Source organism: Xyrauchen texanus, chromosome 1, assembly GCF_025860055.1.
Source record: "Xyrauchen texanus isolate HMW12.3.18 chromosome 1, RBS_HiC_50CHRs, whole genome shotgun sequence".
NCBI lineage: Eukaryota > Metazoa > Chordata > Actinopteri > Cypriniformes > Catostomidae > Xyrauchen > Xyrauchen texanus.
In genome coordinates, this window is record NC_068276.1 from 52869328 (window position 1) to 53013506 (window position 144179).

Sequence of the window (144179 nt, forward strand, 5' to 3'; positions counted from 1 at the left end):
GCCGCATTTCCAGCGGCTTTCTCTCCTTCAGCACGTCGAGTGCAGATTTCGTCCCATGGCACTTCGACACCACTAAAACATTATATATTCCTGCTAAAGAGTATATTTTCTCTATTAGAGCACACATATTGATGTCAAACGTCTTTTTAAAGACGCATATTTTTAAAGATGCCTTTCCGTCTTTGTGTGATTCCTGGATGTGGTCATTATCTCTCCACTTCTGACGGCCACTGGCGCTGCCTCAAGTGTCCGGGCGGCAATCACACTGAGGCAGCGTTTGTGGATGGTTCATGTTCTCATTGCGAGAATATGACCATGGCAACGTTGTGGTCGTGGCTTTCCTCCTTCCATGGGAAAGCCACTCTAGCCACCCCCCGCGCTGCGCCTTCTACCTACTTGTATGAGGCCGACACGGCTGGTGCTGGAGGCAATGTGCAGTTGCCCAAGGTTCCCACGATCCCCTTCAGGGATCAGGTGGTGAACCTGCAAGCCCTGCCCTGGGAGGAGGTGCATGCTTTGCACACCTACTTGGGTAGCATGCAGAGTTGAGATGCTCTGAGCAGCTCTTTGTCTGCTTTGGTGGACAGCGGAAAGGGAACACTGTCTCTAAACAGAGGCTTGCCCCGTGGACCCTGGATGTCCTTCATCCCTAGTCCTATGGTGCGCAAACTTGGTGAAGGAGTTCGCAGCCAGCCCCACTACAGGGTCTGTACTGGGATAGGTGCTCCACAGGTGTCCATTACTCCGGTAACCCCTCTGATGTATATTCCACGGTACAATCTCCTTGTCAGCGGACCTGCGTCTCCCTTGTCGCTGTGTTTGTAGAGTTTCCACGTTTCGTGGCGGGGCCTACCTGGCCTGAGCCCATGTGTCGTATTCCCACGTATTGACCTCCCCTTTTGGGCAGGATGTGGTCTCCATGGGGTCTTTTCCCCCTGAAAGAATAGGAAAGGAAAAGAACACCTTCCCCGATGCGTATGATGGTGTTAGATGGCCCCAGCTGAATCTAATACTCTGTTGAGAGAAAACATAGAGAGAAAAGGCCGCGGCTGGCGCAGCCTGCTCCCATGCTAGTTACGTCGCTTCCCCCCCTCAGGGATGTGGGGATCTACATGACGTCTTTTGGGGCATTGGGGGAGGTTACGTGTAGTCTGATGCACCTGCTATTACGCACGCAGCAGCTTGCTTTCACCTGCATCAGCAGTTCACGTAAGATGGTTTAGCTGTTGTGGTGTTTTTCTATAGGGACCCCTAATGTCACTACATCGACACAATGTTGAGTGAGTGAGTGACAGAAGGGGAACGTCTTGGTTGCTGTCACAACCTCTGTTTCCTGATGAAGGGAATGTGACGTTGAGTCCCTCTTGCCACAACACTACTCACTACTCGTCGCTGAAATGGCTGGACCTTGTCTCGGCTCCTCAGCACAAAACCCGAATGGAATCGCATTCCAGCTGCGTTTATACCCGTATTTTCAGGGGAGTGGCATGCAAATCTTTTCTCAAAGAATGGGAGGTTTTTGGGGCTCTCAAGAGCGACCCCTAGTGTCACTACATCGACACACATCTAGTTCCCTCCATCAGGGAATGGAGGTTATGACAGTAACCAAGACGTTACTATATAAAAACCACATTAATGTAGTAACACCATGGTTAATTACAATAAAATAATGACTTTCACAAAAAAACTAAGACAAAACATGGTTACTACAGTTTTACTATAGTAAAACAATGGTTCATTTGAATTAAACCTTTCTTTAAACACCCCGACCTTCACAGTGACCAAACCAATTTGAGGAAATCAACCTTTGTATACAGTTTTATTTAATATTATAAGTAGTATTAAAGGAAATATTAAAAGTGGAGATGGGAGACAGGATGGGAAAAACTGTGGGGCAAAAGGGGGAATTGAACCCAGGTCATCCATCCCGGAAAAACACATCCACAGCATATTTACACAACAAACCATTGAAGCAACACTTCAGGGTGAGGTTTGTTTTAATTTTAGTGTTTCCATTATAGCTACGCTGTGTGGAAGGTGCTATTTAAACCAAGTGCAAATAGTCACTCTGTATATATATTCTTACCTAGTCTTTAATTACTGTACAAATTTACCTCCTCCTTCACATTGCTGAGTACATTAAGCTTAGTTTCTTCACCGTTGTTTAAAAGTTTGTACGTTACTGTCTTGCATCCATGAAAAAATTCTGCAATTAATATGTTTTGGAGCCCTACAGTATAATAAGTAAAGCTATCATATTTAGTCAATTTTCCTCTTCACAGTAGTGGTGAAAAGGCAGGAGTTTAATGTATGTGCTTAAGGCTGCATCCTGCTTTAATCTGTATGAGAAATCTCAGTGAGATCAAACATCTAATAACACAGTTATAATAAAGAAGCTGATGTATGCAGGGGCCGTGCTAATCAGGTAGATGCGCCCAGGCCGGCCCTGGATGCATGCTGAGTTCAGAATGTATGGGAGGAATTAGCGGAAATTCTCATTTTAATGTAAATGAGATTTTGAAGGCGATGTGCCAATCGCGGCGGGAAGAGGGTTTAGCAAATGACAGTTTGGTGATAAATCATCTCTAATTAAACAATTTGGCATGAGCATGTTGATGCCAGCCATGTTTCCTGGTGGTCTCTTAATAAAGTTGAAATCAGTGATTGGCTGAATGTTGCCGTCGACGAGGAATGCTGGAAAAAAGTGGTAGTTGCGTTCTGATCTGATAGCCTCAGGCTGAGCTCTAGGTTCCTTAATCAACTCCACGTTATGATGTACCTCTCCCTTTTTAAATGTCCTCATACATAGTTTATATGGACGACCACTCTCTCTAGGCACACTCGAAGCTGAGAGCCATTTCTCTTAGTAGAAGATTAATTACTTTTGATCAAAGTTGTCACACAGCTATTGCACTGGTCGTAATGGACTTCAAGCAGAAAAGGTACCGCAGTGAATGAGGAAGAGAAAAAAAAAACATTACTGAGCACCCAATGTTATCTTGTTGCTCATGTTTCTGGTTGAGGAAATTTAATTCTTCCCCCTTGTGTACCCTCAACGTTTGTTTGGGGAGCAAGGCTTCAGTGTCATCAGAGATGCCGACAGGCGCTGAAACATACTGCTATCAGGCAGGATGGAGACGGAGGTTGGGTTCACACTCAGCTTATTTGGAAGGGGTATATATCAGAGAAGGCCATGTGACAGAGATTAATGTCGGCCCGGTTCATGGAATAACATCCCCCTCCTTGCCCTAGAACAACTTCCTGATAAAAGCGGCAATGTAACACCTTAACATTGTGCAATAATAGAAACACATTATTCTAGAAAAGTTTACGACCAACAGATAGAGCAAAGGACTCAGAATTGGACGTGCTTTTCATCTGCAACAAATTAATATTTTTATGTGCTCTGCTGTAGAACGCTGCATTTCATGTCATGATTTGAAAGTCTTTTTGAGTTTGGTGTTAAAGAAAAGATGTGATCAAATATTCATTACGTGATATGTGAAACAAGGACATTATCCTTGTTTAGTTCGGGAACATAAAGTGGCCACATTGTATTAACTCCAGCAGTCTCTATCGCTATACTATTGGACATTCACATTTAAGTTTATCATTGCTTCTGCCTAAGATAAAAAAATTGATGTACATTGTTGCAAGGGTCACCCCTAATTCATTTACTGTCAACAAAATTGGTAGTAGTATTCCACTACACATTACAGAATACATACTGTAAAATGTAATTTGTAACATATTCCATTAGATTACTAAAGGTCAGTAACATATTCTAAATACTTTGTATTACTTCTTCTGCACTGGTAGATTTTTTCACTTGTTTTGACTATAACAATTCTACCAGAACAGTAAGACAAAATACTCTTGTTAAAAATACATTCTCTGAAAAACCTAAATATCTTATGCAGTGTTGTTTCTAAAACAAGATATATCTAATTATGATCAAACGTGAATTTTCTAGATAAAAAATATGATCGTGCCTGGTAACGTGCATGTAAAATGGCTAGAAATAGCATTTAAGCTTAGCGTAAAGCTGACAGGTTTATTTCTATTTCTTCTGCTCCAAACTTACTTCATACTTACTTCTCTGTCTGTTCGTATGAATGTAACATCATGAAAGGACTAAATATTAAATGACAATACAATGCAAATTAATTTCTTCAGTAATCAAAATACTTTTTGAATGTAACTGTATTCTAATTACAAATTATTTAAATTGTAACTGTGGTTGAATACAGTTAATTATATTTTGTATTTTAAATACGTAATCCATTACTTGTATTCTGTTACTCCCCAACACTGACAATAGACAATAATATATGCACATAGATGTGAATACATTTTTGTTATATATTTGCATTCTAATTTATTCTAGCAGTAAGTTTCTATTTCTGTTCTCTAAATATTGCATGTTATTTTCAGTATATTTAGTTATATGCACAGTAATTGCACACAAAGAATTCCATTGTACAGTGTTGCTTGTTATTCTGCACTCATGACAATAAATAACTTGAACTTGGAAGTAGCGATGCTACTAACTTAACTAAATCTTTTCTGAAACGTGACAATTGTTCAGGTATTTTTATTATAGAGTAACAATCTACGTTTTCCAAAAAGAAGCATGTAACGAGACGAAACAATACATTGCTGGGCTTTTTTTATTTTTAATATTATTATATAGCACACATACTGTAGCTTTGCCATTGAACTAACTGATGTAATTTATCAAAAGCACTCTCCTAAAAAAAAACGATTAGCCACAAAATTGTAAGCACCTGCCTAATATTATGTAGGTCCCCCTCGTGCCGCCAAAAGAGCACCAACCCGCATCTCAGAATAGCATTCTTCTCACCACAATTGTACAGAGGTGCATTTCCCAAAATCCCATCGTTAGCCAACTATGGTCACAAGTTCCATCATTACCTACATAGTTCAACGATATGGCATTTTGTGGTAGTTCCAACGAACATTCGCAAACTGTGTCGCAAGTTGTGTGGTTGGAACTATAGATCTCCACCTGTGGTTAGACGCATAGTTCCTTGTTTGTTTGCGTTGTCAATGCCATTGATTTCGCCGCAGCTGGGGCGTGTTAACTATTCAGACTCATCAGCCCTATGCCCTATTGCTTTCAAAGACTTCATCATCCACTCTGAGAGCTTTGGAAGGCTTAAAGTTGTGGTGTTCAAATATCACGTAATTTACATTTTAAGTTATTTGTAGCTATTGGAAATTCTGTTTGAAACGACCAGCATGACTGTCACAAATGTTCTCCCTTCGAGGTTCCAAACTAAGGCATTATTTATGCCGTTTGGCACACATGATTCTCTTACCTTTTCTATGCGAAACTAAGTTATTGTATTATTTACAAGCGAATATCTTTGTTACAACATTCCCAAAGAGAAATTTCACATATGGCAATATATGTAAAACATAATATGTATGTTAGTGATTTTCACTGATATAAAAATGATCTGTACTGTACATATATTCAGTATATCTACAATGCTTTGAGTGTAGTGTCAGAAAAGCACTATGTAAGTGTAAAATTTATACATTCACATTTCAAAATATTACACTTTCATATAAGTAAAACATTCTTTCCCAAATCACAGAAAAATGTTATATAGCCAATATGCCCAAATAAATGAACAATTATTGTAGAAATATGTACATGGCCATATATCTGATTTCCGTAAGGGATAATATGTCTGTGTAAGTGGTTTTGGGTTTATTGTGTCATGTTCCTAGAAGTAGAATATAATAGATTATACAACAGGTCTGTTAAATGCTTGACTCTGATTGGTTCACAGACGTTCTAAGGTGTGTAATTATTTTTCAAGTAAACGCACAGCTATAAAGTAGTTCCAGGTCTTGACCAAATAACGGTTCCATATCACTTCGCCAAATTAAGTTATTTCAAAGAAAAACATATTAACAAAGTCCTCAACCTCAACAAAAAAACATATTAACAAAGTCATTGGTTAACGTAAATCGGTTGAGAACATCAAACAATATCTAAAATAACTTACATTTATATAATTTCAGTTAAAAAGAGCCCTCGTTCTTTTCTCCCCCTCCGCACTTACACACACTTCCACACACACACACACACACACACACACACACACACGTTGGGTTTCCATGTTTAATGGGGACTTTCCATAGACATAATAGTTTTTATACTACAAACTTTATATTCTATCCCCTAACACTAAGCCTACCCTTAAACCTAACCCTCACAGAAAACCTTCTGCATTTTTACATTTTCAAAAAACATATTGTCATATAAATTGTCCCCACAACGTCAAAAATATTTATTAACATAAGTTATGTCAGTCAGATGAAATAATAGAAAATACATTAACCAAACTATTTAAAACACAATTTGTTGTAATCTGAATTAAATATTCTCTGACTTCTGCTCCTGCATGATGCATTCTGCCTTTATGTGGGTTCAGAGGATCATCATCATCGGTAGCATCGTCTTCTTCATCATCAGCACAAACCCCCTCTTCCTCCTCAGGAAGTTGAAAATGTTCCCTGACTGCAATGTTGTTGAGATTTGCAGTAACCACTTCAATAGCACAGGTTTTGGAGCAGTTCAGCTTCAGGCCACCACTGGACTTGCTGATGCAGCGAAAACGTCGTTTCCACACCCCTATAGCCCCCTCCATTATAGAACGTGTCCTTCCATTGAATCTTTCCTCTTCAATGGTGGCTGGATGGTGCACAGGTGTCAAGAGGAATGGGTGAAGAGGACATTCACTGTCTCCCAGCAGCCAGCTGTCACCAAATTGCTAAAATGGCCCACTTAAAAGAGTCATGCGTGCTTCCATTTTGCCACAATGTCAGTGAAGACCCCCAGGTGATCATACATTACTTGAACATGAATGTCTGGATAGCCCTTCCTGCAAATGCACAAGGGCTCATTCACCACAGGAGTTTCCACTGGGATAAGGGTGCCATCGAAGACACCAATCTCTCTGGGGATGTTGAAAATACCATGGAACTGTTGATTGGCCAGCTGGATTTCATGAGGAGGAAGTCTGCATGGTGTTCATAAGGTATAAAAGCAAAGGTGTTACTGCTGTCACAGCCTTGCTGACTGAAGACTTGCTTGGCCACAGGCCATCACCAACCACCTCCATAGAAATTTCCACAGCATAATAACACAGTACAGATAAGAACTGCATGCTGGCCTTAAGGCATAGTTTCTTCTTGTTGCCCTCTCAAGGATTTTGGACTTTGGAAGCCAGAATGTTCTAATGATGCCATCATTGGATAGAGAGTCAAGCAGGGTGAATGTTGTCCTTTTGTACGCATTTATTTACACTGTCTGAGTTCTGCGTCACGTTCTGTGCTCAAGCTGTAGGATTCTTTGTAAGCCTTCATTGTTGAGCATTTTAATTTGATTATCACGTTTCTCATGTTGTAATTCTATTCATCTCTTAATTGGTTTTTGGTTTTAAAATTGGCTGTTTTCATGATGTTTTTTCATAGTTTTCATGCTGTGGCTTGGGAGAAATTAGAAGTAAGCCTCTCTTGAGATTTGTCTGAGGATTTAAATAAAGGATATCATTATATTGTGCATTGTGAAAATCTTTACATAGTAAACTTTAGTTAGTTGACTGTTGTATTGTATGTGATGGTGGGTCACCACTGCAAAACAATAAATGTTTCATTCCATATGATTCATAATCATACTTATTAATTACATTATTCTGGTAGTAGATAATAAAGGGATGACAGGGATTCATGGTAGACTCACATAATAATTGCTTACATTTTGATCTGACATGCTATCATGATGCATTAAGTCACAAGTATCACATTTATATGTTTAGAGCGGAGGAGGGCTGCCCTAAACATATACATTTCATATAAATTTGTAATAAATTTTGTTTATTTCTTAATTAAACTATTATATATATTATCAAGGTCGGTCTGACTCCGGTCCATCCAGGGAGGAGCAGCTGCCATCGGCCTGAGAAGGTGGAGGAGTGATCAGGGACCATGCGATGGCATATCAGAGAACTTCTTCAGACTTCTTCTTCAGAGCCGAGTGGTTGTATTTCACTGAGCCTAATTACTCTGGCAGCCATTCATCTCTCACTGAGTGAGTTTTTCTCTCTCTCTCTCTCTCTCTCTCTCTCTCTCTCTCTCTCTCTCTCTGTTGCTCCGTGTTGGCATTTTCCTTCACCTATTTTGTTTTTCCCCTCCTGTCTCCTCCCAGGTTGAGCAAGGCAGGGATGACCCACCCGCACTAACACAAAATAAGTTACAAAATGAATATTTTTGGTCAACAAATGGGTTATTATATTTTGTATTTACATTAAAATGGTGAAGGTTATAACTTATCTGTTACTGAAAATCATGTTGAAAATCATATGTCTGTTGCCATGCAACACCAAACAGTTTCACCAGAGCCCCATTTGCCAGACCCAGTCTGTATCTTTTACTCTATATATATTTAATTCTATATCTCTCATTGTGTCAAGAATAAAAGTGGCGTTCTTAGTGGTTTTTGAATAGTGCGCATATGTACAGTATAGTGTGCTCAAGTGAGGTAAGAGTGAAACTCCACTATGCAACACAATGTTGCGACAAGTTGCAATGAAAACAACGGAGAACAGAAAATTGCGAAATAGTCCTCAGATGCCATGTTCATTATTAACAGCAGCATCGTTCGGAAATTACATTGCTATGGACCTGCTTACTGACCAGGCCGCTTATATACTGTAGTAAAGAGTATGCCACTTACAAAGTGCATACCGTGTCTTAAGCAGCGGTCTCACAATAAATGTATTTCTAACCATGTAAATGAGCTGTTACAATTTGATATCCTTTTGATCTCTGCAGAAGTTATTACTCCACCCCCTGAGTAATGTCATTAACGACATCTCCACACTGTTGAACCAACGTGGTTCGAATGATGGATATGTGACATAGTTACTAGGGTTTTGTGGTAAACACAGTGGTTCAGCAGTGAGTTATATTATTGTATGTGAAATGCACCCCTGATTGATTATCTGAGTTAATGCAGACTTTGAACCAGTTTGGCCATTCTCTGTTGACCTCTCTCATTAACAAGGAGTTTCCATCTGCAGAACTGCCACTCATTGGATGTTTTTTGTTTAGGGCACCATTCTGAGTAAATTGTAGAGACTGTTGTGTATGAAAATCCCAGGAGATCAGAAGTTACAGAAATACTCAAACCAGCCCATCTGGCACCAAGAATCATGTCATGGTTCACATCACTGAGATCAAATATTTTCCCCATTATCTGATGGTTGATGTGAAAATTAACTGAAGCTCCTGTCCTGTATCTGCATGATTTTATGCACTGCACTGCTGCAACATGATTGGCTGATTAGATAATCGCATGGATGATTGTTGGTGCCAGACGGACTGGTACTAAAATATACAGTTTTAAAAGTAAAGCTACAAGATGTAAACATTATATGTGTGACATGATATGTGTGATAAAATGTGATAAATGTAATGTCCAATATTACAAATTCATTGCTATGACAAAGCAATGCAGTTAAAACCTATAAGTGATTTTATCGCACTAAAATAATGTAGAACAGAGATTGTATCAAACTAGTGTCATGTTAACACATACAATGTTTATGTCTTTTGGCTATATTGTTGAAAAGTGTGTGTTTTTGATGTATTTTTAATTTTATGGACTGGCCACATTCACTTTCATTTAAAGTGCCTTACTGTAACCATGATTTTTAAATAAATGACGGACGAGTTTATTTATTTATTTATTTATTTTGTGATAATATTACGCCACAAATATTTTCTTTCGTGCTATGCATGGTCTTCTCTTCCTCTCCTGATAAGCACTTCCTCTCAGCCCCTCCCTGTATTTATTTATGCCCGACTCGGAGTCTCCACAGTCAGTATCCATCCATTATGTCCTCCCTTCTTTAATTTAGTTGGCAAATTTAATTTACAAATGAATACCTTGCCTTTCTAATGGCCCATCGGGGAAAGATAAATACACATTTGTATGGAGAGTGTTTGATCCCTTTTTTTCTTGTCCTCTTTTTTGATGCTATTGAGCTGGCTCGGCCTAACTCTTAGATGACAGCAGGAAGAGAATGAGCACTTGAAATGATACAGCATGTGCAGCTAATATGGCATCTTGATTGAGGAGTTTGCAGCACAAATTTATGCTGTAACATTGCCAGATTAATTTAACTCTATATTATTGTTGGAATTAGTGCTGAGCACAGATTACATTTAGTAGAGTAGGAATACAAATTAATTTTTTTAATTAATATTTTGGAATAAAGAACCTGTTGTAACATTTTAGGCTTCACATCAACATTTATTGATATATATATATATATATATATATATATATATATATATATATATATATATATATATATATATATATAGTGCATCCAGAAAGTATTCACAGCACTTCACTTTTTCCACATTTTGTTATGTTACAGCCTTATTCCAAAATTTTATAAATTCATTGTTTTCTACAACAATACCCCATAATGACTTCATGAAATATGTTTGTTTGAAATATTTGCAAATGTATTAAAAATAAAAAACGAATGTATATAAGTATTCACAGCCTTTGCTCAATACTTTGTTGAAGCACCTTTGGCACCAGTTACAGCCTCAAGTCTTTTTGTGTATGATTCTACAAGCTTGGCACACCTTTTTTTTGTCAGTTTCTCCCATTCTTCTTTGCAGGACATCTTAAGCTCCGTCAGGTTGGATGGGGAGCATTGGTGCACAGCAATTTTCTTATCTCTCCAGAGATGTTCAATCGGGTTCAAGTCTGGGCTCTGGCTGGGCCACTAAAGGACATTCACAGAGTTGTCCCGTTGCCACTTCTTTGTTATCTTGGCTGTGTGCTTGGGGTTGTTGTCATGTTGGAAGATGGACCTGTGTGCTTAGGGTTGTTGTCATGTTGGAAGATGGACCTTCACCCCAGTCTGGTTTTCATCAAGGATGTCTCTGTACATTGCTGCATTCATTTTTCCCTCGATCCTGACTAGTCTCCCAGTCCCTGCCGCTGAAAAACATCCCCACAGCATGATGCTGCCACCACCATGCTTCACTGTAGGGATGGTATTGGTAAGGTGATGTGCGGTGCCTGGTTTTCTTCCAGACATGATGCTTGCCATTCAGGCCAAAGAGTTCAATGTTTGTTTTATCAGACCAGAGAATTTTGTTTCTCATGGTCTGAGAGTCCATCAGGTGCCTGCAGAGATGGTTGTTCTTCTGGAAGGTCCTCCTCTCTCCACAGAGAAAAGCTGGAGCTCTGTCAGAGTGACCATCAGGTTCTTGGTCACCTCCCTGACTAGGACCCTTCTCCCCCGATTGATCAGTTTGGCCGGGCAGCCAGCTCTAGGAAGAGTCCTGGTGGTTCCAAAATTCTTCCATTTACAGATGATGGAGGCCAGTGTGCTCATTGGGACCTTCAATGCTGCAGAAATTTTTCTATACCCTTCCTCAGATCTGTGCCTCGATACAATCCTGTCTCGGAGGTCTACAGACAATTCCTTGGACTTCATGGCTTGGTTTGTGCTCTGACATGCACTGTTAACTGTGGGACCTTATATAGACAGGTGTGTGCCTTTCCAAATCATGTCCAATCAACTGAATTTACCACAGGTGGACTCCAATCAAGTTGTAAAAACGTCTCAAGGATGAACAGTGGAAACAGGATGCACCTGAGCTCAATTTTGAGTGTCATGGCAAAGGTGGTTAACACTTATGTAAATGTTTCGTTTTTTATTTTTAATAAATTTGCAAAGATTTCAAACAAACTTCTTTCATGTTGTCATTATTGGGTATTGTTTATAGAATTTTGAGGAAATTAATGAATGTAATACATTTTGTAATAAGGCTGTAACATAACAAAATGTGGAAAAAGTGAAGTGCTGTGAATACTTTCCAGATGCAGTGTATGTATATACAATAATTTAAAAAATTATTATTTTTTTTTTTTTTGAAAAATAGGTTCATAGTATGGTAAAAACTCCTACATTTACTTGCTTAATCCTGCTTAAAAGACCAGCTTACAGGCCAGCATGAATTTCCATTTCCCATCTCAGGATGGGGTTCACGATCTCATTCAGGGCTCACGAAGAGGATGAGCTATCGATTGCAGCATGGGAGAGTGGGCTCGTCATGTCTGATGCAGAAGACTCGGTTGGACTCCCACCCTCGGGTGCGGTAGCCCAGTAGCAGGCTGACGCGGAGCTGGCGGCCATGGTTTCCCGGGCAGCCACAAGTGTCGGGCTGGAGTGGAATCCTCCGCTCCCCCCGAAACCTCACGCACAGCTCACGGCCACACTCCACCCTTGTTCCTTTCTTTCCGGAGGTGCATGATGAGCTTATGCGGTCGTGGCGGGCACCTTTTACTGCCCGATTCTTGAACTCATCCACTCTCACTACCCTCGACGGTCCTGCATTCCATGGCACTTCTGCAGGAGCACCAAGCCAAGGCACCTAAAGAACTGCACGAGGGTAGTTCTGAAACGGGACTAATGCAGGCGCTGCGCTCGACCACCGATCTCGCCTTCCGGGCGACAAAAGTCATGCCGTGGTCTCTTGGGCAGACGATGTCCAGGAACGCTACCTTTGGCTCAACCTGGTCGAGTCAAGAGAGGCCGACAAGGGGGAGTGGCATGCAAATTTCACTCGTCAATTTTCAATGGCCTTTTCTCAAAGATAAGAGATGTATGGGGCTCCATGTAGTGACCCCTATTGTAACTAAATCGACACAAGGTCTCGTTCCCTCCATCAAAGAACAGAGGTTACGTTAGTAACCATGACATTATTGATTATGCTAGTTTTCCACTGGTCTTGTTTGTGGACCAGCAGTGTATTGTGTACTCTGAGTTATATTTTCTATTACCTTGCAAAGTTTTTTTTAATGTTTTTTGAGGATGAGGGAATGCCATTCAACCTGTTCATGTGGCAGTCGTCTAGCTTCAAACAAGTGACAGACATTTCTACAAAAATACAGAAAAGTTTGATAGAAATCACAGTGTTTGACATCAACAACAATATTATACATGTAAGATTATATATGCAGAAGAATTCCACCAACATGATTTTAAATGAGAAACCCAGCCTTTCAGTTTGGAATGTTTCCACGTCATAAATTACCGGCCTTCACAAAAACCCCACACCACACTGTTCTGTGTAAGGTTACAAGGACCGTAAGATTTGCACAACTCTATGACATTTCATCTTAATCTAGCCTTGCTAGATAATGCTGAAAATTGCTTTGAACTGTGGTAATGTTTGTACCTGACAAATTAATGATTATAGACTGATGGACCTCTTTAAAATGTGTGTAGCAATGTGCAATCACCTATAAATGATAAATATAATCTTTAATTCTGTATGATTTATCTCATTCTACTAAGAATGATAACTGTAAGGTTTAACTTGATAAAATACAATGATGTGTAAAACCAATATGATTTTGTAACCAGGGATTTTCATGTTTTGTTACCTACATGTATAACATCCATAAAAATAAATCATGTTTAGTATGTAAGCGTTTGCTGGTGTATAACTGGCCTCTTGTACCATTCTCAAGATATAAAAGCTCATGATTATATGTGCACAATTTTTGAGGGGGACATTTTTAAGAGTCTGAAACAAAGGACCATAACTCAGCTGTCGGAAAAGACAGCCCAGGTGACCATGTGATTCTGAAAAGTCACTTCTGATTGGCGCAGGACACCTTTGGGGGATGCGGCCAATCTCAGTTCAAATAGTTCCAAATAGGAAGAACTCTCTTCTCTTGCTCTCTTCACTCGTCTCTTCCGCTCCGCTGACGGCCAGGTCCTCCCATGTGAGATCCAAGGGAACTCGGGACTCGATGTCCCGAGAAGGAGTGAGAAGGCCTCACTTTACAGCTAATTTCACAATTCATACAGACTATAAATTCGCAATTAAAACATTGACAGAACGAACTTTCGACCAAAAACCAAGTCACACCAAAAATGCAAGGAAACACCACAAAGACAAGCAAGTACATTTACAATATTGTGCTCAAAGTGCTGGTGTATTAATCAAATAATTTGGTTAATCCAATAGCAAATCGTTGTAGACTCAAAGAAGGATTAAATGTTTCTTAAGGTATTGTTAACAGACTCCGTAAAGTTCATTTTCACTGAACTGATCAGTTATTTCACATTCTGTCACTTTTCACCAACCTGCCTCATGTATATATGTGTTAGATTAGATTTATGTTAAGAATAGTAATAAAGTTTGTCTGTGTTCAAAGACGACTCGACTGTGGTATATTTTGATAAATAATCTCATCCCTGTTTCTGAAAGATTTCGCTTCAAATCCGTACCCAATATATGTGATATTATTTTCAACAAGCCATGAGAATAATATCACTCCAATAAGTGAATTAATCATAATTCACTTTTTAACGCTAATTCCTTACAGTATAAACTGTGAGCTGCTACAACTAGACGTTGTATTACGATTTCAATGGTGGAAAATCTAATCGAACGCGACTAATTCCGTTAGAAATTTCATTACCTAATAAGGACAGTTTAATTTAGTTCATAGCTCACACATTTCAAGACCCTAAATTTAGCATGTGTGCAAATTACCCTACATATAATGATGGTAAAATGCGTGCAAAATACCCATTTTAACTGACCCCGTCCACATCTCTAAATTATATATGTAATACCCTACATACAGTAGGAAGATATTTCTCCTTTTTAAAAATTGATAAGCCTATTTATTTTGCTCTACTAACTATGCATGATTATATGGCTATTTGCATTTTATAATTTGCATTTAGCATTTTTTATTACATACTAGTGTTGATGAACAGCCAGACACTAAACTTAGTTGTTTAGGAAGCCATGGCAACAGATTTAGATTTGAAAGAAATATATAAACATTCACACTGGTGAGCCAGATTGTAGCCAGACCCTTCTGTACAGGTGCTGAGCACAATAGAAGCAAACGGGATAGTGTAGAATAATGAAAAGGTTTTCATTTAAGAGCATCAGATTATCTAAAAGAGAGGGAAAAGCTTCACAGCAGTAATCAACCTTGATGAAATAAAGGAATGTGTTAAGCCCTAATAGTCAACCCAAAGCACTGCGATAGCCACAAGTACGTAAACCCACACAAGCTCTAGATAATTAGCATTCTTATTTTAAATATCTCAAAGGATGGAAAAAAAATTAAATACAAATAGTTTCCAAATGAAAATAATAATAAATAAATAAGTGCCTGTAGTGCCTCTTTCTTGGTTAACCTTAAGAGTTCATGTGATGTTGTCCTACAATGTTGTTGTGGTATTTTATTCTCAGTAGCCTACACATATCTCTTTAAGAGAAAATTAAACCTTTTATGTGACATCAGATCAGAACTAACAATGAAACTTAACATGAAAAACAAAACGCTCTTAATAATGTGTGTTTGTTTATATTGGTCTGGACATAAATTCCTTTTTAAGATCTGGTTAACTCTTTCCCCGCCAAACACGGAATTTTCCGGGTTTCCGTGTTTTAGGTGTTATACGGTAAGGAAGACCCCTGCGCATGTTTTGAAAGAGTACGCAACTCTTTGATCAAAGAAACAGACTGCGATCGTCTCAAACATGAAGAAGTGGAGTATGAGAAGCTCAAAATATCAGACATAAACATGCCTTTTTCTCAGCTTTTTGTCTGAAATGTTGTTTTTTGACAAAACCTACCTCTGTTCAAGTCGCAATAAAAAAAGATCAAATGAAGATAAAATAAAATCGTTTTTTTTTTGCCTAAAAGCAGAGGCCCAGATCTTTATTTTGATATATAGCATCTTCATATATTCATGGAAGAAAATATTCTGCGGGCCATTAAAGTTTAGCGAAAATCGTCAAAAACCCTGGCGGTGGCTGGCAACTTTTTTTAAAACGCTGGCGGGGAAAGGGTTAAAGGACAAAATTGACCTCACACCCTCAAATAACCATTAGGTTTCAATTAACTTCACTTTGAAATTAAAAACGTACATTGTAGGGTTATTGTTAATGAAAACAGCGGAAGAACATTTCAATCTGCTAAAGTCTATATATAAATGTGTGCAGGAGACAGATATTTGTGAAGATAATCATTGGTGAAAGGAGAACAAACTGATTTGATGATGTTCGGGGTGAGAACTCTGACACACATCTGATTATAGAACCAAACACAACCAGGATATATGCATGTATTCAGGTTTAATGACGCTTCACGTTTTCACTTTTAATGAGCACGACTGACCATGAATAGATGAGACACACCCGTTTAACACTTGAAGAATGGAGAATAAAAGCAAATGTTTATATGTATTTTCTTTAAAGGTTCATTTTTCATCATCAATTTATCTTTTTTTGAAAGAGGTTGTGCATATGAGCTGACATCACTTAAATAACAGCTGTATTTTTTGGAGTATTTTTTAAGTCTGTAGTTTTGACTGCTCCTGCTAGTTAAGCAATTTGCATAAATGCATTTTGATTGAATAAGATGTGATAAAATGTGCTTACCTAAAAGTTGCTGGTTCATGTTTTAAAGAGCAGTGTAACTGAACTAAGCCCAGATAAGCTTAAACATGCGTGCTCCAGTCCGGAATTGGACCATGGATCACTGATGCTGTTGCACATATTGTTAAAATCACCTCTGAGTTTTGCTCATTAGTACTCAGATATTTAGACTGTGACACAGTTTTATCAAAATCCATCAGAGTGTCAGATAAATTGGCAGTCCACATCAAATCATCCACTGTATTACATTAATAAAGAAATTACATTGTACCAGGAGACTCTGAGAAGTGGTGGTACGCAATAAAAACTGCCGGTACTCTGTTGACTAAATTAGAGATGTTCAGGTACTGTGTACTGGTGAGTACCCACCCACTTCAAGCACTAGCTTTTCCTACCGCCACTTCTGCCCTGCCCCATTTTCCATTATTTTTCCAAACTGTATGTCCCACTCCAAAAATTGACATGTATGACTGCTCAAACAAACAGAGCAATATTTTGAAGGTCCCACATAGCCACTGTGTTTATACGCTTTGGGAAGTCAAACTACAAATGCCTTACTTAGAGTTGTCTCTACATATTGAACTGTGATGGAAGAAAATATGGACACTGAAAAAAATACACATTTCACCTTTAAACAAATATCCTCCACATTTAACAGATTTTTTTTTTCAAGCAACAAAAATTAAATAATCAAATGTGTTATCTACAATGTGTTGGGAAGACTGAAACATCCCAACTAGCATTGTACTAACAGTTGAACATTAACAAAAGAAGTCAAGGACATCGAACAGAGAAAATCATGGCTTTCTATCTAATCTGGTCATGCATCTTTCTATCTGAGCAGTGTCACTGATGGAGGAAGGATTTCATTAGAAAGCTTGTGGAATTTATTTTCCACCCTTTGCTGAGGACAGTGTTGATTTGGCTATTCTCAGACAATCTTGAACCTCATTCTGACAGTTCCCAATGTCTGTGTGACGAATACTGAAACGAGATGGATTGAAATGCAGGAAACAGCTTTATTTGCAGACAAGCAAAAGTACAAAGGGGCAAATCCAAAGGAGCGTAGTAATAGGAGAGCGTGAAGTTGAAGCCAGGAGATCAGATCAAATAAACAAAACACGAGAACGAACAAACAGGGGAAGACAAGCGAAACACTAGAGTTGGCAAAGCAGCGTGGGGTGACAAAACAATAACCAACAAACGTAAGGAGAAGGGGCAGGGTATAAGTAGAGAAAATAAACAGTGCAGGTGAAACTAATATTCGGGTGATTGGGAATGAGTGTGAGAGCTGGAAGGGGCGGAGTGGACTTGGGAACTGGAGTTCGTTACAGTACTACTGCGGACGGCCTCTGGGGAGTGGCGCGGAACGATCGGGATGCTGGAGATGGTAATCAGTTTTGAGCGTAGGGTCCAAGACATCCTTCGACGGTACCCACGACTGCTCATCTGGTTCGTAGCCCTCCCAGTCTACCAGGTACTGCAGCTGACCACCACGACGTCTGGAGTCCAACAAGGCCCGGACCACATATGCGGGCTGACCTCCAACGTCGTGTGGTGGAGGAGGTGTCTGAGATGCAGTGGGCGGAAACATGGGGCTGTAGAAAACGGGCTTGAGCAGGGAGACATGAAAAACAGGGCAGATTTTGTAGCGGGGTGGCAGTAATAACTTATAAGTAACAGGGTTAATTCTCTTTAAAATCTTAAAAGGACCGATGTACCTGGGGCTCAGCTTTCTGGACGGGAGACGAAGACGGATATCCCGGGTAGACAACCACACTCGCTGGCCTGGATGGAATGTGGGCGTGGGTCTGCGTCGGTGGTCTGCCTTGGATTTCTGGGTTTGAGTAGAGTGCTGTAGACGGTCATGGGTAGCTCTCCAGACTAGGGTGCACTTCTGGGCCCAGGTGTCTACTGCAGGAACATCACTCGAAGCTGACTCCCAGGGAAAAAGGGGCGGCTGATAACCCAGGACGCATTGGAACGGGGTGAGACGGGTCGAAGAGCTGACCAGGCTGTTTTGGGCGTATTCTGCCCAGGGTAGGTAGGTGTGCCAGTGACTCTGGTTCTGAGCACAGTAGGATCTCAGAAATTTACCGATCTCTTGATTGAGGCGCTCAGTCTGACCATTGGTTTGGGGGTGGTATCCAGAGGAGAAGTTCAGTTGAATGCCCAGTCTGTCACTAAAGGCTCGCCAGAATTGAGACGTGAATTGGGTCCCTCTGTCAGACGTAATCTCCTCAGGGATGCCAAAATTATGGAACACGTGACTGATCATGAGGTCAGCAAGCTGTGTAGCATTGGGTAGTCCAGGTAGGGAGATCAAACGGCACATCTTGGAGAACCTGTCTATAACCACCAGGATCTCAGTCCGACCGTCAGAAGGAGGCAAGTTGGTTATGAAGTCCATGGCAATATGGGACCACGGCCGATCGGGTATGGGCAACGGCTGGAGGAGTCCAGCGGGAAGGTTGCGAGGAGTCTTGGACTGGGCACAGACAGGACAGGAAAGGACATAGTCATGGATGTCGTCCTTCAGAGAGGGCCACCAAAACTTCTTTGAGAGCAGCTCTGTAGAACAGGTGATACCAGGATGGCCGGAACAAAGGGAAGTATGTACCCATTGCATAAGCTGAGGGCGGGTTCATTACCTTGAGCTTGTAGGATGGTCTCCGTCAATTCCCACCTCACGGGGGCTACTAGGCATGAAGCAGGGAGAATGGTATCTGGCTCTGAAGGTTTAGTCCCATAACTGAAGAGTCTGGAGAGAGCGTCAGCCTTGGTGTTCTTAGAGCCTGGGCGAAAGGTTACTGAAAAGTCAAAACGAGTGAAGAACATAGCCCATCTGGCTTGTCTGGGGTTTAACCGTTTGGCTGAACGAATATACTCGAGGTTCTTATGGTCGGTAAAGACAACGAAAGGAAACTTCGAACCCTCCAACCAGTGACACCATTCTTCCAAGGCTAGTTTAATAGCTAGCAACTCCCTGATCCCGACATCATAATTTTGCTCTGGGGAGGACAGTTTATGGGAGTAGAAGGCACAAGTGTACAGTCTAGCGGGAGGCCTGTGCCGCTGTGAGAGCACCGCTCCCACACCTAACTCAGAGGCGTCCACCTCCACAACGAAAGGGAGAGTGGGATCGGGCTGTTTGAGAACTGCGGAACAGGTAAACGAGTCTTTCAAAGCTTGGAAGGTCCATGTAAGGGACTTGGGCTTTCCCCGTGTTAGAGCAGTAAGTGGTGCAGCAATCTTCCCGATGTTCCGAATGAAGCGCCTGTAGTAATTGGCGAAACCTAGGAAACGCTGGAGGTCCTACAACGTCGTAGGCTCTGGCCAGGACTGGACTGCAGCTACCTTGTTGGTTTCCATCCTCATCGTTCCTGCGGACAAGACATACCCCAAAAAGGAGACAGAGGAACGATGAAAGGCACACTTCTCCGAACAAATCGTGTTCTCTGAGTCTCTGTAACACCCTGGAAACGTGGTCTGTGTGTTCAGATAGTGTAGAAGAGTAAATCAGCAAATCGTCAATGTAAATGATGAGGAATTGGTCTAACATGTCTCGAAAGATTTTGTTCATGAAGGACTGGAATATCGAAGGAGAGTTAGCGAGGCCGTAAGGCATAACCAAGTATTCGTAGTGCCCCCTAGTGGTGATGAAGGCACTTTTCCACTCGCCTCCCTTTCTAATGCGTACAAGGTTGTATGCACTCCTGAGGTCAAGTTTGGTAAATATTTGGGCTTTGCTGACTTGTTCAAGGGCTGGCTGGATAAGAGGCAAGGGATAGGCGAACTTTACAGTTACCTTATTCAAGGCACGGTAATCGATACAAGGACGAAGTCCGCCATATTTCTTGTCCACGAAGAAGAAGCCTGACGCTACTGGGGAGACAGATGGTCGGATTATGCCAAGGTTGAGCGCCTCGTCGATGTAGTCTTCCATGGCCTTAGTTTCAGGCAGCGTTAAGGGGTATACTCTGCTCTTTGGGAGCGGGGACCCCGGAAGAAGATCGATGGCGCAATCCACACTGCGGTGTGGAGGGAGGTTAACCTGGGTCTTTTCGAACACATCAGCATAAGCAATATACTCAGAGGGAATGGAGACCGGAGACTTCATTTCGGGGCTCTCTACAGAGGTTGAGAAAACAGGTAGGTGAATCCAATGAGACAGACAGTGGTTATTCCAGCACAACAGCTCCCCCGTGCGCCAGGAAATATGGGGGTCATGAAGAGATTCACAAAACTACTGGGTCTCTGGGTGAACAAACTACAAAAAACTGAACGATTTCCTTGTGGAACAAGCCTACTTGAAGGGACAATGGCACAGTTCTGTGGGTAATAAATCCAGAGCCGAGAGGTGCTCCATCCAAAGAGTTGACCTTGAGGGGCAGTTCAACCGGACTAAGAGGGATACCAAGTCTTTGGGCCAAGCTATCATCCAAAACATTCCCTGCTGCCCCGGAGTCTACTAGGGCTGGGACAGAAAATGAGACATTGTTACGTGTCAAAACCACAGGGAGGCAGACTTGTTTCTGGGTAATACTAAGAATGACGGAAGTTCTAACCTGGCTTCTGGAGGAGGAAGGCTGAGGACAGACTGGGCATGAAGCGATGTGGTGCCCCAGCTTTCCACAGTACAGACAGAGGCGTTGCGTCAGGCATCTGGCTCGCTCTGCAGGGGTTAACGGAGCGCGACCAAGCTGCATGGGTTCAGGACTGGAAGAGCTTTCGAGAGGTGGGGGGTTTGATGAGTCGGAAACCACAGTATGTTCCTGGTTAACAGAAGAGCTTCTGAAAGCGCGATCTCGTAGGAGATTATTCACTGTAATGGAGAGTTGGATATAATCCTCCAAAGACAATGATTCTCCCCGGCAGGCCAGCTCCATCTGCAATTGAGGACTCAAACCCAGGCGATAGACAGTCAGAAGAGCGGGGTCGCTCCACCCGCTACCCGCGGCAAGGGTGTGGAAATCAAGGGCATAATCGGCTGCAGTGCGCGACCCCTGCTTCAGGAATACGAGGCGGCTGCCCACATCTCTTCCAGTTGCAGGATGATTAAATACAACAGTGATCTGGTGACAAAATTGATCATAGGAAGCAAGAAGGGAGCTATTTGCTGTCCACAATGAGGTGGCCCATTGTCGTGCTCTGCTGGTAAGTAGCGAAATCAAAAAATTAACCCTCTCACTGTCCGAGTGCAAATGGGGGTGATATTTCAAGTAAAAACTGCACTGCATCAAAAAGCCCTGGCAATGGTCAGAAGACCCATCAAATCTCTCGGGAGGTTGAAAACTTGCGGCGCTCGGCAATACGTTGGGAATATCAGCGGGTTCAGGGACTGGTACAGGTGGGACAGGATTCAATAAATCAGAAAGAACACGTACCGTTTGTAGGATTTCTTGGATCTGCTGTCCCTGGGTAGTTAACGCTTGTTCATGTCTCCCAACAGTAGATCCTTGAGAAGAAATTGCCGCACAAATCCGCTCTAATGAGCCTTGAAGGTTTTCCGCTGAATCCATGATGAATTACGTTAGGTTGGTTATTCTGTGACGAATACTGAAACGAGATGGATTGAAATGCAGGAAACAGCTTTATTTGCAGACAAGCAAAAGTACAAAGGGGAAAATCCAAAGGAGCGTAGTAATAGGAGAGCGTGAAGTCGAAGCCAGGAGATCAGATCAAATTTTTTGATACATTCACTTCCTCAGCCGAAGCACACTGCAGAGCTACATATTGAACAAGCAGATATTGTCCTGAGTTTCACCTTAATGTTTTACTCCTCTCCCGTCATAATGTACCAAACAATACCATCACTTTGGAAAATGCACAGCTTTGTAGACTCAAGAACCTTGGGAATGGAGCATAGCTAACTTTGCCTGGCTGCCACACAGGGAATTCTGCATTATCGAAGGAAGAATCTACGCTGGTTTATTTAAAGACTACAAAACACAGTAAATGACATGAAACATGACACTGTGCAATGGCGTGTGAAATAAAAGTTGTATGGCTTTCATTAATGCTGTGCTGGTGTGTTGCGGGGGTGTTTTATTAGTGTTCTGATTCTCAGGAATGTTCAGAGCGATGGACGTTGCTCAGGTAGCCTCATGTGTGGAGATAGAGCCACACTTTGGAGGTGCAGACAGATGACCATACCCTGAGAGAAAATCTGTCATCACCAACCAATGAGGTGCTGTTGCTTTCTCGTGACTGTTCAATCTGTTATTTAGGTCTGGGCAGAGGCTCCAACATAGACATACAAAAAAAAAATTCCACAAAGGATTAATGCTATACTGTATACTACACTCTCATTCAGGAGTGGGTGAACTATTACTCCTGGGATGATGGAGATTTTAGCATATGTTTTCATTTGGATTTTACTTTGGCTAATAAGATGACGAATTACACTGCATTTTTTATATGAAGGTAATGAAAGTGTTTCAGAGCTGAAAACAGTCTTTTTAAGGCTAATTTCAGATGTCCTTCAATCCAGATGATTACCCATTGCTCAATATATATTTTAAGAGTGCTCAGCATGGCTCACCAGTAGATTCTTAAAACAAAACATATTTTAGCCTCAAAGCAAGCAAATAAGTAAAGCATTTGTTGAGAAATGATCCTAATTACAATTTTAGTTACCATGGCCTTTCAAAACCTTTTGAATTAATTGCAATTTACGTTTGTACATTTACATTCTACTTTTGAATCGCTGTCAATTGAGAAACTGGCTTTTTGCTATCATTGAGTACAGTTCCAGTCTCTACAATCAGGGGCTAAAAGTGAACCGCTAACTAGCCAATTCCTGACCCACTGGGTTTACCAAGTAGGAATACGTGCGTCCCATGGATCACCAAATCAGGGCGGGATCTCCAAAAGAGGTTGGGGTTACTCCAGAAGGGGGCTGGGTTATGCCAGAAAGAGGTTGTACCAGCTCCAAAAGAGTGCAAGACTTTCACATGGGCTCTGTATGTCTTTTCTGTCAGTTTGGAGCTCCCACCCCTTTTTTAACTCGTTCTCTATTATATTTATAAGATATCCTTCTCTGGTTTACCGAGCTCATTCTTATAATACGGGTATGATTCCTGTAAATTTAAGGGAGTCAGTTCGGTTATATAATGCTGCTGTCACTCTCAGTTATAACCAAACTCTGTGTGAACGTAACCATATTTAGCACAGGACTGACAACCGTGTTCTGCTGCTGGGTGAACATAGCCTATCTAATTCAGGACACTTGTTGTAGAAGAGGTGGAAGACCACAGCAAATTAATGTGATCTCTTTTCACAGTCTAGCTCCACTATCTCCACTGGCTCCACCAATTGGGTAGAACAAATGCGTTCAAGAGCTAAAAAACACAATTTATGTTGTGCTAGTGAATCATTAAGGGAGCTTCAGTCTTACTGTGAGATGGATATTTTGCTGCACCCACCCTCTCCGGGAACTTAAGTGGAACCCGATGTAATCAATGGGATACCTGCATACCCCCCACCCACCCAACTCGATTCATACACACACCTAAACAAACCGCTAATATCCTCACCAACCTGCCGGTCCTGTTTCTTTTAACCCGGTCTAACATGGTTCAAGTTTAATAATTAAAATGGTGGCAGCTGAAAACTTATTATGCTTGGGTGAAAGAGGAGCTGCCTATACGTTGAGCAAGGGATAATTCAAAAGTTATCTTTAATCCCCCATAACATTAAAGGCTAGCCATTCATCACACCACTGGGTCGCCTGGTACTCTCAAAGGGCCCTGTCGCCTGACTCTCCGAGAACATAATTGAAATTTCTTAGCAATGCTATGGGAGGCCAGAGCTTACATGGAAAACAAACAAGTGGCAACAAACTTTGGGCCATGATTTGAGTCCAGCGAATTACTGTTTCTTTAATGTTCCCAGTAAAACGCCAACCTTCAACTGTGCTATCTCTCTCTCTCTCTGTTTTATAATTGTTTTTGTCTCATGGTAGGCTTCCATCCCCTGACAGTACTCTATTGTTACTTTGTTTTATTTTTCAGAAGGCCCAATTTCTGTTGTTTCTTAGTGATGTACACTATACAGGAAAATGATTTCATAGATGTCATTAAAACAAACAAACAAACAAACAAACAAACAAGTGGGTAGCACTGTCACCTCACAGCAAGAAGGTCCTGGGTTCGAGTCCTGGCTCAACTGGGCCTTTCTGTGTGGAGGTTGCAAGTTTTCCCTGTGTTTGTGTGGGTTTCTTCTGGGTGCTCTAGTTTACCCCACAGTCCCAAAGACATGCAGGTAAAGTTAATTGGAGACTCTAAATTGCCTGTAGGTGTGAGTGAGATTGTGAATATGTATGTCTGTGGGTGTTACCCTGCCTTTGGCCTGAGACAGCTGGGATAGGCTTCAGCACAACCTGTGACCCTGCATGAGACAAGCAGCTATAGAAGATGAATGGATGGATGTACAACATTGCCTAAAAGCACACCTTGCCAGTTGCCCATTGCCTTAAAGCAAAAATGTACTGTTTCTGCACAACTAGTGTCACCAGATAGAATTGGAAATACAGTGAGGGGGGAATTCACTAGGAATGAATTGTTACCGGTAAAATTACAGGATGTTTGCTCTGGTTTAGTGCCCGATTTACTAAAGGAATTATGCAGATCAGGCAACTAAACAAAACAATCACTGCTGATATTTTGCAAACGCAATTCTGATCATGTAGGCTGGTTTTGAGCACTATAAAAAAAGGAAAAAAGGAATGTGGCAGGTCGGAGGGCGGGGTCGGGTCGTGATCATACACACCGGTCCCGTATTAGGCTAATCAAGCCTCCGAGGTATAAAGGTCGACTGCAGGGTGTCGTGCGGGAGAGAGAGATCGTTAGCGGATATGTCCGTCATGTGTGTGTTTGTGTCTTCTTTTAAGTTTACTATTAAATTTACTATTATTTATATTGAAAAGCCTGTTCTCGCCTCCTCCTTAGGCTTGATTAGCCTAATACGGGACCGGGTGTGTATGATCACGACCCGGACCCGCCCTCCGCCCTGCCACATTGATGCAGCAGGCCACCGTGATTTGACACACACTGCCTGGACTGTACAGCATCACTGTGATTTAGCCACATCAATCATCTCTTAAAAATAAATATGCCAAATATGGATATATACCAGGTTATGCTCTTCTCTATCATTTGAAAAAAAAAAAAAATGCATTGGAATGTTTACATAATTTAAGATAAAAAGAGATAATTTAAAGAATACATGTATACAGTATATATATATATATATATATATATATATATATATATATATATATATATATATATATACACACACACACACACACACAGTGCTGGGTAGTAACTGAGTAATTGGATTACATTGCCTTTAAAAACACTCATAATGGGATTACTTGTTCTTTTTATAGATTACATGATTACATATCAACAAGGCAATGGCAGTAAATTGTTAATAATTTATTGATCATCCTAATCATTCTCTTTTGTGTATCTTTACACAAAAGAGGAGGATGGGAAGGTTGTGGTATTACACTCAGAACTGATACTGACTACTAGCCAGCCAGGTGAAGATAGAGTGTTCTACCTCAGCATTTAACAACTGGATCTACAGAGATAAATTCATTTAAAAAAATTGAATTATACCAATGGTGTGCAGCTTACACATTGAACTACTCTGTATCAAAAGATCTTGTGGATGCCATCTCTAAGCGTCCTGCCCACAGGGTACAAAATAGTAGAACAGCAAAATTTGCTGCAATATGAAACAAAGCCCATCGCTCTACTGTTGCTGCTGGTGCAGTGAAGTGCACTACATGAAACTTGACATAAAACTTGACACAATTTTTCCTTGTTTGACTCAGTGGAACTCTATTTTAAAATATTCTTGCTGTTCAAAAAATAACATCTTACACCTCAGCTTTGGAATAGGTGATGTACCATCAGTAAGCAGTAAGGGTTAAAAGTGTTTCAGTGTTTAGATGAAAGCTTTGACCTAGCAATATTGCTGTTGATTTTATGGTCATTAATATTTGTAATGTTGCTATTGTTTTATGCACTTAAAATCTACTCAGTCTCAGTGTTTTGAATTATAAACGTTGGCCATGCACTTTCATTGCTGTTAGATTTTCATGTTTATTTTCTTTATGCAATGTTTAATGCAGTTTTTGTGAGGCTCTATTTGTTAGTAATAAAGAATGGAATACATGTTCTTCCTCTTTGAACTTTTATGTTAAAATGATTATTCTATTCAAATGCATGTAATATTATAAAAGTAATCCAAGAGAAATCCAAAGCAATTGGATCAGATTACCCCGAAGTGTAATCTATGAGATTATGAGTTACTGATTGCATTTGTTGTCATGCCATTTGTAATCAGTACTGGATTACAATTCAAAAGTAATCTGCCCAGCACACTGTATATATATATATATATATATATATATATATATATATATATATATATATATATATATATATATATATATTGGTTGTGCCAATGTTGCTGTGCTCAAACAAAGTTTGAAAGTTTTCATATCAGCACAGAGTTTACTAGGAATTTTTACGATAGACTTACTTATAGTAGACTCTGCATAGTAAAGTTAGTAATTAAATTATATGCCATTCTTATTAATGAATATTTAAATGAACAAACCTCATTTTACAAAGGAAAAATTAAGTATCAAAGCAGGTGAACATGCTAGAAGGACATTTGCAAATTAAATAAAACATTCAACATATCTTTTAATAATTTAGACAGCAAAAAGTCCAAGTGAGGCTGTGTGTTGTTTTTTTCCAACGGACCTGTGGGCATTGTAGCTTTGAGTGCTGTAGTGCTTGTCCATATTAGGGGTCTGCTTCAGGGATGTTATTGCAGCAGGTGTCACCAAACCTTTTCCTTTGCTTCACCTCCATTTGTGCTGCCAGGTCCCCTATGTTACCACCCTTGTTGCCCACTCAGAGTCTGTTGACCCATTTAATCTGCTGGGTTATCAAGAGTGCAGTTAAACTGGCCAATTCTGCATTTCTTATTTTTTTGACAATGGCTCTTCCCTTTTGTCAGCTTGCATTTAGTAGTCAGATTTTATTCAGATAGACATATGACAAAAATAAACTGATATGTTGGCTTAGTAGACAGAAATTTAAGAGGTATATAAAGTGGATTTTGAAATAATACTAAAATGTTTCACATTTGTTTAGTCCGCCTCTCTTTATCTATTTGGCTCAATTTCTTGGGCCACACTCCTCCCATCAAAGCTTACTGGGGTTTAAGATGCTGTTCGGCAGCAATTGTCATATACTGCAGCTATGATGGTTATTGCCACATATAAAGTGATATATAAAACACAAAACAGGGAGCTATACTATTTATTGATGAGATTACCTGAGCCCTAATCGAAATAGCAGGCACTGAAGCCCTATGTACCTGACAGGCTCTTCCCTAAAGCTTCTTTATGGCCTGGGTTCAACTTCTACTCCCTACTTCATTCATCACAGCATGTCTGTCAACATACTCTGAAAAAAAGATGTGCTAATTCACTGAAAAAAAAGGTCATGGTATTAAATGTTGCATGAGGGATTGGTTTCTCATTGTGTTTAAGATGTTTTAAAGTTAAGAGCAATTTCTTGGCACAAATAGCCCCCATACCAAATTTGTGGTCTCTAGGACACACTCTGTAACGCCACAACCATTTCAAAACATCTCTTTTCTTAGCACATATCTTTTGAACCATTTATCCTAGAATATTTTTTCCCATGTATTTACGTTCCTCCTGATAATACAAATGGACTTCTTATATTAAAACTCTTTTAAAGTGGCCGCCATCTTAGATTATGACTTTTATCATTTATTTGCCAGTGTTCCTTCAAACTTTGCCCATTTTGCATAAACATTGGCTCAAAATAATCTCCAGTCTGGTCTGCACAGAATGAATGAAACAGAATTTAGATTTTTGATTTTGTTAAAAAGTTACTTAAAGACAAAATTGACAAGGTCGATGTAAAACAGGAAGTGAGGCTATATTTCGACTATGGTTTGTCATATTGAAACAAAACACGGTAAGCTTCATCAGGACCATGATCTGAGGGTGCATGCACAGTTTGTTGACAGCGCCACCTATGGGTCAAGAAATGCGGAATATTGCTATTTTTGCCTGTAACTTTTAAACAGTATGTTCAGAGTTTAGTGTCTATGGATTACTTCGATCATGAGGATTTGATAATGATTTGGGTCATTTGGGATTTGGGTCCTGATAAGGATACCAATATCAGCCCTATATATTTTTTCCCATATCAGCCATACTGCCTCTTTGGCATATTACTTTTTAAGTTACATATCTTTTAAATGCATTGTCAGATTTAAAAGAAATTTGGCATATGACATTGGCATCATGTCCTGATAGTAGCTGAGTAGTTTGGAAACTGTGCCACCTATAGTTCGAAAGATAAGGATAAGAATATGAAATATTTTTAAAAGTTCTTAGAAATGTCATCTTTGTGTCCAATTTGGTTTAATACATTTTACATTATAGCATTTACTAAAAAAAGTTAAACTTTAAAAATACAATTTTATGTAACCATATAGTCAAAAGTCTTTACATCTTAAATACATGAGTGTATAAACAACTAAGTCATTTATTTAAAAAGAGAAGTATCCAAACACATTTTTTTTTCTAGGTAAAAAACCTAATTCTAAAATATGTCAACAAGTTTTCTCAGGGTTACACAACCTGGAGTTAAGTGCCTTGCTCAAGGACACAATGGTGGTGGCTGTGGGGCTTGAACCAGCACCCTTCTGATTACTAGATTACCAGTTATGGTGCTTAGACCACTACACCACCACCACTCCATGACACTCCAAAAAAAGAAAAAGAAAAAAAGAAAGATTACTCTGCACTATTCATGCCAACATTCCTTTTTTCAAGAACTATAGTTTATATTTAGGCTTTTAGAAAAGGCGTATTCAAGTAGGCCTAAACTTTTTGTGTGAATTGCATTTTTATGTAGTCCTATTTTTTATGAAATAGAGCTGGACAAAGAAATGAGCGTCATGTCACTGACCCTTACATATGGCCATAATATGCATGTTACCCTCCGTTATTATATATTTATGATACATTTTGTGAAAAGAATCCACATTATGAAAAAGTTTGCTACAGATTGTTCACTCACTGTCACACACTCATTTTTTCAACTCAAATAACTGAACTATGATGGATGTTTGGGCTGTTTCTATGAAGAATGCTAAACAGTGGTGAAAAAAGTTGTTCTACACACGAAAGCATTTTATGGGTGAATCCCTGACATGTAGCCTACAGTTCAAGTCAGAAGTTTGCATACACCTTAGCCAAATACATTTAAACTCACAATTTTTTACAATTCCTGACATTTAATCATAGAAAATATTCCCTGTCTTAGGTCAGTTACGATTTTTACTTTACAGTTACTTTATTTTAAGAATGTGAAATGTCAGAATAATAGTAGAGAGAATTATTTATTTCAGCTTTTATTTCTTTCATCACATTCCCTGTGGGTCAGAAGTTTACATACACTTTGTTAGTATTTGGTAGCATTGTCTTTATATTGTTTAACTTGGGTCAAATATTTTGGGTTGCCTTCCACAAGCTCTCACATTAAGTTGCTGGAATTTTGGCCCATTCCTTCTGAACTGCTGTAACTGAACCAGGTTTGTAGGCCTCCTTGCTCACACAGGGCTTTGTGATGGCAACTCCCATACCTTGACTTTGTTGTCATTAAGCCATTTTGCCACAAATTTGGAGGTATGCATGGGGTCATTGTCCATTTGGAAGATCCATTTGCTACTGAGCATTAACTTCTTGGTTGATGTCTCGAGATTTACTTCAATATATCCACATAATTTTCCTTCCTCATGATGCCATCTATTTTGTGAAGTGCACCAATCCCTCCTGCAGCAGAGCACCCCAACAATATGATTCTGTCACCCCCATGCTTCACGGTTGGGATGGTGTTCTTCGGTTTACAAGCCTCACCCTTTTTCCTCCAAGCATAACTATGGTCATTATGGTCAAACAGTTACATTTGTGTACTTGCAAACTGTAGTCAGGTTTTTATAGTGGTTTTGGAGCATTGGCTTCTTTCTTGCTGACCAGCCTTTCAGGTTATGTCGATATAGGACTCATTTTACCGTGGATATAGATACATCACAAAGTCATTTGCTGTTGTTCTGGGTGCTTTTCGCACCAATCTACATTCATCTGTAGGAGACAGAATACATCTCCTTCCTTAGAGGTATGATGGCTGCGTGGTCTCATGGTGTTTATACTTGCGCAATATTGTTTGAACAGATTAACGTGGTACCTTCGGGTGTTTGGAAATTGCTCCCAATGATGAACCAGACTTGTGGAGGCCACAATATATTTTCTGAGGTCTTGGCTTATTTCTTTTTATTTTCTCATCATGTTAAGCAAAGAGTCACTGAGTTTGAAGGTAAGCCTTAAAATACATCCACAGGTACACCTCCAATTGACTCCAATTAGCCAATAAGCCTATCAGAAGGCTTGACATCATTTTCTGGAATTTTACAAGCTGTTTAAAGGCACAGTTAACTTAGTGTATGTAAACTTCTGACCCACTGGAATTGTGATTTAGTCAACTATCTGTTTGTAAACAATTGTTGGAAAAATTACTCGTGTCATAAATCACTCGTGAAAAATGACTCATGGCAACACACCTGTTTGCTTGTGCTTTCAGAAAAGCTGTTGCTTTTTTCGCCTTGTGAGCTCATGGTTGCCAGACTGTACAACTAAAACAAACTACTGGCAAAATATTTCTAATATGTGCAAGTGTACATGATGAAACCTCTTGAAATCTGGCAATCCCAAATGTGTCGAAATCTTTCTAATCGGCTAATCACCAATATTTAAAGTCTTTTATTTATCAAACGCAGAGAATTGAATATTTTTCTTGCATGATTAGTTCTAAGTAATACATGACATTACTAATCTAAAGGGGATGGTAAGGGGGATGGTGGTTTTAGAAGGGGGATGGTTTTTGGTATTTCTTGCAACAAGGGTGATGGCATCCCCTCGCATCCCCTCTAAACTTGAGCCCTGAGTATATTTGATTGTTCTTGTGCTCCCTAAGCATTTACAGTTAAATAACTATACAATGACATATTGTATTCCCTTGAAATTATAACATATATTTCCTTTAGTTGGTCTTAAAAAGATCTAAAAAAGTATAAACTTAACTTCATAGAACCTGCAGAAACTTTGTTTAAGGCAAATTAGGTCACTTGGCAGTCATGGAGGGAGAAGGACTGAAATCTCTAAAATGGTTGGTCAAGATTTCAATCAAAATATACAACAAATTTCAAATCAGCAATGAAATCTGACAATAATGGAACTATTAAAGGTGCCCTCAGTAACTTTTTGCTCATGCCACCTTGGACTTACAGTGTCACCTAGTGGTGTGGAAGCAGCATCATTCAGAATCAATAGTTTTCAGTTACAAATGCCTCTGTAGAAATTCACTATTCACAATCAGCCATGATTAATTTAATCCAAGATTGAAAGTGTCCAATAAAAAACAATTACTGAGATTTATAGAGTGGTCATGTGATTCTAAATAGGCAGCCCCCATGAGGGCACCCCTGCCACATGTAGAATAAAGCAGCTTTTATTTGATTACTGATATGACTCATATAATTTATACACATGTTTCAAAATCACAATACATTTTTGTAGAATTGTAACTTTTTAATAGAGAAATAATTACTGAGTGCACCTTTAATCGTGTTTCTTTAGCTCAAATCATATAAAAAAGGCTATTTTTCAGGCTGCTCTATGAAAACTAAAAGGCAATGCCTCATCAAAAATATTATTGTATTTTTAACTGTAAGGTGGGACTTCCATTCCTGAGCATTTCAATTTCTCCCATTTATTAGTAAATACAGTGACCCCATTATACTGTTTCTAGAAACATCACTGGCCAGGCCACCACATTTGATAACATTACCTTTTACCTGTTAGCTAAATCTTACAGGCTAGAGTATCCTAAAGAGGGGGTATTAGGAGTGTGTAGAAAACCTTTGTTTGAAAACAATAATTATATTTATAGTTATGTTTGGTGCCATTGTGACAGTAAATGTTACCTTTAAGTGCAATTAGTCTGAATATATCTGAAACCGAAACTTACAGGTCTTTGTGTTTCAGATATATGGTATGAAACTAACAGGCTCATTGAGCCATCAGTCCTCCAGGTGATGGTGCCAAATATGAAACTGTGTTGTGTCTGGGTTGAATGGAAGCAGCAGACCCCAGACATCCAACAAGTAGGTCACTGAGGGATCAGAGACACTCATCCACAAGATGTCTTTTAGCAAAACATCCCTATGACACACTCTCTCTCTCTCTCTCTCTCTCTCTCTCGCTCTCTCTCGCTCTCTAATTTACATTATTTTTATTTATTTTTTAAATGTAGCTTAAAATTGCTCGATGAATGAAAGTCATACAGGTTTGGAACGACCAATGGTTGAGAAACAATAGAGGTCGAACTATATGAGCTTTTCAATCGCTAATGTCAATACTGATATCTAGTGAGCAGGATGGCTAATAGCCGACAGTAATTTCGATATTCATAAGACAAATTAAAAACAACAAATCAAATGTGCGCAACATTTCTTAAGTGAAATAAGCACTTATTTTATGCAATGTTTACTCACATTTTATTGAAATAAAAAGAAAAACTCTACTCTTTGACTAGTCTATTGGTTGATTTCGGAACTGACACAAGAGAAAGTTAACCCTTGTGTTCATCAGCAAAGTGAACATCATTATCAGCAGATACCGATATTCGCAAAATGGCCAAATATCGGCCGACTAATTGGTTTGGCCAATATATTGGTCTATCACTATTAAATAATGAGATAATTTTTATTTTTGGGTGAATTACTCCTTTAACAAGCTCTCACGACTCACATTCTGTCTTTCACTCTTTCTCTGTCTTCCTCTCTTCACTCTTTCTCTCTCTCTCTCTCTCTCTCTCTCTCTCTCTCTCTCTCTCTCTCTCTCTCTCTCTCTCTCTCTCTGCCTGTGGGGCTTGAACTAATTAGAATCTAATGGACCAAAAGCAGAGGTGGGTAGTAACATGCTACATTTTATTACATTTATATTTTAATTAAATAAGTTTTATAAATGCGTAATTTATTGAGAGATTTTGAATGGGACTTTTACGACAGCAGAACTTTACAGTTGCACTTTGACACTCAAGTCCAGTTCATCACTGTAGCAGCAGCAGCAAGCGCTCAAAACAAAATGTTCTTTTGTCACGCAATGCCTTCATTTTACATCAAGACAAGTGGCATTTTAAGATTAGAATTGCAGCTCCAATTTAAGAAAACTCGTTGTGGTGAGTTTTGGAGACTGTGATAACGTGAGCTTGTCTGTTGTGGTGATGGTCATTTTCAGGGTGATTAGGGTTAGGGTCTTATGACCTCAGTTTATCAGTATACATTTTGATATCAGTGCTGAAATCTATTACTGCCTACTGTATAAATTCATGTAAACATCTGCGTTAAGTGTAAATGCCTTTTGTTCTGCCTATCGCGTGTGTGCGTGTTTACTGGAGTGCATCTCTGCGTGTGCACACTGCACAGCAACTGTGCGTTTGACAGATGCAGCACATTTTTGTCATGTACAACATATAACAAGCTCTGAACTAATATAAACCTAACACACTTCCAAATAAAGAGATAAGATGCAGTTTACACTTTCTGAACAGAACTAATGATCTAAATTCTTTCTACACTGAAAATGCTGTAATTGAACTAAGAATCCACTCAGGACTTTAAAATGTTATGAAATAGTGAAGGTAGCCATTAATAAAAGCATGATCTTTCTTCTTTTTATCCAGCATTATATACTGTATGATTGGGCCTGTGGAATATTTTTCAAGTTTTTATAATAATAATTACTTGTTTCCAAACTTCTCTCCTAATTGATATATTTGTCAAAATCTGACAAGCGTCCTTAAAGTGATAAGCCATAAATTAATATTCTGCCATTATTTCCCAGCCCTTATGTTGTTCCAAACCAGAGTGACTTTCTATATTTTGTGGACCCCAAAAGATGTTAGGCAGAATTAGGGACTGACAGTCTTAGTCACCATTCCCTTTTCAAATATGAAGGAAAAAACATGCATTGAAAGTAAATGGTGACTGAGGATATCAATATGTGTGACATTTCCTTAATTGTGTTGCATTGAAGAAAGAAAGTCATACAGGTTTGTAAAAACATGAGGGGGAATGATGAAAGAATTTCCAATAATAATAATAATTATTATTAATATTCTGTAATAAAAGTGATATGTGTATTATGTAATGGAATATTAGTGATTAAACATCCATTATGTTACATATGAAAGTAACTAGTTACTCACTACTTGAGTATTCTTTTAATTGGATACTTTTTTACTCTTAACTCAAGTTATTATTAACATAATTACGTTTACTTCTACTTGTGTAAGTGTACTTTTACTTGAGTATGTTTTTTGGGTACTCTATGCTTGAGGGCAATAAGAAAAAAATTAGATGGCATTCACATGTAAAAACAAAAAAGTTTGTTCACTAGTTTACGAAGAATGAATGCTATGGTGCATCTTACTGTTTCAACAATGGCTGCAAAAAAAACCCTATCAAGGCTAAAAAGCATATTTAAATGCATGAGTTTTCCTTTTACAACTCTTATTAAGGAGCAAAGGCATAATTTTGGACAATTGAATGTCCTAATTGATATATATATATAATTTGTCAAGGAGTATATTTTAATGCAGAGCCAAAGAACACTCATGTTTGGAGTTCCTTTTCAGTTGCGTTTCCTAAGAAGTTGGAGCGCAGACAGCAAGTGTACAGTATGTGTGCGTGTGTATGTGTGTACAAGCAATCATCATTATGCAATGATAAGAAACATGCCCCGTCGACTCATTCTGGAATTAAGCATGTCAGGATTCCACACCCCCATTTCAGCTTCGATCTCTCGTTCTCTTCTTCTCTCCCCGTATACTCCTCCCTTAATTTAGTGGTGCTGAATAACTGATGGACATAATTTAGGTACTCTAAAAGACCCATTTCATGGAGGGCAGTCATTTCAAGAATGAGGAATGAATCTAAATGCAGCCTGTAGTGTCACAATAGCCCTATTCTAGGGACATGGAGCATGCACTGATAGATAGAAATGCTATGTGAATTTAAATGTACATTCTCAATGGCTCTCTCCTGATGTTCCTATAAAATCAATAATCATTGCATTAGAGACACTAGATTTTCTGGGATATGACACATTGTAAAAAAAAAAACTTGATGTGTATTATGGTAGACGAGATGCTGTTAAAATGCTGGTTTTAAAATGCTATAAAACATGGAGTGCCACCACTGAGGACCAAATAATGGTATAACACATGTATTGAATGCATAACTGAAGACTAATGGACCTCTTTAGAATTAGGATTTGAAAAAAATCAATAATTAATGTGTGTGTTCAACTGAAGTGTCTCTTTCTTACTTGTGTTTGAAGGTGGGGGTGAACAGAACTCCCTGGGGTTCCCTTGTGTGCTGTCTGGCTTCAGTAATCAAAGAGGGAATGAGACACTCCATAGCCATAAGATGAACACAAACAATCACAGACACAAACCTTTGCTAGTTTTTGACAAATTGGGGGAAGTAGTTCCTCACTTGGTTGTACAGTTGGTTAAGCAGAAAGAAATAAAGCAAAAGAAAAGAGAAATTGGCTGAGGAGTTGTTATTTCCTTGGCTGCACTTTTCCAGCTTGTTCATTTTGAAGATCCTTATTGCACTTTGACCTTTTTATGGAGTTTGGAGCTGATTGAGATGTACCCCTAGTTTATGTTGATTATCGAATTAGTGTCTGTTTATTTCTCCAAAGGAATTTTAGGAAAGTGATAAAGTCGATACTTCTATAAAAAATCACTAAGAACTTTATTATGTCTCTTTAGCTACAAAAGAGCAAGCTTTGCACAATAAAATTGTCCACAATAAAAGTTTATTCTCTGCTCTCATGCAAAATAACAATACCTATCTCCCTATGTCGTGAATCAGTATATCGTGAACATGAATTAGAGCACAGGCAAAGGTGTTCATTCACCGAGCATTGGGGACGCTTATGAATCAGTGACGTGCGACACTGCTGTTTAAATTACACTGTTGTCCATTTTCATTTAAGAGAATTACAGTGTTATTATGAAAGATAAATTACATATATAAAGAAATAAAAATGTTCTTCAGTTTGGACAACTCTGAGTAGTTTATAAAAGATTGTAATAAAGTAAATGGCACTGGAGTAGGTTTGGTCTTGGCCAACCAAATCTGCTTCACGCACACTGATGCTTGACAATATTCAATATGCTGCTGCTGTTGTAAACATGCAAACAAGAGAGACATGTTGCTGATACTGAAAAAAACCCACTATATATATATATATATATATATATATATATATATATATATATATATATATATATATATATGTATAATCAAAAGTAACTATGTAGCTAGTGGCCACACCAGATACTGACTAAGTACAGCAGTGCATATCCTCCTCATGGACTGCACCAGATTTTCCAGTTCTTGCTGTGAGAAGTTATCCCACTCTTCCACCGTGGCACTTGCAAGTTCCCAGACATTTCTGGTGGGAATGGCCCTAGCCCTCACCCTCCGATCCATCAGGTCCCAGACTTGCTCAATGGGATTGAGATCCGGGCTCTTCACTGGCCATGGCAGAACACTGACATTCCTGTCTTGCAGGAAATCATGCACAGAACGAGCAGTATGGCTGATGGCATTGTCATGCTGGAGGGTCATGTCAGGATGAGCCTGCTGTAAGGGTACCACATGAGGGAAGAGGATGTGTTCCCTGTAAAGCACAGATTTGAGCTTGCCTGTAATGACAACAAGCTCAGTCCGATGATGCTGTGACACACCGCCCCAGACCATGACGGACACTCCACCTCCAAATCGATCCCGCTCCAGAGTACAGGCCTCAGTGTAACGCTCATTTCTTTGACGATAAACACAAGTCCGATCATCACTCCTGTTGAGACAAAACCATGACTCTTCAGTGAAGAGCAATTTTTGCCAGTCCTGTTTGGTCCAGCGAAGGTGGGTTTGTGCCCATTGGCCCATTCCTCCAGACAGAACTGGTGTAACTGAGTCAGGATTTTAGGTGTCCTTGCTCACACACACTTTTTCAGTTCTGCCAACATAGAACTTTGTGATTGCCACTCCAATAAATGTACTTTGTTGCCTTATGCCATTTTACCACAACTTTGGAGGTATGCTTGGGGTCATTGTCCATTTGGAAGACCCCTTTGCTACCAAGCATTAACTTCCTGGCTGATGTATTGAGATTTTGCTTCAATATATCAACATGATTTTCCTTCCTCATGATGACATCTATTTTATGAAGTGCACCAGTCCCTCCTGCAGAAAACCATCCCCACAACATGATGCTGCCATCCCCATGATTCACAGTTGGTATGGTCTAATTTGGTTTTCCTCCATGCATAACTATTGTCATTATGGCCAAACAGTTAGAGTTTTGTTATTTCAGTCCAGAGGACATTTCTCCAGAATGTAAGATCTTTGTCCCCATATGCACTTGCAAAAGTCTGTTTTATATGGCAGTTTTTGAGCATTGGCTTCTTTCTTGCTAAGAAGCATTTCAGGTTATGTCGATATAGTACTCGATACAGATGCTTGTCTACCTGTTTCCTCCAGCATCTTCACCAGGTCATTTTCTGTTGTTCTGGGATTGATTTGCACTTTTCGCACCAAACTACATTCATCTCTAGGAGACAGAATACGTCTCCTTTCTGAGTGGTATTATGGCTGCGTGGCCCCAAGGTGTATTTGTGTACAATTGTTTGTACAGAAGAACTTGGTACCGTCAGGCATTTGGAAATTGTTCCCAAGAATGAACCAGACTTGTGGAGGTCCACAATTTTTCTGAGGTCTTGGCTGATTTCTTTTGATTTTCCCATGATATCAAGTAAAGAGTCACTGAGTTTGAATGTATTCCTTAAAACACATCCACAGGTACACCTCCAATTCAGTACACCTCCTATCAGAAGCTAATTGGCTAATTGCCTAAAGGCTTGACATAATATTCTGGAATTTTCCAAGCTGCTTAAAGGCACAGTTAACTTTTGATCCACTAGAATTTTGATATAGTCAATTAAAAGTGAAACAATCCATCTGAAAATAATTGTAGATGTCCTAAACGACTTGCCAAAACTATAGTTCACTAATATGAAATCTGTGGAGTGGTTAAAAAATTTGTTTTAATGACTTCAACCTAAGTGTATGTATACTTCTAACTTCATCTGTATATTTAGATATATGGGGGAGGATGAATCTCAGTTGCCTCCAAGTCTGAGACCGTGCATCTTATCACGTGGCTTGTTGAGCACATTACCGCGGAGATCTACCGCATGTGGAGGCTTCATGCTATTCTCTGCGGAATCCACGCACAACTCATCATGTGCCCCACCGTGAGCAAGAACCACATTATAGTGACCACGAGGAGGTTAACCTAACATGACTCTACCCACCCTAGCAACTGGGCAAATTGGCCCAGTAATGACAATAGCAGCTTGTCATTACTGGGCCACCCTAGCAACTGGGCCTGACTGGAGTCACTCAGCATGCCCTGAATTCAAACTTGTGACTCCAGGTGTGGTAGTCAGGGTCTTTACTTGCTGAGCTACCCAGGCCCCAAAAGGAGGGATTTGTACATTATATTCACTCTTTGCTATATTGAAAGCACAACAACTAAACATTATATTAAAAAATAAAATAAATAACAATGAAATTCACAAGGTAAAACGTCATATAGAGTAATTTGATTGGAGATACAGTAGGTCAGGACTGCAGGCAGGCCAGTCTAGCACCTGCACTCGGTTTACACATCTATGCACTTTTTATTTAGGCAGTATGTGGTTTGAAGTTGTCCAGCTGGAAAATGCAGGAACATCCCTGAAAAAGACGTGCTGGATGGCAGTATATGTTGCTACAACATTTGTTCATATCTGTCTACATTAATGGTGCCCTCTCAAATGTTACTCATGCCATGGGCACTGACACACCCCTGGCCCATACAGACACTGGTTTTGGACCTAACGCTGATAACAGCTTGGATGGTCCTTTTCCTCTTTGGCCCGGAGAACATGACAGCTGTGTTTTTCAAAAACGATTTGAAATGTGGACTCGTCTTACCAAAATACACAGTTACACTGCTCTACTTTCCATCTAAGATGAGACAGAGCCCAGAGAAGTCAGCAGCACTTCTGAACAGTGTCTTAACTTGCATCTGTTTGCAAATTGACAAGTCTCGAATGATCCTTGCTCTTGAAGAACTAGACTGTTTTTGGAGGCCCCTTGTATATTATGACATAGTCACCCGTTAACATTTCCTGTTTCACATCGCCTTGTTGTTTCAACTCGTCAAATTGTTATCAGTCTTAAATTGCCCCTATTAAATTGCTTTTTGGAGTGCATGTGTATAATGTGAAGTTGTAGTGCTTTCAATATAGCAAAGGGTGAATATAATTTACAAATAAATCCTTTTTTGTTTTTATTGGCATTTTATATACTGTCCCAACTTTTTCAGAGTTGTGGTTTATGTGTGTGTGTGTGTATATATATATATATATATATATATATATATATATATATACATATATATACACATATATATGAAAAATCCATAACAAAATGTGGGATTTTTCATATATATGTGTATATATATATAGATCCAAAAAAAATTAAATAGTATAAATCTGAGAAGCTGGAGCCAAATTCTGTTTAAAGGATTTTGACTTTTTTTTTTAAAGTATTTTGAATTTTGAAACTGATTTCCAGAATGGGATGCTTGCATATCCCTATGCCACTTTTAAACAAGCTTGACCATGCATTAAAGCCATGCTGGTCAACCAGCTTCAGTTTTACTGGTGAATAAAATGGCAATGCTAGTCCACCTGGTAGACCAGCACCAAACCAGCTTGGGCCAGCATTTAAATTCATACTGTTCTAAGCTGGTCTTTTCAGCCGGGAAATTAGATATCATTTGTAAAACAACATTTCCAATGGGTGGAGGAAGCTGAGGGGTAGAGGGCAAACAGACATGTGACACATGTTGTTTAGGAAGAATAGAGGAAAGATTATCCAAAATCAAGAACAAGGACGAGTTGGCAGAATTTCAAAACTGCAGATGGGAAAAGTGAAAGAAAGAAAGAAGTGTGATGATATATCGCATGTGCTACATTAACAAGACATATTTTCCATCCACCTGCACTAATAGTGAAGGTATTGTGATTGATATTAGCTAGTCTACATCAGGAAATTCTATTCCAATTCAACCTTTTGAGATCTTCTATTTATTATCTTCTTAGATGAGGTCTTGACAAGCAAGAAAGATTCAGGAAGTCTGCTGATGGGAAGTACGTCCTCAATGTTGATTCCTCGTGCCTCGCTTAGTGAAAAAAGCCAGAGGAGCTTGTTTTTATGGACCCGCTGTTTGTATGTCGGTCCCAGTTTCATTGTTCTCTTGCCCCAGCTGTTTGTTCTCGGCTCACAATTGATGTAATTTATTTTTCTGCTAATTTAACTGGCCTCAGCTGAGACAGGAAGACAGGCACAATAACAACAACAACAACAACTAAATAAAAGGCCCATCTGCACCAATGCAAGCCCCCTTCTGTGTCAAGGTTGAAGCCCATGCAAGAACTTTGAAAAATGTGAGGAACTTTTCTGTTTCTTGGATTAGAAAGAGAGTATTCCCACTTAGCTCACAGGAAGAGGGAATACAGGAAGTAGAGGGTATGCACCATAGCTTTGGACACACTGTCTTGTCTGTGAAAAAGGAGCTGACTGACTGCTTGACTATTGCCTTTAGTCACTGTATAGATATCACAGAACATGATGGACTTCTTCTGTAATACAAAAGTGTTCTAATATTGCATATGTTATCTTGGCACGTCCACGCTAGTATTTTATTTCATTTGAAAATGCATTCATTTTGCTATGTTTACTCCTCTCATTTACACTAGAGTGAAAAATATACTTTTATTATCCATGGATTGCTTGGAAAAGTATTAGGATGGTTTGAAGTATTGTTCATGTCCGTGATACACACCAAAGTTGAATAACTGAAGATATGGTTTTGTTCAAATCCCTAACCCTAAGTATGAGCTGTAGCAAGTATCACAAATTCTTCATGAAACTGCTTTTTGGAGGACCATCTGAAGTCTTAATCTCAGAATGTATTATCTGGTCTGCAGATTACACAATTCGTAACACTAGTGTTGTAATGGCAGTTTTCTTAATAATTTTACAACTGAGATGAACTGCTTTGACAGGCCATCCGCTGGTAGTTCAAACATGACCAAAGCACCTGATGCTACTTATTATGCAAAGCAGTCAGGAAGGCATCAGCTCAATCTGTGTTTAAAATCACACACACACACACATTATTCATCCAGCGCTACAAAGCGTTGAATCCCCAAAGTGCTGCAGCTAATTGTTCTTGTCTCTTAACCCAATCAATTCCTGTTTTGTTACAAATACAAGAATGTTTTTATTATTATTATTATTATTATTCTCAAAATAAATGTTATTTTCTGCATGGGTTTGGTTTGAATTGTAATTTCTGAGAGTCTTCTCAAAGGCTTTTTTAAGCAAAAGTGTGGATCCGATTTGAATAATATCTTTTCACACTGAAATATTTGCAAATAGTTATCTTGTCATGTTTAACAGTGGTTGTGTGACACCTTATTGTAGAGCTTGTCTGAAGCTAGACAAGAATGTCTTGCTCTGTGTTTGTGGAAGTCTTTGCAGAAGATTGATTTTGAAGACACATCAGGGCTATGAGTATTGAGATTATGTGGCTTTACATCCGCTTATCATATTGCATTCCCAGCCATAATCTCCATTTCACTGTTTTCTGTCACAGTTTCTATATCAGCTTACCTCCTTCTCTGTGTCATAATGTTAATGATTAAAGAAAATCTCTTGATTTTTTCTGGAGTTAGTGTGTCTAAAAATATACCATCCCACGTGTGCAATTACAACCAAGCACGAGATCCTCACTAAACGGAACGTTCTTATCAAAACGTCGCTAATTATGGAACAATTACCAATGACACCTTTAATCTGACAGTGATAAGTGAATCTTAAATTGTAAATTACATAGTTGCAAATCTGCTTTTTTCTGACAAGCACAAATGGTTAACCTTCTCCGCAGTTGACTTACAGTTTATTTTCAATCAAACATCTGTTAAGCTTCAGTAGGTTCAATGCGGCTCCATTTTCTCATAGATTACTCGCCTGATTCCCGCAATATGTCAGTGTGTAACCAATATATGGCATTTGAGGCATCCAAGTATTTTAATTTTTTAACAGTAAGAAGAAATATGATGAATTGAGAGGGGGAGAAAGAGAACGAGATATTTGGAAAACAAAAGAAGAGTGCATTTCAAGGACAAGGTTTAGAGATGTCTGCACTGTTGATTCGCTAACAAGGCCCCATTCAATGCTACTTCCGTATTCATCTCCCAGCAAGACAGAAAATAGAGCACATTGGACTATTTACAATAAAACCAAAACCCAATGTTCTCCTGCTGTGGAGTGAGTCTCACCTCGAGATACAGCAATAGAGAGAGAGAGAGAGAGAGAGAGAGAGAGAGTCAGAAATCGAGGAAGAAAGAGTAGGTAAATGAGAAAAAGAAGGGGCAACAGCTTGTCATAATATCAGTGACCCATATTTGAATATGTATGTGCTGGGTTGTTTGATAATGCAAGACTACAAATATGTGTTTATGTGAATATTTGCGAAAGACACTCTGGCAACCTCCTTCCCCAGTGCTGCCCGTAAGGATCTCATTTCCGGCATCCATAAAACATTAAGTTGTTAAATTTCTTTATGCGCCCTGCTCCCCTCACACCGAAGGGCTCTGAGCGTGTCTGAAATTGAGTGATTGCCTGCAGCCTTTGGATTGCTTAACCCCTACTGTCACACAAACCTCCACGGACTTATATTTTTAGGACATTTTCCCCTTCCAATACACCCCCTCTCTCAGGCGCTCACTTTTTTTCTCTTTTCTTCATCTCTTTTGATTTTCATTTGTCTAATTTTATAGCCTGCTCTGTCTTTCTTTTTTGTCCTTTGATCCTTTTCCTCCTTCTCTTTAGCTATGTTCACACAGCATCAGAATATGGTTGTCATTGCTGTTTTAGAGTGCTAAATATGATTATGTTCGCACACAGTTTGTTTTATATACGAGAGTGTCAACTGCATTCTATAACCAAACAGATTCCCTTACATTATCAGGATTTATAATCATCATGTCCCACTGATAGCCACTCTGCACTGCACACATACTTGTCTTGTATTTGTTCATGTTATGTTCTGGTAACAGTCACTGTTTTCGACAGAGATGATCCAATCAGTTTTGTGGTCTGAGTACAACCCAAATGCTGTGCTCAAAACTCTACGTCACTGTTGGTTTATGAAAATTTACCGATTAACTTGTGCTTCGATTGGACATGTTTTTTGAATAATGTTGTGTCGATTGTGATAATTTTTTCCTGTGTTAGTGGTGGTGGCATAGTGGCTAAAGCATAGAGCTGAAAGGTCGCTGGTTTGAACCCCACGGCCACCACCATTGTGCCCTTGAGCAAGGCACTTAACTCCAGGTTGCTCCGGGGCTATTGTCCCTGTAATAATTGCACTGTAAGTCGCTTTGGATAAAATCGTCTGCCAAATACATAAATGTAAATGTAATGTAAATGTGTTATGGAAGTTGACATCGTTGATATTTACTTCTGGTTTGGTTAAACTACCAAGTCAGACATCAGAAGAATTCAAAGGATAGTTCGGACTGTTGAGAGGATTATTGGTGCTCCCCTACCCACCCTGCTAGAACAGCATGCATCTAGAGTGACAAAAAGGGCTGGTAAAATCACTCTTGACTCCATTCACACAGCACACTTCCTTTTCGAACTGTTGCCCTCTGTCCGGTGCTACAGAGCACTGAGCAGGCACAGGAACCATTTTTGCCATCCGCCTCAGGCCATCCTCCTCATGAACAGTTACCAAATACTTGCCTGTTTTGTGAATACAACCATGTGCAATATTCAATACATCCATTCCTACTTATATCTATATTTAATTTATATTGTTTAACATATCCTACCTCTTCTTCAATACATTACATCATCTGCATATATCTATATCTGTATATAAAATATTTAAAAAACATTATTGCTCTATTATATATTTCTCTTTTTATGTATGTGGTATATCTTATTTTTTTATGTTTGTATGTATGTATATATTGTTGCATTCTCTTTGTACTGGAAGCTTCTGTCACTATGACAAATTCCTTGTGTGTGTAAGCATACTTGGCAATAAAGATCATTCTGATTCTGATCCAAAGCAAATAAACAAATCTATGTTCCTTAATTCCTTCCTATATTCCTTCCTCTATTCCACCCCAGATTGCACTGTTGATGCCCCACTCACTCTCACATGGTCTCATTCTCACCTACTCACAAACACATCCTTTACAATTGTGTGGGTGAGAGGAGTGGATGACAGTGATGTGTGACCTGCAGCTGTAGGGCAGTGTCTCCTCTCTGATGGACGGGCTCATTTCCCTGTTTATGATCATTACAAAGATGAACAAAATGAAGGGATCACCTCTCCCCTCTTTTTTTTTCTATTGTCGTCTGCTTCTATAGCAAAGCCTCCTAGCAGGTCTCCTAGCAAAAGTCCATACCGCCAACTTACAGTGTTTTAGAAACACCAAAATAGGCTGGTAGTTTGAAAGAGATTTGATTTGACATCTGTCGCCATGATTTTGAGGCTATTTACACAGTATGAAGATGTATAGCATATTTTATTTAAAGGTTTATTTGAGGTGCTGGATAAGAGACAAGCATCACTATCACTTTTGTTCATCCTTAAGGTTAGTGATTTGAACAAAACCCCTAGCCTGAATGTCTATCCTCAATCATGCAGCTTGTTGAGGAGAAATGTGCTTCTCCTTTTTCCTATAATGACTTTCAGGTGGCGGGTGATGAATTGGTGGAAAATCCCATAGATTTATACCTGAGCCATATTTAGGGACTAGAATGTCATATAGACATGGGGGAAGGACTTTTTTGGCTTTTGCCAGAAAGTCAAAATATCATCCACCTAACAATGCCCTGTCAACCACTCAGGATATCTAGGCAACAACATAGCACATGGTGTCGAGTTTTGCTTTTGGGCAAGAACCATTCGCACTTATATATTTTATAAATATATATATATTTTTGCACTCATTATAAAATGATATTACCACATTGTAAGGGGGTTAAGATGGTCAAGGAGGAGGCAAGAACCGGCTTGTCAATATAAATAATAATTTAATTAAACACAAAACAAAAGCACAAACATAAACACATGAAGGACATGCCCGTAATTCTCTCTCTCTCTAACCGTCGTCACTGGCCGCCTTTATCACTCGCGCCCCCTCCGCTCCACACATGCATCTACTTTAGTACAATTTTGATAGCCGATAAAGCTTCCAAACTTCCCCACCAACTGTCCTCCTGAAAGTTCTCCATTGATTACTTTATTCCGTACAGTTTTCTTCATTCGGTTCAGTTCAATAGCTGGATCTTAGAGACATTTTTATTGGACCCGGGTATTAACCCTGCTTGACTCAAAATAGAACAGAGTGGCCAATATTTGTTTTTGTGTGTCTGCATTGACCTGACTTGATTTTAGCTGACTGAGTTTACGGAGTGGGTTGGTGTGTTTTGGTTCTCGATCTTTTCATGAGACCAGAGGTGCAGTCATTGTATCTTTGAGAATATGCAATTTTTTGAGTAGCAAGTGAGAAAGGTTTGGCAGTGCTGCGATGAGGGGACACCCTGCTGCTTTCACACACACACTCACGTTAGGGAGTCTCCTGCTGTCGTGTGCTGATGAAAAAGTAATGTAGTGTGTCTGAAAGTTTTGTGTCCTCTCTTTCCCAGCTTCCCATTCTCCCTGCAGAAATAGATATCTCAGATCAGAAAGAGAGAAAGATAGAGAGAACATTTCTGTAAAAGGAGAAAAACTGATTTTGTCTTCTAGGACACTGGGACTATTTTACACAGAAAAAACAATCTGAAGGTAGAATCAGATATTAAAAGACCGCTTTCCTACTTGAGGAGACATCTGCTGTCAATCCAAAAATGGGTGCTGGTCTTAGCTGGTCTCCATGTCTGGTCAAGTTGGTCTGGTTTTCTGGTTTTTGAGGGGTTTTGGGCACTTTTCAGTTGATCAAGCTGGGAGTCTAGCTAGGTGACCAATGAAAAAGCTGAACAGGCTGGAAGACCAGCTAAAACCAGCAAACCAGCTTAGGTTGGTTTAAGATAGTCGTCCCCCAAAAAAAAAGGCTTCGTTCAGGTGTAGATTTGTTTATTAGCAATAATTAATTATAATCAAATATCATTATTAATTATTAAAATCAATAGAACATTGATTAGAATCAACATTAGCTTATTAATCCTTACTAATCCAACAATCATCAAAGATAAACTATCAATTATCAAAATCTATTATCTTAAAACGATCAAGTATTAATAAGATTGAATATTGCCGGGCTCTACCCTTGAACAAGGGACTAACAACCAGACAGTATATCAGTCTCAATATTGGATTGTTCTCTTAGGAATGTCGACATCCGGAGAACATTGACATTCAAAAAGGGAACAATGAAGGCTTGAATCCAAACACTGACATCCCCTGCCAGCCCTTGGCACAGGTTCATGCAGAATATATCAAAACACTTATCTTAAAAGTATAACAAAATTTATTGATGCAGTAATATCCATTAATAATCAATACAATGCAGTCAATTGCTCATAATCCGTCCACCGCAGTCTTTGGTTCTTTAAAGGATAAACTCAGTGTGCCCGTCTCACCCACGATTGCAGAAATGCACAAACAGCCCAGCTTGGTTGGACGACAACACAGCAAATCTCATTTGTGGTAACAGTAAGTTATAGTAATATCTTGAGGATTATTAGCAGCAATGAGCAGACTCGGCGGTCCGTAAACTGTACAAGCAATAACCTTGATACACAAGAATTACACAGTATAATAATATATCTCTGCTTAGACATAAACCTCTAACTTGAGTCGTGTGAGGATGTGGATAGAATGTGTGTTCTCCATTATTTGACTCCGACTCGGTTCCTCGAAGCTCGGGTGATGACCGGGAGGCCATTTCCTTGCAGTCGGCGGGCAGCATGGCAGCTGATTCTCGAAGGGTTGGCGGAGATATCAGCAAAGTCGACTCAGTTGAAGAAGGAAGAGAAATCTTCCTTCTTCCTTTTCCGTTTTGAATGATCCATGGTACATTTTTCTCGTTCGTTGTGACAACAAACTCTCAGCTTCATGCTAATCCAACAGAATACAGAAACAGAAAGCTACAGTAGCCTGAGCTTATTTTCTCTGTGTACGGATATGATGTGAACATGCATGGGCGAATGATGTATGTATGCAATTTCCTGCATTTCAATTATTTTTATTCGGTTTCTTAAAGTGTATTTGGCTAAAGACATGTTTTGGAAGATGGATTTTTGTGGCACTCCCTCATTAATAACATTTTGTTACGTTACGTAGTGTTGCTTTAACCAGCTTGTCTTGCTGGGTCAACCAGCTTCCCCAGAGAGACCATCTTGGTTGAAAAGCATTGTTTGATGGTGAACAATATGGCTATTGTCCAGCAGCTGGGTGCAAAAAGAGTAATGTTATACTTACCTTTAGTTTTGTGGGCATCACCTGTTTGTTCTCAGATTGGCTAGAATTTTGGCTTGCTAATGAACTCTTTTGTGTTTGAACGCAATCCATTACTAGTCGATGCAGACCAGATATTTAGTTGGTGCAACCCCTATTTAATGCTCAATTTATAATTAACAATGAATAACAAATGTTGTCCTAAAAAAACATTGCAAGTCATGTTTAAGGGCCATTGCTTTGAGGACCTGTTTTCTGTATTTTTATATCCAAATTAACCATTACCAAATAACCCAAATTCAACACAAAAAAACAATTCATGTTGTGTATTTTCATGATTTTGTCCTTCATTACATTTGCTAGCTGCCAGCTGTCTGCAAACACTCAAAGCACAGAAAAAGAGAAATCTGCATATTAGCATAAAACATTGTGCTTGCTAGCGACATAATTTTTATTGACACAATTAACAAACACATAAACCCTCTATATGTAAAAATAGAAATGAATGAATGAAATAATTAATGTGTTAGGTGTCTGAGAGAAACCAATTATTGGTAAAGCTTTACAATAAGGTTCCATTTGTTAACATTAGGTAAAAATATAAGTTCTTGTTAACTAATCTTAACTAATGTAAACAAACAGAACCTTATTATAAAGTGTTATCCAATTATTTGTCATCGTCTCTTTTCAGTTTCATTATCATCTCGTGATTTTATTCAGCATTTCACCATCAACAAAACCTATATTCATTATTTCATCATTTTCATTTCAAGGGTGTAAATTTGTATCTCAAACATCCTTTCATTGAGTGACTCATTATTTATTGCATAGAGTGAGATGGAGCCATATGGCACCATCAAACATAATCACACAGAAATTATTGCTTTGTTTATTAATGGAAAATGAGAATTTAGAGGATGATCACTGCCTTAACTGAGTCTGGAACAATGCATTTACTAATGTAATGACTGTTGCCCATTTTACGTGTGAATAATTATTATCATACCTCAGGCATTGTACGTGTAATTTACTTCCACTGGAGGAATTTGATCACAATTTGTCAGGTTAAATGGATTATTGTAGTGTATCATTTCTATAGTTTATTTCATCATTTTTCTTTCTTGTTTAATTTTTTTATTTTTTTGTGCTCATGTATGTTATTTTTGAAAAACTTAATAGAATTAAAGTACTGTGACCTACTGTCAGGGTTGGGAGGGTTACTTTTGAAATGTATTCCACTACAGATTACAGAATACATGCTGTAAAATGTCATTTGTAACGTATTCCGTTAGATTACTCAAGGTCAGTAATATATTCTAAATACTTTGGACTACTTCTAGATTTTTTCACTTGTTATGACGATACAATCTCTGCCAGAAAAGTAAGACAAAAAACACGTTAAAAATGCATTCACCGAAAAACCTAAATATCTTATCCAGTGTTGTTTCTAAAACAAGATCAATCAAAAAGTATTTTTTTATATTTTTACAGGAAAACAATAAAAAAATTATTATCAATAATAACAAATTTTGCCCTATCATCAAAGGTCTTACTAGAAAAATATAAATTATGATCCAACGTGAATTTTCTTGATTAAAAAATTTGATCGTGTCTGGTAACATGTGCATGTAAAATGGCTGGAAATAGCATTTTAGCTTAGCGTAAAGCTGACAATTTACACAAGGTGTATTTCTATTTCTTCTGCTCCAAACTTACTTCAAACTTACTTCTCTGTCTGCTCGTATAAATGTAACACATCATAAGAAAGTGTTTTACCACTATTGAAATGCACTTTGGATCGCATCATTTATATGAATAAATGTTTTCCAACAGAAAGGACTAAATATTCAATGAAAAAAACAAAATGAAAATAAAATGTGAAGTAATCTCTCCAGTAATCAAAATACTTTTTGAATATGTAACTGTATTCTAATTACCAATGGTTTAAATATTAACTGTAGTGGAATACAGTAACTTATATTTTGTGTTTTAAATACATAATCCTGTTACATGTATTCTGTTTCTCCCCAAACCTGCCTACTGTTAGTGCATATGTTAGGAGACCTGCTCATGTGTACAATCAAATTTGAGTCTGTTTTGTTTATGTTATGTACTCCAATTGGGTGTATACAAAGTATTTATTTTTATGACTGAAGAAGACATGTAACTGACTTCTGCAGTCAGTCTCCCTTTACTATTTCTGACTAACACACCTCTTGTAAAGCTTTTTCTAGTTATCCTCCTGAACTATCGCAATCACTCTCTCTCTCTCTCTCTCTCTCTCTCTCTCTCTCTCTCTATCTATCTCTCTCTCTCTCACTTGCTCACTTATCCTTAGTAAGAAATGGGAGAGTCTGGTTTATTATTTTATTCCTGTTCATACAATGATATTTGGCAGTGTGGGTGTTTGTTCTGTCAGCAAGGTTAGCATGATGTCATAATAAAAGACATGCACTATATCTCAATAAAGACTGATCTGAAACAGGGAGTGCAAATTCCCTGTATGCAAAATTTCCCTTTTCTTTTAAAAAGTCAAATTAACTATTTATAATATTGGTTTTGTAAAATAATATTATTTTACTTAAACATGACATGCAATAAAAGTGTTGTATATGATTTTTGTTTGTGTTTACTAATGATAATCATGTATTAAATAATGTTTCAATATTAAATAAAGGTTTAATATAAAGGAATACAAAATATTTTACTTAAATATTAACTAAGAAATAATTTCAGTGTGTACTGTCTGTGTTGTTTTAGTGCCCAATACACTATTTGCTTTTCATTGGTGGTAATACTGTGACGTTAATTGCGGCAGGCAAATAGGGCTAAGTTTTGTGAATAAATCTGTGTACAATCTATAATGAGCCTAATTTACATAGAAAGTAGAGGTGTTTGGGCTGAAAGTAATGACAATACAATTATTTCAGGCATTTAGTGCCTGGTTAAACCAACATGATCACACAGGAAATCAACATGTTGCTTTTGAAAGTTCATGTACCGGAGATTGCTTTTTCACCTAAAATTAAATTTTTACTCCACTGATGGTTAGGTATAGGTTTAGGGTTTGGGTTAGTGGGTTGAGGTAATAAAATGTGCCTTCCTGTAGACCGTATTTGATCATTTACAACAAAAAATGTTATTTGCTTTTGGCACCAATCTTTGGACATTTCATCCGAAAACTGGCTCTCACACGTGCCCATTCATTCACCAACACTTCCAGCCAGTCCACCTGGTTTTCGCTGCACTTTCTTTTATTGCAGCCCAAAAAGACTGAATTTGCTGCAGAATTTCTTAAAAATTGTGATGCAATTTTTGCCGTTTATGTGATGTTTTGCAGTGAATACTCACAAATAATTATAGTATAAATGTGCAATTTGTGTCACTGACAGTATAAGAGCATTTGTCTTAGTTTTTGTGCATACAACTGAAGTAATAAAAGACAAAAATACCAGACATTTAAGAGGTGAAACCTATGATACGGCTAATACGATTTGAATGGAAGATCCTTAATTGTTTTTTGCCTGCCTCAGACAATGGAAATAAACATTTGTAAGGCTAAAATAGTAGACCAATAATAAAACTGTAAATTAAAAACTCAAATGAAGACTCATGTAGGCCTCACGATTATTACACTGCCTGATCACGATCATTTGAATAAATTGTGATTATTTGAGTTAACAGCGATTATTAAGCATTTTAAATTCTAATCATATTGTACTATCCAAATGAGTAGATTTTAAGCGAATGTACTGAGGCCGTCACCAACCGGCACCACGGAGTCAAGCCATTTAGAGCAGCTCTAAAAGACCTTATGATGTGATGTATGTACACCTTTGTAAAGTTTAGACAAGGATTTTGATGGGGAATGCAAAACGTTCTGGTTTAATTCATATAATGGCAATTTTTTTTGTTTTTTGTTGTGGGTTCATACTTGCAGGGTTAATGACACGCAGTGACACAGAAGAGACGAGGAGTTTATGCATAATCTGTTACTGTGGAGATGATACAATGGTGTTTGTGCATTTGAATAATTCTCGACAGCTTTAAGCTTATCGAGCTCTTGTTTAGCCTCTGTCAATGTAGAGAAAAGCGATCACATCACCTCAAATTCAAGGTTTATGCTGAAAAATTGCAGAAATTAAACAAAATTGCAAGCTACCGCAAATAATTATGTATGTATTTATATATATATATATATATAAATTAATATTTGCGGAGAGTGGTTGAAACTGAATGAGTAGTTGTGATCGCTATATCGCAAAATCTTAAAGGTCCTGTCCACCCAGTTTTGAATTTCGGTAAGCACAGACTGATTTCAGCTGCAGAACTTTCGACCTTCTTTCAGCAAATTCACAGTGAGATCAACCTGGATATTGAATTTGTTAAGTTTTTAAATAAATAATAGCATTTTTTTTTCACAGAAAACCTCCCTCCAATTATCATTGATTGACATATCTGTCACAGAAATATAAAAAGTAGGACACTTCTCAAACTGCCATTAATCCAGTACCAAAAAGACAATTATTTTTTATTTGCAGCCCACCCTGACAATAGGCCATTATAGGATGAAAGGTGATGAAATATTTCAGGCTACAACTCACCACTGTAATAGTTATTTCCACTCGGCTAGTTGTTTGTCTATCTATACCAAATTTATTTCAATTAGAGACATGTCCTGCCTCACTTTTTCTCTAATCGATCTTTGCCCTTGGCAGCCAAGGCACTACAGTATATGCGTCCTCGTCACGCTGTGAAATATTCACTCCCTTTGCTATGTTTCGGTTTGGAACCACTTTGGCACTAAATAAGACTAGGCTAAAATAATTAGCAAACTAACAAGGGTTTAATCTTATTCTGATTAAAGCCGGGCCTGGTCCGACCATTTGATTGAGACATTTCTAACCTCTTTAGTTAAGAATCTGTTTCTTTTAATATTGGGAATGGCCACTGGAATGGCCCCCCACCCCCCAGTGTACTATAGCAAGTACAACACATTATTGTCACTTGGGTGTACTGCATGTGTAACTTATGTGTAGCTTATGTGTATTTTATATGTAGATTATGTGTTAAGTGTAGCTCAATATGTGCTTGACAGTCAGTTGTATCTCATGAATTTTCAGTATGAAAATAATGAATCCTGTTCTAGATTTATCCTGATTTGTTGCATTATATCTTTAATTTATGAAAATGAAAACATCAAAATATATCAATATTTATTTTATTATTTTCGAATGGTCTAATTTCACTATGGATGCACAAAATGCCCAGATAGTGTAATTAGACAATTAGAAAATAATAAAATATATATATAAATGTTTTAATGTGCCGGGTCTCCAATGACCCGAATATTTAAGAATGTTTGGGAAAATTATTTGTGTTAAAGTTGTTTAAAAAAAAAAGTCATATATTTTGTTAAAGATTATTCAATTTGGTGGAACTAATTGTTATTAAATTGAAATAAGTAAATGTATTTTTATTGTTTATTTATTATATTATTATAAGCACATTAGCTTAACAATTTCACCATCTCCTACAAATTATTACAAGTTGTCATGAGACTGTTGTGAATAGCTATTTCAGAAGCTTTAAATACTACTTTAGAAACAAATATATAAGTATATATATATATTTAATATCACACGAGCAAGAGTAGGATATGGCCCTACATCATCACTGCCATGATTCGGCCGCAGGCCGAGTGCCATAGGTAATTACAGCAGTGCTGATGTAGGGCCATATAGCACAATTGTGAGTGTGATATTGCTTATATACACAACACTTCAACGAACATTTAAATGTCAAAAAAATTTGGAAAAACTGAGTAAGGTCATAAAAACGCATTTGTGTATGTAACTACTTTATTACGGCGTATCAGAATCTGCCTTTGCTGGTTCAAAACAAATGATGCGTCCAAGCTTCCGTTAGTAATTCAAAAAGTTCATTTCAGAAATAGTATACCAGCTTGCACTGTTTCTAACAAGTTATTGGATAAAAATGGATGGATTGATGGACGTGTGCTATCTATGTGTCTTTGTGTGTGTGTGTGCGTGTGAGTTAGAGAGAGAGAGAGAGAGAGAGATGGAGCGTGTGTGATCACCTGTTGCAACTCCCAAGCAGAGATGCTGTCAGCGTTCTGAAGGTCAGCTTTCTCAGTGGAAAAATTGTCCCTTTTTCATGGTAGGTGCAAAAGAGTCATTCGCTATAGAAACAGCGATGTCCTCTGCCATTTTTAAACAGTGTGTATCCAATGTGGAAACTCGGTAAGCATACTCAGTTCTGTAATCAAACAGTCCTTTGTTTCTCTCAGCTGCAATGAGCCTTAATCCTGAAATTGTTAATTTAAAGCCGTTTAAAACAATATCCTAGCTTAAGTAATGTAGTGGTAATAAAAGCGACCACAGAGCGCTGTTCTATGTAAACAATGACTATCAGATTCACTTTACGTCACCAACTGGCTCATATTACACACAAAAATTATCTTTTGCCACCACCTGCTGGCTAACATATGTAATTTCAAAGATAAAGACTAACTCCTAACAGATATGCACTGCTCTTACGACATAGTTTAGAATGGCACGAACACAGGCGGAGTGATACACACAGTGAAGCATGCTGATGCTGTCAGAGTGCTGATCCTGTCAGACCATCAGTGCTCATGGAACGTCTCTCGTCCAATCAGATTTGAGGACCGGAACAAACTGTTTTTTTCTCTAGTAAAATTATCTTTTTTTTATGAATAACAAAAATACTATTTAAGAAAATAGAGTTTCTTATTGCGTAATAGGTAAAAGAGGGAGTTATGTATATGGACATGTCACTTCTGACATCTTCTCCCAAGGGAAAGACACAATATCAGATTTGTTAGACTTCAAAGAAAGTAATACAGGACTGCAGACTCTCTATGGGAGACAAGCTCGGTCTTGAATTAAATCACTTCCTAGTTCTGTTGTTGTTGTTATTGTTTTTTTTTTCCTTCTTTTTCTTATCTCAGCTGTTGACAGTCTGTTTGCTGCTGACAGTACGGCAGATTCGGGTTAATGGAGACCAGCCCTCAGGTCCCAGTGTATGCCTGGTATTTTCACGGCTCTGCTTGCCTGAGACAGAAACAATCTTGTGCTGCAACCTCATCACTGCCCATCTTAAATGATATCCTAGTGAATACGTTACCCAGAGAAAGCACTGAAATTTGCAATTACAACATTGTCACATATCTCGTAATTACGTGACATCCATATACTGCTTTTCCACATAATTAACCTATTTCACTTAATAATTCAATCTATTACCAGCATGCCAATCACTGGTGGCAAAGAAAGGTTTCCCATCAATATACAATCATATTTCCCCTGTTTATTTTGTACATTCATGTATTTGGCAGACACTTTTATCCAAATCATCTTACAGTAAATTCAGTTGTATCTGTCCATGTGTTTCTTGGGTATTGAACCCACAACCTTAGTGTGGCTAGCACCATACTTTACAATATGAGCTACAGAAGCACTTTATTTCTTCCAGTCTTACTTCAAGCCACTTTCACGTGATGTCCATCATATCTCAGCTAGTCGTTCCTTTTTCACCTTACCTCTGGCTAAGACAGCTCTGATTCACAGGTTCACTACAACCCTTGACATTCACACCGTCAGCTTGAGGCGCTCAACACACCTTCCTCTATCCATCCAGCAAACCTCTGGGAGGTTTAGATGGAGGGATTTTCACTTGGTGCCCTGACCAACCCACCCCCCAGCAATTGTCTTCTATTTAAAGTGGTGGTGGGGGGATCAAAGCACTTTATATATCAAAGCATATCAAATCTTCCTACTTGCACACAGCCTCTTTCTTCGCCTCCTTGTTCTAAAAGTGTTCGGAATCCGGAAAAGCTCCAGAAGAAAATCTTATGCTCATGAGAAACGGCACTGGAGAAAGTGGGGAGGGAAATTGTAATAGCATGTGTTCTTGTGACATGCACTGATTGTAAAGGATGAAGATAATAAATAACCCATAAAGCAAGAAGGCCCTGATGTGCAAGGTAAAGTGCTCCCAGTGAGCACACATATGTTGTTGAGATGTCTGTGTAAGAGTATGTTATTGGAAAGCATTGCATTCTATTTTAAGCTACATATTCGAGTACAAACATATGATAAATATCTTAAAAATAGCAGATTCATGTACATTCTAAATCGCAGGTATAGCAAAAACATCTGATGAATGTCATTCTAACAGCCGTTGGTGTATGTTTTAGTAGTGCAGATGAGCAAACATTCTACAAATTATATTGAAATAATAGATTAAACTTCTTTGTGTGCAACCAAGGTTGAGATCCAGGTTAATTTGGACAGTGTAGCAGATTAAAATTGATAGTTTATGATGATTTAGTTTGTTTAAATGATATAGTTAATGTACTGTATTTGTATATAAGATATAGTTGAATTTGATGTAGTGTGTATATTTAGCATTGGTGATATGAGCTTGACACACCTTTAGATGTTGACTATGATAAGTTGTAATGAAATTTCTTTTGTATATACAGCTGGGTCATTCCAGCTATACAGTATATTTTGTCTTAATATTGAATAAAATAGTGAATTCACAATTTTCACAGATGGAAATCATATTAGTTAGTTTTCTAATATTACAATGAATTGAAAATAGGGTTGAATTATACATAATTGTACTTTTTTTTGCGAGATGTCACATGTCCCCCTGTACAATAACTTTTTAAATAAAAAAAGGCAATTTACAGTATCGAGATGTATTCATGTTTTATTATTTTGCATTTATTTTTATTGAAATATTTCAAACCAAACATGTTTTCTGTGGAATATCATTTTAATTGATAATACAAGTCACATTAACCTGTTAACCTGCACCCCCACTCAGGGGCTCACAGCTGAAAATGACATACCTGAATTAAAATAAATATAGCTCCTAAGAAGAGTGTACCACAGGCACAATTAAGGTCTCTTTGGAAAGAAGACACTTGGCACTCTACTAACAATAAATCAGAGTTGATAAAGCTCAAACAAATAAAAAGTTATAAAAGTTGAAGTGCCTCATAAATAATGTGAACTTAAAAAATGTTTTATTATTTCATGTACAAATATATAAAAATAGACCTGGAGGAATCCAATTAGGTAAAGGATTGAAAGCCACAAGTCTCATCAGTTTATATTTCAAATTTGAGGAAGATATAATGAAAAATGGGGTTCCTGCAAGCTTTTTTCCAAGACTATGTCGGTTCCATTTCTCCCTCCCCTGCCTGAGGCACATCCCCAGAAATGACATCCCCAAACTAAAATAATTGTAGTTACTGAACAATTTGCTCTACATGCACAATTGAGACATATTTAAAAAGAAGACACTTTGGAGTTTATTACCCAAATGTAAAAGTTGAAAAAACTTACACAGACAAAAATTTATAGAATTTAAAGTGTCTTGAAGATAATTTGTACTGCAAGTAACATTTCATTATTTTATGAAAAAATAGATGAAAACAAACCTGGAGGAATCCAGTTAGGTGATTGATTGAAAGCCACAAGTCTCATCAGTTTATATTTCAAATTTGAGGAAGATATTATGAAAAATGAGATTTCTGCAATATTTTTTCCAAGACTATGTCCAGGTACCAAGAAGCCTCCTTGGATACCTGAAAAAGCAACCTAATGACCAAAGGTTATGAAGGGTACTGCAAGCTATTTTAGTCATCGTATACACTGTTCCATGCTTTTTCAATTATAAAATAATCCACACAACCATAAGACTCTATATAAGTGATTTATTTGCACAACAGAACAATAAAAATATAAGTACAATAATATGAAATTTTAAAAAAGTAAAAGTATAAAAATAACTGAATTTCTTTGCAACAGAAAAGGCAAAGAAAAAAATTCAAAAATGCTGTTGTCTCTGGCAAAATGCTAAGTCCTGTTTAGTCAGTGCTGGTCATGCCAAACAGCTGAAGCAGTCACGCTTTGGCTGAAAGCACAATGGCGTTGAACAAGTCTTACAAAAAACAGGAGTTTTTTGGAACAAATCCTGCACTCACGCCTTCCTTTGGTGCTGTCTGAAGCAAAGTTCCCTGGCAAATGGCGAGTCTCATCTTTGTGGGATGGAGGAGATGAAGGAACATCAGCACGCACCAACATAGTAAGTTCCTCAACAAGACGTTCTCTGAATTGTTTCTGTGTCAGTGGCTTCTGGTTCTTCATACAGGCCATTTGACGTTGCAGTATAAATGCATTGACAATGGCTATGTCCACGAAGTGGTAGAAGAAGGTACGATACCACTTTCTTGTTTTGTGTGAGACTGAGTAGTAGCCAATGAGTGCATCTGAGACATCTACTCCACCCATGCACCTGAATAGAAATAGAAACGTCATATTTTAGAATCAATTTTCAGAAATGTACTTGATATTCAATATAGATGAAATATAAACAAGTAAAATTGACACTACTGAATATATTTTACAAACCTGTTATAGTCTGCAACACAGTCTGGAACAGGTACATCCAAGGTTTCCCACTGTCCATTTCCACCTTTCACTTTCCTCTTCACAACACTCCCTCCGCTGCCTCTGTGAATGGTGGAGCACATCTGTACCTCTCTTGTGTCCTTCCATTCCACAAACAGCATGTCCCCTTCTCTCAGCCAACGATGTGTGCCACGAGGAGCTTTTTTGGGAAGCTTGTTCATGCCGGTTTTAGGGTAGCCTATCCTGTTGGACCGAATAGTTCCACAAGCCCAGATGTTTTTTTTCAGGAGATCTCTAAACAGAGCTGGACTAGTGTAGAAGTTGTCAACAAACAGTCTGTAGCCTGTTCCCAACATCTTCTCATCAACCAGTGCCATGACAGACTCATAACTCAGTCCTTTGTTCTGTGGAATGGGTGCTGCAGGTGATTTACCCTCATAGACAAAAAGTCCCACGTGTACGCACACAGCGAGTCAGCAAGCACAAACAGTTTATATCCCCACTTTGTTGGCTTGGCCTTCATATACTGCTTTAGTCCATTCCTAGCTTTTGATGCCACCATCCTCTCGTCAATGGCAATGTTCTGGAATGGATGGAAAAAGTTCTTACATGCATCTCTCAGCTCCTGATACATCGGCTTTATCTTGCAGAGACGGTCATAGGCAGCGGTTCCTTTTTTGTTGGTGTTTTCGGCATCCACCTTGGGATCACTGAGATGCAGTGCAGAGGAGATGGTAAAAATTTCCTCGAAGACATGACTTTGCCAGGAAAGGGTACATGGAAAATGTTGGATTTCCTCCAGTAATCCGACAGCCAAGGCACTTTTACCAGACCCATGTATATAAGAAGTGACAGATAAGTATATAAGTCATTCAAAGAAATATCTTGCCACTGTTTTTGTTCTTTTTGCTGAAGTGTTCCATAGGCATTTGTGTTTTGCACAATTGTCTGCAGCAATGAAGTGGACATGAAGAGCTGGAACAACTGCAACACCGTGTATGATGCTGTGAGGATCAGCTGTGGGCCTGGTGTTCTAAATGGTCTGAAGACTGCAGGCGGTGGTGTAATGTCCTCGTCAGTTGAACAGTTCCACTGTTCTTTAGGGGTGCTTGGGGACACAGCGGGTATGGAATTGTTTTTTCTGCTGCTCTTTTGCCTCTCCCTTTTACTGGTCGATTCAGGTCTAAAACAGCAAGTGCAGAGCTTGAATAATTTGAGAGCTTGCATCTCTTTTCTGCTGGTTGGCTGCTGCTTGGATGCCACTCTTCATCTGAAGATTCAACTTGATGGCTGTTGCATGGAAAAGAATGGAAAGATAATTAGCACCGCATGTCAAGTAAATAATTCTGTATAGTTTTTATGTGGCTGGCCATTCAATCAACAATCACACTGATGGGCAGTCGCCTAGACAGCATTCATACTGATAGTCGCCCATTCAACGGCTGGTGATGGCCAGTGATACAGACAGCATTCATATGGATGGTCAGACATAGAATCAACAATCACACTGATTGTTGATTCTGTTTTGTCCTAGCACACATACACTATATAGATATATAGTGTGTATGTGCTAGGACAAAAATGACAGAAACAACTAAACAACTGTACAATTATCCAATAAATACAAATATAAATAGATAAATAAATAAATACATATAAAGTAGCATTATCTTTTCAGACCACTATGCATTTACCTTATAAATCAAATGGGAAAACAAACACACACACACACTCACACTCACACTCTCTCTCTCTCTCTCTCACACACACACACGCATAATGTGTGCATGTTACATAGCAACTCACCGATGTAAAATTGGACCATCTTTTCCGTCCTCGAGCATATCACCCTCGTCGCTGTCTTCACTCTCCTCAATTTCTTCGTCGCTGCTTCGAAGTCATCTCAAATAAAACATCTTGAGCAGAAAAAACCTTCTTTTGACGATCCATTTGCAGAGATAATCCGTTCAGTAAGTAAGACGCGAAAACAGATGTTGACTGGGGAACCGCTCTTTTTCTATCGCTCGTTTGTTGTCAAATGACGGGGTGTGGTCACAGCCTACATCGCAGGTTAGCTCCGAAAAGCGTAATGGAGAGTGGCTGATTCAAATAAATAAAAAAACATCCTGTTCGCGAGGAATGTAAACTTCCCGGATATCGTTGGAATCGTGCACTGCTTGGCTACATTTTCTATCAGTCATATCATTTCAATTCTTTCATTGGCTTTCGTTGTAAAGACAAAACAATAGGATCAGCATATCATGACGTCAAAAAAACTGACCGCAGTGTTTGGATATTTCGACCTATATATTGCCTATCTTTGTATTTGTGTGTGTGTGTGCGGTCTTAATTTGTTCATTACACTCTAAACAACACACCCATATAACGTTCGGCTACCGGGAGTCTGTTTTTATGCATCATTTTATTGCATAACCGACAAGTATGATACTACACCCTGAAGAAACTCGATGTAAACAAAGGAATAACCATCGATGTTACAACGTTATTGTTTCTTTGGACTAAAAATGCTCTATGGGATGTTATTCAGTGGACCCTCACCTTTCCATCCAATCTGGAACTTTTAGCGGTGGATGCGTGTGTGGCTCGTTATTACGACACTACTGGTAAGTACTCAGTTTTTGATTACGTGTCTTTTGATCTGTATTGCTTACATAAATGCAAGAAATACATTCGTTATAAGCTTTTCATCGAAAAACAGAGCTCTATCATCGATGCTTGAGGCTTACACCTTTAAAATGATATATAGTTTGCCAAGATTAATGATGTTCTTTCACGTTAAATCTATTCATAAACATTAAACTAGGGGGGGGGGGGGGACTCTTCGGTGCGACTGCGCACTGGTGCAGGTTAACAGGTTAAAACATTTACATTTACACACACACACACACACACACACACACACACACACACACGTTTGTTCTCCTATCCTTATGAGGACTTTCCATAGACATAATGATTTTTATACCGTGCAAACTATAGATTCTATCCCCTAAACCTAACATAACCCCTAACCCTAATCATCACAGGAAACTTTCTGCATTTTTACATTTTCAATAAAACATTGTTTAGTATGATTTTTAAGCGATTTGAAATATGGGGATACTAGAAATGTCCTCATAAATCACATTTATAACATAATAACCTTGTGATTACCAGTTTATAACTTACAAAATTGTCCTGGTATATCACAAAAACGCGCACACACACACACACACACACACACACACACATACACACACACACACACATTATTATACAGGGTTGGAGAGTAAAGGAATACATGTAACGGGAATACATATTTAAAATACAAAATATAAGTAGCTGTATTTCACTGCAGTTACAATTTAAATAATTGGTAATTAGAATACAGTTACATTCAAAAATGTTTTGATTACTGAAGAGATTACTTTGCATTTTATTGTCATTTGTTTAATTTAATATTTAAGTCTTTCAGATGGAAAACATTTTGGTATGTGGAAGTGAATGGTAACTGGGGCCATGGGTTCATCCTCAACAACGTGAGGGTTAATAAATGAAAACAGAGTTTTCTTTTTTGGTGAAGTATTTCTTTAAAATTAAATTAAATGAGCTCCTTTGTATTTCATGTCAGTGGCAAAGTTGAATTTATTGCTCATTTCAGTTTTCAAATCTCCTGCATGACATTTGAGTGAGTTTATGTTTTGCCAACTGCGGTGAAGACACTAATTGCCACTTGCATGCCTGTGTGTCCACAGAGTGTGCCAGATCCTGGAAAAAACAGCAACCACTACTCAGACAGCTTTATAAATCACCACCCATCACAAACTGCTCTGTCATCCCTCATCAGGCCTCATCGTAGTGATGGTTCAACAACAACTTCCCTAACAGTGCATTTGTTTGCCATCTAGTTAGAGCTATCAACATAAGAATCCCTGGTGTATGAAAGTGTATGCTCTGTGCCATCACATTTTGCTCTGTTGTTGAGCCACACAGGAAATTGATGGTAATTAAATGGCTGTTGGAGCATGGTGAGGTATAGATGCCTAATCAGAACATACTAAGTCTTAGTTTGACCGCAGAGTGCTGTATTTTTTGTCTGTGTTCAGCATGGAATGTTTTACTAATATAAGATGAATGTATGCATGTCCTATATGTTTTGAAATATTGCCCCTATATAATCTATTTCACCAGCACTCCCTGCATTTGTAATTGCCATACCCTTGCACAAGTACCTGATTTCTCTTGATTGGATAAAGCGGTCTGAAGGCCTCCGCTTTTAAGAAATTGAACAAATCATCCATGATGGGGACGCTTTAGGCAAGAGGGCATTACTATTCAGCTTATGCAGCTGATACTGAACTCTGCCAGAATTATACTGTAAACAAAGATTAATGTGCTTTTAACCTACAACAAACAGAAACAATATTTTACTGTAAACCCTCCCAGTGGCCTCTCAGAGCAGAGCAATCCCGCAGAAGAGAGAGAGAGCAGATGTTTCTCTAAGAGTTCCGAGGACATCCACCACGGAATGTGATTTCTATAAAAGTGCTTTTATCCTGACGATGATAGAATCCAGAGATTAGAGGCGCTTCTACAACTTTCCCCTCCCTCCATCCCCCCTCTCGCTGTTCACCAACTGTCAAAGAAAAACGGCTATCTAGAGTAAATTTATAACTGCCACTTCAGCTGACAATCACTGAATGCTCACTGTCTATCACTTTGGCCTTGGGAATAGAGGGGGCTCTATAGCAAAGTTAACTGGACCTAATCAATGAGATATTTTGGGGACTTAAGATCTCGACTAGACTCTCACTTTCCATCTGCTGTACCTATAGGCTTTTTCATGTCAAGGCCTCTTTCACTTCCATCTTTTATTGGACACTGTTTATAATAAACTGAACTTACTCTTACTCTCTCTCTCTCTCTCTCTCTCTCTCTCTCTCTCTCTCTCTCTCACTCATATGAGGGTACATTTTCATAGCTCATGATTACTCCTAGGAAAGAAAAATCACAATTGAGGTCTCTTTATTACACTCACCGAGCACTTTATTAGGAACACCATGGTCCTAATAAAGTGCCCAACATGGTCTTCTGCTGTAGCCCATCCGCCTCAAGGTTCGATGTATTGTTCAATCTGAAATTCTATTCTGCTAACTACAATTGTACAGAAGTGTTATTTGAGTTACCATAGCTTTTCTGTAAGCTCGAACCAGTCTGGTCATTCTCCTTTGACCTCTCTCATCATCAAGGCATTTCCATCCTCAGAACTGCTGCTCACTGGATGTTTTTTTTGCCACCATTAAGAGTAAACTCTAGACAATGTTTTGCTTGTAAATCCCAAGAGATCTGCAGTTACAGAAATATTCAAACCAGTCCATCTGGCACCCAAAATCATTGGCTGATATGAATATTAACTGAAGGTCCTGACCATATATGCATGATTTTATGTATTGCTCTGCTGCCACGCGATTGGCTGATTCGATAATTGCATGAATAAGTTGGTGTACAGGTGTCCTAATAAAGTGCTTATATCAAAAGTTTATCTTAGACAGCAATGAGATTACATGGAGAACACACACACACACAAAAACAATAACTATTTGGTTTGACCACACTGTGCCTTTAAAACAGCACCGGTTCTCTTAGGTACACTTGCACACAGTTTTTCAAGTTTGCTGGTAGATAGGTTGTTCAAAGCATCTTGGAGAACTTGCCACACTTCTATGTATTTAGGCTGTCTGCTTCTGTCTCTTCATGTAATCCAAGACTGACTCAAAGGTGTTGAGATCCAGGCACCACGGGGGCCAGAACTTGAATTCTAATGTTGATATTTGTTATTGACAAAACATTTGTAAGACTTTTGCACAGAACTTTATTTCTTTAAAGTAATTTTGACTGTGGATGTAAGTTGTGTTTACTGTCAATTCACAAGAGCTAAGCAATGTTTGTAGAAATTGTCGAGTCAGGTGTTGTCGTCATGTCGAAACTGATTAAATTTGAAGCAATAAGGTGATTGAAGTATTGGGAGATGCAGTTTCTATGCTAGGCTAGTGTAACACTCTTCTCCACAGAGGGAAGGACGACACAGGAAACAGGGCTTTAAACTGCACCGGTAAGGCTTTTAATTTATGCACCCTTACCAGATACAACTTTACAATAATTGTTCACTGGAACACACACACAATTTGACAAGCTACTCAGTAGGGCTTTGTCTCTGGATTCGAACGCTGAGTTCGCTGTCGATCTCCCCCTGCTCTGCGGCTGCTGGCCTTTTATCTGCTCTCCTCGCTCTACTGCAATTAGAGACAGGTGTTAGACATAATTTTAGCCCAGGTGTGAGCGCCCTTACCGCTCTTCTCTCCCGGACGGGCGCTTGACCACGCCCCCGCTGCCACATACCCCCACCGCCCGACTCAGGCCGGGCGTCATCCGGCCTGCCTACCACTCCCCCCCCCATTTCTGGAGAGGAAGTCGGCGGCAGCCATCTGCACCCCCGGTCTGTGGACCACCTTGAACTTAAAAGGCTGGAGGGCCAGATACCAACGGGTGATCCGGGCGTTAGTATCTTTCATGCGGTGGAGCCACTGCAGTGGGGCATGATCCGAGCAGAGGGTGAAGGCCCGCCCCAGCAGGTAGTACCGGAGGGTGAGGACCGCCCACTTGATGGCCAGACACTCCTTCTCCACGGTGCTGTACTTAGTCTCCCTTAAGGAGAGCTTTGGCTAATGTACAGCACCGGGCTCCTCTCCCTCCACCAGCTGCTAGAGTACGGCCCCCAGCCCTCTGTCTGAAGCGTCCGTCTGCAATACAAAAGGAGAGAGAAGTCAGGTGCATGCAAAAGCGGCCCCCACAAAGTGCAGCTTTAATCTGCGTGAACGCCTGTTGGCACTGCTCTGACCATTGGACCGGATCTGGAGCCCCTTTTAGTGAGGTCAGTCAGCGGGCTGGTGACGTCCGAATAATTAGGCACAAATCTTCTGTAATAGCCAGCCAGCCCCAGGAACTGCCTCACCCCTTTTTGGTCTTAGGTCTAGGGCAAGTCGCATATCGCCGCGGTCTTATCAATTTGGGGACGCACCTGGCCATGACCCAAGTGGAACCCCAGATACCGTACCTCCACCCGCCCAACCGCGCACTTCTTGGGGTTTGCTGTGAGCTCCGCCCGCCGCAGCGATCTCAGGACGGCCCTCAGATGTTGCATGTGCCGCTGCCAATCATTGCTATAAATGATAATGTCATCTAAATAGGCAGCGGCGTACGCGGTGTGCGGTCTGAGGATCCGATCCATGAGTCGCTGAAACGTGGCTGGTGCCCCAAACAAACCGAACGGAAGCGTCACAAATTGGTGTAATCCAAACGGCGTGGTGAAGGCTGTTTTCTCACGGGACATTGGTGTCAAGGGGATCTGCCAATAACCCTTTGTTAAATCCAAGGTCGAATAAAATCGAGCAGTACCTAACCGATCGAGCAGTTCATCAACACGGGGCATTGGGTACGCGTCAAATTTAGACACCGCGTTGACTTTTCTGTAATCCACACAGAATCGAACAGACCCATCACTCTTGGGAACAAGAACAACCGGGCTGGACCAATCACTGTGGGATTCCTCTATTACGCCCATATCCAGCATCGCATCTAATTCTTCCCGTACGATTTTCTTTTTATGTTCGGGTAGCGATAGAGGCGACACGCACCACCGCGCCCGGCTCGGTCTCGATGTGGTGCTGTATGAGGTTTGTACGGCCCGGTAGAGGGAAAATACGTCCGCAAATTCCTTCTGTAATTCAGAAACCTCTGTGAGCTGCCGCGGCAGAGTTGGTCCCCACAAGTAACCGGAGTGCTGGGATTGTAGTTTTTGTTTATCTCCGGTCCGAGCTCCGCCCTCTCCGGAACTACCGTGGCCAACGTCACAGAGGCCGCCTCCTCCCTCCATAATTTCAGGAGGTTGAGGTGATAAATTTGACGCGCCCCTCTATCGGTACGTTTAACCTCATAATCGAGATCCCCCACTGCGTCGTGTGACCTCAAAGGGTCCTTGCCACTTGGCGAGTAATTTAGAGCTCGATGTTGGGAGTAATCACGAGTACCTTGTCTCCGGTACAAATTCCCATAGCCGAGCACCCCTGTTATACAGCCGGCGTTGGCGTTCTTGAGCTTGGAGCAAATTCTCCTGTGTTAGTCAGCCCCAGTGTGTGGAGTTTTGCTCGAAGATCGAGAACGAACTGAATTTCATTTTTACTATTAGAAGGTCCCTCCTCCCACGCCGCGGATGACGTCAAGGACACCGCGAGGCGTCGCCCGTACAGCAGCTCAAACGGGGAGAACCCGGTGGAGGCTTGCGGGACCTCTCGTACTGCAAACAACAGGGGGTCTAGCCACTTATCCCAATTTCTAAGCGTCATCGTGTACGCAATTTACTGAATCATGTTCTTGAGCGTTTTATTAAATCGTTCCACTAGGCCATCTGTCTGAGGATGGTAAACGCTAGTGCTGAATCGATTTGATGCCCAAGAGCTCGTAAAGTTCGCGAAGTGTCCGTGACATAAAAGTCGTGCCTTGATCGGTGAGGATTTCTTTCGGAATCCCCACCGGGAGATTATCTTGAAGAGTGCCCCTGCAACACTACGTGCGGAGATGTTGCTCAGAGGCACTGCTTCCGGATATCGCGTCGCGTAATCCACCAGGACTAACACGAAGCGATGTCCGCGTGCTGACCGTTCTAATGGCCCGACGAGGTCCATCCCAATTCTTTCGAAGGGGACCTCGATTAATGGTAGAGGGCGCAACGGCGCTTTTGGGGTGGCTGGTGGGTTTACCAGCTGACATTCACGGCACGCCGCACACCACCTGCGGACGTCACCGCCAATGCCCGGCCAATAGAAACGGGCTATTAGACGGAGAAGTGTTTTCCGTTCCCCTAGGTGACCGGCCATGGGATTATAGTGAGCCGCCTGGAAAACCATTTCCCGGCGGCTCCGTGGAATCAATAATTGGGTTACTTCCTCCTTTGTTTGGGCGTCCTGCGTCACCCTGTATAACCGATCTTTAATAAGTGAAAAATACGGGTATGAAACGGCGACACCCGGCCGGAGATGTTGACCATCGATTACTCTCACTTGGTCAAAGGCGTGCTTAAGGGTTTCATCCTGCAACTGCTCCAAGGGAAGTCCCCTCCGAGAATTCCGGAGAGGAGGAGCGTCCACCTCGCCCCTTCCCACGTCACTCGGAGCAGCAGAGGACGGCCCTGGCTCCGCCTCCCCGCCAAAGCATCGCACATCACACACCCCTTCACTTTCACGCAGGACCCATCCGCACAAACTCCCTCCAATAACTTTCTAAAATTCGGCCAATCCGTACCCAAAATTAGCGGATGGGTGAGGCGGGAACTAACCGCTGCCTCCACACTATGTTTTTCTCCCCGGAATTTGATCGCCAGAGTCACCACGGGATACTTGTGAATATCCCCATGCACACACCTCACCCTCACCAGTTTAGCTGAGCCCAGAGCCCCGGGTTGAACCAAGCGTTGGTGGATGGTGGTCTGGTTACAGCCGGTATCCAACAAAGCTTGGTATGTACCCCCCTGGATTCTTACCGGAATCCGGTACGCTCCAGCCCGATCGGGGGCAGTCTGCGGAACATCGGAGACCCGCACCACTGCCCCTATTTCCATCAGCGGACACTGATCCCGGAAGTGGTCCGGGTCTCCGCACCTCCAGCAGACCGGCCCAGGCGCTGCGGCCGCACCCGTGCTGGCGGGTGCCCCCACCTGAGGAGGAGAGCGGCTGAAGGACGGGGAAGGGCTAGGCGGGTGTTCCCAAGGCCGGGAGGCTGGTCTCACAAACGCTCCGCGCCTGCGGGGGGCTCTGTAACGCGAGTGGGGGCAATGTGGCGCGGGTGTCCGGGGTCGCGGCTGCGGCTGGAGCGGCCTCCTGGCTGAGGAGGCTCCGGATGGCGTGCCGGTCCTCTGCTTGAGCCCGCATGATTTCGAAGAAGCGACGATCCTGGTCTTGCCGGAGCTCAAGCAGGGATTGTTGGTGGCTCTGATGGAGTGTAGCGAGGGACTGGAGGACTTCCGCCAGCTGGGAGGACTCTACGGGGCGATTTCCTTCCATGACTTGGATAATTCTTCCCGGGTTTCGGCACCAGTGTAACACTCTTCTCCACGGAGGGAAGGACAACACAGGAAACAGGGCTTTAAACTGCACCGGTAAGGCTTTTAATTTATGCACCCTTACCAGATACAACTTTACAATAATTGTTCACTGGAACACACACACAATTTGACAAGCTACTCAGTAGGGCTTTGTCTCTGGATTCGAACGCTGAGTTCGCTGTCGATCTCCCCCTGCTCTGCGGCTGCTGGCCTTTTATCCGCTCTCCTCGCTCTACTGCAATTAGAGACAGGTGTTAGACATAATTTTAGCCCAGGTGTGAGCGCCCTTACCGCTCTTCTCTCCCGGACGGGCGCTTGACCACGCCCCCGCTGCCACAGCTAGCTACTGCCAAATACATCTAACCTAAAGTTGTCACAAACCTTAATCCTCTAGTGCTTTGCATTTTCTTTATGTTTTCATGTTGCATCACTGGGCTCTGTTTCTCCACACAGAAATCAGGTATAAAAATAGTGTTGAGGAGTGCCTCAGTACTTAAAAACAGTGTGAAAATACCAGGGAAACTCACAGGAGATTGGGTTATATTTACCTTTATCAATCTGATATAAATCCATGCAATATTAATACCAGGCATTATGTAGAAGGTAAAATATGATGCAATCTTTTCCTGTGCAGGAACTCGCTGTCCGTAAAATGTCTGGAGAAATTACGGATATGGACTGTGTTTCCTAAAAGCATTGCAAGCTTAAGTTGATCATAGAGACTATTGGCGCCAATGGTTTCTATGATCTACTTAGCTTATGATGCTTCTGCAGCCCTGACCGATTTGCTCTGGAGTAAAATCGTGGAAATTAAAAAATCTGCTAATTATTACACTATCCATATAAAATGTATCCGGTCCAAATAGGGGTATAGACAGGACCCTGGTAATCTCATTTTTAGAAAAGACCTTAATATGCAATGTACAAAATGTGCTCAGATTTTCAAAGATACCAAAATCTATAATTAATGTCAGTTTCAATATGAATTCAAACATTTCTCATCTCAGACCAGTAAATATTGAAATAAAACATAACTGGGAACTCCACACTGCAAAATTGAAAAGACACTCGATGCACCATTTGGTGTTTCTCAGATGCCATACTGGCAGAAATCTCTGCAGATCCTATAGACACCCTTTAAAGGAGCATTATATCCTATGTATGCACTCAAGGAACTTCATAATATATTTCAAGAGCCTTGAAGTCTTTCTCTGATTTTGGGTTACTGATGGAACCATTGACTGTCCTTAGATCTTTAAAATTTCCAAATGATGCATTGAGTATCTTTTTGTTTTTACCTTAAGTTTCCAGAGCTATGAAAAAGCAACCTCGGAGCAATACACATTTCTTCTTGGTAAGCTTAGTGGAGTGCAAAACTGGGTCTCTGTTATGTTTCACTTAAGTGTAACCATGTCTCAAATTTTTCTCCTGCAATTCCTTAAAAAATAGAATCAAATAAGGCAAGAACATAATTGGTCAGATAATTTGGTCTTGGAGGAATCTGATGAGAAATGTTTATATCGAAATTTCTGAATTTTGTTTGCAGATTTTAAGATCTTAACAAATCTGGCAAATTATGGTTTGTAATATTGTTGAGATCTCTTTTGAAACTCTATAAGAGACACATATGAGAATACTAGAGACATTTTCTCAGACTCAAGCAAAAGCCTCCATTTTGTCTCTCATTGTTGTTTAGGAGATTCAGTTGAAATATTAAGGAGCTCTAATTTGTGAATTTTTCCCTCTCCCCCATGGGCAGGCCTGAATAAATAGGACAGAAAATTAGTTCTTTAAGTTTGTATTCTTTTGGTATCTGTTTTTTCATCTCCATTACACAGAGAGTTGTGTGTGCGTTTGTATAACAGACTCAAGCTGGGGACACTTGTCATTGCTGGTTGCTTTTCCATCAGAAAACAGACATGACAGCTGTGTTTGTTGGAATGGAATTGTCCCAGTACCAGTCAATGAGATTTCGAGGAGCAAACTGACACAAACACCCAAATACTACAGTCTAAGGGAAGACGGAATTGATGTACAGGACTTAAGGAAGCACTGATCATGAGAACCGGTGGTGGTGGTGGCGTAGTGGTCTAAAGCACTGAACTGGTAAGCAGAATATTTTAGGTTCGATCCCCACAGCCACCACCATTGTGTCCTTGAGCAAGACACTTAATTCCAGGTTGCTCCAGGGGGATTGTCCCTGTAATTAGGGCACTGTAAGTGGCTTTGGATAAAAGCGTCTGCCAAATGCATAAATGTAAATGAGAAGAATTGGACACTGCCATCATATGGACAAAAAACGTCCCTTGGGGCACAAAAAGTTTCCTATTGTCCTCCCTGTCCTTTTTCCTAGAGACAAAAGTTTATGAAACGCTTTAAACTTTTATTGATGAGGCTTTGACATTTAAGATCAGACACCCGTCAAACTTCTAAAACTCAGCAGTCTGAACCAATGATGTGATCATAAAAACGTAAAGGTCCTAAACACAGTGCCCTTACCAGTTAATCTGGGACCTGTCCCTGATATGTTCATAATGAATTCATCTATAACTAGTGAGGAGAAAAACGGATCCTTAATTACTTCCAGAGCACAGAGTCTCGACTCGAGCTGCGAATTCAAAGGGTTTTTTTTTTAAAAAAAGAGAGAAGTCAAAAACTGAAGTGCAACCTTGTAAAACAAATGAGTTGTGTCATTTTCTGTGGCTGCTCTTCTCTGTAGGGAAAAAGAAACACGCCAGCTACGGCAATGAATTGTGACGTACCTTATTTCCTGAGGCCTCGCAGCAATAGTCGATAAAAGGGAATAGGTTTAGAATGACCTACAGTCAGCCATAATTGACCTATTTTGCATATGCCATGGAACATTTTCTGCTGTGCTGGACAGCCATTTTATTTGCTGGGTTATTTATCGGCTGGAAACATGCTGCTAATGCCCGGCCAGGGACTTTGCTGGAGTGAGGTTGTAGATTATCATGATTGCCACTTATTAGCATTGAGCAGCTTGTGTGCACAAGGTTGAAGGAGTGCGTATGTGTCCTCTGACGGCATTGTAGCTGAGCGACATGCCACAGAGTGGCCTCATGAACTCTCGCCATTCATAATGGAATGAGACGTTGAGTCGGCTGCATATTAATTTCCATTAAGTGTAAAAAGTGTAGCGTCAACAAAATGAGCCGATCATCTCATGTTGTGCCACACTCTTATATAATTTTAATTCAAATGTTCATGAGCAAGGCATTTGTTTTGGTCAAATTAAACCCCACGATCGATGCAGCAGCAGAGAATAATTGTGAAATATATTCTTGGCCCTTGCAGGCAGTGTAAAGGGAAGCGAATCACCATCTGAAAGGCTGTGTTTGTCTTTGAGACTGCCTCTGCCAAAGGCTTAACTTGAACACTGAGGCTCCGGCATGCCCCCCGGCGTCGAACACCAACAAATGAACAATTACAGCTGACGGGTCCACTTAGCTGATCATCATGAAAGACCCCTGATGGGAATAAATAGATGTTTTTGAATAAGAAGATCAGTTAATAAATTGGCTAACCATTATTTGTCAGTTTAAATTATGTAGTGCAAAATGCTGCATTTATACAGTCCTTTACCAAACTTTATTCACTTTATACGAAGTGCAGCACTGATGTTAACATGCAAGTACAGATTTGCTCTTCTCTAAAAAAGTAGCACATTACTTTGGAGAAATGGCAATGAGTCATTCTACTTCTGATATTTGAGTTTCACAGGTGTTACAAAAAGATGTTCATTTTTCAATATATTGTCCTCCTGAATAATCCAGTTCCATTAAAATTCGCTTTTTTGTTACACAAGAGTGTTTTTAATATCTGGAGTTATACTATTCTATTAAACATGGGCAGTTTAGTTGGCCAGAATGCAGAGTCTTTATCTAGATTTCTAACTTTGTTTGACGCTTATACCCAAAACAACTTTCAATGCATTTAATGTATACATTTTATCAATGTTTAGGAGTAATTAAATAAAAGTACCTACACCACTAACTTAACTGCATTTTTCACTAGTGTGACACAAGCTCAATTTTCACAATAGTGTAGTTTTTTCTAGTGTAGCCTATGAAATAATCAAATGAGCTCATATCTAGTGCTGGGAAATCCAAATTGTTTCAGTGAATTGTTTCTTTCGGACAGTTCATCGGACAGTTCCATGAACCGGTTAAAATGAATGTTTCAATTATATTCAGCATTGGGAACTCCAATTCATTTTAGTGTGTCAATTTGTTCAGACAGTTCATGTAAATGAACCAGTTCACATAAACAATTCACTAATTCACTTGTGCCCCTCTGCATACTTAAAGGGATAGTCCACCCAAAAATGAAAATTCTCTCATCATTTACTCACCCTCATGCCATCCCAGATATTTATGACTTTCTTTGTTCTGCAGAACACAAATTGTGATTTTTAGAGGAATGTTTCATCTCTGTAGGTCCATACAATCCAAGTGAATGGGTGCCAAAATGTTGACACTTCAAAAAGCACATAAAGGCAGAATAAAAGTTATCCATATTACTCCAGTGTTTTAATACATATCGTCAGAACTGATATGATAGGTGTGGATGAGAAACAGATCAATATTTAAGTATTTTTCCCCCTTGAAATTATTTCTGCCCAGTAGGGGGTGATATACATGATTGTGAATCACAAAACACACAAGAAGAAGAATGTGAAAGTGAAAGTTAAGTGGAGATTGACTTAAATAGGACTTAAATAGGATCTGTTTCCCATCCACACCTATGAAATTGCTTCTGAAGACATTGGTTTAACCACTGGAGTCTTATTCAGTAGTGTAGTCTAGGGCATACGAAGGCATACACCATATGCCCACCTATATTTCAAAGGATTTTAAATTAGTTATGTATGGCTGCCAGAACAGCGAGGCGGCTTTTGACCCATAACTTTTAATTATACTGAGGTGATGCCGCAGCACCAACAAAACCGTCCCAGATAAAATCACTACACCACGGGTGTTTTTTTAAATTTTTTATTTTTTATTTGCCACCAATTCACTTGCATTGTTTGGACCAAATCAGCTGAGAATTTCTTCTAAAAATCTTTACTTGAGTTCAGCAGATGAAAGACAGTCATACACATATGGGATGGCATGAAGTAATTGATGAGAGAATTTAAATTTTTGGGTGAAATATTCCTTTAAGGCATGGTCACATTAACCTTTGCACATCAAAATTCTCAATTGGAATTAGCACGATCGTGAATTTTGTGCGATGGACTTCCGGATGTGAAGAATGTCCCCTTGCAGATTTCATGTGGAGGTCAAATTTTTTTTACCTTTGCTGAATTTGCCGTGTTGACCAATATAAAGTCTCTTGGTTGGCAGTGACCTCTGTGTGAATGCTTTGAACACAGCTGCACTGAATATTCACAATGGACAAGGATATTATTTAAGCGGTAAGTTTCTTTTGAACTTAACATTCATAGAGTATAACATGCAGGATTAAAAAGAGGCTGCTTGGCCTCATTCCACCCCTATACCTCATCCATTTTTTGGGTATGTGCCCATACCTCTTTAGTATACCTCAATCTATCTCTTATAACACACACACACACACACACACACACACACACACACACACACACACACACACACACACACACACACACACACACACACACACAAAGATGATTGATGAGGACCAAAAGTATATAGGGTAATTAGAGACCCTAGGTATTTTATTTATTTTGCACTTCCATAAATTATATTTTTATGATATTTTTTAAAATCTATATACATTTACTATAACAGGATATCTACTTATTTGTTTATTACAAGATAAATGAGTAATATGTTCAAAGAATGAAATACTATATCACGTTGGTTTTCTGTGCAACAATGAATTATCAACAATGGTGAATTATCAGTGTTCCATATGTGTAGGCTATACAAGGTCCTTACTCAAGGTAGCAGTGATTGAATTGATTTACATTTTACAATGCTATTTGATGAAGAAACAACATAAAAGTAAACTATATCAAGGACAACAAAATTTGCCCATGCATTTAAGGATTAAGGTGTAATTAGCTAGCTTGCCAAAGTATCCAGACACATGTTCAACCAGCATACATGAAGATGTCTTATAGATAACTTCCTGTCAATATTAAACAACTTGAATGTGGTATACCTGCAGAGGTGAATCTTGAGCATTGTGATGAGTTCTCTTATACAGTACATTGCAAAGAATCACCATAGGAGATCAACCGCTGAGACTGTTGGATCTTTTAAAAGAACAAATGATTCCATGCATTGCTTTTATATTTTCATAGGTCCTGCTGGAATGTTGATGTTAGTGCTGTTTTATTTGTAAGATATTGGCTAGAAATATTGCATTTGACATTACTGTATTGGATGTGGTTCATCCTATATTTGATGTGCACTAACAGTGTGTTAAGGTCAGGTTATGTAGGCTATTTATTATTTTTAACCAATTTCTATACAATCTTTTTTTTCTTGCCCATTCTTATTTTCTCTGATCATTTTGTCTAAGGAAAGGTTAGTGGGTAGGATTGTGCTGCAGTGTGGTGCAATATAGTCCCTGCAGTGTAATCAAAAGGGCTGATGGTGTTTGGGCCAAGATAGTCAGTGGAGAATATTACAGTGTCAACAGTTCCTTGCCGGGATGATATTCCTTCCCCTCCCTCTCACTTTCTAATTTGCTACCTCTGTCCGTTGGTTACATTTACTTCCCAAAGGAAAATTCTATTGCTCGGAGGACTTCATGGAGTTCTCAGTTTGGGGCAATTTAATTATCAGCTTTGTCTCAGTTCAGTCAGGAATACGTCCCTCAAATGAATGCTAACTTGAATTCATATTTATATTGATTGTTCACAATTTAAGCATCTGTTAGTGATGGCAGCATGGTTCCATTCTGAGCAAACTCAAGAGCAGTGAATAATGATAAATTAAAGGTGTTGTGTGTTATTTCTATTGTTCCTGCAAAATCACACCATTGTTTGAGCCAAGGTTCTGTTTGTTGGGCCACTGAAACAAACAGTTTGTTAATCCATTCACCTCTAGTGGAACAATGATTAGACAGTCCACCTTTAATTTAAAATGACAACCAAGGCTACTATATGTAGGCAATAATACTTATGTACATGATTTGATGTCATTATTTAAGTCATGCTTGCCTATTTAGCCCTTGTGTTTGATGTATTTGATCACAGTGATTTGATGCACAGGATTATGTGGTTGCTGAATGCATATTGGTATATTTGTGTGTGTGTGTGTGTGTGGGGGGGGGGGGGGGATGGGGGGGTCTTGCCTATTACTGGAAAAGAACCCGTTTATCTCCTTTTAATGAGAGTTACGATGAAAGCATCAGTGGGCAGTAAATGGTCCCAGTAGGAGCTGCTTCGTTATGAATCTGAGAGGGCACAAACACAGAAAGCACACGCTGGAACTGGGTAATGGTGTGGGACAGAGTGCCAAACAACTCCTGCGTAAGCCAGGTTGATACGCTTATTCCTCCCATTTGCTACCTCTCTGACTTTCACAGCAGCTAGGCTTGTTTTTGATGAGTTTTGCTATTAAAGCGCTCTTCCAGTGCCAGGATAATTAGCTACGCTCTGTATTAATCACAACGTTAGCAGTAGTGGATGAAGCCAAAGCTAAGCAGGTCTCCAGCACTGTTCCCACTCCCACCAAGTCGGCCTGTCTGGCGGTCCATGTTTGCTGCATCACGTGCATTAACCTCTGTCGGCTGGGTCATTTGTCTTTGCAGACTGCTGCTGTGCCTGGTCGGCATCCACAAGAACCGGGCTCTCTCAAGACATGTTAATCGCTTTGAGAAACAACGTGGATCAGGACGAAAGGACAAACATGCAGTGAGGAAGTCTGAACTTTGAGCATTCATGAAAAAGTCACCTGCATTTTAGATCGTTGATGCTAAAACATAAATAACTGATTATTGAGATAAGGGACAAAATATGTCCTACATAAAAACATGCCCTCTTAATGTTAAAAATCAATACATATTTACATATAAAGGACATGTGTATACTCAGGGTATTTATTTAAAAAAAATATATATTTTAATTCAAACCTTTTAAGCTGCAAGCTCTATACTTAGAAGCACATGTAACTTAACCTGGCCTCAGCAAGCGGTCGCAATGTTAAACTGTTAAACAAAGTGTTAAAAATGCTGCACATTCATGAGTATAAATATCAAATGATAGGTCAGGATCTGTAAGATACCAAACAATACATAAAGTAAACTTTAAATTATGTTTTCCATAAAAAAACGTCATGGTTACTGGAGGGAACGATAAGTTGTGTCGAATGTAGTGACACAAGGGGTCTTTCTTGAGAGCCTTGCGTACCTCTGAACTTGAGAAAAGGCCAGTGAGAAATTGTCAGACAGACAGGGGCATGGACTGTACAGCGTGCAGAGAAGGAGAAAGCCGCTGGTGATGCTCTGTAGCTCCAACAGCAGTGCTTCGCCAACAGAGGTGAGTGGAACAGTAGTGAGATTCAGCTTGATGCTGCATAACCGCTCGGCTCCGAAGAAAAAATCTGACTGACAGACGCACCCCCGCTTCCCTTTATACCCGTATGTTGGTATAATGCGTCTGGTAAGTTTTTAATTTTTATATTTGAAACAAGAGCAATGTTTAAGTCTCTTCGGTAATAGCTTTACATGTCTACACCGTCATCCCATTGTGATAATTTCTGTTAAGAATTGTGAAATATTTCTGGTATTTTAGTTAGGGTTATAGAGACAGCTTTAACTGAGGCAAAAACTATGTATCTAGTTTACAACACATGGTTAAGATGGACTCAGAATTTAAACGTTTCAGAAAATGTGCAGAATATTTTGAAAACAGAAAAAAAGTATAGAATGTATTTGATCACTTATCTCCTTTATTGAACACCGTTATTACATAATTAAAGACTTAAAAATCATGTTGGAATAATCCAATTAAAAGTGCATGCTTTATACTTTATCTGACGGAGTTGACACAAATCACAGTAAGATGTGAGCTATGAAGTGAACAATTTATTAAAAATAAAAACTACGATTTTAAACCTGTTTTGTCCCTATCGCAAGAATCCGTGAAATACAAAGCCGTGCTAGTTACCATTCCTGCTGGAAAAAAGTAAATTAACTGATGTACAGTAATTCTCATATGTCATTTCTTTTTTTATGCTGGTTCCGTCACATGTGTTCGTCTCGTCACCTTACTATTGTAAAAGGGATATATATATATATATATATATATATATATATATATATATATACTTAATTACAACAGGCTATAATTAATAATAAATATATATAGATCAGCTTTCAGAATTAATTTTTGCAGAATTAATTTTAACTCGACTAATCTGTTCATCCAAATAATCGACAGCACAATCTTTTATCAACTCTTAAGAAAGATTCTTCTTCTGGCTAAGAAGAATAACTTTCTTGTTCCCCTTCTGTCGCTCTCTCCACGTTGTGTCGCAGAAGCGACACTAGGGGTCTCTCTTGAGCGCCGATATTCACCTCTGATCTGTTGAAAAGGGCCAATGGAGTTGGCAGTCAGTATTTGCATACCCCGCCCCCGGACATACGGGTATTTAAGCGGGGCAAATACGGGAGTTCATTCAGAAAATTTCTTCGGAGCCGATGGTCTGTCTGCAGTTGCTGCGAGTTTACACACCACTATAAAACGTTCCTGTTTCCTCTGACGATCTGCATGCTGTTGGATCTTGACGGCGCACAACAGCGGCTTTCTCCTTCACTTTGCACGGCGTGCATTGTTGCCCCTGAGCTTCGACAGCGCAGACACACATACACACTGTGTATATTAAAAGAGTTATTTTCCTTAAAAGAGTAAATTTCTCTAAAAGAGCAAACACAGCGGCGTTGAACGTCCTTTTCAGGACGCGTCTTTCTGAAGATGCCTTTCCGCCCCTGTGTAGTTTTTGGAGGCGGTGATTTCTCCCCACCTCTGACGGTCATAAAAACCGCCTGGCGTACTTGGGTTGCGAAACACGCAGGCAGCGTTTTTTATGAATGGTCTATGTTTTCAGTACGAAATGCTCTCCAATGGGTTATGTTTTCAGCCTGAGAACATAGCTGCAGCAGCATTGCGATCTTTGCTTTCTTGTGAGGAAGAAAGCCACTTCAGCCGCCCTCCGCTCCTCGCCTCCTTCCTACGGGATTGACGCAGGCGCCGCGAGCGATGAAGATGATCCCGGGATAATGGCGGGCTGCGTTTCGGCGGGTAAAAACCGCTCGAAACCCCCCCCTGCACGCTTGCTTGCACCCCTCACGAGCTCGGGATAAGCGTGGTCCGCCTAACGGCCGGCCGCCCGGTCCCTGGAGCTCCCGGACCTTGGATGACGACATCACCGCTGCATCGGAGAGCGTCACAGCGGCATCGGATGCGGATAACTCGCCTGGGCCGCCACCTACGGGTCTGCTTGCCCAGTCTGAGCCTGACGCACGGAGATCCGCTATGCTTCCCCGGGCTTGATGATTCACGGGCTGGTGCGCCGCCCACAGCCGTGCCCCCCCCCGTTCCTTCCCGGACGTGCACGACGAGCTGAGTGACGCTCCTCCACTCTCACTATCCTCGGCGGTAGAACGGTCCCAGACCGCTCCCCCCCTGCATGCCATGGCCCCTCCCTGCAAGTCCACCGGGGCAAGGCACTTCAAGATTTGCACTTGGGTAGTCCTGTTCTTGACGTGCTGCAGGAACTGCACTCGGACAGGCGATGTCCACCCTCATGGTCCAGAAACATAACAAATGGACTGGATCTGGTCGTAGTACAGGAGGTAGACAAAGCACGCTTTCTCAAAACTCTCCAGTCTCCCAGCTCCATTCGGCGAAACCACCTGATGACTCCACCCAGCAATCCTCAGTGGTGAAGAAACAGACGGAGGCCAGGTCACACGTCCTGCCCCGCCGTAAACCTGCCGCCAGGGGCCATGCCCTGTCTGCTTGCTGAGGGCGTCCTCCTGCGGCTTTCAAGGAAGAAAGGAAGTGGTGCTCCGCCTCAATGAACGAGAGCGGGCCTAGCTCTCAGCGCCGCGTTGAGCTCCCCGCAGAAAGAGGACGCCCCCTCGTCTCACGGACCCCCTCGAGGACCCGGAAGGCTCCCAGGCGCTCCTGAGACGACCGACCCAGAGACCGAGACGTTAGCTCCGGAGGTGGTAAGACCTCTCCGTTCCCCGGTGGAGGGCCGGGAGGAGAATCCTTTGTTTTTACATTTTCCACATTCTCAATAGTAGAGCTATTTCCTTTGACTCTGGGTCAGTTGGCCTGCAAATGCCGTTCTCACGGCAATCTGCTTTCAGATTACGACAGTCCCGGTACACCAGACGCGGCGATCCCGCCTTCCGCCTGCCCACGACTGTCCCCCGGCCGGCCGGTTCAGACGAGTCCAGAGGACGCCAGCATCAGACCTCCTCCTCAGTCATGAACCCGCCCCCTGCCGGGTGCGGAGCAAGGTAAGTGCTTTGAGTCTATTCTCAGCACCTCAGCCTCAGGCCGCAACGAAGCCGCCCGACGCTGCATTACCTGTTCCGCCCCGCTGCGAGGCCCCACCGGGTATGTCCAAAATACTCGTCTCTTTGGTGCCCCTAGCGTAGAGCTGGGAAGCGTGGCTTTCGCTTCCCAACGCATCACGCTGGCTGCACCGGACCATTCGACTCGGTTACGCAATTCAGTTTGCCCGGCTCCCGCCCCCCTTCAGTGGCGTCCGCGGAAATCACGACCCTCTTAGCCAAGGGCGCGGTAGAGCCCGTCCCTCCAACCGAAATGACGAAGGGTTTCTACAGCCCTTACTTCATTGTACCCAAGAAAGGCGGCGGCTTACGACCAATCCTGGACTTGCGAGTTTTCAATCGGGCCTTGTTAAAACTCCCGTTCAAAATGCTCACGCAGAGAAATATTCTGGCTGGCATTCAGCATCTAGATTGGTTCGCAGCGGTAGACCTGAAGGACGCGTACTTCCACGTCTCAATTCTGCCACGACACCGACCCTTCTTACGGTTCACGTTCGACGGCCAGGCGTTCCAGTACAAAGTCCTCCCCTTCGGCCTGTCTCTGTCCCTCGCGTCTTTACGAAAGTCGCAGAGGCGGCCCTTGCCCCGATACGAGTAGCCGGCATCCGCATTTCTCAACTACCTCGACGACTGGCTCATCCTAGCACACTCTCGAGAGTTACTATGCACACACAGAGACCAGGTGCTCCGGCACCTCAGCCGCTTGGGGCTTCAGGTCAACTGGGAAAAGAGCAAGCTCACTCCGGTTCAGAGCATCTCTTTTCTGAGTTAGACTCAGTCTCAATGACAGCACGTCTCACGAGCGAGCGTGCTCAGTCGGTGCTGGACTGCCTCGCTTCCTTCAAGCCAGGCACAGTGGTCCCTCTAAAACTTTTCCAGAGGCTCCTGGGGCATATGGCGTCCTCTGCGGCGGTCGCGTCGCTGGGGTTGATGCATGTGAGACCACTCCAGCACTGGCTCCAGACTCGAGTCCCGAGACAAGCATGGCACCACGGCACGCATCGGGTAAGGATCACCCCCGCCTGCCTCAAAACACTCCGACCCTGGACAGACCTCTGCTTTCTACGGGCAGGAGTGCCCCTGCAGCAGGTGTCCCGACACGTCCTGGTCACAACCAACGCCTCCCGGTCCGGGTGGGGTGCCGTGTGCAGCGGGCACGCAGCAGCGGGCCGTTGGAAAGGGGCCCCGCTGCGTTGGCACATCAATTGCCTGGAGTTGTTGACCATCCTTCTTTCTCTCAGGAAGTTCCTCCCGTTAGTTCGGGACAAACATGTCCTCGTGAGATCGGACAGCACCACAGTGGGGGCGTACATAAATCGCCAAGGCGGCGTACGCTCCCACCACATGTCACAACTCGCCCGCCGTCTCCTCCTATGGAGCCGGCAGCGACTCAAGTCGCTGCGCGCCACTCACATCCCCGGCAAGCTCAACGTCGTAGCGGACGCGCTATCACGACAACGCCTGCCCGGCGGGGAATGGAGGCTTCACCTCCAGTCGGTCCAGCTGATTTGGGAACGGTTCGGCAAGGCCCAGGTAGACCTGTTTGCCTCCCAGGAAACCTCCCACTGCCCACTCCGGTACGCCCTATCAGAGGCTCCCCTCGAGACAGACGCGCTGGCACATAGCTGGCCCTCGGGGCTGCGCAAGTACGCATTTCCCCCAGTGAGCCTTCTTGCACCGGTGCTGTGCAAGGTCAGGGAGGACGAGGAGCAAGTCACGTTAGTGGCCCCCTACTGGCCCACTCGGACTTGGTTCTCAGAACTCAGGCTTCTCGCGACAGCTCCTCCCTGGCGAATTCCCCTGAGAAAGGACCTCCTCTCTCAGGGACGGGGCACGCTCTGGCACCCGCGCCCAGACCTCTGGAACCTCCACGTCTGGTCCCTGGACGGGACGCGGAAGAGCTAGCCGGCTTACCGGCGACCGTTGTGAATACAATCAACCAAGCCAGAGCCCCTTCTACCAGGCACCTTCACGCCCTGAAGTGGCGCTTGTTCGCAGATTGGTGTTCTTCCCGAACTGAAGACCCGCAGTGATGCGCTATCAAGTCAGTGCTCCTGTTCCTACAGGAGAGGCTGGACAGGAGGCTGTCCCCATCCACCCTCAAGGTGTATGTTGCCGCCATTGCCGCCCACCACGATCCTGTAGACGGCAAGTCTTTGGGCAAGCACGACCTGATCCTCAGGTTCCTGAGAGGCGCCCGGAGGTTGAATCCCTCCCAGCCAGGCCTAGTTCCCTCCTAGGATCTCTTGGTAGTCTTGGCAGGACTCCAGAGACCTCCCTTCGAGCCGCTTGAATCAATTGGACTCAGGGCCCTCTCTCTTAAGACGGCCCTGCTGATCGCGCTCGCCTCCATCAAGAGGGTCGGGGACCTGCAAGCGTTCTCTGTCAGCGACACTTGCCTGGAGTTCGGTCCGGCAGATACGTCTGTGATCCTAAGACCGCGACCGGGCTATGTGCCCAAGGTTCCTACCACACCATTCCGAGATCAGGTAGTGAACCTGCAGGAGGAGGCACACCCAGCCCTTTCGATGCTGTGTCCAGTGCGTGCCCTGTGCATTTACCTGGACCGCACACAGAGCACCAGATGCTCTGAGCAGCTCTTTGTCTGCTTTGGGGGACAGCAGAAAGGGAATGCCGTTGGTCCTTGATGGTCCGTGTATTAAGCCAACGGTAATCAATGCAAACGCGAAGATCACCACTTTTCTTCCATACCAGGACCAGCGGAGATGCCCACTCACTACAAGACTTCTGAATAATCTCTTGCTCTTCCATCTCTGAGAGCACTTTTCTCCATTTCTGATACTGAGCCAGAGGAACACGCTGGTTTGGAAGTCTGAACGGGCGGTTATCCGACAGATGAATCCTGTGGACAAACCCTTTGGCCTCACCAAAATCAAGCTTGAGATTAGAACACACATCTTGATATCTCGGAATCAACTGTAAAAGCTGGTCCTTCCAGTACAGAGTCACTTGACAGGACTCAATATCAAGATCACCAACACCAATCTTCTGCAGCGCACCACGAATGTCAGAGGGAGAACTACATGTGTCTGCACTAGAGGAGACAGACTGGCTCTGCATGCTCTCAGTCTCTCCTTGACCATGTCCAGGTTGCACATACAGGTCTGCGACTGCCACAACAGGAGATACATTGGCTATTTTAGCATTCTGTCTTAAAGTTGCCGGCTTACTGGATAGGTTGTCCACCTTAACTGGCACACATCTGTCACCAGGTAATGTGGCTATAACACACCCGACAAGAACACCTTTCATATGAGTTTGCAGAATCTACTGTTCTCCTGTAGAATTGGGCTGATTCATGACATGCCAATAGCTTATGGTCTGCTTAAGTTGACTGAGTACATACTTCACATTAGTACCAACAATTAACTGGTATTTTTTCCTGGTACGACCAAGGTAGGCATGATAACCAAATGTCCATACACACACATCTTTAGCTGGTGGATACACTTGACTCAAAGGTCCCACATGCATCCAACAGCTTGTGCTCAGTATCCTCATTAATAGTACATGCCAAAGAACCAGAGTCTAACAGGCCTTGGCAAGTGACTGTATCATTCACCAGCACATCGGTATAAAACAAACTGTCAGTTTTTTCCAGCTTCGCAATGTTCTGGAACAAGATGATTCTGCCACTTTACTCAACCTGACAATGGCTGCCATAGATGGCCATCGGATCGTCTTCGCTGATGAGAGGCTGACTTTTAACACTCACATCGATAGTTTCCCTGATCGTCACTGGTCTGGGACCCACCTTGCCCAGCAACCCTGTGACACTGCTTACGTTGATGCCCAAACTCTAGACAATTGAGGCATTTCTTTCCCTCATATAGTGAGAGTGACTCGAGTGAGATCGGTCTCCGCACACTTCACATGGAGAAGCTCGATACCAAGATGACGTTTGAGGCTTTGGTTCTGAAGCAGGTATGGTTGTGTGCTCCAGCACCCTTTCTAAAATTTTCAGACATCAAAGTGCCCAATTCTGCGGCTTCACTTGTTTTAGGGTGTGGGCCTACAGTACACACTGCAGAGGTTACACCCATACTTTCACTTCATACTGTTACCTGAGTGCTCACAGGTTTTTCAGCAACAATAGCCTGATTCACTGCAAATTTAGGCGCAGCCGGAACTGGCTTCCGAGACTTAAAGTCTCTCTCATGCTCATCTATGTCCTCTTGGACCCCCTTGGCTGACCATTTGCTTATGGGCTTGCACCTAAAAACATTGGAGAGATCAGGATTTGGGACAGTTCCTGATAAACATCATTGCGATCTCAGAAATCATATTTTTCATTTTTCCACCACATCTTTGCAGGTGAGCATCTGCTAGCTCAGCTGCCTCATTCAACCTTACCCAAAAGTCAACAGGGTGCACGTTAGACTTCGGCTGCATTGCATAAAAATCGTCTAACAGCTGGCATGAGCCAGGGCTCTCACTCAAATAGTGACACAGTATCTTGTAGACAACTTCAGGACAGAGTACTGTAGCCAGCTACTTTCCAGCTTGACCCTAACAATGCTCTTTGCCCGGCTACAGAGATGATTTAATATCCCTTCCATGCTGTCGAATTTGTCGCAATGCTTTTTGGACAAATACACCTCCATCTGTTCAATCCACTCTAGGATGGTGCACTTATCGCTTTCATCCCCTCTAAACATTTGCAGTTCCTTAATGTCAGCTTTGACTATGAATTTTAACTTGGACATATTCAAACTCTAGGACAGAGGCATTGTCCTAGAGGGCTGCTGCTCAGATGATGGAGCGGAACTTAGTAATGCTGAAGACGGGTTTGTTAACAACCATGTGGCAATGGAGTCACCTATCTGGATTCCAAGCTCACCAGTGAGGTCTCGTAATTGCTCTGTAACATTGTCACAACCAGCATTGGCGGGAGTGGGAGATTCTGGTTTACTCGGCTCGTTATTGTGAAGTACAGTCGGAACAGGCTCAGAATCGTAGACCAACATGCATGGTCTACCGTCTATAGGCTCATTCACCCCAAAAAACCCTTGATCCCTGCCAATGTGTGACATTACCATGTCTTCTTTCCATCTCCCTTCAGCCATATTACCAATGGTAAGTGATAACAATGAAAACGTACACAAGAAAAATTAACTACAGTTATCGTACACTTCTACAAGCAGAGATGAAGCAAAAAAAACTGAAAACAATCCAATGTGTGCGTATTATGTGAAGCAAGATAGTTCAGTCAATGTCCAGACACTGCCACCAAAATGTCAACAATGAAGAATCTTCGGCCATCGATTTCAGGAGCGTTGGGATCCCATGTTGTTGAACCCCAGTGATCAGCTGCAGTAGATCTGGTGCATCCTGGTCACGGCACCAAATTATGTAGCATCTTTGGATCGTACACCTTCACATACAAAGACCACACAACAACTCGATGAGATCTAGTGCTTTTGTTTAATCTGTAACAAAGAAAGATCATCAGTGGTTGAACAGGGCATCGGCTTCTCCCTCTCTCTCTCTCTCTCTCTCTCTCTCTCTCTCTCTCTCTCTCTCTCTCTCTCTCGTACATGCAGAGATTCATGGAGAAAAGTAACAGTGCATATGCTCATCAGCCTCGCGCATAGGTAGACTGAGGCTATCGCATGTCCCACAAGGAAAACCCTGGAGGTGTTCCACCAATGACGGTCCCTCCCCAAACAAACATCCAAAGAAAAGTTCCGCTACTATAACATTATTAACATATGAACAATAACGGGAACAATATTTTGTGAAGTTCAATAAATTCTTCCAATAACAAGACAAAACTGAGACTGAATATAAATACAGACAATACATTTGAAAAATAATACAAATACTGAAGAGGAAAAATACACAAAAGTCAAAACAAATCAATGAATAAATTACACCAGTTACACTGACATGGCCGGGACTCTCTCTCGGCTACTCTGCACAAATCTGAATGCGTGCTGCATGCCATATCCTTTTATACCCATATGTCCGGGGTGGAGAGCGGCATGCAAATTCCACTCACCAATTTTCATTGGCCTTTTCTGAATAAATCAGATGTGATTGAGGCTCTCAACAGCGAACCCCTAGTGTCACTATATCGACACATCGTCTCATTCCCTCCATCAGGGAACAGAGGTTACATCAGTAACCAAGACATTTCACTGGTCTCCCAGTCTTGAAAAAAAAAAACCTAAAAAAAAAACCCCATCTAATTGAATATAAATGTTTTACTGCACTGGCAGATTTTATTCTGTATTTGTAAGTATTTTTTTAAGGATAAATAACTTAAAAACAACTGGAAAAATCTGCCAGTGCACTAAGACACATTCATATTCAACGTATATTATCTGAAAACAAGACTTAATCTGCAGTAAATGTATGTTGTTTTAAGGATTGTACGATATTTTTTTTATTATTATTTTTACTTGGGAACAAGTCAAATAAGGAAAAAATCATTAATTACTTTTTTAAGTAATTGATTTATTTCTGCAGTGTGTTCATGTAGTTTAGTTGGTCTTCCAGCTTGTTTTCCAGCCGAACCAGCTGACAAGTGCCCAAAACCTGTCTTGAACCATAAAACTAGACCAGTTTAACCAGTGTAAACAAGCTTGGCAGCAAAACCACTCAATCAATACCATATGGTGAATAATTATGTAGGTTAAAAATAGGTTTACACTTAGATTTCAGTATTATAGGTATTAAATGTATTAAAGTCTCTCATCTGTTTCAACAAGTACAATATCTTATAATGATCAGATTTAGCTCATTCTGATGTAACATCAGATTCTTGTGAAGACATATGCTGTCAATCAAATTACGTGGTTAATCTTCCTTACGTGGTAATGCTCATATCCCATGATTAATGATCTAAAAGCCTTTAATTCTTACCATAACCCATTATTGCCATATTGTGCTATAAGGTCTGCACAAAAAGGCTGCCATCCTCTCCATCCAAATGATATCTCCATCTGAATTTTGACAAGCTATTAAATTTAAGGCTAAGCATTTAGCTTCTTTCAGTGCATATCAAATCTCTCATTTTTCCCCATCTGCGCACCCCAGCAGTTTCCACACTCAACCCACACACAACCATCCTTAAGATTTTGATTTCATTATCGCCATGACTGAATATTCATATCATTTCATGGGCTCAACTACACCTGTATTAGGGGCCCTTTATGCATTATTCATGAGCAGGAAGCAATGGGGCATGGTCTAAGCTGGTAAAGTATGGTGGTGGATGTTTGAGGTTGAAAACACAGCAACATTAAATATGTAGTTTATTCAGCTTACTTTATTCGCATATACACCCACATGCATTGGCTGTGGTGGCTCTTATGGCTCTTCATACTTAATTGCTCTTTCTGTGTTTGCGAGCCAGTCTTGAGTTTGCTGTAATGAGTGACATTGGGCTTAGTTCAGCAGTGTGGTCTGAGGTTGATATTTGCACTGGCTGACTGGTGTAAACACTCCCACACAAGATGATATTCAGGCTGTTGCAAAATATCAGGGACATCTTCAGCCGTTCTCTTGTGGTTTTGTTTGTGTACTTAGAAAATTCACTGAGGCATGAGTGAAAGGGCAGAAAATGAAAGTGGTGTTCTCTATATACAGTAAGCACTTGGGTTTGACATAGATCAGTGATTCCCAACCTGGGAACACGTACCCCAGCTGGTGCTTAAAGGCGCAGATCACCCCAAAATTAAAAATCTTGTGGTTTTCTGCAATCTGCATTTACTCACGCTAATGAAAAATCACAGTATTGTTTGTTTTAAGTTTAACAATCAATCATTGAACTGATGGAATATTTCGTGTTCAAGACAAGTTAAGCTCAGTTGACAAAATGTGTGGAATAATGTTGATTACAATAAAAATAATAATAATAATAAGGTTATAATGAGACACACAATGAAAGGGGACAATTTGTTTTGAAGGCTTCAAAGGCAGAAATGTGAAGCTTACAATTTTATAAAAGCACCTACATTAATTCTTCTGTTAAACTTGTGTATTATTTGAAGTGTAAAGTTGTTTAAATCACCATTTTAACAAATGTAAAATTGGATATAGGCTAACTTTACACAGAAATGGTTAGTCAGCGAATTTGTCACACTAAAATAATGTTGAAACAGTTGTAAAAAGTATCCATTCGTCATATTTATGTAAAAATAACGATTCCTTCATTTAAATTGACTCAAGTAAAAATTAAAGTAGCTCATGAGAAAAATACTTAAGTAAAAGAATTAACTGATTTAAAATGTACTTAAGTATCAGAATTACAAGTAAATTGCATAAATTACAGAAAATATAATTATATCCATGGTGACTTATTTGATTGTCAGTGCAGTACTGGAGTTTATATTAGGAGGAACTAACTCAAGAACTGCTCTGACCAGTCAGTTAGTAAATGTACTACTCTTCTGGTGCAAAATAACAAAGAAAACAACATGAATTAAAGAATAGTTCACCCAAAAATTTAAATTCTCTCATCACTCTCTCGCCTTCAAGCCATTCCAAATGTGTATGACTTTGTTTCTTCTGCAGTACACAAATTAAGGTTTTTAGAAGAATATTTCAGCTCTGTAAGTCCATACAATGCAAGAAAAATGTAACCAGAACATTGAAGCACCAAAAAGCACATAAAGGGAGCATAAATGTAATCCATAAATGTTATACAAATGTAAATGTCTTATAAATGTAAGACTCCAGTGGTTAAATTAATGACTTCTGAAGTGATCCAGTTGGATTTGGGTGAGAACAAACAAAAATTGTGACTCATTTTCACTGTACTTCTTGCTTGCATCTCACTTACATATTCATTTGTGTTTTGCAAAAGAAAGAAAGTCATACACATCTGGAATGGTATGAGGGTGAGTAAATGATAAGAGAACTATCCCTTTATTGGTGCATTTAAGTCACATCAGAATGATCATATATGCAAGATTAGCACAAATGAAAAGCACCACTAAGTCGTAAATCCAATGAGATTTTCTTCGAATGCCGATATTTTTAGATGAGGGCATGTCAATTTAAGAAACAAAGCAAATTGGTGACTGTACAGTTTAGATTGAATGCATTTTTTGTGCTAATGATGAAAAATATAACTTGCCAGAAATTAAACCCATTTAGCTAGTTTATAGGCTATAACTGAACTCCTAAAGGGTCAAGGAATTGGGGAACAAATTACTTGTGCATTCTCTTGCAAATTACTTTGCATTCTCTTACAAAATGTGCATCATAATGACAGTCTTCTGCTAGCTCTCCTATGTGTATTCCAGCATTATTCCAGCTTTTGAGCTCAACAAGAAGAGAGAGCAAGTGCAATGAAAGAGTGAAGCTCAAAAGACAACACAAATCATAATCTTCAATTTATGAATGTGTGAAAATAAAGACAACACAGTTAAAATTATATAAAATGTGAGAGGTCTAATTGAAATAGAATGCTGTGGCACACAATTTAATAGCATATTATTGTTGTTTATGTTGTTCTGGTTTCCCTCTCCATTAATAAATCAATAAATGCTTCATTATGTAAGGTGACTGAAGATTTTAGGCTTTAAAATATCTGCAATTCGGAACTCACTTTTAAATAATTCATACTTGTGTTTGGAACAACCTTTAGTTTAGCCACCATAATTGAGCATGATAAATGGCCACATAGACATACATACATATAAAATAATAGTTGATATTTGAGGATTTGATTTTCAAATTCAATTACTCTTGTAGTTTGGGAAAACATGCTACAAATATAAAAGTGGTCGTTTTTGTAGCATTTTATAAATAGTTTGCATTTTAAATTTGCGAAAGAAGGAGTCACAGTATCTTCTCAATCTTTACTTCTTGAAAAGATAAATTTTTCCACAAAAAGTAGGCATTGGCAACTGTCATTTCAACCTATCTCTCATAAATGCAATAGCCTGCAGAGCAGTCAGGAGCAGGAATGCATATACGAGAGCAAAAGTTTTGCAAGTGCATGCAAAATTTGTCGGGGGAACGCAAAAGTTTGCGAGAGAACGCAAAAGTATTTACTTATTTTTTTACATATATATGGTTTCGCCGCGTAAATCTCCACGAACCACCCGCCACCCAGCACATTCCATTGTTTCCGTCCGGGCTCAACGTGAGACCGGCTCGCCTCGCGGTCTGTCTGATGTCTCCGTTAGGGCCATGGAGCAGGATGATGACATTGGCGTTGCATCGGAGAGTGTCACTGCATCTGACACGGAGGACTCAACTGCCGCTTTCGGGCTTGCCCGCCCAGTCAGAGGCTGATGCCCAGATGTCCGATATGCTTGCCCGGGCCGCCATGAGTGTCCTCCCCTCAACCCCCACGGCTAGACAATTGGTTCCTCGGGTCAGGGCGCCGCTTGAAGGAACATTATCTGTGGCTGAACTTGGTCGAGATGGGAAACTGACAACGCACCTGCTTTCTCAACGCCCCCATCTCCCAGCTCGACCTATTAGCGACACCATTAAAAACATCGCCCAGCTGTCACTATTGAATAGGGACCCCTTGTGTCACTACAATCGAGTGAGTGAAAGAAGGGGAACATCTAGGTTACTTGTGTAACTCCCTGATGGAGGGAACGAGACGTTGTGTCCCCCTTGCCACAACACTGTACCAAGACACTGTAATGGCTGAACCTTGTTCTTGGCTCCTCATAGCAGATCCTGACTGAACAAAGGCACATCCCGCCTTTTATACCCATATGTCCAGGGGCAGGACATGCAAATTCTGTTCCCCAATTTGGCCCAGCTTTTCTCAGCGGTGAAAAAGCAGACGGAGGCCATCCAACACATCCTATCTTGGTGTCAGTCTACATCCAGCTGAGCCCTGTCTGCTCGCCGAGGGCGTCCCCCCATGGCAGCAAGAAACCAGCAGATAGCTCTGCCTCAACCAGGGCCCAGCTCTCAGCCCAGGCGTATAGCTACCTGCAGGAAGCCACACCCCCCATCTCATGAACCACCTCCAGGACCCGGAAGGCTCCCAAGCATTCCTGAGACGGACCACCCAAGGGACGATATTTTCGCTCAGGAGCTAGTAGCCAGACCACTCCTTCCCCCGGTTGAGGGCCGGGAGGAGTAAGGTTCTGTTGCCTGGGCGCCATGTGAAAGGCATTTGCAGGCACCGGTTAGGTAACCCAGGGGATGAGGAAATCGCTGTTTTATTGAAAAATTGGGTACCGCAGCCGGAAGGGGGTGTGGCAAATGAAAAAACGGAAACCAAGTGTAGGTGGCACTATTGAATAGGGACCCCTTGTGTCACTACAATTGAGTGAGTGAAAGAAGGGGAACATCTAGGTTACTTGTGTAACTCCCGTTCCCTGATGGAGGGAACGAGACACTGTGTCCCCATTGCCACAACACTGTACCAAGCCACTGTAATGGCTGAACCTTGTTCTCGGCGCCTCAGTGCAGATCCTGTCTGAACAGAGGCACATCCCGCCTTTTATACCCGTATGTCTAGGGGCAGGACATGCAAATTCTGTTCGCCAATTTGGCATTGGCCTTTTTCATATTCAGAGGTATCCAAGGCTCCCGAAAGAAGCCCCTTGTGTCACTACAATCGAACGTGGATTGTACACTAGTAACCTAGACGTTTAGCCTAAACCACAGCATAATAGAAATATTGTACCTTAGCAACCACCAGAACATCCTAGTAACAACATACTGTATCCACCTTTTTCCTGAATGCAGAATTTTCCATGATTTGCCTGTTTTCAATTTCTGTTCCCCAGTGATTTCGCTCGCACCAGCGTATTTTCTTTGCAGGTAATGTAATGTTTTACATTTGTAAACATTTTCAAAAAACATTGTGATATGAGTGAAAAGGAACATATTTCTGGTTTGGTGTTGATGAAGGGGTACTTGATCCTTACTGATTGGGCTGTTTTGGTATATTAGATAAAAAGTTTGGAAAACACTGATCTTGTATTTAAGGGTTTTTGAAAATATAGATTGTGATAACCTATGATAAGTAAGCTAACCTCACTTCCTGCTTTCCAGTTATGTCCCTCTTTGAACCTGTCAAATCAAGCTTCAAAAACAATTTCATAAAATCACTAAGATGAATGGCTGTCTGGAATCTTTTCTGTCCATCCTTGATTATCTAAGTGGTAACTCACCTGGTGTGTTAGAACCATAACTGAGCCCCTTCCAGGTTTATCTTCCCATTTGTCAGTCACTGTGGCCGTGACCTTTTTACCCGAGACTGGCTGTTAGCCTGCACCTTCCTCTCTAGATCTAGATCCATTAATCCAGCTGGATTTGGAAAGCTTCATTCCAAGCATTGGCTGTGATCTCTCATCTCACATGCCTCTAAAACCATTGTTGATGAGTCTATTTTATATCTACACTTTCTCCTTTCTCATGATTTTCTCTGTTAAATGCAGAGCACCTAAGAGATATGTTCGCTTTTTACTGTAGGTTGTTAGTCTCATGCAGTTTGAAAGGATTTGGCTGCCTCTGTAGTTCAAGAGGATATTTTGCTCAAGAAGACCATGGTTTCCCACTCTCCCTTGTTGTCTCATATTGGACTAAAACTATACAGACTTTCTCCTCTCAAGTTTTACAACATACCCTGCTCATTTTTAATAAAGAAATGTTTAAAGTTATAATTTTGTGAGACCAGGTTATATTAAATAGGTTAATAGTGTCATCTTTGGGCAGCTTCAGTGTTACTGTCATGATGAATAAAAGTAGCTAAGATTTAAGTACATCTAAGCACTTAGAGGACTAGGTGTTTTAATTTCAGCACAAACAGCAATTCAAATATTGATCTCATTTCACAGAACACCATGGCAAGCAGGAGTAAAATCAAGCAGTAAGCCACGAGAGGCTGTGTATTCCTGTATTCTAATTCAAATACACATTTATTAAATTTTTTTTATTTTTTTTGGCAAATGCTCTGCTGAAAAAATACAGATTAAACCAGCCTAAGATTTAGTTGGTTTAAGATGGTCTCCAGTCCCAAACAAACAAAGCCTCAAAAGGTCTCATCACACTAAAAAGAGTATTGTCGACCTGCATAAAATCTTCCATCATGGAATGTTCGAGGTAGCAAACAATCAATCAAAATGGATAAACAAACAAAGGAATAAATGATGCACCCATTGTCGTTATTCACCCCCACTAGTGAGAAACAAAACGATGTGGACAGAATGGATTTGAACACGCAGAGAGAGACACTATAAAGACGCTGCACTAAATGCAATTCAGCCTTATCTGTCGCTGGACTTCTCCGAGCTTCAAAATGATTGTTTCACTCAAATAAACAGATTGAATATATCATGCATGCTTGATGTAGATTGAAATAGATCTTTCAAATCTGATTTGTTTTCCTCTTATTTTTTTAAAGCAATTCCTTAGCCAATGTGCCCATCAGAAAAGAGCTGCCTTTCATAAATTCTACTCTGAGACGGCATAAATCTCCCTTACTGATAACATCAGGTATGTATGTGTGCATTCATATACGCTCGTAAATCCAGTGTTTTTCAGATGCCTGAATCTGAACCTGTATTTATGCACTTGTCATTTTGTGTTACTATATGAATGCTTTTATATGAGTGCCTTAAATTTAGGTGCAATTTCTCAAGGCAAAATCAAGTGTGCTTTGTTGGCAATCAAAAGCAAGCTCATTTGCATGGTTGCATTGGTATACTGTGACAAAATGTGAAAATGATGCATGTCATTGACAGAATGGAAGGATTTTCGTATGTTAATTCCTGTTTGTGCATCTCAGAGTATATGTCTCCTTATGGGTCTGTTTTTGGTCTGTGTCTCACTCATGCTGGCTTAACAGTATCTATTGAGCATTGCTGCGACGTGCCAATGTTTTGGGTGGAATTGTAATGGTGCACTTTGCTCCAGTAGAAAATGTCTTTGTGTTGGTCTCTGTATTCCTATAGGACTTATTGAATCAGGCATGCAGCAATCAGCCCATACCAGTGGTTCCCAACCTGGGGTCCACACCCCCCTTGGGGGGGTGCCAGAGTTCAACTCGTACTCTTTGATGCGGTCAAAGATCGATAAAATGCACAATACCAGTAAGAGAGCATGTCAACTTCCTTGTCTAACTCAACGTGATAAGCAATATCTTGATGTAAAAAAAAAATATGCAACGACTTGACACCGTGGCAACTGCAGCAAAACTTCATGAATTGTCACTCAACCGACCAGAGCCACTTTACAAAACTGCATGAGATGAGGCGCATCAAATATATTCTGCAGAGGTGCGCTGACTGTCGCATGGCCAAGTGCTTGTGAGTTTTCTTGGATTTCGGAATAACTGCAACATCATAACCAACGGAAAGACTGTAAAAACGTATTAAACATGCACACCTTGTTGACATGTTAACACATTATTAGAAGACCATCAAATGGATGCAGGGCTCTGTGTCGTGGTGGATGAAATACCAGTAGAAATGCGTTAACCGCAAAAAAATTTAAAGTATCGTGTCTATTGCGGTCATGCAAAATCCCGCCGCATGGCAAGAATGCACATTCCAAAAAATCATTATATTGTAATATATTATTTTTATCAGTTGTTATACTTTTGCATTATTTTTGCATTTCTCATGGCCTTGGATGATCGTGTCACACGCACACAGCGAGAGATGAGATATGATACAAAACCCCTGCTTCCCTTAGGCCGGGCATACACGGTGTGAGTTCAGACATTTGGGAGGTCATGAGCCCCTGCACGTTATGATTCAGTTTATCTGAAAATCGTACAGGTGCAATCGTACACAATGTGATTTTAGGACCTGGTGAATTCCGGAGCAATCGCACTACTTTTCGCACTATATATCATTATAAGACATAAAGCCAGAGGAGGATATGGCTTGAAATCCTTGAATTTATAAATAAATAAGAAGACGTGCATGGGGGCTGCATTAGCTGAAAAATCATCTGCCAATAAAAATAATGAAAAAAAGGATACTTATTACAAATGCTGTCCAACATTTGACAGATTTGCTGCTGCCAGGTACTGCATGATAATAAAGTGCACAAAATGTTCAAGATGAAATAGAAAGTGCAGAAAATTCAGCCACCTTTTTTGTCGGTTATACATGGATTTAATTTAAGCGCAAACATGATGTTTAGTGCAGAATTCAGGGTTAGTAGGCAAACCGTATTATTCAACTTTAGATGTAGACTACGTCCTTCTCATCTGTCACACTGTCTCTACTTGCATGTTGATAGCAGACATTCTGAATTAGATCCGTGTGGTCTTGTCCATGTAAATACACCTTAAAGCCACACACAGCAAAGTTTAAAAATCTTGTTTTACTGCAGCGGTCGATTGACAGGTAGAACTTTCTACCTAGAAGTCCTATGTTTCACTAGACATATGCTTGGAGAGTTCATTAAAATCACATATCCACTATTGTGTGCATATACGGTTATAACAAATGCTATATTAATGTCGTTCTAGAAATGAAACTAATGCAAGTATAACAAATAAAAATAATCCATGATGGAAATTTGAAATCCATCAGAGTGATAAAGATTGTTTTCAAGCACAAACTGTATGGCAAATGATTTGTTTGAAGAAAAGAGGACAGCATGGCATTTCTTTAGAATACTTCCCAGAGATATGGTCATGAATATTATGGGGAAACAGTTTTAACATGACTGTAAACACTCAGTTTACATTGATATTGTGAGTTGTGACACCTTCTCTTGATTTGTCAACTTCAGGTAGAGCGCCAAATCGGCCCGAATTGTTGAACCATTTCTAAAAATTATCTGGAGGTCTTGAGTTGCTCGTAAGCCTCTCGGCTTCGTTCGTAATTCCTCTCACACGATGCAAGCCGTGACCACACAAGCACCCAGGATTTCCACACGATCTCTCCCAACTGACAGTCGGAGCTCTCACGACAGCCGTATATATATATATTTATGATGTGCACTATAAATATAAGGGGAGGGGGCTTCAAAGAAAATAGGTTAGGAACCACTTGTTAGGTTTATGGACTAGTTTGGGCCACTAGAGGCCATCATTGTGTTTCATTTCAGTTTCCCGCCATTGTATCACGTGTTATTGTTCTCACCTGTGCCTCATTTTCTGTGAGTGTATTTAAGTTGCCCTGTTCCTCTGTCCTATGCTCAGTGTTTGATATGTTGAGACAAACCTGTCCATTCTTTTGGGAAATTCCTTTTGTGATTGTCTTTGGATTCTTTTGCTCTGTGTAATTTTCTGACTGCGTTTTGTTTTTTTATTGTTATTTATTTGTTTATTTATTTATTTTTGGGGGAACACTCATTTCTTTGAGGTTTCTAGACCCTTTTTGGCTTTTTGATATGATGCCTTGGAACTATTTGAGCAAGTTAAACTCACTTGCGAAAAGCCCTTACAGGTGCGGCCGAGATGTTCAGCTGTAAACTGTTTGCGGTATCCTCCACATCCATACCAAATGGTGCCAGATTTGCAGCTGCCATTGAAGTTGTTTTATGTGTGATCTGATTGATGGGAGTCTCGAGACTCTCCCTAGTCAATCTTGTTGATAGATAAAAATAAAATCAGGACAGGGAAGTAGCGAACACAGACGGTGGGAAAATAGCACAGTAAAAATACAGTTACAGCACTTAAAATATACTCAAGTAAAAGCATTCAAGTAAAGTAAAATTAAAGTAGTTAATTACAGTAAGTGAGGATTTGTAATTCATTACTATAGACCTGGGGAGGGACATATTGAAGGGTTTGTTCCCTCTTTTAAATAGCCAATGGTTTTTGGTTCATGTCAAAGCATTGCGTATTATTTGCTACTTGCTGTTGCTAGCCAAAAGTAGGTGGTATTAAGGGGAGGGACATTATAATTCTAGAGAGGCAAAATGTGTGTATTTATGTGGCTAAAAGCGAAAACCTGCAATCACTACATTGTGAGGACTGAATGGAATATTGTGGATTCAATACAAGTTAAGCAAAAATAATGTAATTGTCCCTCCTTTTCTTTAAGAAAAAAGAGAAAATCGAGGTTAAAGTGAAGCACTTACAATGGAAATGAATGGGACCGATTTTTGGAGGGTTTAAATGCAGAAATGTGAAGCTTATAATTGTATAAAATTATTTAAAATGATGATTCTGTTACTACTTGTGTATTATTTGAGCTGTTGAGTTGTTTAAATAATATCTTTTTATATGGCCATTTTAGCGATTAAGGTTTAAAGCCTCACTTTGTCATGGTTAAAAAGTTGTAAAATTCAATATAACTTTACACAGAAAGAATTAGTGAGCAATTTTACCACACTAAAATCATGTTAACACACACATATTGCTTAAGTTTTGTGTCTATACTTTTAAAACAGTGAGTATTTAAAATGTTTCGAATTGGCCCCCTTCACTTCTATTGTACGTTCCTGTAACAGGTTCAGGATGGGCAAGGAGGCAGCGAGAACCGGCAGAACAGTCAACATAACTTTAATGACATAAAAGAACTGAACATAACATAAAAAACATAGATGCACACCCACATCGTTCTCTCTCTCTCTCTCTCTCTCTCTCTCGAACTGGCACCCTCAACTCATCTTTATCCCCCTCCCGGATGATTAAGTGACTCAGTGTAGGCCGTGCTTCCTCACGGCCCGGCCATACCCTCCTCCTCGTCACACTCCTCCACCACCTGATTCAGGCTGGGGAAACCTCCGGCATGACGTACTATTCTCCCCTCCCTTTCTGGAGGGGAGGTGTTGCCCTTCCTGCCATCCTTCTGCCGACAGGACTTCCCCGACACTCTGAAGCCCTGTGAAAGACGAGGGGAGGGAGAGGGGAGAGGGAAAGAGTGAAGGGGGAAGACATATAGAGAGAGGAGAGATAGAGAAAAGCTTGCTCGCCGGACCCCCGACATGCCGTCGCCTGGTCCTCAGCCACTCCTCTGCCCTATGGTGGACGATAGCTGCTCCTCCCCTGGTGGACAACAGCAAGTCCTCTGACCCATGGCAGATGGAACGGCTCCTCTCCTTCCTGGTGGGGCAGCGGTTCCTCTGACTCTCTTTTTTAACCTGTTGCTACACAATCACCCCCACACGCGGTAGTGACGTCACTCTGCTTACATTTAATATACTTTACCATCTATAAATGTAATTTATGTAATCATGATAGCAATGCTCCAGAAACAGACATTTATTAATTTGTACCAAGAGTACAAATGAAAACATGCAATATGAAAACAGGACATCATACCTTCTTTATGAAAACGCGATTGCCTGATGAATCCAGTTCGCCACACTTGGATCAATTGTCCATGACAAGCGTTCATTGAAAAACATCCAATAGTACTTTTTGTCCATAAATCTGAGAAATATTTATTTATTTTTACTCTGGACACCTCACAGCAATTTTACAGAGAAACAATTTTTGTTTGATCATCTTCAAATTTGAAACTTATCTTCTTTAGACTTGTGGCTTTGAGAACATTGTATTTCTGGGTTGCCTTGTACTTTTATTATACTTTTTTTTAGATTATAAAAACATGTTCAGCACAAAATATTTCCAAAACTATAAACTTAAGCTTCTCTAACTTCAGAAAATAACAACATATATTAATTCTGAAACTTGGGAAATAAAGCCCAAAGTGTCTTCTTTCAAAATATACCACAACTGTGTCCATACTCTAAAGGGTCCAGTAAATACAACCATTTAAGTTCAGATATATCATTTTCATGGTTTGTGCTCAAAAAGGGGGTGCGTCTCAACAAATACGTTTTTGTGGTACTCAACATTATATCACAAATGCTGTCGATTGAGCTTAACTTGTATTGAACACGCAATTTTCCATAAAAGAACATTTATATATATAAAAAAAAGTTTCTGTGTGTGTAACCGGTCCTGCTCGACCTGCTCAGAGCAGGATTCAAACCGGCGTCTGCCGGCATGGGAGGCGGGCACGCTTACAATGATGCTAAAGGCTACAGTCTCTAGTGTCAATCGCTTGTGCACCTCTTGAGGCCAGGGGAGTGAGGTTTACGCATGCCACACAGCTGTCATGTACCAGATGGCTCCCGTTACATGTGGTTTAGGCTAGGGTTAGGGGATAGAAAATAAAATTAGCTCAGTTTAAAGTCAATGGACAGTCTCCACCATGATGGGAAAACGTGTGTGTGTGTGTGTGTGTGTGTGTGTGTGTGTGTGTGTGTGTGTGTGTGTGTATATCATGCCTGAATTGTCACTTTAAGGAAATGTGAATGTTTTTTCATAAGGATTACGGACTAATATGTAAAGCTTACATACTGTGTGTACCATTGTTGACAACAGAGCATCATCTGAAAGAGACTCAGATTCATAGAGTGAAAATAGATGTATGCCATCAGGGATTTTAGAGGCTTCCTCTATCTTGGAGGAGCTCTGGGGCCACAGGGCAACAGGTTGAGTGAGGGACTTTGGGATATACCTTCGACTCTCAGAGACCGCACTGGAGCAGCAGACGGGCAAAAATGTGCAGAAGCGATTGATTTTTCACTCGACTGGAAATGGCACAATGGAAAGGAGGGAGAATGTGGAGCAGTGGTGGATGATAAATTCCTCTGACAGGTCATTCTGTTTTATCTCTTTGCCTCGGCCAGAGAAATGACAAACATTAATTTATAGATGGTGTCAAGTATGGACACTCAATTGTGGCTGAATAAGTATATCTACATACACATGCACTTTGCATTTATACTGGTGTACTTGATGTGATAAAGCATTTTTAATGTGATTAATCAGATAGTTCTGGTTGTAGTCTACTTTAAAAATATACTGTAGCACAGCCTCTTTTCTTATTGCTTTATTATACGCTCAGAGCAAATGACTGAAACAAAGTTTTCTTTCTCTGTCTTTCATTCTCTCACTTTCTTCCTCTCATACACACATGTGTGATAATTAAGTCATCAACTTTAAGTAACAACATCAAGCTCAATAATTGATTTGTGTCACTGTTGTATGTATAGCCCCCCACAGCTGTTTCAATCAAAGTATCCCCCCCCCCCATCTGCCAGATTCTATATCTGAACCACAGGGAAGACGGTCTGGAACACAAGAATAATGTAATCACCGATGGATGTTGGATCACAGGGGTCTGTTGTGCGGCTGTGAGTGTGTATGAGTAAATGGAGTGTACCCCAAGGTCGGTCGGTCGGTATGTCTGTCTGTCTGTCTGTCTGTCTATCTATCTATTTCATATGCATTCATAAATGACCGTATACAATGTACAATGTTGCCAAAGCATTGAGTAATAAAAATATTACAAACATAAAAAGATATATGTATATACAATAAATAAATAATAAAATAATATACAAACAAATGACAAAATTAAATGCAGAGAGCAATGAGAAAGGGAAGAAAAAAGGAAATTAAAATAGCAGTTTCAATAGAGCTTTAATATCATGATGAATCAGCCTCTCTCCCTCAAATAATGATAGGAGGACACATAATGCACTTCCAGCTGAATACACTATACTTTATCTTCCATAAGACACGAGAGTTTGCCTAAATCATTTATGTCCTGGAATTCAGGTAGAATATGATCTATTTCTCTTATTTACTGCAGTGTTTGAGGAGGTGCATCTCATCCTCCACGACTCCTTCAGTGCAGTGTGAACACAGTCTGTCCTCTCTGGGTCTCCAGTTCTGTCTGTGTCGACCCATGTCTATGGACAGACTGTGCTCACTCAGAAGATACTTCTTTGTCTTTAATATTGATAAAATATGGGGCCTATTTATAATCAGTCTTGATTCTGTGGAAGTAGCGTAATTTATGTACTTGTTTGACTTGTACTGCCAATCATGAATGTATTCTTCCTGGGTCGTTCTTCCTGTCTGTTTCAGTTTTGCCAGTCTGAACTGGATGGATGAATTTAATTGAGATTTTTCCACTGTGAGGACATAGGGTCACTCTCTTGGTGTCCTGCCCTGTGTGAAAAGGCACAGTGATGGTAGTTATTTGGAGATGTGACTGACAAATTGAACCAGAACTTAGCTGCTCTCTTCAGTGAGGAGAGGGAACCAGGAATTTAAATTATGAATTTCTTATACTATAATATGTCCTACAGGCTTTGTCAGTCAGATCTTTTATTGCCAAATGAAATTGTCCTGAAGCAAAGATTGCAAGACCCAAATAATTATAGCAGATAGCATGATCAAAATCATGACTTTGGACTTCTCCATGTTTATTGGTAAGGCCCAATCAGTGCTATATTTTTCTAAAATCGAGAAGCTTTCATGTAGTCCTTCTTCATTAGGTGACAGCAGCAGGAAGCCATCAGCGTAAAGGAGGCATTTGATTTCTCTGCCATCTAAGAACAGTCCAGATCAAGGTGACTTTTGAAGGGTTGTGGGCAATTAATCTATATAATTATTAAATAGAGTTGGGCTTAGGCTGCAGCCTTGACAAACTCACTTGGTCTGATTGAAATAACTGGTTCTTTTGACATCAGTCTTAACACAGCATTTATTGTTTTTGTACTTTGTATTTCTTTTATGATATCATATGTCTTTCTTCCTCTTCCACTCTGGATGATTTTAAGGAAGAGTCCGTTATGCCAAACAGAATCGAAGGCCTTTTTAAAGTCAGTATTTTGCCTTGTTTGGTTTGCTGAACATATTTCTGTATGAGTAGAGTGTGTAGATATGATTAGTTGTTCTCTGTTTGTTATTTAGTGTCTCGTGTTCTTGAGTGAATTTCACTATCTGTTATTTATAATGCAAAATATTAGTTTCCCGTGGTTGCTGCTTAATATATTATCCCTATAGTTATTTGGGATGCACTTGTCCCTTTGTTTGAAAATTGGGGTGATTTGATCTTCCTTCCAATTCTCAGGAAAGTGTCCTGATTTTAATAAGAGATTAAATAATTTAAGAATAGCATCTTTCAGTTTGGGGCTGCTATGTTTCAGCTTCTCATTATATATTCCATCCAAGCCACAAACCATTTTATTTTTGAAGGTTTTCATCTTGTCAGTCAGTTAATTTAATGATACGGGGGTGTCCAAATGGTTTAATTGATCTTGTATTGTGTGTTCCAGATTATTAAATTGGGAGGTCAAATGTTTTTGGCTGAGGTTTGGTTTATTTTGTGAATAGACGTTTCCGAAATGTACTGTCCAGAGTTTTGGGTTACAGATGTGAATAGATTTAACTTTTTAAATGTATCTAAATTGCTCCATAAATCCCCAAAGGAATTTTAATTGACAACCTCCTCAAACTTGTTGAGCTTTCCTGTCATATGTTCAACTCTTTTCCTTCTTAGTAGTGACTTGTACATTTTAAGGGTTTGATGATTTGTGGTTCGTGTGTGCTGGTTTGCAGGATCTCTTTGTTTTCCATTTGATAATGACTGTAATTCCTTTCTTGATGTTTGACGATCTTTGTCAAACCAATCAGCTTTAACAAATTATATTTTACTTCTGTAAAATGTTCTTTTTCTCAGGGCTTTGCTGGCCACTGTTTTTTGTTAACTGTTCTGTTGTCAAATTGATACTTTTATTGTCTAGTCCAAATTTGGTGCAGAAAAATGTGTTTATAATTTTCTGAAAATGAATGCTGTGGAGCTCAGCTTCATGCCTTGCAGGACTTTCATTTTTCCATATAAATTTGGTGCAGAGGGAATACAATTTAATTTTCTGATCAGAAGAGGGCAGATTTGCAGACTTGTTTAGACTAATGACTATGTGACTGTGATTCATTAGTGTTATTCAAAGCGCTTTACACTGCATCCCATTCACCCATTCACACACACCAATGACAGCAGAGCTGTCCACTGTGCTGCTGCCTCGAGGTGAACAGTAAGTAAATCGAACCAGAGCATCTCCCCTTGTCCTGCCATTAACTATATATAAACCCAGGCTTTTTCAGAGCTGCAGCACACATTTCCCATGTCTATTTATCATGTCTATTGAAGAAACTGCTGTACAATTTTTAAGTAACAAACAAAACAAATTATTGTTTACTTTCTATTTTTGAATCAATTTTACAATTTGAGGATGTCCCCGATTGCTAAACAGAGGAATTGTCAGACTTATTTAAGTTGTGGGAAAAATGTTGTCCCCCCCAAAAACCTAATGAAGTAAAAGTAAACACACGCATGCACACTTTGCAACCCGAAACCCTGCTTTTGTAACAACCAGAGCACATTTACCAAGGTGAGCCTGCAAAGTTAGCTAAAAAAGCATAATGCATTGGTCCCATAGACATTCTTATGGAAGTTTATTGGCAAGGAGACAAGAATAATAAACTGCTTTTGTGAGGAAACAGCGCAAAACTTAATTAATTGTCCACCTGTCCACTAATCATCAACATGTTTTACACTCTATCCTATTGGAGTGAACAATATGTGGAGTTTACTACTATAAAAAATTGCTGTTTTTTTAATAGAAGTCACAGACTATTTTGCGACATGTACAGTAGTTGTCAGTCTATGGCTCTTCCCATTCCCATGATGATATTTTGTATCAAAACCTGCAAGTGCATATTTCTTTTGACAGCGATGAATAATGTCTTTATTAAGTTCAACACATGCGTGTGCAGCTTTTGAACAACTCAAGGTAAAGCCATTTTCGAACTACACAGGTATCAAAAAGCATCATTGCATTTATTACATTTACATTGGGGTACTATGTAAACACCATGGTGCACATCAATGCACTGCAGTATTACCATTTGATGCCATCACAATATCATGGTCCTACCACAGCAGGCTATTTTTTTACTTTAACTAGTGCTGGAAGTCTTTTATCAATACCTTGTAGCCTGTAGTTATATTAATTGCTACACAAGTTATATACTTGTGAAAAGGTAAACTGCTACTCCCAAAGTCACCAGAATTAAATGCTTTAGTGCCATTTTGTGAGGAGTCAGAGGCAGACACTGAGGGAAGATCCATGTGCCGAGGTCAAAACCAGGTAAGCAATCTGAACAAAGTAACAAATCAAAGATGGTAAACAAAGGGGTAATCCAAGGGACAGTCAATAATCAACACAGACAGGCAGTAGATAAAGATAATGCTCAGAAATGCAATACAATGGGTGAATTGGCAAGACATCGCAGTGAAGTTTAAGCTTGGGCACAGCTGGAACACCCCTTTACATGCTGGGCAACATCTAGGGATAGGGAAGGCCACCAAAATTTATTCTGAACCAGTTGCGTGGTGTGGTTCTCACCTAGGAGACCAGAGCTCAAGGAGATATGGATCCATTGCATCATTTGAGGATGGAGCTTGGCAGGAACATAGACATGGTCTCTGGACAATCGGCAGGAGTTGCTTCATCAAAGTGGCTTGTTCGATGTCCTTCATGATGTTCCACTGGACAGGAGCAGCAATAACTGATTCTGGCAGGATGGTCAGAGGGGATTCAGGAGAATATATCAGAAACAGAGTATCGGCATTATTGTTCATTGACCCAGGACAATACACCACCGAGAAGTTGAATATGGTGAAGAACAGAGCCCAATGGGCTTGTCAAGGGTTGAGTTGTTTGGCTGATTGTAAATATTCCAGATTGCAATTATCAGTGAGGAGGGTGAATGGGTGTTGGGGACCCTCTAACCAATGGTGCAATTCCTTTAGTGCATCCTTCATGGCCAGAAGCTCACGGTTCCCCACATCATAGTTCTGTTTTGAAGAATTGAGATTACGAGAGAAGAAAGCACAGGGATACATCTTGGCAGGGTTGCCATGTCGTTGGGAGAGAATGGCTCTGATCCCAATGTTAGAGGCATCCACTTCCATGATAAGATTTAAGATCCTGGAAGGCCCTTATGGCCGGAGAAGTCCACTGGAGAGTTTTAGGTTTTCCTTCGAGAAGAGATGTGAGAGGGGCTGCTATGGTGCTGAAGTCACGAATTAATCGCCTGTAGTAGATAGCAAAGCCCAGGAAGCATTGGAGTACTTTGGTAAAAACCAGACAAGGCCAGTTCTTGACAGCATCTACTTTGAGTCTATCTTTGTGGACCCCTCAGGGCTGATCACATAACCTAGAAAGGATGTTGTGGAGACATGAAACTCACACTTCTCAGCTTTCACAAATAGGTGATTATCCCTGAGGCGATGGAGAACTTGCTGTACGTGCAGAATGTAAGCTTCTAGGGAAGATGAGAAAACCAATATGTAATTGATGTAAACTACAACTCTTTGGTGAAGAAGGTCCCAAAAGATCTCATTCGTGAAGGATTGAAGAGTGTGGATTGGTGGTGGTGTAGTGGGCTAAAGCACATATCTGTTAATCAGAAGGTCGCTGGTTCAAGCCCCACGGCCACCACCATTGTGTCCTTGAGCAAGTCACTTAACTCCAGGTTGCTCCAGGGGGATTGTCCCTGAAAAAAAAAGTGCACTGTAAGTGCACTGCTTTGGATAAAAGCGTCTGCCAAATGCATAAATGTAAATGTAAATAAATGTGAAGATGGAAGGCGAGTTGGCAAGGCCATAAGGTATGACCCGGTATTCATAGTGCCCTGAATGGGTGATGAAGGCAGTCGTAAGCATGATGCAATTCGAGTTTGGCTACCAGGATGGTGGGTTGCACAGAGACAGGTTTAGTGACATGAAGCTCTGTGCCATCATGAAGAGGGTGACCAACTAGCGCTGTAACAGAGAGAAGGCACACAAGGGGCAGTATCCAAAGGAGGTTTTTGTCTCGGTTGTCCATCTCCACCTGTGCGAGTCTGTTGCAGTAGATGGTTTTGAGTGGTGCATCAGCCCATCTGTTTTGCGCTGTGAGAGTACGAAATGTGAGAGCGTAGTTGGCTGCCGTTGAAATCCCTTGTGTAAAGCGAATGATGCAATCACACACACGTCTTCTTCACCCACTGAAGAAAGCTTCAAGAGAGTTATGTATCTCAAAATTCTGATTCCCTACTACTGTAGCCAAGTCCAGTGCTCGAACTGTAAGCAAGGAGGTAATAAAGGCCACCTTGGACTCCTTAGTGGGGGAGTAGGAGGTAGTTTGAGTGATATAAATGCTACATTGTAGCAATAAACCATCACACTGACCTGGCGTGCCATTAAATCTATCCTGGAGAGAGCGAGAGGAGGGCCTCAGAGATTTGGCTGATGTGAAGAGGCTTCTGAGGGAGTTATTAACGATGGTGTGAGGGCTGGATTTGCGGCTGGTGCTGGAGACCTGGCTGGGGAAGCTGTGCGCAAATTACTTAACACCGCTTCCATGGCAGAGGAAAGTTGTCCCAGTTGATGGTGGTGAGCTGCCAGCTATTAGGCTCGAAATATGAAAGCAGCTTGAAGAGAAGAAAACTCTTCTGGTTCTGACATCGGCAAAGTCTTCTGTGATGAGTCAAAGGCAGACACTGAGGGAATATCCATGTGCAGAGCTTAATAGCAATTGTTACTTTGTTTGGATAGCTTACCTGGATTTGACCTCTGCTTGTTTACAAATCAAAGATGGTAAACAAAGGGGTAATCCAAGGAACAGGCAATAATCAACACAGGCAGGCAGTAGATAACGATAACGATAACTCTCAGAAATGCAAGACAACGGGTGAATTGGCAAGACTTTGCAGTGAAGTGAAGTTTGAGCGGGGATTATATACACAGGCAGTTGATGAATGAATGGCAATCAGGTGTGAGAGTCAATGGCGGGTAGAAGGGGGTTCTGGGAAATGTAGTCCGGTTATGGGTTAATACTCAGGGGAAGGAAATTTTGTGTGAGCAGATTGGGAGGACGTGACACATTTTTGCAAAAAGTTTCTCCTGGGGAAACATGTCCCCAGACCCCCAAGAAGGGTACTGTTTTGCTGTAACTGTGCTTCAGACATTACTGTAAATCCCCTGAAAGTGTGTTTCCTGTTTTATTGAGGCTGCAGTGTAGAGATTTAACTTCTGTTTTCACCACATGCAAACTGATATTAATAAAATTGCTTGACCATGGCGGGTTTTGCACATATTTAGTGACCAAAGCTCAGTTTCCCCTGTCAATGATTTTGCACCTCTTCAGCACCAGCAATCAAAATTAGCTAGCACCGCCCCTGCAGAAAAGACCAAGAAAACGTGAAAAAAATGGTGCGATATTTCTACGAGATGCTGCTGAAATTAATTCTATTCACAAAAGCAACATTTTGAGCAGAATTGCTAAATTTAGTGGATTACCTCTATTAACCTGAGCTGCAGATGTTTGTACTTCTCATACATTTCCCTTCATATTGATATCAGGCACACTGAAGAAGATCTGTGAATTTCTCATTAGGGCTGAAACATTTAGTCGACACCTGTTTCCAATTCTAGTGAGCTTGGGGAGAGCGGCATACAGGGAACATGCCAGCGCTAAGAAGAGAGAGAGAGAGAGAGTCAGAGATCAAGAGTCCTTCTGAGTAGCTGATGTACTATTGTAAAGCTAATGTGTAGTTGTGAAGCTGATGATTTATTGTGAAGCTGTAAGCCCAGTTGTCAATTAAAAAGCCTTACCTGTGACTGGAGAAACCCGATTCCCTGTGTCCTCCTTCCCTCTTGCTGTGAAGCCTGTTACACTGGTGCCAAAATCCGGGATCAAGTTGGAGGAAGTACGTCCCATGGAGTCCTCCCAGTTGGCAGAAATCCTCAAATCCCTCGCTGGCCTACACTAGACCCACCAACAATCCCTGCTTGAGTTTAGGCAAGATCAAGATCACCGGTTCTTCGAGATACTTCAAGCTCAAGCAGATGACCGGCATGTAATCAGGAGCCTCCTCAGCCAGGAGAAAGCCCCGGCCATGACCCCGAACACCACATTCCCCATGCCCCCGCCCACACTCTTGAATATGGGGATGGAAGATTATCTGGAAGCAATCCTGGACCTCTTTGAGTGCTACACAGAGATCTGGGGTTGGCTGGGTGCTCATTGGGTGGCCAGGCTCATTCTGCTGCTGTCCGGGGAAGCCCAACTCGCAGCTCAACAACTGTCGGTGGCTAGTCTCCTAGCTTATGATGACCTGATGAAGTCCATCCTGTAGCGGGTTGGCCGCAGTCCAGAGCAGTATTGCCAGCTCTTCCGTTCCATGAAGTTGGAGAGTACTGGCCACCCATTCGCCTTCACCCAACAGTTCCGAGATGCCTGCCGGAAATGGCTGCTGGTGGGGACCATGACGTTGAGGGAGTGAACGACCAGGTGGTGCTGGAGCAGTTAATCCATGGACTACCAAAAGGAATGGTGGAATGGGTCCAGTGCTACTGCCCAGCGTTGCAGGAGAAAGCTTGGTGGAGGACAATATGGCGGCGTACCGAGGGCGGAAGAGCCCTCCTACTCTCTCTACCCTTCCCTTATGTTTTCCCTGTTCTCTTCTCCCTCTCCCCCCCTCTCGCTCTGCTCTCTCTCCACAGCCCATCCAAGATCCACGGAGACGTGGAGTCCTGCCGCCGAAGCTCTCTTCCCATTCACGGGGGTTTGTCCCCCCGGCGACTGCACTGCTTAGGTGGATGTCTCCTTTAAAACAACATACATTTACTTTAGGAGATATAATGCAGAAGAAAAATATTTTATCAGAGAATGGTGAATATAATATTAAATATTTTCAAATATCTAAAAATTCTTAACAAGATATATTTATCTAAGAAGCGACATATAAGATATTTATACTTGCTTTCAGAGAATATATCATGAATATAATTACATTTTGACTGTACTGCACTGACAGAGGTATAATCAAGTGAAAAAATACACTTACTGTAGATTCAAAATTCACTTCTATTCAAGATACTTTCTATGTCTAAATATCATCTGTGTTGCATCTCAAGTAAACATATCTTGTTTTAAGGATTTTTAGACCATTTTAAATGGGAAACAAGACAAAAAACTTGATAACAACATAATTTTGTATGGAATTAAACGTAATCAAAATATTTTTTCCTTTAATTCAGTGAATGTCATTTAGAGGAATTTTAAAAAGATGACTTTGTCCTCTTTATTGTTAGTAAGCTTGTTTAATACAATCTTTTAAGTCAAAGTACAAGCTCAATAGTCGATTTAGAGCAAATGATTAATCGTTGCAATAATCGCCTGAATAGTCATATAATCATTCTATAATTGTTAGATTAGTTGATTATCAAAATAATAATTAGTTGCAGCCAGAGGTGTAGTGGTAAAAAAAGAGGTGGGTAAACTATAAATTCTGGTGGACCACGATGTGGTCACCCGGTAAGGTGGGCCACTGCCTACCGGTGTATGTGTATCCTGATGACATCGCTATAGGCTATCATTTGATGGTACTACCAAGGGTATCACTGGTTGTTCCCTCATCATAGGTCACACAATCACTATTCAATTCATACATTAATCTAAGTTCTTGTTAAAGAGACCCAAGAAGGAATAATGTGGTTGAAATCTATAAAGTTTACTAAATGACAAAACAGAGAGAACAAAAATATTTAAGAGAGATAGAGAGGGAGGCTTATATCCAGGGCTTCCAATGCAATGCACTTGTACATAATGATTAGGGATTTGAGATTATTTTCATAGTCGATTAATCTGTTGAATATTTTCTCGATTAATCAATTAGTTGTTTGGTCTATAATATGTCAGAACAATGTGGATCAGTGTTTCCCAAAAGCCCAGGAGGATGACGTCCTCAAATGTCTCGCTTTGTCCACAACTCAAAGATATTCAGTTTACTGTCACAGAGGAGAGAAGACACTAGAACATATTCACATTTAACAAGCTGGAATCAAAGAATTTTTTACTTTTGTCTTAAAAAATTACTCAACCCGACTAATTGATTATCAAAATAGTTTAGATAGTAAAATAGTGCAGATTAACGACAGAAGAATTAATCTGGTGCCACATATTTTAATTTTAATCGTTTGGGCTAGTGAGTGACGGATGAATCTTGATGCAGTCTGCTGCTTCCTGCTGATTGGTCAACACTGACAGTAATGCAGCCAGGGTTTCCTATACGTTCATTTATTTGTGGTGCCCACCACAATATCAACGCTGACCGCACACATTGATTTTCGATTTATTTTTATTTTTTACTAAGCCTATTTAAAATCGTATTTGATTGCAGAGAGCCAGTAGCGCATTCGCAGCAGCACTAGGCTACCTCTGCTCGTCCCTCTCTCTCTCTCTCTCTCTCTGTCTCACCCGTACCTCTCGGCTCTCTCTCCGTCATGGAACACCGCTGCATAAATCTGTCCAACACAGCACTGTCAGTTATTACTTATTAGCCAGCATGCAAGGAGCCTAGCTAATAAGGAGAGCTAAGTTATTGTTAGAATACAGCTGGATTTTTGAGGTCAGCACGCTGTATATAGCTGGTAGTAGTCAATATCGATGCACGCGCATGGGAAACACTGGCAGCAGCACATTATGAAAGACTTCGTCTTAGGTTTAACAACCTATGAAACTAATAATGAACAATATGAAACTAAAACGACATAAGCTTAATTTAAAATGGCTTAGGAACTATCTATTTAGAGGTGGATAAACGCAATTTAGAGGTGGATAAACCCACTTTGGAGGTGGGTAAACGCTATTTCCGAATTTTGGGAGGTGCGTAAACGGCGTTTACGTGCGTTTAGCCTCCACTACATCCCTGGTTGCAGCCCTAGATCTCATGCTTGTGTAAATAGCAGCTTTTTTATGTTTCTGATCGGATGGTTATTTCCTTTTAAACTGTTTGTAACCGACAAAGTTAATATTTTTACATTTTATGCATCGAACCGACAACCTTCTGCTTAACAGTTATGTGCTTTAGCCCACTACACCACCATCACTCCATGAAAGTTTAAACTCTTGTTATAGCACAGCAGATGATTGACAGGTGAGGGGTGGCACTTTGCTGCTGCTGGGATTCGCATTTCTACGTGGTTTATGTGATTTGATCACAAAACATTTTGAACCCCGTTTAGACCTGTAATTAGCACTAACCACATGTGATCGGATCACCAAAATCGCATCTTAATACCAGGTGTAAGTGAGGTCTGTAACTGATGATTTCCTGTGATTTTCACGCACAACATTTTCTATAGCTAACATCCAGTGAGCAGCAGTTCTGTGGACAGAAATGTCTTGTTTATAAGAGAGGTCAACGGCGAATGGCGAGACTGGTTCAAGCTTACAGAAAGGCTACGGTAACTCAGATAACCCCTCTGTACATTTGTAGTGGGCATAATATCATTTTAGAATGCACAACATGTCGAACCTTGAGGCAGTAATATTATATATAATTTTTTCATTTATTTATTATTCATTTTCCCAACTGAGGACATTATCCAGTGTCCCCAAAATGACAGAATTAGCTTAACAAAACTGATGTGGACAATTTTGTGACTCAAACAAATATATGTAAGTTAGCCCACACTTTGCCCCAGCTGTTTTCAGAGAGCCAAACTGTTCAGCCATGAGGCAGACAGCCATCACAATCACATTCGCAATTCACTATATGGAACAGAACATTAGTGTGAACCTTGCACAATCCAGTTTATATACCTCCACCAGCTGTGTTTTGCCTTTAAGGACATTAAGTATTGCAGCCCTCTATTGCTGCATCAAACCTTCACAACAAGTTATTTTAAATGCCCACAGTTTAACATCTTGTGTTGTACAATTTAATGCAAGGTTGATCTGCATAAGTGTACTTTAAAGGGATATTTTGAGAGTATGTGCAGATTGTTGGTTGCGTGTGAGTGTGTTTACAAATTGACTAACCCACACAAATGAAGGTCATTAACAGCTACTGAAGTAGTATCAGAGTCTTAGCTAGCGCTGAAAACGGCATGTGATATTACTAATTAAACTCAGTGATGCAGTGGAGGCTTCTCCATGCTGTAAACACAATCTCACCCTCTCTCTCTCTCTCTCTCTCTCTCTCTCTCTTACTCTCTCATCGTTGGAGGATATGATTGATCCTAATATCTTTGAAATAAATACTCGCTTTCATCTCTTCAGTGCCGAGGGACAGCGGAGTGAAAGTGATGCAGGAAAGGAACAATTCAAACACATAAAATAAGATCTTGTTGCTGTGTTCATTCTTATAATTAAATTTCGCTACTAGCTTCCTTTGATAGATTGAAGCTTTCACCTCCTTGAGCACTCTATGCAGTGTGAGAGAATGTTTCTGATGTGTGCCGTTCGGGTGGCCCTCATGTGTGAAAAGTGGGAGGGCTAAAAAAATTACTTTGTTGATATCAATTACCAGGTGACTGTTGATCAATGATAGCTGTGCCATAATGATTTGTTGTCAGATCTTTGAGGAATGAGCAATACTATCTTTTTTCTTCCCCCTTAAAAGAGAAGCTCATTTGGGGTAAGCTTTTTTTTAAGAAGTGTAGAGGCTGATTGTGTTCTCTTTGCTGTGCAATTTTCCTCTGATGGGCCCTGCCAACACGCCCTGCTAACACAAAAGCCCAGGTTGACACTGTTGACAATTACTATTACCCCAAACACATCACAAGCAACTCTTTTTTTAGATGCCAGGATGAGAAAAGAAAGAAAGAGGGAAATGTTCTGCTTTGTACTATTTCTTAATGAAGCATTTAGCTTGTGCCTAATGGAAACAAATGTTGGGCTTTTAATGGCAAACATCTCATGCACAGGAATGAGATATAAAAACAGAAATTCTACATTTAGCAGATAATGAACCAAACAGAGACTCTTAGAAGGACTACCAGACAGGTGCCAAGGGAGAAACATGTTGTGTTGCAAGGCTAGTCGACAGCAAATAGTGTGTACTAAGACATAGGCTTGTCGTAAGAAATATTACCATCAAGTAATAAGAAAAGAACAAACAGAAGAATACTTTGCCTTCAAGAGTCAAACTTTTCTATATGGAAGTGCTACTTGTTACATGGTCAAAGAGATACTTAATCGGGAGTTAGAACTTGTTGCTGGGTCTTTTACAAAATGTAACCCAGGTCATTTTCCACCAATTAAAGCCAGTCCCCATCATGATCCTAAAGGTGATGGTGTTGAAACTAGTTTTGGTCTTTAGAATTCCAAGGACCCTCAGGCTCTGTTGTTCCTTGTTATTGTGATCTGATCACAAGTGGTCAGCCAAAACACATTGCTCTTTCCACCCGGTATTGCTATGCATTTCAAGTGCATCTCCTGTGACCACTTGTGATCGGATTTCGAGGGGAGGGTCTCTGATTTCATGACAATATACATATACAATCACTACTCCAGTGTTTTACTGCATGGTAATAAACCAAAAAGTCATGAAAAGCAAATAATTCACGTAGAAAAAATGCTGTGCACTGTTTCTCCCAGATACAGCTGAAATATGATCAAACACAAACATTTGGAACAGAATTCTCCATTATTTTAGTGTAGAACCTGTATTAACCAGAGCTTTAGATATGTGTGCTTGTCATCTGTGTCCCTGCATGTTGATCTCAGGCACACTGAAGAAGATCTGTTAAATTCTAGTGTTTGTATATCCGATCGAACGTTAATTCCTTTTCAAGCCGTGCATAATCTGCAAAGTTTAAACTCTTGTTTTAGTACAGCGTTGATTAACAGGTGAGTGGTGGAGCTTTGTTGCTGTCCAGGACGCATGCTGGACGTATTAGTGTTTCACAGTTAAAACGTGATGTGGTCACATGAGTTTTTGACTACATATGTATGTGGTTGCAGTGATCCGAATGTCAGAATGCAGGTGTGTTTAAGGGTGTTTTGTACTAATGAAACTCTAAGGGATGAATTCACTTAACAATTGTGACACTTTTTCTATGGTATTTGAAAGCAAAAACTGTTTACTTACCACCTGCCATCTAGTTTACATTTTACATTTACATTTATGCATTTGGCAGATGCTTTATCCAAAGCGACTTACAGTGCACTTATTACAGGGACAATTTCCCAGAGCAACCTGGAGTTAAGTGCCTTGCTCAAGGACACAATGGTGGTGGCCGTGGGGATCGAACCAGCGACCTTCTGATTACCAGTTATGTGCTTTAGCCCACTACGCCACCACCACTCTATGTATAGTTTAAGCAATCATCGTTGAAATCATGCTATGTCTTGAGTATTTCAATGGTTGTCATTGCTTTCCACAAAAACACACCTCTTTCCTATGTAAATGAATTTAATTATAGATTGCACTTCATTCACAAAACCCCAAGCTAATCAATCGCCTGCTGCAATTAACATCATGATACTACCACCTAAGGAAAGCAAGCAATATGCAGAATTTTATTAAAAAGAGATGAGAGGAGCTTTATAATCTGAAAATTACGAGTCAGGTGTCTGGATCACAGTAGTGGAGTGATGCAGTACCGGCAGAGTGTGCTAGGTCATAGTGGTCTGCTATATCCTCCGCAAATGGGCTTAGAATCAGCCCATAAAATCGTAATTGTGCTGTGCAAATACGCTTAGCACAGATTTACTGGCCGCGGTTGCTCCTGTGCCTGATCTGCATAATTCCTTTACTGAATCAGGCGCTAAATCAGTGCAGACACGCGCATGCAAATAAACAGCACTTTTAATCGGAGCAATTCGTTCTTAGCGAATTACCCTCTGAATATCTTTCAAAGATTTAATGGCACAAATTTGCAAATGTTGTCAAATACAGTTTCTATATCTTACTCTGAGGCACTAATTGTAGCAGCCTGGTGCCTTGTAAACACAACTTTGTTTTCCTGTCAGACTAATAAAAATCTTACTGGAATTAGCTTAAAGCCAGTCGGATTGGAACTGAGAAAGTTCTTGCCATTTCTATTTAAAATATGCATCAGAAAGTCGGTAAATGGACTGTGGGCGGTCCATCTGCATGATGTTTGAGCCAGAGACATGCTTAGCCCTAAGAGGAACTTTGTATTGCCAGCAGAGCAGCACGGATGTTGAGATTTGCAGATGTTTTGCACATTCTTTGAACAGAATTGGGTATATAACAGTTAATAATTATGGTCAAGCAGAATGTGCCTGGTTGTACGTGCTTTGAATACTCTGATTTAAATATCAAGAGTCTGTGTTGGTTACACGTCTTTTCCCACTCCTCCACAGTCATTTGCTTTTATTCAAGGTACACCCACGGCCATTTTATAAGCATCCTCTGTCTACAGGCTGAATTCAGCCTCAGAGCTGCTGCATGCTTTAAGAATACTGATATTCAGACAGTGAATACTAATCCTACAATTCTGTCAGTGATTCAAGGCAGAGCTTTTTTGGCTTCACCAACTATTCATACAGACCGTTTTGCGCTTTCTTTGGATGTCCAGGTGAAATCACCCCAAATTGCCCTTGTATCCCCCCTTTTTCCACCCTCTCACCACTAATGATGGCTAATGCTACTTAAAGTTTTTTTTTTTTCTCTGCTATCTTTTTTGTCCTTTTTAGTAGGCCCAAACCCCTGTGATTGATTGTTCTTTTCCTCATCTATGTCTCTCTCTTTCAACGTGGTGTTTGTAATTAACACTCAAAGACTTTTCCTCTCCTTTCAGCCATTCTGTCAGCTTCACTTAGTTCACTTGCTATTTTTCCCCTAACTTGCTCTGTCTCTTTTTCATACTGAAGATACTACTTGATCTGCCTTTGAGGCTAAGGCATACTCAGTCTGTGGGTGGGAGGCCCATCAGCTTTCCTCACCAAGCCCTAGTCTATTGACAATTCATAGTGGCAAAAAACTTGGAGACTCAGAGCCAAAGTTCTTGACTTTTCTCAGCTATGAGGCAAGATTTGTGTTTGCTCAGCAACAATCATTCTTTGTAAAGTGGTGACTCTTGTGTGATGTAGAATGTAATTGATAATTGGGCCACAAGCAGATCTAAAAATTGTTCACTTTGCCACTTAGAGCCTTAAACCCAACCAATAAGAGAGTATAGATACCCTGCTTACAAAACAATTTAAAAAGTGTAGACCAATTTTGACAAGCTAAATTTCCAAGATCATCTGGATATAGATAGGTAATGCTAGTTTGTTAGTTGTACAAGCTAATTAAGATGGTTATTGTTGCAGATAGACCAGGTTGGCCATCAAGGAATGGATTATATCCTGGTGCAATGGGGCCAGTGCCCAAGGGCCTCTGACTGCCGGGAGCCTTGAACTGACATTGGTCTGACACCTTGAAACGATGCACTGCAAAATTAGAAAAACAGTGCTTGCATGTATTGGTTATCAATAATAGCTCATAATAAAAATAATTTCAGTCTATTTTAAGTTAACATTTTATTTATATTTAATTTATTTATCTTTTCTAATTATTTTTAGAGTCTTAAATTATTTTCAAACTGACAAGTATGTGTTTTGTTTCTCTTTATCATATCCATGTAAAGCATTCATGAAACTGGCCAAAACATGCCTGGAAAACATATGGAAACGAGCAACTGATTTTAACTGGGAATTTTACCTGGCTAACAGCACAGCTGAACCACCTTATCTGATCTAGGCAAGTTTTTACAGTGAGTCACCCTAATAGGAGGTCTTACTCCAGATGTTTTGTGCTGAAATCGATGTCATCGTGACAACTGAAGTTGACCTTGAAGAAAGAACCATTAAGAGTTACTCTCTGCAAAACAGGTCGTTGTCAGAGGTGGGTGTTCTCTACACACCAGCATGTGTTTGTGCGTGTGTTTTTCTCATGACGTGTTGAGGTTAGCATGCTGACTATGAAGGATCTTTACCAGTAGAGTGTGAAATGAGAGAATGGGATGGTTCCCATCCCCCCATTCCTTCTTAAAAGCGATGTCTGGGAATAATGACCTCAAACTTGCCCCAGGGGCGCAAGCTGATGATGTCATCAGGAGGACAGAATTAGAATTAGGTTAACGGCAAGTTGTTAACCCTCATTGTTCCAGCAGGAAAGGAACAGTGCCTGTGGTAATCTAATCTACTGAAGGAGCCACATAAAGTGAACACTTTAACTAGGAGAAAACCTGCTAAATATTTTAGAGCTGGAGTGTGGATCTAAAAAAAATAAAATAGTAATAATTAAACATACTTTCACCTGTCCTAATTCCTCCTACAGCTTTCAAACTACATCCACTAAACAAACACCTATATTCTCTTATTTCTTTTTTACTTTTTAAAGGGGACAGAACAACAATTAAACTTGTTTCATTAAAGACAAATTGCAATGCAACGTAGCTCCATCCATCCATCCATCTTCAACCGCTTATCCGAAGTCGGGTCGCGGGGGCAGCTGCTCCAGCAGGGGGCCCCAAACTTCCCTATCCCGAGCCACATTAACCAACTCTGACTGGGGGACCCCGAGGCGTTCCCAGGCCAGTGTGGAGATGTAATCTCTCCACCTAGTCCTGGGTCTTCCCCGAGGCCTCCTCCCAGCTGGACGTGCCTGAAACACCTTCCTAGGGAGGCGGCCAGGGGGCATCCTTACCAGATGCCCAAACCACCTCAACTGACTCCTTTCAACGCAAAGGAGCAGCGGCTCTACTCCGAGCTCCTCACGAATGACTGAGCTCCTCACCCTATCTCTAAGGGAGAAGCCCGCCACCCTTCTGAGGAAGCCCATTTTGGCCACTTGTACTCGCGACCTAGTTCTTTCGGTCATGACCATAGGTGAGGGTAGGAACAAAAATTGACCGGTAGATCGAGTGCTTTGCCTTTCGGCTCAGCTCTCTTTTCGTGACAGCGGTGCGATAGAGCAAGTGCAATACCGCCCCCACTGCCCCGATTCTCCGGCCAACCTCCCGCTCCATTGTCCCCTCACTCGTGAACAAGACCCCGAGGTACTTGAACTCCTTCACTTGGGGCAAAACCTCATTCCCTACCTGGAGTACGCACTCCATCGGTTTCCTGCTGAGAACCATGGCCTCACATTTAGAGGTTGGCAACGTAGCTCATTTATGTATATTCCTCATTTCAAACACTTTACATGTCTGTAGCCTTTGTTTCAGAATCACAAAACACTATTTATGGGGAAAAGCCTTCCTAATCATCTTGATGGTTTCTCAGTCATTCAGTTGTTTCCACTTAAACTGGATCCCATCCATCCAGCTCCCCTTCTGTTCTAAAAAAGAGGAAAACAGTGAAAATAACAGCAAGTTTGGCAAAGGGCTCTCCTTTGCCTGAGAGCACAGATGCTGGTATGGGCAGGCTATTGCTGAGACGAGAGATGGAAAAAAAAAATAGGAGAGTTGGGCAAAGAGAGGAGGGTTTCTGTTTATCGGAAGCGGCAGGCCTGGCATTGGGCCGCTGGCGAGTTGCTTTCTCTCTCTGCCTGTCCATGGCTTAAAGGATGTAAATGATTGGGGCATGGTGGGTGCCTGGTTCAGTGTGGAGTGTCCCTGGCTGTCGAGCTCAGGCGAGTGCAGCTGGCATATGCCCAGGAGAGGTAATGCTGAAGACACTGGAATCAGGTATGACCCATGTGCTTATAAAGGGGGCTTTGTAGTGTGTTAATGCAGCTCAGATGCATAGAAGATGGTGCAAACAAACACACACCTGCCCAAACATAATTCAAAATGTTGCACAGCTGCACAGAATTATATGCTGCTTGAACACAAATGCAAATGGTAAATTTACCCAAAAATGAAAATGATGTCATCATTTACTCATCCCTCTTCTGTGGCACACAAGAGGAGAAATTTTGAAGGATAGTGATGCTTTTTTTTTTGGCCACACAATACAAGTGAATGCAGTCTGCAGCTGTCTAATATCTCTTTTTGCATTCAATGGAATAAAGAAAGAAATACAGGGTTGAAACAACATGAAAATGAGTAAAAATTACAGAATTTTCGGGTAAACTGTCTCTTTAAATTTACTATTGCTTTCAGGCGTTTTTGACTCAGGAGAGGTAGATAAAATTGTTTAAATACCACATAGATTTTAGTACTGGAATCAAACTTTATGTATCTATATATATATATATATATATATATATATATATATATATATATATACACACACACACACACATTGGTGGCAAAAAGTTTGGAATAATGTACAGATTTTGCTGTTTCGGAAGGAAATTAGTACTTTAATTCACCAAAGTGGCATTCAACTGATCACAAATTACAGTCAGGACATTACTAATGTAAAAAAATAGCACCATCACTATTTGAAATAAGTAATTTTTGATCAAATCTAGACAGGCCCCATTTCTAGAAGACATCACTCCAACAACTTGTACTTGAGTAATAATGATAAATTGCTAATTTGGTGCTAGAATATCACTTGCCATTATATCAAACTCAGCTGAAAGCTATTTAGTTCATTAAATTAAGCTTAACATTGTCTTTGTGTTTGTAATTTTGGTCAAATTTATTCTATTTTCTCAGTAGAATAATAGCCGACCAAGCGACGGTATTCCTCCCTATTTCGTGGTAGCGTGTGCTCAAGAGTCATTCACTATATAAACTGCAATGTCCTCCGCCATTTTGAACAGTATGTTCTCTCCGATGTGGAAACTCCAGTAAGAGGTGTCTTTCAGCTATAATGAGCCTTAATGCTCAAGTTGTTAGATTAAAGCCATTTAAAGCTATTTCCTATCTTTAGTAGTGTACTAGTAATCATTCAGAGCGATCACATACTAGTGCTGATGAAGCAGAGTGATACACACGTCGGAATACTGATCAGTACACCATCAGTACTCATGGAAAGGCTCTCTTCCAATCAGATTTGAGGCCTGGAATGAAGCTGAGTATTTTTTTAATTACTAGTTATTCTTACATTAGATGTTAATGTAATTTTTATATTATGTTGTATTTAAATAATATTTCACACAAACGTTGATAAAATAAATATGTTTTCACATGTATTACACTGGTTTTGCCGTAGTTACTGTATATTTTGAAATGTCAACAAATTTCTAAATTGTATTATTTCTAGATAAAAATCACATATTAATTAATAACTTTTATATTTATCAATTAACATGCCAAAAATGTAAATCTTTTTACATATAAGACCATTTAAGAAGTTATTAATGACTTACAATAAGGTTTTAGATGAAAACTATAAAAAATAAATAATAATGATTTATGAGCCTAAATTCAACCGGGTAAAAATTGACCCACTAATGCAAAAGGTGTTTGCAGAACTTAATAAAAGAGATATTGACCAGTTAAAGGATGGAGAATATACACTTTCCCGTATGTCAATTTTAACCTAAAAACCTGTTAAAACCTTGTTGTTAAATTTAAAAAGAAGTTCATCACATTCTGTACGTTATACTTTGTATTCACAAAATTAATCAAATCCACACTTACACTCAACCCCCAAAATGCACAAAGTACAGCCACACTCATACTGCTAAACACTAGCACTTCAACAAATGGTTTTCATCGAAGCTCATAGAGAAAGTACATATTTCCTTTACTTCAGAACACACACACATATCTTCCTCCCCAAATGGTGTCGATTTTTTCCTGTCATGGTTTAAGCAGTGGTTCCCAGGCCATGTGCAGTTTGTTTTTTCTTTCATTTCATTTCATTTTCTTTTTTTTTTTTTTTTGCTGGCAAGTGGTAAAGTGACATTTCTCAGACAACGTCCCATGAGTTCCCCCACGGCAGCACTAGGGCTTGACAGCCGTTCGTTTGAGGCGGTGTCAGGCTGAAATTATACTGTCTGTGAAACCTAGTAATGAGCCAGGAATATGGCCCTGGAGCCACAAGCAACCAGAGAGAGAGAAGAGCAAGAGGAAGGAAAGAATGAGTGAAGACCACACAAAATGCAAAAATGGGACAGTGAAACAGATGCTAAGAGCTAGGTGTTGCAAAAAGTAAACACTTTTATTGTTACAATATTGTCAGGGTCACATTTTGAAAAATATTGTATTAGAAATGTTGTATTATTGTAATATTGTATTATTAAAATTTATAATAATAATAATTATATATATATAAATCAGATCAAGCAAAAAGTAGGTTATTAGATATAAAATCTCATGCTTTAGCTTTAATAGAAGGAATATAATCCATGATATTTCTAGAATCATTTACTCATCCTCATGTTTTCCAAACTCGTGAGATTTAATTTTTTTTTCTTCTTCTGTGGAACACAAGAGATTTTACAGTATTTTATATACAAGTGCTCTTGATAAAAAAATAAAGGATATTTAAAGACTATAAATGCAGTCCATATGCCTCATGCACCATATTCCATGTCATGATTTGATAGGTTTGTGTGAGGAAAAGACAAAAATGTAAAGGTGCATTCAGTAACTTTTTGCCCGTGTCATCTTGGACTTACAGTGACACCTATTGGTGTGGATGCAGCATCATTCAAAATTTATAGTTTTCAGTTAAAAATGCCACTGTAGAAATTCACTATTCACAATCAGTCATGATTAATTTAATCCAAGAGTTAGTGTCCAATAACAAGACGGTTACTGAGATTAAGCTAGTAGTATTTAGCTGGTCATGTGATTCTAAATGGCTGCCACCATGAGGCGCCCCTGCCCCATGTAGAATAAAACAGCTTTTATAAGGTTACTGATAAGACCAGAGTCCTAATCTCATGTGAGCGGTCATGATTTTATACATATGTTTCAAAATGACAATTAATTTCTTTGGGAGTAAAACTTTTTTTTAATGGGGAAAAAATTACTGAATGCACCTTTAAGTCATTATTTACTGATACTATTTTCAAATCAAACTGTCACTGGCATTCAATTAAAACTTTGGACATCAAGCCAAAGCTATTGGATCTAACAGGTCTTGACATTTCAATTAAAATGTGACAATTGTAACACCAGCGCAAATGAGATTTGAGAACTACTGCAGAGGGGAAGATTTTCTCTTTTAGAGGTTTTCAGTATAAATGGTTTGCAATATAATGTACATTCATGAAGGTTACTATTGTAAAATGTAAATTCTGGTCTGAATATAATTACACATTCATTTTAAAATTGCATCATTCAAATTAATTAATAATTACAAAAGGACAAATAGAACAATAACTGTAAATGTACACTTCAAAATTAACTTGATATGCACAACTATATTGAATTTCACTGCTGTTGCAATTGTTAGTAACACCAAATAATTATGGTGGTAAATGGAGAATAGGCCTTTTTCAATCTTGTCGTTTAACCCTTCATGCTAGCGGGGTCTTCCCTCTCTTGATTGCTATGCAGCATCACTAAAACAAATGTTCCCTTGCATCTGTCAGATCATGACTTCCCCTTCATTCAGCATTATTATAACACTCTCATGACATCACTGGATATGAAAAGACACACTTAACTGATTGGCTGAGTGGCAGCAGTGACAAAGGTCAGACAAGATCTCCTGTGCTCCCCAGGGGGCTGTTGTGATGCATGACACGCCAAGTGTGACAGCTTGATTTAAATAATAGCACATTACCATGGTGACGGTGTCAATGCTGTGACTGTTCTCTGCTTTGCATTTAAGTTCGAGTGATTCAGTGGTGCACCACTCCCACGCAAATTTTAGTTCTTGTAAAATCAGTGTTGTCTTACCATGTAGAAAATAAGCATTTCATTTCACTTTTAACATTTCAGTAGTGGTCAAGCATTGCTATTGCTCATATGAAAGATTAGGGATTTGAACAAACCCCTCACCTTAAATACCCTGCTAAAAACACCAGCTTAACCAGCATCCAATTGCCAATGTTAGTGTTGGTTTGGTGCTGGTCTAGCTGGTGGACCAGCATAGCTATTCACTAGTACTGGGCGTCATGGCAAAAAAATCAAATCTCAATTTTTATCAAACATGGATTCACAATTAGATTTTTTCAACTTTTAAATGTACTCCAACATGATTAAAATGGTATGTTCTTTATTAAAATGCAAGGCAATCAGGTTAGAGAAATCCATGTTATTTTCATTATAGGAAACAAAAGTGTGCAAGAAAAATTCACCACAGAGGGAAGTAAATGTAAAATACATTAAAATCTAATAAACACAGATGTTCAGAAATACTACAATAAGAAAACTGCAAAATAATTCTTACCCGGTGTAGGTATTAATTTGATCTAAACCAAGTCTATCTAGAAAGTTATCTAGAAATCAATATTTATAAATGATCTAGAAATAAATGATCAAGTTTATCTAGAAAGTAGTCACTGTATATCAAACAATTTGTGTGTAGCGGTTCATTCTGAGCAGTGCAGCAATATTAAATAATTGATCATTACAATTCAGCTAGCAAAGTTTGTCAAAATGATCACTTGCCAAACGTTAGCTATAGATGCAGTACACTTGAAACACGTCGCAGAACAAAGCAAGAATAATTAGTGATCTATCAGAATCATCATGGCAAAAGGAGCGGCGGATGTTTGATTGTTCCATATATAGCCTCTCCATGATTTGAAATGAAGCGCAATAATCATCACATAACTAAAGCTTAATTATGGGTAAAAAGAAAGGAGAGAGTTCATTAACATGTGCATGCCGAAGCCAGTTATGGTCTTAAGCCGGTGTATACCTGCATGATGGATGAAGCTGAGCTACAATCACACTGTGTTCAATTGTACTGGGAATATTACCACTGTCTTTGATATCTGTCTCTGTGTTGTTAACCTGTCACATTCATTTGGAGCATGCCACATACGTACAGCTGATCAGATCGGGAGCTGCATGAAGACAACCGCTCTGAATTATTTTTCTCTTGTATCAATGTATCTAACTATAGCCAGTAACGATTCTAGCTTGAATGGCGCCCTAGGCAAAACCGCTTCAGCAAAACCTAGCATGTGAAGCTGGTTGACCAGCAAGGTCTTTCTGATTAAGCTGGTTAAGCAAGTTTAAAAACCAGGTGGAGACACCTGCATACCAGCATCCCATGCTGGGGGACCAGCTCCCACAACACAACATATGATATCATTTAATATCATTCTATATGTTTTAATTTCATTTATTGTCCCTTTTTGAATTATGTATCAACATAGACTCGATCTTAATGTGCCTTATTCCCCTCACACGTCCCCTCATTCCGTAGTACATTGAGTGGCTTTCAGTGAAATCTGAAGCTGGCTGCACCTCTCATTTCAGCCAGCGACCTCAGCGCTGATGTCCTGTCACTTAAAACACCCAGTGGCCATAGGAAAACGCTTGGAACGAATGACAGCCAGCCACACACACACACACACACACACACACACACACACACACACACACACACACACACACACACACACACACAAGACCATTTTACTAGAAGTGACACATTTGTGTTCAAGCTTCTTCAGATACGGACACACAAAGCCTGGTTCAATCAGCAACATTCATAACACTGCCCTTTCCACAACATTAACATGTAAGTGTACACTCGCACTTGTCTCCTGTCTTAAAAACAAACAAACAAACAAACAAACAAACAAAACTTGTTTTTGAGTCCATGGCAATGCACCTCATCACACCCTGCTCTGCCTCAGCCATGACCTCTGTGAGATTGTATGACAACCAGTAAAATAGTTGAGATTACAGAGAAAGCTGCCCACTCCTGTTGCAGCCAGATCCTCAGAGGGGCCCAGGGCTGAGCTCTTTCAAATAGCCTGGTTCCACCTTTACACTGTTGAGTAGCTCAGGCATGTCATGTAGCATGTCCATATTTTACAGTTTTAGAGTAATGTATTTAAAGTGTTATTTGCAGGTTCTTTTATTGGTGTAACCATGAGCTTTCTCCAGCAATGTGCTGATGATGTATACTTGCTTCTTAATACTCAACTTTGCACTGAATATTGCACTGAATATTGCACTGAATATCAGCACAGCTAATGCTGGGATTAATTGGTGGTGATAGGGGTGAGTTTCCAGGACTTATGACCCTGAATGTTTGTATTGTCTTGTAGGGATGTCGAAAGTATCAATACATTGGTATCAAGTTTGTATCAAGGCATAATGTTGATAACTACAAAACAATTATTTTAAGTTATTATTTAAAATACTCAAACAATCCTGTCTGGCACCAACAATCTTGCCATGGTCCAAATCACTGAGATGAAATTTTTTCACATTCTGATGGTTTATGTGAACATTAACTGAAGCTCCTTACCCTTATCTGCATGATTTTATGCATTGCACTGCTGCCACACTATTGGCTGATTAGATGATCGTTTGGGTGATTGTTGGTGCCAGACGGGCTGGTTTGAGTATTTCTGGTACTGCTGATCTTCTGGGATTTTCACACACAACAGTCTCTAGAATTTACTCAGAATGGTGCCATAACAAAAAAACAAACAGTGAGTGGCAGTTTTGTGGATGGAATCACCTTTTTGATGAGAGAAGTCAACCACTAAGATAACTAGATAATACTAAGACACTAGATAACCACTAAGCTAGCTAACTTAGCTAAGCACTAACTTAGATGATGCTGGCCATTACTTTTAATACAGATTACTTATTCAGCTTTATAGAAAATCAGCTGTAATGTCATTCATTTTCAAAAACATGAAAAAACAACACTTCTGGACACATGCTAAACTATTTGATTAAAACACTTTCAGACTTTCTATAGCTTTAAATTATTTTAAATTTCACAAATTAGTCCCGCTGTCCACACAGAGTATGTGGACAACCATTTCTAGGAAAACTATTTGCTTGTTTATTAGGTGCTACTAGTTACAAATCAAAAAGGCAAATGGAAAATGCACACAGCAGTCACACAGGGGTCTCAGGAGGTAAACAAGTTATAAGTATTTAATATATATTTAGTTATTTTGTATATTTGTGTTCCGCTAATGGAAATTGTTCCAGGCAAAAGCAGGATCAACCATTGCATGTCGCCGAGCAACACACATATTTACAGCACACCTGGAATGTCGTAAACATACACAAGCAGAGTGATACTAACAACGAAGCATCCCAATGCTGTTGTACTAAATATCAGCACTCTTCAAACACTGCAAACACTGTCCAATCTAATAGAGTACTGGAACTAGCTGTTGTGTCAGTTTATCATAAGGAGGCTGGTTTGTGTGGAGAAAGCTTGCTTGTGCGTGTAATGTATACGGAAATCTGGAATGTTACACTTGGTCATGCGTCCCTTTCCCCTCACACCTGACCATTTTGTTCAGTTACCCACTTGCTCACTGCTTAGATTAGGTTTCAATCCTATGATCCCATGACTACACGCCTGCCATGTGCATATAATTGTTGCCAATGAGGCTCATGGGTCATTTTTGCACCTAATGTCTTCTGTCACATGCTTCTTTTAAGCCCCATGCAGGTTCCCAACTTGATTTCGAAGACAAGTGTAGCCTCCAGCATTCTCAACTTTCACATCAGCCTCACTCATCTCTCTCTCTCTCTCTCTCTCTCTCTCTCTCTCTCTCTCTCTGCTAGCTGAGACCATGAATGGGCTGGAAAAAGCAGCCCTGGTGACTTGGGCGCCACAGGCTACAGAGAGAGCGAGTAAAGCAGAGAGGTGGGGCTGGGAAACAGAAGTTCTTCTGGAAATTTAGGGGATGGACAAATGTTCCATCACGTTTTTTTCCCCATATCATATGACTGCCACTTAGATAATGTGATAATGTGACATAATGTAATATGTTTGATCCACAAATTCCTATATTTAACCATATTGATTGTTTAACCAAACACACTTTTATAAATGAATGTCCAAAATTGTTTTAACTCAATATTTTTTATTTTGTTATTTTTTATTTTTTTTTGTGAATAGATTTACATTACACTTTTCAATTATTTATTGTTAAGTACAGTGCATTGTATCTATCAGTACACATTTGAGTTTTGGGTTTCATTCAAGGCACGGATGAAAGAACAGAATGATAGCATTTTCCTTAGAAAAATTGCTATAAATATACCCATTGCCTTGCTTATGTCGCAAGAAAATGTATTGTATTGAAACAGTGGCTGTCCATTAACTCCATTTCACAGTATTAGATATTAAAACGCTGTGTTTTTCTTGGCAAACTTTGTGTTGACTATTTTAAATGTCCCTTTTAAAGAATTTTAGTAAGCAATTTTCTTTGCATTGCTTTAGTGAAATGTTGTTTCACCCACAACACTCACCTTCATGACTCATTTTCATTTATACATAGGGAATAGGGAATAGAGCTCATTTAAAGTTTTGTTTGAACTTTCAAAAAGTTAATTTGTGTAATTTCTTTGCTACTGGTGTCACCTAACGGAGTTGCAAAAATAATGAACCTGTTTTTTACACAGGTTACCCAAACACTCCCCCCATCTGCCATTTGGTGCAACGAGAAAGTGCTTAAACTCACATGAATTGTTGAGTCAGTGTTGTTGTGTTGGGCTGGTCAGGATTCTCAAACAAACAGTTTTAATAGCACCACAGAGCCACAGTTTATTTTGTATTTTTATTTTTTTTATATGGAAATCAGTCTGCAAATAGCTTACTTCTAGATGTCTTTACATATTAAACTGGGATAGGAGAAAGTATTTTACCATAGTAAAACAAAATACTCCCTTTAGCTTTAAATTCCAGATATTTCATTTATTGTACTCTTAAAATGTACTGTTAAAATGTATTAAAGACTCGTGGACCACTTTGGCATCAGTGATGGCAGAATAAATGTATGTGGCCACAGCTGTGATGAAAGCGAGCTAATTAAAAAACAAAGCTTACCTTCTTTTCCATCCCATATCCACCCATCCTTCTTTCCTTTCCATCAAAGAATAAGTAATTTTGTCATTATTTTCTGCTATCACTTTAAATCACCTCACCCCTTGAAATGCATATATTCTTGATTTAGCCATGTCTTTAGCCTCTTTGAAGAAACAGGGTGGAAAGAGGGATTGATTTGACCTGAGATGTGCATTATTGTCAACCCCATGAGGTGACTGAGTTTTGAGGGCTGAAATGGTTCTATGGTAATCTTATTTTTCCAGTGGCATCTGTGCTCCATTCACTAAGTTGAAGAATCTATCTGATCTGGGAGTGTGTACATTTCAGTGTGGGGACATTTTAGAAAACCCCTGCGCAAACACACACGCGATACTGCTTCCACAATTCCCTCTGCTAGGAATCTAAATTGGGAAAGATCCACATTCCTTTCCCAGACATCTTTAGAGGAAGGGCAAGTCCTCAAGCGCTGAAAGAACTGACTGAAAAAAAGACTGATAGTAAAGGACAAATCCAGTAACGCTTTATCAGGACTGGCGTTGCACATCGATAGCAGCCCCATTCTTTGCTCTCCTTCCTTCTTTCCTCATCTCTATCCATTCCCTCCCACTTTTAATCTTCCAAAACAAAAGAGGCATCCAAAACAAGGATGACTAATCACAAGAATGATAAGATAATTTTGTGTTTGCAGATGGTATTCAAATATCCACGAGTGAGTTCACTACTGAACAGCTGTATGTTTGTTTGTTTGTTTCGTGTTTACTTTTTGATAATTTTGTGTAAAAAATTCAAACTGATTTGATTGACAGCAAAGGTCATAATGCTTTTGTCTCATTTAAACCACAATAGAAAAATACGTTGCATGAGAAAAACATGGCACTCAATAAAGCTCAGTAAACAGACTCAAAAGAAAAAAGAAAATAAATGTCTTAATACTCTTTTATCAACAAATTTAATAACTTGATCCACCTCGGTTGACTTCACCAAGCACTTTTATTTTTTTAACCAATCCCCACCAACCAACATACATAAAGATCACTGGTCACGATCTAATACATTTCTAAAGGATAAAATCTAGTCCTGTCCTACATTTTTTCAAGTTGAATATCCTTATTCACTTGGAAAAACATCATGGAAGTCATATATGTAATTCATACAGAATTTAAAGCTGAAGTATGTAACTTTTTCTGTGTTAAAATACTTTCTCCTATCTAAGCTTAATATGCAGAGTCAACTATATATATATCCTTATATATATATATATATATTTACACACACACTGTATATAGAATATATATAGTATTCCCAGGTTATAGGCACCATGCCTGTTTTTTTTTTTTTCTTTTTTGACGGCTTATTATTTTCAGGTCAAGTCACCACAGCAACCATGTCATCATTATAATAAATCACATATTTGATAGTCAATGGAATTTCAAAATTAGACATTTGAAGCCTACCGATATTATGTACTAATTAGATGATTATGCTGGGCAACTGGCAATGCAGGGTCTCTGGAGAGTAGGGTGACCAGATGTCCCGATAGTCACGATTTTACATGTTTCCCATGTCCTGATGGAGTTACAGTCAGGACACCTTTTGGCCCGATAACCAGTCTTATCCTAATATTTTACTAAAATTATCATTGCTGTGCTTCGTGCTTTTTCTGTAATGAGAAACTTGCGAAGAATAATGAGAGAATCGTTTATTCTCGCAGTTTCAGAATCAGCGGGGCTTTTTCCGCTGTGCTAAACTTTTCCCTCAACTCCCCCTCATAACTCTGCTGCTGTATGTCAACCTATAAGAAAATCTTACTCACCTGCTAGAAGCCAAAAACCTGTAAGGGAAGGAATATAATAGTCGAAAAGCACAGGTCAAGGTAATCAAATAACAAAAAATGCATTCCCTTGGCTTTCTATAATATACATCCTCTGACACACCGTTAGTAAAATCGCAACCCTGTATAAACACGCTCTGTGATTTCATAAACCCTATTCAGATTAGATTTGTTTATATGGGGATGTGGGGCAATGCAATAATTTCAAGAGCTTCTCATTGATTTGAATCCTGTCCAAAACGGGCATATCAGTATTGTTTTTTAACTGCGCGTTCCCGCGCCAATAAAGATTACAGCATTTTTTAATCTTCTATAAAATTCCCTGAAAAACAACCCAGGAAAAGACAGTCCACTTCGAATTGACATACTGGTAAAAGGCCAGCGAATTTGCGCTTTCTGTGAGCACTTCAACTATTGTTGTTTCTGAAGTACTCTCTCATTCCTGGTCAAAGAAACCAGGAATGAGAAGAGGAGCTTTGCATCCTCAGATAAAGCTGGCTGTTGGGCGTATGCGTTCATGCATGTTTTTCCTCAAGCATTTTATGGTAAAAATAGTAAATGGTCTGCACTTATATAGTGCCTTGTTTAACCTTAGCGGTTATCAAAGCACTTTACACTGTGACTCATTCACCCATTCACACACACATTCACACTCACACACCAATGATGGCAGAGCTGCCATGCAAGGCGTTAGCCTGCCATTGGGAGCTACTTGGGGTTCAGTGTCTTGCCCAAGGACACTTCGGCATGTGGAGTCATGTGACCCTGCTATTGGAAGCCGACCCGCTCTACCACCTGAGCCACAGCCGCCCCAAATTGGTTAGGAAAAGTGCAGCTCTGCATTTTTAGGACACATTTTCCAGAAGAACAAATAAAATTACATTGTGAACAGATTCTCCATCTTTTTAATTCAAGAGAATAATATAACATTACAATCTGTGTATTTTGACAAATATTCAAAAACAATTATTCTAATAATCCCATTGCTGTGTACCAATTTTTTGTCATGGTCATCTGGTCACCCCACTGGAGAGTGGCAGACCCTGAGCATGAATAGGACAGTAGGACCTATACCTTTGGTTGAAGATTAATGAGAATCAGTTTTTCAGTCTCAAAAATACATGACACACTTGCACACTTCTTCACCATGTGATTCTAAAAGCCCACGAAACAAAAGAAGTGCTCCCCTCCTCATCGAAGCTCTTTCAAGGAGGACCTGTAATGTCTCTTTGACTTATTACACTGCGCCCGCTCTCGTTAGAAAAGAAATTAGCTGTGCATTCTGTTTCAATTAACCTTCTGCAGCAACAGAGCGGGACTGAGATGGGAGTCCAGTGCGCGCATGGAGGTCAGAGTAATTGAATGGCGATGTAATGATGACATCGCTGAGAAGTCATGGTCCTGGCATTAAGGTGACTGATGGCGGCAGAAGGCCGTGTGTCATGTCATACTGTTGCAACTTTGACAAAAGGAAGTCCTTACAAGTGCCAGCTGTCATAATACTTCAATACAAAATCTTCGTATTTGATGTGAAATTATGACATTTTGGAGAATCCCGCATTGTAAGATTATGATTAATCTTCTATATCCAGACTTTTGACTTTCGACATAAAGTCTGGTCCACATTGTAGACTGTTGACATGTGAAGTGACCAACCACAGATCATTGTGTTTTTATGTGCTGTCTAGGAGTGGGTAAATCTGAAATAGCTGAGGCCACGTTGGTTGTTGTGTCATGACATTTGGTCACGAGATGCGAAAGAACCAGTGAGGCTAGATTTTACTGACATGTCGCCATGCTTTTGACTATCGACATAAAGATTAATTCACAAGACCTGTTTACATAGAAAAAAGAATAAAGCATCTGACCGAAATATAAAGTGGCCAATCACAATTTGTTTTATTTTATGTGCTGTCTAGATATGGATTAAAACACTGGAGTCATATGTATTACTTTTATGATGCCTTTATGTGATTTTTGGAGTGTTAACATTTTGGCACCCATTCACTTGCATTGTATGGATATACAGAGCTGAAATATTCTTCTAAACATCTTAATTTGTGTTCTGCAGTTAAAAGAAAGTCATACAAATCTGGTATGACATGAGGGCGAGTTAATAATGAGCGCATTTTCATTTTTGAGTGAACTATCCCTTTAAGCTTTAAAGTGAGTCACAATCAACTGCTGTTGTTTGGAAATCAACGATCACTACATACTTTACTATATATCATTTTGTGTTCAGCTGAAGAAAGAAAGGCCATGCCCACACTCATCTATTGTCCTTTTACTGTTTTCCAAATTATGCCGTAATGGAAAGCATTTCTGAGTGGAGGAAGTCGGTGAAGGGAAACATAATTCAAGTGGGTTTGAGATTTGTAAACATTGCAAAATGTATGTGCTTTCAAATGAAATCATAATTGTGTAGATCAGTCATATGGGTTTGGAAGGCTGACTAAATAATGACAGAATTTTCATTTTAGGCTGAAATTTTCATTTACGGTAATATAATTGGAGCTTGCAATTTTGCAACTGCTTTCCAGTTGTGTATACAATATGCATCAGATGGTTAGTGAATGGACTGCGAGCATCAGCTTAGACTAGACTGTGAACAGCAACTAATATGGATCATCAAACATAACTCTAAATCTCCATTGATGGTTTAAGTTATCATCTAGAATTTATGGCCAACCACGGCCAAGTTCATTCACTTTAAAGCTTGTACACAAATGCACATAAACACACATTTCCAGACACACTCACTTACTCCTCGATTACATCCCTGCTGGCACTCCCTCCCCCAAACCCCACCAAGCCAACAATCCTTCACAGCAGTCTTGATCTGTGCTTGTGCGTGATTGGCAGCCGGCGGTAAAACATACTGGTGTGTTCATTTATGTGTTTTTCTGTGTGTGTGTTTGTGCGTTTGTATGTTTTGAGGCCACTGGAGCATCGCGGGCCGCCTGATGAATGGGCACACAGCGTGGTGGTCCAATCGATATAAGGGGGTTCTGTGTCTGAAGAACAGGTGCGTTCTGCTGAGCTGGAAATCCCATTAAGACTCAGCCAGCGACGGATGAGAGAATGGAGCGTGCACACACAGTGCCCATGGCTTACAAGGGTAAAAAAAATCAGGCCGACATCCAGGCTTGCCCCTGATGCCCTCACACTTCTGTAGCTATGAGGTCTTGCTAAGACTCTGCCAAGCATGGCTGAGCTGGAACTCGCCTTGCTTGAAGTCCCATGAACCTAACTCGATCGATAAATAACAGAGGAGTGCAAAGCAATACACAACCCTTCATTGTCCTCGCTTGTACTGCATGCCAATACTGTAAAGCTGAAGTGTGTAATTTCTGTGCCACCAAACAGAATTGCAAAAACAATGATTTCTTTCAAACAGCTTCCCCGCCCTCTGCCATTGGTTGAACTAACAGATAATCCCACCCCAATCCCATGCCATTGGTTGAATTGTTGCTGTGGCCGCTCGTAACACTTGAACAGATTGATGTTTTGCTAGTGCCACAGTGTTACACTTTTTTGGGCTACGCAACCTAAGAATGGCTTACTTATGGTTGCATAACACTGATTACCACAAATATTTAATACAATTATTAAAAGCATGTACAATAATTCTTCTGTTAAAACTTCTGTTTTATTTGAGCTGTAACATTGTTTAAATTGTTGTTTATGGTCTTTAGGCTTTATGGCATCATATCAAAGAAGCTTTACATTTTGGATATACCTTTACACAGAAAAGTTTAATAGGCTAATTTATTATACTAAAATCATGTTAACATGCTGACTTGACAAACATGAGGGTATAAATACACAGACATTGGTAACAAGTAAACAAGACAACCAATCACAAGACTGAACTAATAATAAGACAATGAAACATGAACCATTGACATAACAGAACTGATAACAAGATAACAATACTCATGAACACAAACCAATGAGAACAAAACACATGGAACAAGAGAGGATCACATGAGGGAACAGATCACATGACATGGCAATGAAACAGGAATAAACTTTCAAAATAAAAGGCATGAACACAAAACATGAACAAAACACATAAATGTGAAAGCTATGCTATGTATTACATACAAATGAGCCATGCATTGCATACAAGAGACATTACAGGTCATGATAGCTACCGTACAACACTCATGTCAAAACAACAGAGTAAACAAACAGATATCTAGAAAGTAGGTCTTCACGTCATATTTATTATAAAGAATACCGTGAATATGTATAGATGGTTTGTTTTCCATCAACATGGCAGCCAATATGAACAATGAACAATAACCACTGACTTACCTAAAGCAGCAAAGTCCAACACTTGAACCTGCATCATGTATGTCAAAATGTACTGTGCCCATCGACAATGCCAGTCAATTTAAAATGTTTTTCAAAAGTCAGGATAAAATTCAGTGGGGAATGCCAGCCTAACATGTTCAAGGATTAAATCTGATGAATAAATCAATATTTTCACTTAAGTCATGTCAGTGCACGCTTGTTTTGAGTTGATCCACGGTGCGTACAGACGCCACTGGTTGATCGCATACAACTTCAAAGTCGCATGTTGAAACAACTTGAATGAAATCGTTTTAAAACTACCAAAATGTCATAAAAACTGATTGTTTCATGAATCAAACTAATTGTTTACTATGAAACAAAAATGTATAATATTTTTAGAAACTAAGACATTTTCTCTGCATACACAATCAATTTAGAACATTGCTTGGAGTCAGTGATCCAGAGTCTTTTCTCATCCCATTCTCCTAGTTACAGGAAGCTTTAACACTGAGCAGTTCGGCTGCATATATTAGTGAATTGAGCAAGTATTTCACCCTGTGTATCATATTGTGGCCAGTGGAAGACTAGTCTTATAATCCCTCTGCCTAAACGCATTCACTGATATTTGTTAATGCAGTGTGTATTCACACATGAATATATCGCATTTCACTCAACCGAATGCTGTCCACATATTACACTAAAACACAAAACGTGCAAGCACGTTAGATAGTTGATTGACAAGCGATGTCTGTATCTAAAATGTTGAGTGCTAGAGCTTCTTGGTTGGTCTTTCTAATTTTTCCCAATCATTTAAATAGAAGTGACAAATCTCTATCTGCTAAATAGTCTCTGGCCTCCCACTCTATAGAACTACAATGCCAATATGCTCCTAAGCTCTGGAATTCTCTTCCGGCCGACATCAGGGAAGCAAAAACTTTAGTGACTTTTAAATCTCTTCTTAAAACATTTTATTTTAGGATTGCTTTTACATGATCATAATGTTATGTGTTTATTTTTGTATTTACATTGTCTTACTCCTCTGCTGTTATGTCTGTCTGTAAAGCGCTTTGAGAAAGCTACTTTTAAAGGCGCTATACAAAATAAATATATTATTATTATTATTATTATTATTAATCATGCACTACATGTCCCCCCAGAAGTTTGCACACTTTTAATTTCTGATTTTTGGTAATAGAGGGGCAGTAGAGGTGTAAAAAATGCAACGTGCTACTTTATTTAAAAAATATTATGGTCTATATCAATATTATGGTCTATATTAAAACATATTTTGTTACTTTACTCGTTACGTGAAAAAGTATTCTGATTACATAACACGTGTTACTTTTATCGCGTTACTCCAAATTCTGCTTGTGACAATACTGATGAATATTTTTACGTTTATGGATTGTCCACATTCACTTCAATTGTAAGTGCCTGAAACAAATTGCTGAATGCTGTCAATTGATCTTAACTTGTATTTAACCTGGAATATTACTTTAAGCTTGTATATGAGACAGAATTTCGAAAAAATAACACACATCAGCTTGATCTGGTGTCAATTGTGACTTTTTGAACCCTTAAAAGTTTCACGATGGTGGCATAAGACCTGATTCCACATTGATTATTAAGGTTTTAAGGGAATGGGTCATAAAGAGTGGTATTAATTTATTATTGTCTCAAATTGGGGCTGGTCTTATCTGTGTGTGGCGTGAGAACCAACTCTTCCACTGAATTTCAGCCACAGGTAAGAATTTGGCCTAGTGTTATGAGCTTTATGGTGTTCATTAAGACATTTGACATCATTCAGCAGATTGTAGATAGTAATTAGTTGTTTCCACCTGCAGTCATTTGGGTAAAATAATGTGCTGAGAATGAGTTCTTGACAACAATTCTGAAATCTCTTGAGTATAATTTTCTCTTTTTTTTCCCACTTAAATAGTCCCCTTGGTTTTTGTTTTGTTTGTGAATATTTAATCTTTGATTAACTTTTTTAATGTATTTATTACATCATACTCGTTAGTCATTTTGATGAATTAACATATGCTCAAATCTGGCTTTTTCTAAACAGAAGTGTAGGGCACTGAAGGGCACTGCTAGAAGGGGACCCCACACAAAGGGTCGTTCCAAAAGAGAGAAATTATTTTTTTTCACGAAAGGCCCTTCCACAATACTGTTAACGAAGCATGCTCCTTTCAGAGTGCCGTATCAAAAGCTCTTTCCTTTGAAATTATTAGGCCAAAGGAATGATCACTTTTGATTGGAATTCCCCCAATATCTCAAATAAATTCCTAATGATTTTTCCACTGATTTAAAAGTAAGCACATGATAAAAATCACAATGATTTTATGTTTTGTTTAGCCATTAAATTGCCTAAAGACTGTTTTGTGATGCCTTCCTGTTTAAGAGTGGTAAGACACTCTAAGTAATTTCAAAAGTTTTGTTGACTTCTGCCATTTTGCTAACTTTAACGACACATGTTTTTTTTTTTTTTCAAAGGCCTACCAATGGATAGTTGGTTAAAATTATGGGTCCTCAAATAAAATAAATATCACTCTTTTAGGCCATTACAGAGAAAATGCATAAATATTGTCATGTTTTGGATGTAGTAAAAAGGCTGAAAAATGTCTAGGTATATCTTTTTAACACACAAGTGCATGATTCTGTGTGATTTATGAAAAAGCATTTCTTGTGGCAGCCTATATGTACATCTCTCTTCCTCTTTTTTGGTATTTCAGTGTGTAAATTTGCATGTGTTTATGTTAATATTAGACTCAAGCAGCATGGCATTGGTATGCAACCTCTCTTGCAGCAGAGGGGCTGAGGTGTGACACTCTATCTGTGACACATTCTGTGTCCTTCTCTGATGATGCCAGTGTGATGACAGATCGCCCTACACGCTTGTCATCCACTTACTGACAGGAGGAGGGAGAGAGACAGAGAGAGGAGAAAGCACAACTAATGCTGCCTTTGCTCCAGAGTTCCCTCCTTTTAGCCAATCAGATGCCTGCTAGCGAGTTCTGCATGGATGTTTTTTTCAAGTCTCCAGGTTGAGTAAGAGTAAGCTAGTTAAACAATGTATATTTGTGTGTTTATGTGTGCTTGTGTGTGTAAAATAGACATACTGAGATATTGAGACAGCAATACTGTAGGTGTTGAGGAGGATGGGGATTCAGACACAGTCTGCAGAAACACCATGTTTGTTCCCCCTTGTATGTGTCCACATGCATTGTAAAGTAATTGCCTTAGTTTCTTTCCCTCCATATTAGAAAATTCCAATTTCTCTCTGAGATGCATAAAAGGTGGCTGTTCTGTTTCAACCCCCAAGCCACGTTTAACCTATTCCCATTTTCAGTAATAATTAAATAAAACAATTAATGGTTTATGCACATGCATACACTGATCACCCACAATATTAAAACCAATGACAGGTGAAGTGAATAACATTTATTATCTCGTTACAATGGCACCTGTCAAGGGGTTGGATATATTAGGCAGCAAGTGAACAGTCAGTTCTTGAATTTCATGTGTGATGGCTAAACGATTGGGGCAGACCAAAATGGCAGGTCTTGTGGGGTGTTCCCGGTATGCATTGGTTAATACCTATGAAAATTGGTCCAAGGAAGGACAACCGGTGAACCGGCGACAGTGTCATGGGCGCACAAGTCTCATCGATGTGTGTGGGGAGCGAAGGCTAGCCCTTCTGGTCCGATCCCATAGAAGAGCTACTGTAGCACAAATTGCTTATAAACTTAATGCTGGCCATGATAGAAAGGTGTCAGAATACACAGTACATTGCAGCTTGCTGCATATGGGGCTGCGTAGCCGCAGACTGGTCAGAGTGCCCATGCTAACCCCTGTCCACCACCAAAAGCACCTACAATGGGCACGTGAGCATCAGAACTGGACCAGGAGCAATGGAAGAAGGTGGCCTGGTCTGATGAATCATGTTTTCTTTTAGATCATGTGAACCGCCGGGTGCATGGTTGTCATTTACCTGGGGAAGGGATGGCAGCAGGATGCACAATGGGAAGAAGGCAGGATGCGGAGGCAGTGTGATGCTCTGGGCCATGTCCTACTGTGAAACCTTTGGCCCTTGCATTCATGTGGATGCTACTTTGACACATACTACCTACCTAAAGATTGTTGCAGACCACGTACACTGCTTCATGGCAACGGTATCCCCTGATGGCAGTGGCCTCTTTCAGCAGGATAATGCGCCCTGCCAGTCTGCAAAAATTGTTCAGGAATGGTTTGAGGAACATGACAAAGAGTTCAAGGTGTTGACTTGATCCGACTGAGCATCTATAGGATGTGCTGGACTAACAAGTCCGATCCATGGAGGCCCCACCTCGCAACTTACAGGACTAAAATGATCTGCTGCTAACGTCTTGGTGCTAGATACCAGAGGACAGCTTTAGAGGTCTTGTGGAGTCCATGCCTCAACAGTTAAGAGCTGTTTTGGCAGCATGAGGGGGACCTACACAATATTAGGCAGGTAGTTTTAATGTTGTGGCCAATTGGTGTATATTCACAGTTTCTTCATACATATCTGTTCAATGTAAACTTTAATACACCTCTGAATAGATCAGATCAGTAGCTTGATGATGTCACAATTTTATTAGAATTCATTGCAGGTCTGCTTTGTTGTAACCAGTCCCTTAGAGTTTGTGCACAGTTAAATTAATCTAGAAAATTAGAGTGAGGGCTGGTTGGTCAAACAAATATCACAAAAATTGTTTTGGGTGGTTGCCAGTGTGTTGTATGCAGTTGCTAATATGTTCTAGGTCAATGCTTGGCATATAGATGGTTGCTAGGGCATTGATTTCTGTTCTTTCTTGCCTTTGTCAGAAGAGCTCACCCCCAAATCGCTGGAATTTTGTGGTCACTAATTATGGCTTAGGTCCCTCCTTAAAAAGTAATACAGTGCTGTGAAACAAATGTGCCCCCATCCTGATTTATTCTGTTTTTTTTGTGTATATCTCATAAATTGTTTCAAAAATTCTAACAAAACATAACATAAACCAAAGGCAATCTGAGTAAACACAAAATACAGTTTTTAAATGATAATGTTATTTATTGAAGCCAAAAATGTATCCAATACTAACTGAGCCTGAGTGAAAAAGTATCAGTCGCTACATCCCCAAATCTATGTAACTGCATTCTTAATGGGGTTCAGCTGGACTAGACACACCCAGACCTGATTACTGTCAGTCCTGTTCAGTCAAATCAATACCTAAATATAACACAACTGGATTATGCAGCAAGACAATGATCCAAAGCATAAGAGAAATTCCACCTCTGAATGGCTCAAAAGAAGCTAAATTAAAGTTTTTGAGTGGCCTAGTCAAAGTCCTGTCTTGAACCCAATTGAGATGCTGTAGCAGAACCTTAATTGGGCAGTTCTTGCTAGAAAAACCACAAATGTGGCTGAATTAAAGCAGTTCTGCAAAGAAGAGTGCACCAAAATTCCACCACAGCGTTGTGAAAGACTGATCTCTAGTTATCGTAAGCATTGGTTGCAGTTGTTGCTGCTAAAGAAGGCATAACCAGCCATTAAGTTTAAGAGGGCAGTTAGTTTAAAGTTTCACATGGGTGATATGTGTTGGATAACTTTTTTGCTTCAATAAAAAATATATACATATTTGAAAACTGTATTTTGTTTTTACTCAAGTTGCCTTTGTTTTATGTTAAACATCATTTGAATATATATATAACAATTTAGTATGAAAATACACAAAAATAAATCAGTAAATCAGGAAAGGTGTATATACTTTTTCACAGCACTGCAGCTTAGAAAAGTAACAGAGCATCTCTCCTCAACAAGCCTTACATTTGAGGAATCATTCATGTCCATAGAACACATATGCAGGAAAAGTTATGCACCGGATTTAGTGTAAATCCAAAAATGTAAATATGAACAGAATAGTAGTGATGCATGCTGTAGTAAGCACTACTAATGACCCGAGACAGGATCAGAACAGCATCAAGAGTTCTCTGTTTTTCCAGACAGCTGCACAGTCTCACACTGCTGAGAGATCAGATCTCCTCATTTGTTTTGTAATATTAAAGACACAGTGGTCAGTTGGCACAGCTGTCCCCACACTATTAAGAAAAATAGTTCTAAATAGTACCAATTAAAATGTCCCTGGCTCTCAAAAATAGCAGAACCCTTTTTTAAAGGTTCCATAAAGAACCTTCCTGTAAAAGTGCAATTTAGAACCTCAACAGTGCTATATAGAACCTTTTGAACTTTTTTTTCTACCCTTCTATATATCCATTCCTATAAAGTATTATAGCTTAAATTATGGTTTTACATTAAATATAACCAACCAAAAAAAAAAAACAAATAAAAGCAAGGCATGTGTCTCAATTAAGAACTTTGATTTTGTATTTAAGTGAAAAATTTTAGAAAAAATAACAATACTTTTACAGCAATCATTAGTTGAAATAATTAATGAATTATTGTGATTCAATAATTCAAAGTACATTACTCACTTACATTAATACATACATCAACAAATACATAATGTGAAAGAGTCAATAAATACAAATGAAAATGAAATAGGACAGTGATTCTCTTAATATGGACTTAATATGGTACATGCACTTTGCTGCCTTTATCAAGCAGTGACAAAATTGTCTGTTGTCTGATAACGGACATAGTTTAATTCATTCTGTAATAATTATTTAGAGGTTATAAGCACTAAAGTTGCTCCATCAGTCTCATGCCCTAGAGAGAGAGAAAAACAGATGTCATGAGCTCTAGGTTCAGGTTGTATGAACATGAATTCCCTTCAAGGTTATAAAATATATTTGTAAAAATATATCTGGATGCAGGTTTTTATTTGGATTATGTAGAGCTACATTTCTAGATCTAAAAGGATAATTATTAAAAGGATATAATTATTGAATGCACAGAGGACAATGTTACAACGAGAACAATTATTAGTCATGCAAATGCTTAAAATAGTAACAGCTTGTGGAACGTTCTGCTATGGCAGTGGTAACAAAATTTGGCCAACCTCTTAAAAAATGTTTTGCTCCCAAACAACACATTTACGATAGGTTTAACTTTAAGAAACTGCGAGGTAAGCGAAAAAAAATAAGCAAATGCTCACTCCCATTTAACTGAGCAAATTGATTTTTTGTCCCTGAAATCTTTCCTGCTAAAACTTCTAATGGTTAAAATGTTTCTGTGACATATTTAAAAATATATATATATCAAGTTTACCAGTGGTGACAGTCTGTGTAGCTGTCGGTTGAGCTGCCAGGACTCCAGTGCTGCGAGTAAACCAATGACAAGGTGGCTTTGAAATAATTTATTTACAGTTATATTCAAAAACCAAAAGGGTGGGAATAAAGATCCCCAATGCACAACACAAAGAACCATTACCGTACAAAACGGTGCTTCATGAAGATATGGTTCTAAATAGAACTGTTAAGGCCAGTAAAGAACCTTTGAAGAACCATCTTTTTTTAGAGTGTAGATAAGTGGCTCAGTCATTATAGATGCGTGCCGTCTGTCTGCTTACTAGATGTCCCAGTTTGCCCCTGGATGGCTGAGGCTCTTAACGGCCCAGCCACAGTTGTAATCCCATCAACGCTGTCACGCAAAGGAGAGGGCTCACAACCATCTCTCTCTCTTGCCATAATTGTTTTATATACAATGTTGCCAAAATATTCTACACAAAAAGGAAAGAAAAAAACATTGAAGAATATAAAATAATAATGACAATTAATTAAAAAGAATAAGGTGCCAGTATTGATAATAAAATAGCAACAAAGTCCAATTTTCTAAAACAGTCAAATTAATAGGCAACCGAAAAGTACAGCTAAGGGGGTCCAGTGCCATCATTTGGCGTTGGAAGCAGTGCAGCTGGCTGAGGACCGTTTGGCGGCATGTATGGGGGCCGACGACCCCATCTCTCTCCCCTCTCTCTACTCTCTCCTCTCTCTTTTTCCCTAGTTGCAGGCCAGATGACTCTCCGGCCTGAGTTTGACGATGGGGGTATGTGGCGAGCACGGTTATGTTTATGTTGATGTACACTGAAAAGTGCTACAATTAAAGTTTGTTGGAGTGTTCAACCGGTCCCTGCTTCCTCCTTCCATAGAAAGTCAGAGGGTCTGCCACATGAACATTTATCAATACATTAATGAACATTAAGAATACTTTGTTATTCTGTGCAGACAACACTTTAATATGGTGATTAAAGTAGTTTCTCTCTCCCTTTATCTCTTTCTGTCTCGTGTTATGATATTTATGTCCTCCCTCTGGGCCACACATCTGCTGCCACAGGACTGGGCTTACCGGGGCAGGGAAAATCCTTATAATTCTCAGTCCTGCTCCTTTCTCAGCAATGGGGAAATTCCTAATTTAGTCTGCATCCCCGCAGCTGTCACTCTTTACTGCTCTGTATGTGCTCTGTTGTGTATGGGTATGTGTGTGAGTGCGGGCACATGTGTAATCAGTCATTCAATATGGAGGAGTGCTAAGTGTGTGTGTGTGTGTGTTACTTACAGTCAGGGTGTTTCTGCGTGCCGTGTGGAGATTGTGAATGTGTGTAATGTATATGTACATGTGCAGGAGTCATTCTATGTCTATTATGTAAAGCATGCATATATTTTTGGTTTAATGCACATTCCATATGTATGACTTTTGTATATGCATGCTGAAAATACATTTTTGGAGGGTTGTTTGTTTATTTGTATGTCACTGACCTGTTTGACCAGCATCAATAGAAGTTTTTTTCATTCACCTGTATTCTGTATATGGTATGAAAGGAAAATCCACTTTAAACCAGTTTTTCATGTAGCAGGTTTTACATGGTCACTAGCTGGTGAAACTGGTACTTAATGGTCATTAGAATGGTCACTGTAGACTAAGGCTAATGCTAACATTCATAGGCCAACTAATTCAAAAAATCCCAAAGAGTACGCCATACCATCACAAATGCACATTTCAATTAAAATGGCATTCTGCTGATAGCATTTGCCTCTCAGAGGTTGTAAGGTACTAAAATTACATTACTGTGGCGAAATTGTAAAATGTTATTACGTGGTTCTTTACAAATGTCGCTGCAGTACCAAGATGAAATGTCCACTGTGTTGCAGTAAAAAAAAAAAAAAAAAAAAAAAGAGTATTTTGTTTTCCTATACAGATGAGGTTTTTGCGATAAATGCTCTATCGAGTGTTCTATCAACAAAGCCGCAGAGCCCCAAAAAGGGTAGGGAGCCTAAACCTTAAACCTAAACCTAACCGATAATGACATAAAAAGCAAATGTGACGTGACAAACAAAATTGCTGAAGCAATTATGTTGTTTTGTGGTTCTTCAGGACTTCTACCCCAGATGCATTGCAAGTGCAACACTCATTCAGTTTACATTTACATTTATTAATTTAGCAGACACTTTTATCCAAAAGCAGTTGAGCTACCACACAATTTATTTGGACTCCAACAAGTATGTAAATGTAACAGTAGTTGGTTATGTAACGAAATCTTTAAAATGTATTGCTTAAAGGTATTTTGATATCACAAGATCAAGAGAGTAAGAAAAGTGTGTATGAAATTATTATCAGCCATTTTACTTGTGATTTGTGTGAAACAGGAATAAAAGTAATTGTTGTTTTTATGCCTCTAGTGTTCATCTCACCAGTTAAGTGCTCAGAGAGACAGAAAGAAACGATGGTGCTCTGTAATGGAAGCTTTTGACTGACTGTCATATCACTAACCAAAAAAGTACAAAAAGGTGATGGTACAGTGGACAATGTTTTTTAGGTTTTTTTTGGAAGGAATGTCGGTTTTGAGAGGCTGTCACATCTCAAAAACATTTCCATAATGTTTAACAATAGAGAATAATTGAGATTCATCACCTAGTGTCATAGACCTCAATGACACTAGCGTCCGTGTTCTCTGTGAATGGAGGTGAAAGTGTGGGTACCTCTCAAATGCAGAACACACCATTCATCGAAAACCTTCAGTATTTGTGCTTCATAATAGACTAAGTCTTGGAGAGAACGAGCGGGATTAACGCAGCCAATGTCGGAAAAAGGATTTAATGATGTCATCCGTATGAATGAAGCAGTTAGTGGATTAGCTTCCCTGAGGTGGAGATGATCCAAATATATGAATGTGTACGTCTGGCAATGGAGGAGAAG